This window comes from Peromyscus eremicus, chromosome 1 (genome assembly GCF_949786415.1).
Source record: "Peromyscus eremicus chromosome 1, PerEre_H2_v1, whole genome shotgun sequence".
NCBI lineage: Eukaryota > Metazoa > Chordata > Mammalia > Rodentia > Cricetidae > Peromyscus > Peromyscus eremicus.
Genome location: NC_081416.1, coordinates 59,033,055 through 59,142,854, shown reverse-complemented (window position 1 = coordinate 59,142,854; position 109,800 = coordinate 59,033,055). Strand labels below are relative to the sequence as shown.

Below are 109,800 nucleotides of genomic sequence, written 5' to 3'. Positions count from 1 at the left end.
AGGGCTGTGGCAGTTGTGATGTCTGGCTGTGAAGATGCTATCAGACAGAGGTTATAGGGTAGGGACTCCTGGGTAAGACTCGTAACTAGCTGGCGACCCTGGACAAGTACCTGTGCCTCTTTTTCCCCATGTGCCTACTTGGGGAGGCTTGGAGTAGCACTACATGAGTTGTCAGCTTGAGGCCAGTATTAGCTGTTCTCATAGGTTCCTGTCCACCTATGTAATAGTAATGAGAAGGAATCCAACCAGCCAAGGTCCTAGGAGCCAGACTGCGGCCCTGCATGCCCCTTTAATCCTACCCCTCAGAGTGACTCAGTCCACACTCAGTCCCACACCGTCCCTGTGCTCAGGAAAGTGAATGCTGAGGGCAGCCAGGAGTAATGCAACTGTGGGATTTATATGCTGAACTGAAGACCAATTCTGAAAACTGTTTTCACTAAAGCAATTAAACCCAGGGCTTGGCACATGCTAGGCAAGCACTCAACCATTGAGCTATATTTTTGGGTGGTCTCATTAAATTGCCCAATCTGGCCTTGAACTCATGATCCTCTTGCCATAGCCTCCCAAGTAGCTGGGGATTGTACAGCCTGTACCACCACACCTAATCTCTAACAGCCCTTTGAGTGACTAAAAGGGCCAGTTAATAGGTTCACTTCTGGCTTGGATATCACCTGAAGTCCACCTGACTGCATCTGGAGCTGTCCACACCCTGGCTGTCCCTCTAGGCCTCTTGGGAATTTGGAAGGAAGTTGAGAATGTCACAGTCCTGTCTGTCTACATGCTCCCACCTTAGCGCCCCTTCCCCCCGCCCCCATCATTTAAGTCCTCTGAGAAGCCTTTGCTTACAGCCAGAACTCCTGCCATCACTGTTGTTGCCTGCTTCTTCCACTCAAGTCATTGGATGATGCAGCTCTCTCAACACCTGTCTCCTGCCCCTACCTCCTTAGCCCTAAAAGGGTCAGGGCGTTTGGAGGAAAGGATTTGGGAGCTGATGACGGCTAAGGCCCTACAGTAGCCAGCAGCCAGCAGCATGGCACAACACTGGACCTATGACTATCTCAGGCTGGCTCATGTCCCTATCCAGTGAAGGGGAGCCCACAAGGAAGGCATCCTCAGAGGCAGGTGCCTCTGTCCCACTGATGTGACAGGGATTAGATGTGAAGGTGATGCCAGACTGTAACCATGGCTAGCAGGGTATCATGTAGATACCTAGTGGGCCTGGGTACTCTGGCATCTTCTGATGTGACTGCCTGGCCTGGGATTTCCCAGCAGGAACTTGAAGAACCCCACAAACTCAGCCCCCTGAAGAGCAGCTTTCAGACCCCACAAGATGCACAGCCATTGCTATCTTCATCAGAGTGGCTGTGACTTCCTGCAAGAGATTCAAGATTGAGCCTGTTAATGTTTCCTCATAAGATATGTTGAAGGTCATTAAACCCTCACGTGGGATACCACTTTCCCCTCCCAGCTGTGTGTAATTTTGTTTCAGTGGCACAGCTTGGCAGGTGCTCCTCTACAAAGGGTGGAAGTTAAAGTTGGGGGCAGAACTCCATCGATGTATTGATGGGGAAGCCATGCTGGAGTGAGATAGGGATGGTGGCTGTTTGGGGATTGGCCCTGCTTCTTCAGTTACTCTTGACCCATGCTCCTGTAAGTCCGGTGAATGCACCGGTCCATCAGGCCAGACTGGAATCTCACTCTACTGTCACTGGTGCAACGAACCGTTAGTGGGTAACAAGCTAGGTATGGTGGCTCATGCCCGAAATTCTATAACCCAGGAGGCCAAGGTGAGAGAATCGCCACAAATTCCAGGCAAGCTGAGGCTGCACGGTGAGTCCCAGGCCAGCTTGAGCTACAGGGTGAGAATGTCTTCGAACAAATGAACAAAATTAGGTGACAAATTCCTGTGCCTAAATAGGAAGACTGTTTAGCTCTTGGTGGCCTGGAACTTACAGAAATCTTAAAGGTGTGTGCCACCATGCCTGGTTTTGAGCATATTCTTTATAGTGTTTTCATTTTTAACAGACACGGTGACTTTACAGAGTTAGGGTGGAAAGTGAAGTTTCTATGCATGTTCACTGTATAGTGATTAGATTGACATATATCTGTCACTCCAGCCATTTGTGCTGGCAACACTAACGATCATGTCTACCAGCTGTTTTGAATTTTTTTTTTTTTTTTTTTTTTTTTTTGGTTTTTCGAGACAGGGTTTCTCTGTGTAGCTTTGTGCCTTTCCTGGAACTCACTTGGTAGCCCAGGCTGGCCTCGAACTCACAGAGATCCGCCTGGCTCTGCCTCCCGAGTGCTGGGATTAAAGGCGTGCGCCACCACCGCCCGGCTCTGTTTTGAATATTTTTAACTATGTGTGTGCCTGTGTCCCACCTGTGTGCAGGTGCCCATGGAGGTCAAAGGCACTGGATTCCCTGGAGCTGGAGTTACAGGAGGCTGTGAGCCACCTGAAGTGGATGCTGGGTACTAACCCAGGACCTCTGGAGGGGCAAACTATGCTCTTAACTGCTGAGCCATCTCTCCAGTCCTACTAAGTACTTTGAAATACTGAGTTTCCCCAGCTTCAGTTACACTACTGAACGTTTTTCCACACACTAGCTGGCCCTTTGTATTACTTCCTCTAAGCTCTGCTTGTCAAATAAAACACTAGTTCATGCTTCTGTTTTTCTGGCGAATGGTTGTCGGTCTGCTTCCTGTGGCTGCTGTGAGGAAGTATCACAAGCCAGAAGCTTGCAGGACCAGAAACACATTCTCACAGCTGTGTAGAACCAGGGTTGGGGCAGGGCCTGGTACCACCCCCTCCCGCCCCGGAAGCCTCTACCTCTGTGTTCCTGTGTCCCTTTCTCTGCATGTATGGGTGTCTGTCTCCTCTTCCAGCAATATCAGTTGTATTACCACCCCCGCCTCCGACACTTTCCAAACATTCTATGTTGTATGACCAGAGCATGAGATCAATGCCAGAGGCAGACATTGGCAGCAGGAGTGGTTGGTTCTATGGCATGTCACACAGGCGGGGCTGCCCTATCATTGCTGCCCCTGCAGCTTGGATTTGAAATTATCACTTGGGAATCAGACATGTGGGACCTTCGAAGATTTGCTACTTTCTCCCTTAGCATAGCCCTTGAGAACCAGCTGGCGGCCACATGTCACTAGGCTGTTCCTTGTTCCTTTGTGGGCAGACCACTTCTCAGGACTGTGCCCACTGCTGTAGGAGGGAGAACATGTAAGGCCTAGGCTGCCCTGCTGCCCCACTCTGCCAGCGTGCCCATCTGTGCTGCCTGGAGGGACCCAGTGTTGGTGCCTCCATCCTGCTGTCCAATTCACAATGCATTGCTGGTCCTTTCCTTCTTGGGTTGTACTCTTACACGAGACTCTTGGCTTCCGCCACCGACATTCCATTTGCTTTGCCTCCGATTATAGCTGGGGTGTAGCTCAGTGGTCTTGCCTGTGTGTGACACTTGTAGATGCCAACAGCCCAACTGCTATAGCTCAGCACAGCAGTACTACTGCAGCTGAGATACACAGTGAAGCTCTTCTTCGACGCTGACTGACTTTGTGGTCTCTCCAGCCCTCACCCTCTCTGGGAACTTGTCTTCTCTCTTCATGGTGACAATGGGTAAACTTGGGATGCTTCTAAACAGAGCCCAAGGAGGGACTGTGCTGACCTGTGAGGCACCATCCTAAAAAGCCATCCAGGGCCTTCTCTCTCAGGGCAGCCGCCTGTGGAACCACAGCTTCCAGGTGGGAGATGCAGTAACTCTGAAGCCTCAAGAGAGACCACAGAGATGCAAGGTACCCAAGTGTACACCTCAGATGATCCCATCTGATTATGACTATCTGAGAGACCTTGTATGGCCTCTTGCAGTCTCACACTACTACACTCCACAACACATGCCGATGGTACCCCCGGCTGGTACAGGCGTCTCCAGGACAGTTCTTAACGAAGTCTGTCACAAGGACAAAGGGGCAGCATAGCTGCCACATGGGCTCTGTGGCATCTGGAATCCACACCTGCCCCTGGTGTCTCTGGAGCTGGCCTTTACAGGTGCCAGGCAGGTTCTGGCTGCTGCCCATACCCTTTTTTATCATCAGAGAAGGGCCAGACACATTCAGCATGGGTGCTGATTCTTAGCAGCAGCAGCATGGAGCAACCAGATGGGAGCAGGCGGGAAGGAAACACACTTGAAGGGCCCTGAAGACCCCTTATCTCACAAGCCAGTGGTGCTGATCTGGGCTTGCTGTCCTAACAGTAGTCCCCGGCGGCTTGCCAGCGCCCCACCCCACAGGGCAACTGTCCTGCTGCCACCCTGCCAGTTGCTCTGGGAAACCCGCAGTGTGTGTTCATCGGAGCCTGAGAGCCAACTGAACAGCCTTTGTCTGAGGCTCAGGGGGATCTGTTGGGCTGATTCGGCCCTTTTCCTGCTCCAATACCACCAAATGTGCCAACACAGCAGAGATTAGCCCAGCTCGCCAATGTGAGGGAAATTCCTCGGGCAGCCTGGCTGAAGGGGCTCAATTGACTAGGTGGCCTAAGTTGTAAGCTGCTGACCAGGCACCCATAGGCCAGCTCTCCAAGTGCTGAGAGGGCAGAACAGGCTTCACCATTCAGAAGAATTTATTATCAGTGTCCCAGAGCTGCCACTCTCCTGATTCAGGTGTGAGAACAGCTGTAAACATGACCAGGGCATGGGGCCTGAGTGGGTGTGGCCTCAGTCTATGGTGGCCAGGCTGGTAGGTACAGCCCTCCCAGGCTGCTGTGGCATCACTGGAGGCTGCCGTTCTGCAACATCTGCAGATACTCCTTGTACAGTTTCTCCTGGGCTTCAAAGAGCTTCTTCAGTTTCTTGGCCTGCCCCTTGCTCAGCTCTTTGCCTTCAGTGTCGTGGGTAGGCAGCCCCTGCAAGGACCACACAGATGCCATCAGTCCCTTCTCCTTCAGGCCTCATCCCTGCTGAAAGAAAACTCCTCTCTCCTTGACTTGGCTGTATTTAGACTAAGGGTCAGCATCCACGTTCTTGTTTATCTAGTGTGTTTCTGAGACAGGGGACAAATCTCAAGATCGAGACTGGACAAATCTCAAGATTGAGACTGGCTGTGCAGCGGTGGCACACGCCTTTAATCCCAGCACTCGGGAGGCAGAAACAGACGGATCTGTGAATTAGAGGCCAGCCTGGACTACAGAGTGAGTTCCAGGATAGCAACCAGGGCTACACAGAGAAACCCTGTCTTGAAAAACCAAAAAAAGTCAGGCAGTGGTGGCACACACCTTTAATCCCAGCATTTGGGAGGCAGAGACAGGCGGATCTCTGTGAGTTTGAGGCCAGCCTGGTCTACAGAGCAAGTTCCAGGACAGGCTCCAAAACTACACAGAGAAACTCTGTCTCAAAAAAATCAAAACAAAAACAAAACAAAAAGGAAAGAAAGAAAGAAAGAAAGAAAGAAAGAAAGAAAGAAAGAAAGAAAGAAAAAGAAAAGAAAAAAAGAAAGAAAGAAAGAAAGAAAGAAAGAAAGAAAGAAAGAGAAAGAGAGAAAGAAAGAAAAAGAAAGCTAGGGGTTAGCTTCAAACTTGAGATCCTCCTGCCTCCATTTCCAAAGTGCTGGGATCACAAGTATGTGTCACTACACCTCTGTGTGGCTGTCTGGTCACCACCCTCAGTCCAGTGTGCCCATCGGGCAGTGGGATTCCAGCAGATGAGACTAGAGAAAGTGACAGAAGTCTGGAGCACTCTTAGGAGCAAAGTCCCATTAGGGCCTATAACTTCTCAGCTGAGAGGTGGCCAGGGAGAGTTATATAGTGATGAATCCAAGAGCCTTCAGGGAGACACCTAAGGGACACCAAGACACCTCCAGGGAGGAGGCAGGGTTATAAATTTGCACTCTGGGCAGTTGGGAGGGTCCCCAGAGAACCTGCAGATTTCTTTTCTGTCACCTTAAACTGGACCTGGGACCATATTCCAGTGCCAGGGGCCAGAGCTCACCATATCACTGGCAGAGACAGCCTAGCTCAGCCTTTGCCCTGACAGGAGCAGCATGGTCCCAGCTGCCCCGACAGCCTTCTCCAAACAGGAGACCCACTAGCCAAGGCTGAAAGTCCCAGGACTCCAGCTTGGAGGATGTAGGCTACCAAAGTCTGAAGAGTGAGGGGTTGTCTTACATTTTCATCAAACTTGGAATACTTGTTGGTTTCTGACAGGAACATCTCACTGGGTGGAGTCTTCATCTTGGCCAGTTTTGCTGCCTGGAACACACAATACACACACACAAACACACGTGTCACACAGGCCTGCCACCACCGTGCTGCCCACTCTACCGCCTCCACCACATGGCTTCCAAGCTCTTAAACTCAACATAAGCCCAGCAGAAAGACTGGGAGGGGAGCCACAAGCAGGGAGCAGAAAGACCACCTAAGCATCCAGAGGCCTGAGGGGCTGCAGCAGTCCTCAGATGGCAGGACCGTGGAGCTGCTGGCCTGTGACCCACCTAGGGCAATGCTCCTTTGCTGATGCCAGGACACCATCTGAGGGGTGGAGGCAGAGGCCAGCTCCCCCTGGGAGGCTCCTCAGGGTGCCTGGTCCAAGCCCAAAGAAGGCACAGAGAACTGAGCAGCAGGGGTAAGTGTGATTTTTGCCCAGGAAACCCCACACTCCCAACAAACAAGCGAAATAGTTACTTCTTGTTCCTGTTTTCTCCTGGCCGCCTCCTCTTTCTTCCTCCTCTTCTCTTCTTCAGCCTAGGGAAGCAGCACACACCTGAGACATGTTCTTGAGCCCACCCTGCTGTCCTGCCAGGCCTACCCGTGGTGCTTCTCCCTGACCCTGTGTATCAGCCCTCAGCCACCCAACTATCAACTCTGCCCCTTTCTCAGAGATCCCTGAGAGAGCTGCCCTGAGCCTGCTCTCTAAGCTGGTGCACACCCAACATGGTGCCCGCCTATGACTGGCCCACGGGGCATAATAACCCCAAGGTGCCCACTCACTGCATCCAGAGTTAGGACAGTGAGTCTTTTTTTTTTTTTTTTTTGAAAGTGTCTTGCTGTATAGTTCAGGTTAGTCTGCAACTCATGGTAATCCCCCTGGCTCAGCTCCTGGGTACGGAGGTTATAGATGTGTATCACTACACTTACTATAACAACACATTTCTGTTCTTTCTCCCATTTGACACCCAAGTCCTTACACGCAGGGGCCATCCCCATCACTGAGAGTGGGGACAAGGAGAGGGACACTTGGAGGACAGGCAGACAGAATGAGCATGACACATGACATCACCCAGGACACTTGGCACCAGGTGAGATCCAAGTAGCACACACACACTTCCTAAGTGATGCCCTTTCCTTTAGCTGAGGGATCCCTTTTAACAACAGGTTACTTATTCCATGCAGTACCGTCCTTCCTGTCATGCTGCCACTGAAGGGCAGTAGCCGTGACTCCGCCCTGTTCCATAGCCATGGGCCTCAACAAAGTGACAAAGAACTCCAGCAAGTCGAGGCATAAGTAGCACCTCACCGAACACACCAAGTTCATGCAGGCCATGATTCAGGTGTGTGACTTCATGTCCTGCAGGAGATCAAGGTCTCCAAGACCAAGTGGGCACTCAAGTTCTTTAGGAAGAGGACAGGGGCCTGTAGAGTCAATTCACTTGCTGCTCTTGCAAATGACCAGAGTTTTGTTCCTAGCACCCTTTTTAGGCAGGCCACGACCACCTGTAACTCTAGCTTCATTGGGATCTGACACTTTCTTCTGGCTTCCATGGGCACCCATAAATATGCGGCATACACTCACACAGAGTTGGACATAAAGGGATGGGGATGGAAGATGGCTCAGCAGTGGCAGTGAACAGCACTTGCTGTTCTTCCAGAACACCCAAGTATGTTGTGGTATCGTGTTCCCCAAAATACTGTGCACCCTAATAAACTTATCTGGGGTCAGAGAACAGACAGCCACTAAATACAAAGGCTAGAAAATGGTGGCACTCAAACCTTTAATCCTAGCATTCCAGAGACAGAAATCCCTCTGGATCTCTGTGAGTTCAAGGCCACATTGGAAACAGCCAGGCATGGGGTGACTCATGCCTTTAATCTTAAAAAGCGAGCCTTTAATCCCAGGGAGTGGTGGTAGAAAGCAGAAAGGTTTATAAGGCGTGAGGACCAGAAACTAGAAGCATTTTGGCTGGTTAAGCATTTGCCTGGTTAAGCATTCAGGCTTTTGAGCACCAATTCAGCTGAGACCCATTCTAGATGAGGACTCAGAGGCCTCCAGTCTGAGGAAACAAGACCAGCTGAGGATCCGGCGAGGTGAGATAGCTGTGGCTTGTTCCGTGTCTCTCATCTACCAGCATTCACCCCAATAACTGGCCTCAGGTTTGATTTTATTAATAAGAACTTTTAAGATTCATGCTACACAAGTATGATTCCTAGTACCCATTTCTGGCCTCTACAGGTACCTGTACACCTGTGGCAGACACTCACACATATGCATACACGAATAGAAATAGGTTTTTGTTTTTGAAGGGTTGAGACATAAACCCAGAGAAAGCAGGAGGAGCCAGCAATACTAGCTGCCATAAGAAAAGCTGCACTAAAGGCTGAGCTGCCCTGCCTACCGCCCTGCCCCTATAAATATTCACACCACACTAAAAATAAACAAATGAAAATTAAACAAGCAAACCAAAACCAACAGGCCACTTGAAATGGGAATCTTGGTGCACCCCTGTAAACCTAGCACTTGGGAGGAGAAGGCAGGAGGATCAGGGGTTCAAGGCCAGCCTTGGCTAAATCCTGAGCTTGTGCTACATGAAACCTTGTTTTAACAAAACACAACAGAATAAATGGCTAACTCCATCACTGCCTCCCTTTATATTTTGTTGAGACAGGTCACACTATGTAACCTTGGCTAGCCTGGAATGAACTACGGACTGGTCTCAAATTCACAGAGATATACCTGCCTCTGCCTCTGCATCCAAGTAGTGCTGGCATTAAAGGAATGTACCATCACACACAGCCAAAGGCGCACTTTTCTGAAGTAGTTACTTACCCCGTTAACTTTTCTTCATGATATTTATAAGGATCAGAATGTTTTGTTTGTTTGTTTTGCTTTTTGAAGCAAGGTTTCTCTGTGTAGCCCTGGCTATCCTAGAACTTGTTCTGTAGACCAGGCTGGCCTTAAACTCAAGAGATTTGCTTGCCTCTAATTTCTTAGTGCTGGGATTAAAGGGGTGTGTCACCATGCCCCCAAAGATCAGAATTTTTTTTTTTTTTTTTTTTAAATGCTGAATGTCGTTTATTGAAGGAGGGAGGAGGTCTTAAATACAGGCTTACAGTACAATGGGAGAACTCCGGAGGGCAGAAGTTTGCTGCCAATGTTCTACAATCTTGCATCTAAGCTGTTAATGCCCATTATGCAGGATACACAGACAAGGAGCATTAAGGAGCATTAAGCATTCAGGAGGGTGGAACCCGGCAGGGAATTAGCATAGGGAGGATATCAAGGTCAAGGTCAGCAAGCAAGGCAACAGTTACCCAAAACGGGGGCCAGGGCCCTATAGGTCCCCCTTTTACTAAAAAATGAGCTTCTGACTTAGGTTGTGTGGGACATCAGCAGGTCACCTTACCTGTCATGGAGACGCCTGTCCAGGCCACACAGGCGCTCTGTCTTAGGTTGGTGAGCCCCCCCCCCCAGGCATTACCCGTCTCTGAATACTCACTATCATACAGGCTCAATCATGTGTGAGCTGCAGAGTTAACTGCTGCCAAAGATCTCAAAGTGGCGCTGGGCTTGCAATCTGTGTGTTCGACACAGAAAAGACCAACAGAAGTCCTAACCCATCTATAGCCAGTAGGCTAAAGGCAACTGAGCCATTCCCTTCCTTAACGAGCCTTACTGCAAATTGGAGTCTTTGTAAGATGGTAGAGGATCAGAATTTTAACCAAAGCACAAACATCCATTCTTAAAGCAACATAAAAATCAAACAACGTTACAGTGTTTTCACTTCCAGCAAACTCAAGCTCCATCACTTTGACTTTACTAACCTTTTTCTTCTCTTCCTTCTCTTTCAGTAAGGTGTCTTTGTCTACCAGCTTCACCACTGTTGGCAGTCCTGAAAGCAGATAGTCAGTGAGACACAGGGACTGTGACCTGCCTGCCTGCCAGGCTCAACCTCTGAGCCTGTTAGCCAAGGCCCCAACACCACTCCTGCACGGGGATCTGGGACTCTGCCTTCTGGCTCACACAGGCAAAAATCAATGGCAGGTGAAGAAAACTGGTACAAAGCAAACAAAGCAGGGCCGGGTTGCAGATCAGGGTAGAATGCCTGCCTAGCACTGTTCGTGGCCCAGGGATTCCATACCAGTGTTGCAAAAACACAAAACCACAGTAAAATGGGAAAGCCTTGCCTGTCTGGACTCATCAAATTCAACCCATCGTTTTAGCAGGTGTTGTGGCTCGCACTTGCAATTAATTCCAGCACTTGGGAGACTGAGGCAAGAGGACTGTTACAAAATCAAGCCTAGCCTGAGCTACATAGTAAGATGCTGTCTCAGAAAAACAATATTAAGAACAGTGCACTTTCTGCCATCTTCTTCCTTCTTATCAAGAAAAAAGATCCTTTGGTATGCTGAGCAAACCCTTGGATGGAAAGGAGCTGAGTGCTCAAGTCAGCCACAGCTGTCAGTCACCTTCAGACGAGCACAGGAGGCCTGGACAAGCGCTATGTTTGTCCTGTATGACTCTTTGAATATTAAAAAGGTGGAATTAAAAAAAAAATTTGTGTAGCAAAAGGCTCCACAAAGTCAGAAAGCACACAGTGAGACTGGGGTACATGCAGCTTGTCTCCCTACAAGTGTGAGGTAAGGCTGCAGGTAGGAAACCAGCAATGGCTGCCCAGGTCCCTTGTGGAAATGAACACATCACCATAACGAGCAATGAGCTACTCATCTTGGATGAGATGGGGTGAAGGGTAGGGCACATCTGAGAAGACACCTACTTTGCTTGGGCTTCTTAAACCACACATGAAAGTACCAGTGCCCTTGGGCCCCTAGATTACTGCTGTGCCACCCTGCCTCCCAGCATCCTTCTCACCACCTACCTATACCCAACTACTTGCCCTGTCCATAGGGAGCAGCTCAGGGAATCACCCACCTTCGTGGTCTTCAAACCGCACCCCGAGCTCAGGCAGGATGTCATCCCGGAGGGCATCACTGAGCTGCAGAACCTCAAGGACTGTAGGCAAGAAAGAGCAGCTCCCTTAGACTATAGAGGGCCTAGGCCCCCCAAAACTGTGCTTCCTCCAGTGCTGGCAAGTGGGTACTGGCTGCCAGATTTGGAGAGAAGATAGGAAAACCAGGAGGCTACCCATGCCACCACCACCACGTAAGTCCAGGATAGAGCACAGACCCACAGCCTCCCTCCTGGTGAATCCACAGGGTCCAATGAAGACAAATCAGCTGTTCGAGCACTGCAGCCTAGTGCTGGGAGCCTGTCTTAAAACACTCTGTGGACTGCTCCCAGAGATGCTGAGCAGGGAGTAGTCAGACTGCCTTGAGCCCCGTATGGCCAAACTTTGTCCCACAATGACAAGGCTCCATAACATTCGAAGCCCTGGTCATCACCAGACTGACTCAGCACTGAGGCCATGTCCCCTCATGCATGTCTGCAAGCCAATGCTACATCTATTCAAGGTCTCTGCTCTGAGTCATCCTGATATCCTGAAGGGCTCTTCCTTCCCCCAACACTGCCACCTCAGCAGTTTTGTGCATGTGTCTAAGGGCCAAGCGCTCCTTAGGTTTTTGAGAAGACCCAGCTCCCCACAGCTCTAAATGCCCTTCCAAATCAGAATGTAGTTGGAGTGAAGGGTATTCATGGTTTAGGCTGGGTCTGGAGACTGGGGTGGCCCTCCAATTGCTGCCTGTCTCACGTAGAGATGTTAGTCAAGTCTGATCACCAGGTGCAGATATGGAGGGGACACAGCTAGGGAAAGGGACCCACACACAACCCTAGGGATGACACTGGATCTGGTTCAGCAGGGAGCTTGATGAGCCTGGTCAGACTCAGTCACCACAAGATGTAGCTGCCTCAAGGCTCAGCCAGAACACACAGGAAAGACTGAGAGCCAAAGAGCAGGAGACAGAGAAGCTGAACAGACAAAGCAGGTGAGAATTAATGGATTGTGGATGTGGCCACTGAGGGCATAAACATTCCTAACCCTTGAGTCAGTTTCTCTGCTGGTGCTAGGACTTTCAATGACCAGATGCATTACCTGTGGTGGGTAAAAGGACAGACACTGGAAGGCCAAGCACTCAAGGAAGGGACTGGGCTTTTTTTTAAGGCAAGCACCATGGTTCACAGCAGACACAACACAGATTTCCTATCTGCTCACACTGAGATTCCAATTCCCCTTGCACTTACGAACCAAGAGTCCTAAAGGTCTCTTATCATCCTAGAAAGTCTTCTGGCCACAACAGACCTGCTTTTCCCTAAAGAAAATGCACCCAAGAAGGTCAGGTAAGTCCCTCTATGGCCACAAGCTCACAGCAAGGCAGGGCACGTGAAATAAGACTGCATGGGTCAATCACGCTGTGCGTCCTGTTTACAGGATCTCCTTAAGAGGCAAACTCTGCTTAGAAATGTGAACATCTGCAGTGTGTGGGCTCCCTTCCAAGTTGGCCTTAGCTAGCATCACCACCACCAAAACATGTAAGTAAATAAATAAAAATAAAAAAATGACAGAGAGGCTAGGAAGCAACAGCTCAGTGGATAGAAAGTACTTGCTACACAAACATGGAGACCCATATTCGAATCCCAGCACCCATGGAAAGAGCCAGGCATGATGCTGTGAGCTTACAATCCCAGCACAGGAGAGATGGAAAAAGGTCCCTGGTGCTTGCTGGCCAGTCAGCCAGGCTGAATTAGTAACTCCAGGTCCCAGTGAGAGAATCTGTCTCATAAGGTGGAAGGCTCCTGAGGAACAACCTTAAACTTGACCTCTGGCCTCCATACACACGTGTGGAAAGGCATAAGTGGAAATATGTGGAAAGGCACACACATATCCTTTAAGTGGAAGAGGAGGAGAGAGAGAGGTAGAACTAGAGAGAAAGGTAGAGCTAGAGATCAATCCAGAAAGTAGAAGGTAGGAAACCAGAACCTGTGCTGATGCTCAGGAGCATGGCACAGCCCGGCCCTCACAAAGAAGCTGGCATGTCCGTAGTACTTGCCGTCAGGAACCCAGGCGCCTCACATTCCCACTCCCATGGGCAAGCCTAGAAAAACTGAAATCCATTTCCAGTGAGTGTCTGGTGTGCTGTCCTTAGCAGCAAGCACCATTCACAACTACTATCGAGTAAGAAGCAAAAGGAAAGTGAGATCTGTGGACAGGAGCCAGCCAGCCACTGAGCCTTGACAGAGAACAAAACAAATGCCAGCTGTGGCATGGAGAGACCTCAAAGATGCCATGCTCCATGAAAGGCCAGAATGGGGCAGTCTGCAGCAGCAGCAGCAGCAGCAGCAGCAGCAGCAGCAGCAGCAGCAGCAGCACTGTGTGCCAGTGAGGGGCACACGCTGGAGTGATGGGAGGTGGAGCTGCACAAGAGAGCACTGCACTGAATGCTGGGAGCTGATCTGAAGATGACTTTTGTTACACACCATTCACCTCGATAAATTATATGCTTGCCTGAGCCTAGTCCCTACTGGGAGAAGCCTGGTACTGTCACCTACATGACTCAGAGGACACAGCCCAGGCTGCTGGGGTCCCCAATGCCATGGAGGTTTAGGTTTGGAACTGCCTGCTGAGTCTGGAACCAGGATGGAAGCCTACTAGAAGAGGAGAGGCTCTTCTGAGTTGGAGGCCACCCTTGCCATAGCCAGTAATATTCCTGCTGAGAAGCAAGCCACTTCGTAAATAGTGTGGTGCCTAGTGAGGCAAAGAAATCTTCGTTGGACAAGGTTCCAAGTCAGGGTACCTAATGGGGATACCTGTGCCAGCAGCAGGTGATTCCCCAGAACCACCTGGCACAAATGATGGTGTGGGTCTTGGCACTCTGAGTAATCCTCTGTCTCTCAAATCATACACCTCCTAACTTTGGAGGATGAAAGGATGGGTGTGCATAGGCAGCCTGGCACCACCATACCCCAGGTAGGGCAGAGATAGGACTCTAGCTCTGGCCCCAGCAGGAGCTTTTCCAAGCAACCTGAGACTGCAACAGGACAAGCCATTCTTGGGTCACCAGGAACAGAAAGGAGACCCAATGCAAGCCAAGGGCAAGTGTATGTTAGCTGTGCACAGGGTCCTCTATCCTGCCTCTGTTCAGAACAAGAGCTATGCAGACACCTGGCCCTCAGGACTAAGGAAAGGTTCTCCCCGAGATGTTCTAAGTCAAAGGTAACTCTGACCTAGTACAATGGTCCAGCCTGGCATGGAGGTATACACATACAGAACATGGGTAGCTGTCACAGGGAACCTGGCAGAGGGTGAGCGGCAAGGGTGAGGTACCCAGCATGGGGCCTCACCTTTTTTCTCACGGGCGATCTTCCGCACGCCTTCTCTGAATTCCGACAATACCTGTAGGTAGGGCATGACGGTGGACTCGAGCTGTGGAAAGAATGAGTTTGAATCACGAGAGCCATTGCTGTATTTGTAAATGAATACCTAACAGTTCAGTGGATATGCCATATGTCACATGCTGCTGTATCCCGTGTCCTGAAGCCCACACATCCTTGGCATGCCAGGTGGTATAAGAGTTACATGTGCTGGAGTGGAGCTAGACCCTATCCCCAGCTTTCTTGGACAGCTTAAAGAAGTTAGCCACCATACTGCCAACCTCAGCTCCCAGTACCTAATAAAGGTAATGTGGGACAGGGAGCAAAAAGCACCTTTGGGCTTCTAGCTGGATACGCTCAATAGATACCACTCTGTCCCTTGCTGACACAATGTGTTTTCCTCAGGACAGACACAGTTGTCAGAAACCTGTCCTTACCATCTCCAATGGGCCATTGGGATGCACTGACCATAAGTGGTCACATGTGAGCCTGCTGAGGACTAGTCATCTTATTAACTTAGACGCACACTAATAGCTGTACAAAGGGTCACTACCTACACCGAGGTAAAAGGTAGGTAGGTCACTACCTACACCGAGGATAAAGCCAGGGGACCCAGAGCCACACTGGGCAAGACCTAAATAGGAGTCTGAATCTAGAGCCATCTTACAGCGTTATTTCTTTATCTCCAGGACCAAAAAGGTCTGGGACTTCTGAGAAGGGTCTCAGATTACACAACAGCTCAAGAACCAAGATATGGAAGTGTAGAAACGTTGGCTGGAGGGCGAGAGAGAGCTGAACTCTGAGCTAACCAGGCCTGGCCTTCTACCAGACAGACCGAGGGAAACTGTCTAATTACAGCAGAGGCTCTGGACTTCTGGAGTAGAATTAGACCTTATCTCCAACCCCCTTGACCAGCTTAAATAGCCCAGTCACCGTACTACCAACTTAGTTCCCAGTACCCAAAGAGGCCTCTTGGTAGAGGGCAGGGTCTGTCTCCAACAGTCCTGGAGCTAGTATCCTACTGCCTGGCTTCTACCTGGGCATAAGAGGTTTAGGCCCAGGTCTGCCTCTCTGACTCACACAGCATTTTTAAACTTATCTTCACCATGGGAGCTGTGCAATAGAGGATGCTTGGCCTCACAGGCTTACTACATTCAGTGTTGGCTGCTGTTTCCTATAAGTCAACATCATGGGGCTAATGAGAACATCTGGGGATGCATAATGTGATTTATCTTAAGATGCCTCTTGATGCCTCCCCAAGACCACAGCACTGTTGAAGACTAAAAACTACTTTTAATTTCAAAGGCAGAATGACTTCCACTAGGAGTTATATCTTGTGTTTTGTTTTCAAAGAAAAGAGTGGGGCTGGAAAGATGGCTCAACACTTGGCGGCCTTGCAGAGGATCCGGTTCCTGGCACCTGTATCGGGTAACTCACAATCACCTGTAACTCCAGCTCCAGGGACTCTGATGCCCTCTTCTGAGGGCACCTGTATTCACATGCACATACCACCCCCATACACACAATTAAAAATAAAATGTTAAAAAAGGAAGCTGGCAGCATATTTGTTAAGAGGACAGAGGAGCCTTGTATGAATTTCTAAAAAGCCCCAGCAGTGATTCCTATCTGGCAAAGTCTAGAAGCCACCACATCAACAGCTCACTCAGACTTGGAAAGACCTCTTCCTTCCTTCACGGGAGCAGGGCTCTCGGTTGACAGCCCTGTGTGGGGGAGGGGCCCCTTGGGCTGCCGTCAGTAGGAAGCAGCTCTGGGACAGCTTTGTCTTTCCATCTGTACATTAGCACAGCAGATGCTCCATCTAAATATTGATATACACTGTCTTAATTTCGTAATTAAAGAGCACTCTCTGCACTGGAGGGTGGAGGGGATCATAAATGAGCTGCCCTCACGTTGCAAAGGACCATTACTGACACGTGTGTCCGTCAGCCTACTAGACCTGCAAATGCTGAGCCAGTCGTGGGCACGGGTCTGTTCCAACAGGGGCTTCCTCGCATGCTTAGACTGGATGCTTTATGGGACCACCGCTTTCCATTTTCTGGGCACTGGCTGCAGGAACAGGGGCTTGGGCTATGTGGTGGGCTCTGGACTGATGTGAGAACTGGACCTGGCCTGGCATGGGGTTCTGTCCAGTTCTGAGGGGCAGTGGAATAGTGGGAATTCCCCCAGGATAGCATTGTGGTATGTGATCACATGACCTTTAAGAATGTGCCCAGTGATTATAGCATCCACACTCCATATTCTCAGGTTGAAATACTTGGAGGAAAAACAATCATGTGTGTGTACTGAACATGTATCATCATTCCCCAAACTACACAATGTAACCATATGCACAGCATTTGTAACACAGGATTATAAACAACCTAGAGGTAACTAAAATTTATAAAGGAGGACTGAGGCGACAGCTGTTGGTAAAGTGCTACTGGGCAAGCATGAGGACCTGAGTTCGATCCCAGCACCTACATGAAAAAGCCAGAGTGATGGGACATGCTGATGATCCCAGTGCTGGGGATGCAGACAGGTGAGTCTCAAGTCAATGAGAGACCCTGGTTCAAAAAAAACAAGGCAGGTGGCTTCTGAGGTTGACCTCTGACCTCTACACACACACACACACACACACACACACACACACACACACACACACACAGCACAGGCAGGCATGCATACAGAGGGTGGCAGCAGCTGGCCACCTAGGACCCTTCTTGTGCATTCTACTTACATTCAGGTTGGTTCCAGGCCCACCAACTGGGAAACCAAGGGGGCTCTCCTCCTCTATGGCTCCAAAGATCTGAGGGAAGAAACAGACAGGACTCCACTGTGAGTGGGATGAACCAGATGAACTAGAGGTGAGTTCAAGAACTGTCCTGACATCTCTGGGGACAGGTAGCCAAGTGGGTCCCCATGACTGGCTGGGGAGAAGCAGGAAAGAGCAGCATCAAGCCCTATGACCCTATCCCAAGGTGTCTGCATCCATCCATGGTGCACCCTGGCTCAGAGCTGTTGCTCTGACCCTCTTCCAGCTAAAAGCCACCAGAGGATGACAAGGACAGAAGGGTGAGGTAGGGAAAGTCCCACTGGCCCGGTGCCAGAAATGCTGTGCATAAGATAAGGCCCGAGTCAAGGTCCTGTCACTGGCTTTTGCTTAGCAGGGACCAACAGCTGTGACTACAGATGGCTCTGAGGCTTTAACCACAGTTCAGGGAGGCTCCAGACCAGGATGCTGTCAGGCAGCACGAGGCAGCTTCCAGCATCACTCAGAAGCTAAGTTTCCTGTTGCCGGGCTCACCTTCAGCATGTGGGTGAGGTACATGGCAATGTTCTCCAGCAGCGCCCGATTGGGCCTCCTCCTTTCAGCCTTCCTGGCTGCCATGTAGAGGTTGCACTGACTGACCAAAGCCCGCATCTCTTCCATGACAGTGCGGGTGTCGATGTTATCACACAGGGCTTCGTGAACCGCTGTCTTCTTGTCAGAGAAGCTGAGCAAGGAAGGGAATGGAAGCAACAGTCAGACCTGGTGCTCTACCACAGAAGCTCTCCAGAGTCCAACAATCAGAGCCACTGCCATCAGCAGGTACTGCACTTCTGACATGTGACAGGGCCACGTCATCAGCACAGGACAAGCCATGGTAGAGAGACCCTCAGAAGGCCCAGAACACACACACACACACACACACACACACACACACACACACACACACACACACACCCCACACCTCTCTCTCTCTCTCTCTCTCTCTCTCTGGCCCCAAGGAAAAGGCTCCACCTTACTTCTTATTGAGCTCCACTTCTTCAGCTTCCCACTTCTCAAACTGGCCAGTGATGTCTACAGGGGCTCGAAGGATGTCTTTCACGTTTAAGAAAAACTCCTGAAGTTACGGAAGTCAGGTTAATGGCATTTGGACAACCTTCTACCTATAGAGACTTGACATCCTACTGACGTGATATCACTTGAGGGCAGATCTGTCAGCACAATGCACACAGGTCCAAAAGACACAGAACACTTCTTCCTTGGGACAGAAACGTGACAACTCCCAGGGCAGGAAGCCTGAGTCAGAATGAAATGTCCTACATGTGAACATGGCCTTCACTTTGCAGCTATCAGTTTCAGGAAGTGGCACCAAGTGGCATCACTGTGCCCTGGCTTATATCAGAAGACCCACACCACCTACAATGTCCTCCACCTCCAGCAAGTCCTGGGCACTCACGTTCATGAACTTTTCATACTGAAGTGCAGACTCCATAGTGTTGCTGGAATAGTCCAGGGTGTCTTTCCAAGAGTGCATGAGGAATGCCAGCCGCAGCTGCCGAGCTGGGGAGCAGACACACAGCTACCGTTACTCCTGAACAGCTGCTGGTACCCCTGTCATGGGCTTCTGCAGGAGCTCTGCTTACCTGAGTGCTTCTTTAAGGCGTCTTTAATAGTGATGAAGTTTTTCAGTGACTTGGACATCTTGCAGCCAGCTATTGTCAGGTGGCCCGTGTGCAAAAAGTATCTGACCCAGCAGTCATTTTCAAAGTAGGCCTGAGTACAAAGAGACAGGAGAAAGGCTTGGCCGTTATGGGGAGGCCTCACCTGTCAGGAGGTTCTGGACACTCAATACATGGTGTCTTGCTGTGTGCCCCATGGATGAGGTAGATGCCACCTCTCCTAAGTGGGGCACCTGGGGCTTGAAGGGAACGCCCTGATGCCCTGCCAGCAGGATACAACTGGTTTGAACCTAAGCCTGTCTGTTACTGAAGGTCAAGCTGTTACCACTGGGATTCAGACAAAATGATTAGGATACAACTCTGCCTCAGCTCCCAAGATGGATGCCAAGTTCACCAGAAGGCTCTTCCTTAGGGTGCTGCTGATATCTCTCCAACAGAGCAGGAAGGACATCATGTCCCTTTCTAGCAAGGCAACTGTCTTTACCTACCTCTGACTGCGCCAGCTCATTGTCATGGTGGGGGAAGCGGAGGTCAAACCCTCCGCCATGAATGTCCATCGAGGCTCCCAGGAGTGTGCCTGCCATAGCGGAGCACTCTATGTGCCATCCTGGACGACCCTAGAGAGACACAAAGGGTCCTGCTGACCACTCCAAACCTTCCCAGGCCTTTATTACTCAAGGAAACGACCTTTAAGCCTCTGAACCTCACTGCAATGGCCTCAAATCTTCACAAGACAGACTAAAGGAAAACCTGTTTATACAGTTCAAAGTCAGTCTCTGTGGCTGCGGCTTAGCTAAAGCCTGGGAATTATTTCTAATCCCCAAGCACTCAAGTGGCAAATAGCCACACACACAAGATTTGCCACAAGGCTGTCACATAGTCATCTAGACCTCCAGTGCCACCAACTTCAACTTACACGCACAGACACCCAGAGCAGAAGCCTGAGGCAGCCAATTGGCTTGCACCCACTAAGAGATCAGGACACGGGCCTGAGAAGAGAAGCTGCTACCTTCAAGGCCCAGCACCCGTGGGCCTACAGCTCTTCACTGCTCCAGAACCAGGTCTGGTCCCAGTAGCACGCTCCATCCTTTCCCAGCATCCACCCCACCACCAGAGGACTAAGGGAGCTATGTTAGCAGCCTGTGACACTACTCTTCTCACTGTCCCTGCTCCCAACAGTGCCTCACTCACCTTTCCCCAGGGGCAAGGCCAGGATGGCTCTCCTGGCTTGGAGGCCTTCCACAGGGCGAAGTCATTGGGAGAGTGTTTTTCACTGAGGCGGTCAGTGGAGATGCTCAAGTCACCTGTGAATGTGAATGGTTAAGAGAAGAGGGCAGGGTCATTTACAGATGCCTACAGGAGTGTCAGCACCTTACCTAAAGGCCACTCTGTGTGTCTATGGCCAACCTTTCTCTTAACCAGTTAACTTGCGACAGACATGGGTACCAATTGCTGCCTATCAGCTCTTAAGTCTGATTCTGAGCTGGGGTCTCAGCCACTGTTGCAGTTCTAGAGACACATCTGCCTCTTCAGCTCTGAACTCCAAGTCTGTAGGAGAGGTCATTGCACTCTGGGCTGAAGCTAAATGGTGTGTGGCTCACTTGGGCACCAAGGGTCAGCAGCACACATAGCTGCCAGTGTGCTGGTTTCCAGAAGTGTAAAGGTGTGGCTGAGCTGCACCACTTTGTGGAAGCTGAGATCAGTGGTACACTCCCTCTTGGATTCACAAAGTACCAGGTGAAATGACTGAGGTGTAGCCTCAATCATGAGAGCAGGGTGCCTGCTGGGTGCATTTCCTGCCAGATCCTCTGAGACCCCATGGGGTGGTGGAGGGAACCACTGGCTAGAGGCACTTGAATAGCAGCACACAAGTATAAGGTGGCTGGAGACCCAAGAGAACGGCACTGTCACCAAGTACATGAAGGACCTGCAGATAGAACTGCTGTGGAGATGGGGACTTGGTCCCCAACACTGAAGATCAAGCCTATGTCAGGTGACTGGATAGAGTGAAAGCCTTCCTTCCACCTCAGGTTTAGGCCCTGGACTGCAAGGGTCTATATGATCCTTGCTATTCTAGGCTAACTTGGGATCTAAATGCAGCTCCATCTTTCAGGAACTGAGTGTCCAGGCTTGATGTTCCCGAGCTGTGGTGGAGGGAGGCACTGCTAGGGCATCCTGAAACACCAGCTCCAGATGTGGGACATGTACTGAATGCAGAATGCTTGAGCAGGACTCCTGGCATCACGCCAGGCCCAGAGACAACCACTATTACTTTCTGGTGTGCTCATCTGCAGAATGAAAATAATCTTTTCAAGAGAGTTGCAGATAACGAGGCACCCAGGACAGACCTCAGCCTGGCTCTAGCTCCTTCCTGCTGTTCCTCTGCCAGCAAGAAGCATCCAGAACCACAGCTCTCGAGGCTCCACATCATGCTCTTTCAGCTAGTCTCTTTCACATAATCTAGCTGGCAGCCAGGTTTTCCATGTTATTTAAATGTGTCTGCAGAGCCAGAGTCTAGCTTACAAAGTCATTCACTAACTGGGCTTTACCTTTCCTCCATTCACTGCTCTTCCCTGCTGTCTGACTGCCCAGCTCATTTCCTTTCTCTCTGCTTATTCACAGCCATGTGTGCTTAGTGGTCAGCATTACACCTGCCTCCCGTGCCTCTATGGCTCCTTTCCTCTGAGGGACTCAGGAGTAGAAACCTCAGGTAGCTTGCCAGTCTCCCACCCCTGTAGTGTGGAGGCCCGCACACCTGCACCTTGGTTGGACAATAAGAGGATTGTTTGGTACTCCTCTCAGACTTCCTTCTGCACCTGGCCTGTGGTCTGGGGGCTGGAGAGATAGCTCAGTGGTTATGAGCACTGGCTGCTCTTTGAGAGGACCTGGGTTCAGTTCCCAGTACCCACACGATAACTCAAAACCTTTCTGTAATTCCAATTTCAGGGGGTCTGACACTCCTACTTTCTAACCTTCTTGGGCACCAGACACACATGCAAGCAAACACCATACACATTCAAAACAAAATTTAAACAGGGGCCGGGCGGTGGTGGCGCACGCCTTTAATCCCAGCACTTGGGAGGCAGAGCCAGGCGGATCTCTGTGAGTTCGAGGCCAGCCTGGTCTCCAAAGCGAGTTCCAGGAAAGGCGCAAAGCTACACAGAGAAACCCTGTCTCGAAAAACCAAAAAAAAAAAAAAAAAAAAAAAATTTAAACAGGGAAAGATGCTATGATTCCTTCAACCATGTCCGTTAGCATATTCGAAACTTTTGCTCCGCTGTTAACTGATGCCTCCCAACCTCTCTGTTTCTGCAAAGTATGCAAGGCTGGCTCTCGGCATGGGTCAGTGCACGGCCCTGGAGCCCTCTCAGCTTTACCACTGTGAGTCACCTCACAGTCAGGTGTACCGAACACTACACCTATCCACCCCTGGGCCCAGGATCAATGCTAAATGGCTTAGCTTCTCTCTTGCCGAGGTTTCTGTGTTTTCTGTTGAGCTTCTCAATTCTGATATTTCTTTAGAATAGGGCCCCACAGCTGCTATTTCTATACCTACATTTTTATGGCTGGTTCAACCTCTAGAAACAAGGGGGCAGTGGGAGATATATCTGGCACGAAAGTTACTCCTCATCTTAAACCCAACCTTGGGTTTTGTGAAACTATCCTTAGCTTCACTGTGGGTAAAGACTTCTGAAAAGTGTTTTCATGCAGTTCTGCCTGATCCAGGAAGACACTGACACCTGTGTTTAAATACTTGGAACAAGACCGCCAAACACACATCACTGCACACACATCTAAGCCACACACTGTCACAGTAGGGCAGGCTCTGAGGCCTCCATGTCAGGTGCCCCATCAGAACAGCTTAGGACCAGGCCCAGGGCCTCTGTGCCAAGTGCCTGTCACAGCAGCTGAAAGCCCAGGGCCTCTGTGTCAGGACAGTGCAGTGCTAACCTCTCTGTTTCTTAAGCGATGCTGTCTTGAGCAGAAAAGTCCTGGGACTCCTTTAGGGGAAGCAGCCTGCTCTTCATGTGCCTGTGGAGTGTACATAGGCACCCACCATGACCAAGAAGTAGAGACCTGGTGCAGCCGTGAGTGAGGAAGAGCAGCTTAGCTTTGCTTCCACACCGCACGTGCTTTGTGAGCTCTTACCTTCCCCTTCCTGAAGAGCTTTCTGGTCCCCAACAGCCTCAGGCACCAGCTTCCCATAGGAGTGCTTCTCACTAGCAGCAAACTTGGCTGTGTCGAAGTAGACGGACCCATTTGAAGCATAGCTGGAAACAAGAGGAAAGGGGTCTCAGACACACCACAGCACTGGGGACAAAGCAAGAAGGGCCAAGGCCAAGGCCACCAAGCCTCTGCTTTCTGCAGCTGGCCAGAAGCCCTAGTTTCATGGGCTGAGAAGGAGAAACAGGGATGCCTCCTGAGGCAGAGGGTGGCTGGCCTCAGTGTCAGGTAGGGTGTCCCTCACAGACCCTCTGCTTGGTGTACTGTAGCCATTTGATTACATCCCCACTCGATGGCACAACCCCATGACACACCTTCTCCTCTCTCTGTCTGCATTCTACTTTGTGATCCTGTCACGGCTCTCCATGTGACTCTAACATATTCTAGCACAGAGGAGTGTCCTCTCTGACCCAGGCTTGCCACTTGGCTGGACCAGTGTCTCCTGCTGCCCTGCAGCCATTGGTCACGTGGGGTGAGGTAGCACTGTCACTTCGGAGGTAGCTCTGTAACAGCAGGCACTGTGAACAGTCCTCTCTTCTCTAGCCTGTGCTGCCAACAAGTAGAGAAGTGACCTGAGGCCAGGTCCGGGAATGCAGTCAGCCGGTGCCTAGGGCTGCCTGCAGCACCAGGGTCCCATCTGGAACTCCCTTTGAGGAACCTCTGGAAAGGCTAATGTTAGTGATATGGGAAAGCTTCCAGCTGTCAGACATGCTAGAGCAGCAACCCTGAGCTTGGAAGTGTCTACACTAAAAGCACAGCCAGGCAACAGGACACACACTCATAAAGTGTCTAAATGGTACTGATGTTTCTAGGGGCCCTGCAGGATCCAAGCTTACGATTATGCCATTCTGGCCCCAAAGACCTATGGTCATCACTGTCAAGCTTCCAAGCACATATGAGGCCAGGTATTCCTGATTAACGGGGAGGACACTGGGCCACTCCGAAGGATTCTCATTGTTCAGACAGCATGATGTTCCACACCCTGGCTGGTTTAGCGGGAAAACAGACAGGGTAGACAGAAAGCCCTGGTCCTTTCCTGCCTGGGGCCTGTAGGGGGAGGAGCCTTAGGACACCTGAGCATGGGCCTTTGGGCAGTCATGAGGACTATGACAGTGCTTTGAGAGAATGGCTGTTAGGACCTAGCTTGTGGCCAGTTCTGCCTCTCCAGCTTGCTTCCTGACTCAATTTTCCCAGTTTCAATGCTTGTGACAATGGCATGGACTATGTATGTCGTGAACCAGGCAAGGGCTTCATCCTTAAAGCAATCCAAGTTCTTGCTGCAGAGCTGGAGTGAAGTGCAGAGTTAGGTCAGGTTCAGGGCTGAGCAGTGAGGTGTGGCCTCCACACCTAGACTCTCTCTTCCCATGGAGCTGTGTGGCCTGGCAGGGGAGGGGAGGTTTCTCATGCTCACCCATAACCATTGTCCACAATCTTTTGGACGAAGTTCACAATTTCTGGTACATACTCGCTGACCCGGGTCAGGACATCAGGAGGGAGAACCTGTGGGAACAGAGTCTCAGCGCTTTCTCCCGACCAGTCTGAAAGCCTCAGCCTCCACGGAGTACACTCCCTGGAAAGTGCATGACTGTCAGAACCGACAGCACAGACGTGTCATCCCTGCTACTTGGGGGACCAGGGCAGGAGAATCACAAGTTCAAGGCCCACATGGAAAGCTCATCGAAACCCTGTTTCAAAATAAAAGGTAAGGGCTGGAAAAATGTTTCAGCAGGAAAATAGACATATGGCAGACAGAAAGATCTGGTCTTCCCTGTCTGGGGCCTGCAGGGGAGGAGCCTTAAAACAGCTGAGCATGGGTGTCTGGGCAGCCATGAGGACTGTGACACAAACCTCTCCTGCCTTCTGGGAGGCCTACCCAGTTGATCCTATTTGTTTGCTTATCTTATTATTATTATTTTTTTTTTTTGAGACAGGGTCTTTCACAGAGATCTACCTGCCTCTGCCTTCCAAGTGCTGGGATTGAAGGCGGTTTATTTTTAATTTTATTTATTCTTTTAGTTTCTTGGTTTTGAGACAGAGTTTCTCTGTGTAGCTTTGGAGCCTATCCTGGACCTCACTCTGTAGCTCAGGCTGGCCTAGAAATCACAGAGACCCATCTGCCTCTGCCTCCCAAGTGATGGGATTAAAGGTGTATGCTACCACTGCCTGGCAGGCTGTTTATTTTTGAGGCAGGATCACACAACACAGTTCAGACTGGCCATGAACTTGAGATCCTCCTGCCTCCTGAGTGCTGGGAACACAGGACTGTGTTACCACAGCTGGCTTCCACTCCAGGTTTCTGACATCTTTTCTAGGTAGTCCTAAGCACCAGGCATGGGAATACACATGAAAACACTAAAACAAGGAGAGGAAGTATCTCCTCACCCCTCATTCAAGTTCAATTTACTGATCTTGCAAAATGAAGACACTGTGGATCACAGGCTTTGTGGCTTTACCAAAATCAGAACATGGAAAGCAGAGCTTGGCCTAAGAAAGCAAGGATGAGGCAATCCAAGACACTCACATTCAGGGCTTCCATGTCTTTGTGGAACTCTTCCTCCCAGAACTTGGGCAGTTTGGAAAAAATAGAATTGTCAGTCACCTCGCTGCCACCTGTGGAGTCCAGCCAGTCAGAGAGCAAGTCCTTTGCTTCCTCCAGCAATACCTAAGAGAAAGGATAGCCACACATAGGCTAGGTTTCATGCAAGCACACACAGATGGTAGGAACCGCTCAGTGCCCTGAGGTCAAAGCCAGCCTTGCAGAGCAGGATCCATGAGCTGCCATCTCCCACTGTTGGTGTGAAACATGTTCCAACTGTACTCATGTGGGGTGAGGAAGGGACTGTCCTCGCCCTTCTAGGATGAATGTCTTGAGCACGTTACCTTCAGCAGTGTCGGGCTGGGAGGCCACTGGAGTCTGCACTCTATCACAGGAGCACAAGGCAAAGAGCAAAGGGAAGATGGACAAAGTGCAGATGACCTGACAGCAAGGGCACCAGGGAGGACAGAGGGCTCGGGACACTGGCAGGAAAGGATGCAGGGGGCCACACAGGCTGCCACTGCTGTCAGCATTCCTGGAAGTAGCAAGGTGGATCTCTTCAGGGTGCTCACTCTTCCCCACGTGAAGGGGCAAAAGCAAGCTGGCTGCAGTGGCTTGTGCCTTTACTTTAAGCACTAGGGAGGCTGAGGCAGGAGAACTGCTATGAATTTCAGGCCAGCCTACAAGATCCTGCCTCATAAACAAACAAACAAAAAAATGAGGAAGCCAGGTGTGGTAGCATGCATTTAATCCTAGTACTTGGGAGGCAGAGGCAGGAGGATCTCTGTCAGGTGGAGGCCAGCCTGGTCTACAGAGTGAGTTTTAGGATAGCCAGGACTATAGAGAGAACCTATCTCAAAAAAACAACACAGAAAGGAAGGGGGAAGGGAGGGAGGGAAGGAGGGAGGGAGGGAGGGAGGGAAGAAGGGAGAGAGAGAGGGAAGAAGGGAGGGAAGGAGGGAGGGAGGGAGGGAGGGAGGGAAGGAGAGAGGAAGGAGAGTTTCCAGGTAAGTAGTGAGTGTCTACAAGTGTTACATCTAGAAAAATATAGCCTTCAGATGACAAACAACAGCAAGCTACAGGAAAATATGGAAACAGTCCAGGCAGGTGTGACCACAGAAACAAGTGAAACTTGGAGATGAAGTCTACTAACCACTGAACATTCCAGAGGACAGGACAAGGGGATGGAGACAAGTGGTGAGTGGGACCTGATGTTGCAGAATATTTGTTTACACCGTCAAGATGTGTCTTTACCAAGATGCCTTATGATTGGTTTAATAAAGAGCTGAATGGCCAATAGCTAGGCAGTAAGAAGTTAGGCGGGACTTCCGGGGAAAGAGAGAGAGAAGACTCTGAGAAGAGAGGCAGAGACACCAGCGAGACAGTGAAGAAGTCAGACCCATGGTACAGAGGAGAGGTAATCAAGCCACATAGCAGAAGGTACATTAATAAAAACAAGTTAATTTAAGTTGTAAGAGCTAGTTGCGGGGCTGGAGAGATGGCTCAGAGGTTCAGAGCACTGGCTGCTCTTCCATAAGTCCTGAGTTCAATTCCCAGGAACCACATGGTGGCTCACAACCATCTGTAATGAAATCTGGTACCCTCTTCTGGCCTGTAAGCACACATTCAGAACACTGTATACATAATAAATAAATAAATCTAAAAAAATAAAAAATTCACTTTAAGCCGGGCGGTGGTGACACATGCCTTTAATCCCAACACTCGGGAGGCAGAGGCAGGTGGATCTCTGTGAGTTCAAGGCCAGTCTGGGCTACACAGTGAGTTCCAGGACAGGTGCAAAAACTACACAGAGAAACCCTGTCTCGAAAAACAAAAACAAGCAAACAAACAAAAAAAGAGCTAGTTGGGGAAAAACCTAAGCTAAGGCCAAGCTTCCATAGTTAATAATAAGTCTCCATGTCATTATTTCTGAGCTGCTGACCCAAAAGAAAGTTCAACTGCAACTAGAAGTCACCTAAAATTGGCTGAGACCAGAAGGGCGGGACAGAGCTGGGCCTCTGCCAGGAATCCCGAGGGAGGAAAGGAAGCAGCAGGAGTCCAGGGAAACACCGAAAGGACTTCTCAGAACTCAGGTGACAGCTTGCAGGCTGGCACTGCATGCATACCTGGGCATCATATGAGACAGCAGAAAGCCACCAGAGTGTCTTTAGAAGGAGCTAGACCGAAGACACAGGAAAATAATTTATAGGACAGCGTCCTGTCCTCAGTTCCTGCTGACATTGGGAGCTGGCAGCCAGTAGGGCAGTCCTAGGGCTCAGAGAAAAGTGTACCCAAGAGCACCTCCTGTAAACTCTCTGAGACCACACCGAAATGGACACTATTCTAAGCAGTCAAACAGAGAAGACTCAGAGGCTAGCCACACTCCATCTTGTCCAGGGGAAAGCTGGCTCCATGGGTGGCCCATCCCCAGGAAAGTGGGTGCCATCAAAAGCTCATCCATTCAAAGATCACGGCACCAAAGCCAGTACGTGGCCTGAAGCCTACACTGACAAGTTCTTGGGAGCTCTGGAAAGGCAGGCCACTGAGCCCAGCCCAGCACCCACCAGCAGGGGCTCTAGGGGACACCAGAAATCTGCACTTTTAAAAAAAAGGTTTATGTTTATTCACGTGTATGCACCTGCCATGTGAGTATAGGTATAAATGGGGGCCAGAAGCGGGCATCAGATGCCCTGGAGCTGAGTTAAAGTCGTTGTGAGTCACCATGTGGTGCTGGGAACCAAGCTTACTCTGTTTTTTTTGTTTTGTTTTGTTTTGAGACAGTAGCTTTGGAGCCTGTCTTGGAACTCGCTCTGTAGACCAGGCTGGCCTTAAACTCACAGAAATCCGCCTGCCTCTGCCTCCCAAGTGCTGGGATAAAAGGTGGTGGTGCATGCCTTTAACTCTAAATTTACTCTTAACCACTAAGCCATTTCTCCAGCCCAGAAACCTACATTTAACAGCTACAGGTGACAGGACCAGTGGATGTTCAGGAACTCATGAAAGTGAATCTGACTTCAGTGACAAGAGACTGAGGTGCAAGAGTGCAGATGGCTGAGACACATAACAGAAGCTTGAAAAACAAAGAGACCACAGTGTGTGGCTGGGAGCTGGGAGGGAGCATTGTGTTTTGACCTGTACTACTTGGAAGCCCACAGCACAGCAACCACATAAGAGGCCAAAAGAAACCAAGACACTGGGCCTCACACTGTAATTCCAGCACTTGGGAGACTAAGGAATGAGAACAGAGGTTAGCCTGGGCTACACTGATTTTTAAGGTAGACTGGCTGAGATCACGCCACAGACAGAAAGCAGGACGTTAGATTTCAACAGCTGCTGCGCGCTGCAGGAATATATCATAAGAACTGAGCTGGTTATGGCAAAGTCACTACCTGAAGGGATCAAGGAATTCCTTCAGAGGAAGCCAAATCCCAAGAAGCTTTTGGTGTTACTTGGCTTGTTATATATATATCAGTTGTCTTCTGTTATGAAAATCATGTGTGCCTTCATAGTTTTCCCAATTGACTTTTCCCTAAGAAGGGCTAACAGTGTGGACTGATCACTCTCTGGATATACACATTCCAGGTATTTGGAGAACAGCCTCAGGAAAGGCTTCCTCTGGAATCAGATATCTCCCTTAGCCACTTCAAGGACTAACAGTAATAACAGTCCACAAGCTAGTCTCCTGATTTAAGGTAAATTCCACAAGGAGACACCACCTAGGTCAGGTGGACGTTAATAGCTTTACACAATTTAGCTCGGACCCTCCTTTCTTACGGTCTTATTAACTTCATAGACCTTTAACTCCTTATCTAACCACTTCTAGGAATATTTAGATAACTTTCTGTGCTGACAGCTCTGCTCAGCCAGAACCCCAGTTTAAGCCTCCCTGTAATTATCGTCATTGGCAGCATCCGGCCAGGTCCATCCCCAGATGGAGGAAAGTACCTTATCAGAGATACCTCTGTACCCTCTAAGAACAGACTTAAGCATCCAGACTACCCATTTGAGAAGGCCTGGCGGATGTGCCAATTAAGCTTAACTTCCTCCTATCTCAAATCTTACCTCTAGTTCCAGATCTCCCTTTAACTATCACCAGAGGCATTTAGCAGTACACAAGTTGCCTAGCAACCGAGCACATCTTCCCCCACCCTGCAGAAAAAAAATGGCAGACAGCTTGGACAGATGGGAGCCAAAGGAAAAAAGAAGACAGTTTTATTTTCTCCCATTGACCTAGCAACTTATAGATTTTTAACATTTTCTACCAATCACGTTTAAGATTACAGTTGAGCACACAAGATCCCTCTTCTTAGATATTACCCGAATTTAGCCTTTAGTTAATTCATTAGTCACTTCCCTTTTGGACTGCAAATGATAATTAACAATTACTGCCCCTCTGTGTGATTCTTATCACCCCTCCATTGACACTGGAAACCTGGTGGTCACTGCCTGAGGAAAATTCTTACCTGCCTTTATGACTCAGTAGAATTTAAGCCTGGTGACCTTGCTCAAACAAGGGGATTGCTATTGCTTGGGTTTATAACTGGACTCCTGAGAGACTTGGGGAGACCGGAGAGATGGAGAACAGAGAGGGACAAGGAGGATTTTGTCCAGAGAGAATGGGGGGTGGTGGTGGTGAGGATGTAAGCCTAAGTTAGATCTATGGATAAAGTTATTATTGAGGTCTGAGATATATAAGCTTTAGGAATGGACTTATATGCCTTAATACAAGAGTCTGCAGACCTCCCCAGAAGGTACACTGGGGCTAAATATAGGTTGTAGCTCCTCTGCTGTACAAGGTATTAATGTCGCCCCAGGGGTGTGCGATTCTGACTTTTCTGGAGAGATTAAGATCAACAACCCCCTACAAAAACAGTTCAGATTCATGCAGGGCAGTGCCTAAGGAAGCTGCTGGTGTGGATTCTAGTGATACGGCCTTCTGGGTTCAGGAAATTAAATATTCCAAACCACCTAAACACTTAAAAGAGAGGAAAAAAAAAATAACTGACTTGCTAGACATAAGCACGGACATTTCTTACATTTCAGGAAAAGATTGGCCAAGTACTTAAGACGACTATTACTCCTTTGTCTCTTATAGGCCTAGGTCAACCTAGTATTATTGCTAACAGCTCAAAAATATTAAGATGGTCAAATAGATAAAATTATGGCATATTCTGCCCATATGTCATCCTCCATACCTAACACACTATGGAGAAGAGACATGCTGTAACTAATGGATGTACCATTAATCTCTGCTGTGGACTAATATCATTTCAAATGCTACAGATGGGTTTTAAACTTAAAAGAACTTGGATAAACAAACCCAAGGCATAACTGAGCCCATTATTACAGAAATCATAAATGAAAGACATGGCCTAAGGCATCAAAATTCATCCTAGGGGCCACTGTCCACTGTTGACCCCATTACTTGTAAATCTGATGCTCCTATCTGGGTTAAGCAATGACCTTTAAATGCAGAGAGAACTGTAATTGCAACTTGTCTGGTGGAGGAAAAACTTAAATATTGGGCATACAAAGCCCCCCACCAGCCCTTAAATCACCCCAATATTTTCTACTTAGAAAAATCAGGCTTATAGACTGTTACAAGACCTTAAGAAATTAAATAAAATTTATTAAAACCAAGGGGGAATCTCACAGCCTGGCTTGCCATCTCCCACGGCCATCCCCAGAAATCAAACAATCACCATTGATGTACAAGATTGCTTCGTTACCATACCACCTCACCCTAAAGATGGCCAGCATTTCACTTTTAACTTGCCTACTCACCCTGCCATGATGGAGGCCAAAGATGACATACAGAGCAGGAAATGCGAGTTCTGTTTATCCAGGACTCATTTATTGAGCAGAGTTCCTCTTTTTTTTTTTTTTTTTTTTTTGTTTTTTGAGACAGGATTTCTCTGTGTAGCTTTGTGCCTTTCCTGGAACTCACTCTGTAGTCCAGGCTGGCCTCGAACTCACAAAGATCTGCCTGGCTCTGCCTCCCAAGTGCTGGGATTAAAGGCATGCACCACCACCGCCCGGCCAAGTTCCTCATTTTATATATACAGATTAACTATCAGAACTGTCAATTATAGCTTCCTCATAGTCCCCCAACCTAATAATATATATGTATATACATATATCTTATAATACATTTATTGCACAGATATTATATTTATATCAAACTATGACACTTATGAGTCTATAGATTGGCAGATAGCTCTACAGGATATACTGGCACCTTTTCTTATGTCTGTCCAACAATTACAAATTTTCTCCCTATGGAAGCTCACCACGAGGCTTACATCCTTATGATTTATGGTTATGAAATAAGAGATAATACACCACTTATTTCACTGCTTTTCAATTTAGGGAATACCTAGAGCTCATATATAGACAACGGCCTTACATATACTTCAAGAGCTCTTAAGAATTGGTGCTTAATTTTTCATATCTCCCACTACAGGCATTCCTTATTACCCCCAGGCCAAGCCACAAAGTTATACCTAAGCCTCTATGATCGTCTCACTGGTATTTGAAAAGGTCCTGATGTTTTCATAATGTCAGGAAGAGGATATGCTTACTTGTCTTCACAGGACATTGATCTGCCTTTATGAATCCTGGACTGCCTGGTCACACCAAATGGCTAGACCGCTACAGGACAAAGGCTTGCTCCTAGCTGACAGTCTGATTACAGGCTGTTATTTACCTCTAGATTCTTAAATACTGAGCTTTGAATATGAATAAATTGATACAATTCCAGATCCTTTTGCTGAACTGTTCATCAATGATATAAAACTTACAGAAATATGATTAGAAGTAATAATTCTGTTCTAAATGTATTTTATTAATTTTTGTCAAAAGACAAATGAGATTTGAGATAGATATAAATGATACATTTCAGATTTCATTCTCTGGCTATCCTGATTTTTTTTTTTTTTTTTTTTTTTTTGGTTTTTTGAGACAGGGTTTCTCTGTGTAGCTTTGCGCTTTTCCTGGAACTCACTTGGTAGCCCAGGCTGGCCTCGAACTCAGAGATCCGCCTGGCTCTGCCTCCCGAGTGCTGGGATTAAAGGCGTCCGCCACCACCGCCCGGCTGTTGTTGTTTTTTTTGGTTTTGTTTTTTGTTTTTTTGTTTTTTTGTTTTTCAAGACAGGGTTTCTCTGTGTAGCTTTGCACCTTTCCTGGATCTCGCTCTGTAGACCAGGCTGGCCTCGAACTCACAAAGATCCGCCTGGCGGGCTGGAGAGATGGCTCAGAGGTTAAGAGTACCGACTGCTCTTCAAGAGGTCCTGAGTTCAATTCCCAGCAACCACATGGTGGCTCACAACCATCTGTAATGAGATCTGATGCCCTCTTCTGTGTACATAATAAATAAATAAATCTTAAAAAAAAAAAAAAAAAAGATCCGCCTGGCTCTGCCTCCCGAGTGCTGGGATTAAAGGCATGCGCCACCTGATGTTTTGTTGGGACTCCAAGGATTCATAATTTTGCTCTGACAAAATTTACCACTGTTATACTGCTAACATGTCTAAGATTTTGTCTATTAAGAAGGTTCTTATAAGCTCTAGGAGATCAGAATTTGCCAATGCTCACAAGCCAAGAAGGACTGGGAGGAATGCAACTTAACTACAGTTTTTATCTCCCACTTACAAAATTTCTTTTTCTTCTCTGGGGCTGGGAGGAGCTTTCCCTCTCCCTGGCCTTGTATCCCCTTCTCTCATGTGCTAACCACACATTGAATATTCCATAGGTACACCTAAGAGAAAAGGTTTCCTCTTTAAAACTCCTCGGCTGCATGTTCTACCATGAATACATATATTTATTTCCAGCAGAAATTCTTTTTTTTTTTCCTTTGGTTTTTCGAGACAGGGTTTCTCTGTGTAGCTTTGCGCCTTTCCTGGATCTCGATCTGTAGACCAGGCTGACCTCGAACTCACAGAGATCCGCTTGGCTCTGCGTCCCGAGTGCTGGGATTAAAGGCGTGCGCCACCACCGCCCGGCTCCAGCAGAAATTCTAATCATTTAAAGAGTTACAGATTTTCGGGCTGGAGAGATGGCTCAGAGGTTAAGAGCACTGGCTGCTCTTGACTGCTCTTCCAGAGGTCCTGAGTTCAAATCCCAGCACCCACATGGTGGCTCACAACCATCTGTAATGAGATCTGGTGCCCTCATCTGGCCTGCAGGGATACATGCATACAGAACACTGTATATGTAATAAATAAATCTTAAAAAAAAAAAAAAAAAAAAGTTACAGATTTTCATCCTCTGGACCACGGACATGCTGTCTAGCTGCTGTGTGCTGACAGATGTGCTGTCCGGCTGAACCCTGCATCACCCCCTCCAGCCCATGAGACAGAAAACTCTGCTATACTGCGTGTCTCACAGAGCCTGAAACAGCCTGCGCTTCCTGGGTTTCCACTGCATTCCGGGCCTCAAGACTCTCACAGCTTCACCCCCTATCAGCAGGAAATAACCATGAGAGACTAGGTAAGCTTCAGCTGCAGCCTTGGTCCCACAGGTGCTCAGACTAACTCAGGTAACTCTTTAACTATGCCTCCTTAAAATACAGGTTAACCAAATTTATACCACTAACCAAAGATTAATAGATAGTTAATGTTCCAAACTAACCATTTCTTTTTGACAAGTCACAATCATAGTATTCAGACACTTTTGACCATATTATGCTATACTAGCTCGTATACTAGCTATACTCTGCTCCCTTACAAGGACAGAGATGTTCTAACTATATACAACTATACCTAAGAGATGGTTAAACTAATTCTCAGCCTGACATCTATATAAACTATTGATTATAAGTATATATAGTACTGATACAATATTGATTAAATATCAATATTAATCATTACTTATCATTTTCAAGTCATCTCCAAATTTAAGTTTTATCAATGTTAATCATTACTTAACATTTTCAAGTCATCTTCAAATTTAAGTTTATCTACATATTCACTGCCCTAGAGAGAATTAAACATTCTCCTTTTTTTACTAAACGAAAAAACGGGAACTGCTGTGGGACACAGAAATATATCATAAGAACTGAGCTGGTTATGGCAAAGTCACTACCTGAAGGGATCAAGGAATTCTTTCAAAGGAAGCCAAATTCCAAGAAGCTTTCGGTGTTACTTGGCTTGTTATATATATATCAGTTGTCTTCTGTTATGAAAATCATGTGTGCCTTCATAGTTTCCCCAATTGATTTTTCCCTAAGAAGGGCTAACAGTGTGGACTGATCACTCTCTGGATATACACATTCCAGGTATTTGGAGAACAGCCTCAGGAAAGGCTTCCTCTGGAATCAGATATTTCCCTTAGCCACTTTCAATGACTAACAGTAATAACAGTCCACAAGCTAGTTTCCTGATTTAAGGTAAATTCCACAAGGAGACACCACCTAGGTCAGGTGGACGTTAATAGCTTTACACAATTTAGCTCGGACCCTCCTTTCTTACGGTCTTATTAACTTCATAGACCTTTAACTCCTTATCTAACCACTTCTAGGAATATTTAGATAACCTTCCATGCTGACAGCTATGCTCAGCCAGAACCCCAGTTCAAGCCTCCCTGTAATTATCATCATTGGCAGCATCTGGCCAGGTCCATCCCCAGATGGAGGAAAGTACCTTATCAGAGATACCTCTGTACCCTCTAAGAACAGACTTAAGCATCCAGACTACCCATTTGAGAAGGCCTGGCGGATGTGCCAATTAAGCTTAACTTCCTCCTATCTCAAATCTTACCTCTAGTTCCAGATCTCCCTTTAACTATCACCAGAGGCATTTAGCAGTACACAAGTTGCCTAGCAACCGAGCACATCTTCCCCCACCCTGCAGAAAAAAAATGGCAGACAGCTTGGACAGATGGGAGCCAAAGGAAAAAAGAAGACAGTTTTATTTTCTCCCATTGACCTAGCAACTTACAGATTTTTAACATTTTCTACCAATCACGTTTAAGATTACAGTTGAGCACACAAGATCCCTCTTCTTAGATATTACCCGAATTTAGCCTTTAGTTAATTCATTAGTCACTTCCCTTTTGGACTGCAAATGATAATTAACAACTACTGCCCCTCTGTGTGATTCTTATCACCCCTCCATTGACACTGGAAACCTGGTGGTCGTCACTGCCTGAGGAAAATTCCTTACCTGCCTTTATGACTCAGTAGAATTTAAGCCTGGTGACCTTGCTCAAACAAGGGGATTGCTATTGCTTGGGTTTTTATAACTGGACCTCCTGAGAGACTTGGGGAGGACCGGGAGAGATGGAGAACAGAGAGGGACAAGGAGGATTTTTGTCCAGAGAGAATGGGGGGGGGGGGGTGAGATGGAAGATGAGGAAGAGGTCAGATGGGGAAAGTACTAGCTGGGTAAGAACGAGATTGATAAGGACCTAGATGAGGCAGAATTAAGACGAGAGAATTAAGATAGAACTTAGAGGGAGCAGTAGACGAATATAGAGAGAAATCAGGCAAGAAAGGAGCTAAAGGAGAATAGAAGCTTGTAGAGAGAGAACTGACACAGAATAATAAAGTGTATGGACTAAGAGTTTTCGTGTACATAAGATTCATTTCTTTTTATCAAAGATTAATTATCAGCTGGTTGTAGATTCTTCCCAGACCCTGGGGAGGGGACTATCGAGGGGCTGGACTCCCATAGTCCCTCGATAAAACAGCTGTCCCAGAAAACAGGTCACTAAGTGAGGGGACAGAGGTAGGCTCAGGAATTTGGCCTGCCTGGGAAAAATGGCACGAAGCTGAGAGAAAGCAGAGACAGGATTTTCAAGTCCATGCTGGCCATCCAGCAAAGAGGCCAGTGGGGCCTGGTTTATTTCTAGGGACTATAAGTCGCCTTCCACATGACAGGAGACAAAAATACCTCATAGCAAAAAAACTTGAAACCCACAATCAGATGGCCTCAAAATGTATAAACATGGAAGTGATAAAGAAGACTGGATTTTAGCTCTAACTCCAGCAGTGAGGACCTGCAGGAAGTATGAAGTGTTGCGCCCCCCACCCAGCAGGTATGAGACAGAAAACAAAAGCACAGGCTCTTCTTAGCTCCAGACTCTGGTGTCCAGAGGGAATGTGAGGTCGTGACAGCAGCCAGGAGAGCAGGGCTCAGCAGAGAGGATACAGAGTTGGACAGGCCATGGAGCCAGCAATGTGACAGATAATTAAAGAGGCTGGTGGGCCTCACCAGGGAACAACTCCCAGAGGACCAGTCATCATGCTTTACCTCTAGGAACCCCACCAGGTTTCTCACGTTTGATACTGAGAAAAATGGGCTTGTGTTTGCCTGTGGTTACAATGGAAGGTTTTTTGAAGCAGAAAAGAAAAGCCTGCTTGCCTGCCTGCCTGCCTGCCCTGGGCTTCATGTCGTCCCCCAGAAGCCAGGCTGCAGACATAGCCAGTGCTGACACTGTGAGAAGCGGGGCTAACAGGTGTTTAGGTCACCTGCCTTTGGTAAACAAATTAATGTGCACTGTGTAAGGGTCAGAAGTGGTCTTCCCCACACACACCCTCTCTTTCCATTCTGCCCCTGAGAGTGGATGATGGAGGATACCTTGGTCCTGAACTTCCCAGGCTCAGGAATTATAAGGAATAGATTTCTGTACTTTATAGCTTACCAAGACTCAAGTGTTCTGGGATAGCCACACACAGTGACCTGTGACACTGACTTCAGGAGAGCTATTTAACCAATGAGGAACCTGCCAGAGCTTCATCAGAGCAGAGAATAGACCTGGAAGAAGGAAATCTGGCCAGCTCCGATCAGTTTGTTCCAGATAAGCAGAGAAACTAACTAAAGACTACTGGTAAGGGTCACAGTGCAGGCAGAGATGTCATTATGTATAAAGAAGAGGCCCCAGGGTTGCCTCTCAGCACTAACAGACTATGAAGAACAGGAGTTTGAGGCCAGCCTGGTCTACAGAGTGAGTTCCAGGACATCCCGGGCTACACAGGGAAACCCTGTCTCAAAAAACAAAACAACAAAAAAGCCAAGAGCCACAAAATGAACAGCATCCTCCACCCCCACCTCCCACCCCAGACCCAAAGCATCAGGGCCAACTAAGGACTCCTGAAACTGAGCCGTTAGCACTTTTCTCCTTATAGGTCGGTTCCCTCAGGAATTTGTCACAGTAACACAAAACTGACACATAAAACCACCAACCTTATTTTAAAAAAGAAGAAAGAAAACCCACTCAGCATGAGTTGGTGAGATGGTTCAGCAGATAAGGACACTTGCTACCAAGGTTGATGCCCTGAGTTCAGTCACTGGGACCCACGTGGTGGAAGGAGAGAATCAACTCCTGCAAGTTGTCCTCTGACTTCCTTGTTCATACAGTGGGATGTGCACCCACCCTGACAAATAAATAAAAACATAATTGAAAAAAATCACTCAACAAATTGGTATAGTAGTGTGGTGGTTAGAAGGAGGATGTCCCGCATAGACACAGGTATTTGAAAACTTGGTCCCTGATGGTGGTGCCATTTGGGGAGGTGGAAGTTCATCAGTGGGGATGGGCTTTAGGAGTTTATAGAATCACTCCACTTCCAGTTTGCTCTCTCAGCTTCCTGCTCTGGCTCCCTGTTGCCATGCCTCCCCCATCATTATGGACTTTCCTTCTGGAAACATAAGCCATCACTCTGCACCACACCCCCAAACTCCTTCCTTAAGTTGCTTTTGTTCATGGTGGTTTATCACAGGAACTGAAACGTAACTGCTACAAGTGGCAATGGACAACTGGAGATCCACATTTTTCTTTTAATGTGCATTGGTGTTTTGCCTGCATGTATGTATGTTAAGGGCGATGGATGCCCTGGAACAGGAGATACAGACAGTTGTGAGCTGCCATATGGGTGTGGGTAATCGAACCTGGAAGAGCATCCAGTGCTCCTAACCACTGAGTCATTGTCCAGCCCTAAGAGATCAACATTTTAAAAAATGTTCTTTAAAGTAGCTCCATGGGCTGGAGAGATGGCTCAGAGGTTAAGAGCACTGACTGCCCTTCCAGAGGTCCTGAGTTCAATTCCCAGCAACCACATGGTGGCTCACAACCATCTGTAATGAGATCTGGTGCCCTCTTCTGGCCTGAAGTCATACATTCTGTATACATAATAAACAAACAAACAAACAAATAAATAAATAAATAGAAAGAAAGAAAGAAGCTCCAAAACAGTCATGAAAAGGTGCTTGGTAACACATTCCATCAATGAACTCAAATTAAAGCACAGCAGAGCCAGGTGGATCTCTGTGAGTTCTAGGCCAGCTTACTTTACATAGTGAGTTCTAGGACAGCCAGGGCTAAAGAAAGGTCTTGTCTCAAAATAAAATAAAACACAGCACAGGGGCTGGAGAGCACTTGCTGCTGAGCCATGATGACCTAAATTTGAATCTCAGCACCCATAACGGGTAGCTCTCAATTGCCTGTCACCGCAGATCCAGGGATTGGACTCCCTCTTCCGACTGCTGCACAAACATGCACACATACCAAAAAGTAAGTAAGTAAACCCAACCCAATTCCCATAAGCCCCACACCTACGATGGTGGCAGAGTCTTCTGGACTCTGCTGATGACACCGCAGTGGGGACTCTCTCAAGGCCAGTGGAGCTCAGAATGGTGCCAACACTTTAGAAGACAGTGGGAAGCTTCGAAAGAAATAAGCATTCGTTTGCCGAATGATCTGGCAAGCACATTCACTGTTATTTATCCAAAAGAACTGAAAACTTAGGTCCACACAAAGCCCACACACAGCTGTCTATAGCAGCTTTATTCCTAACTGCCAGACCTGGAAGCAAGACACCACTCAGATAAATGAATGGGCGCACCTAGACAATAGGATATGGAATATTAGTCAGTGCTAAAAAGACATGAGCTATGAGGCCATGAACAACTTAGAACACAGATTTCTAAGAGAAGCAGCGGTACTGTGAAATAATTACACAACACTCGTCTCTAGTTTCTTACACAAAGCCTCTAACTAGTTTGGAATTTCCTGGGTGAAGGAGCACCTTTTGTGCCATTGAGGGCACAGCCTTGAAGTGGGGTCTGCTTGTCAAGAGAGTTCCAGCCGCCAAGGTTTCAAAAGGAGAGGAGGATGGAAGGCTGAGCTGATTATCAGTGGCTTTCGACAGACTAATCAATCATACCTGCATCATGAAGGCCCACAAGAAACCAAAGAAAGTGGGTTGTGGTGGTCACATGTGTAATTCCAACACTTAGGAAGCTGAGGCAGGAGGATAATCAGTTTGGAGCTAGACTGGACTTTGAAAAGACCCTATGTCAATAAACAAAAACAAAAAAACAAACAAAACAACAACAAGAAAAACCCCACAAAAAAGCCAAAGAACACGGTTGGGAAGTTCTGGGTAGCTGAAGCTGGGCGTGCAGGAGTGGTGACCTGGCTGGGCCTCAGCCTCTGCATGCTTTACTAATAAGTCAGTGAATGCATCTCAGTTGTTTCCCTGAGTTCGGTGACTGGTCCTGGCAAACTGACTGAAGCTGAGGAGGACTATGGGGACCCTGGAGTCACAGCTGACTAGTCACAAGGTAGGTGACAGCTTATTACTCGGGGTTGGCAGGTGAAGTTGTGAGGCCTTCACCTCCCAGGCTCGGAGGCCATCTTCACTGAGTGTCAGAACTGAATGAACTGCAGGGTGTCTGACAGATGTCTCTGGAGGACTGGTGGTGGCATGTATGGAGGTGAGGAGGGGGAATCTCTCACATTTTGGTGTGAAGCCAGTCTGGAAAGGCACATTCCGTGCAACTGCAACCCAGTCACTCCTGGGGAAGGCTCGTCTATGGAGACACATGAAGTTCAGCAGCGACCAGGAGCTCAGGGGAGAGAGGAGCAGGTGGAGCGCCCACAGCCTTAGCTCTGTGGTGGATCCAAGTCCTTACCCATGGGTCCAAACCCACAGGACACACAGCACATGTGGTCACCTGTGTAATCCCAACGTTAGGAAGCTGACTGTAAAGCCAAATAACCACTTATCAAAGCAGGCTGCCAGATGGTAACAAAGGCATGACTCTGGTGGGGTGCTGCTCATGGGAGCAGCTGTGCAGGGAGCAGGAACTACATGATACCTCTCATTTTTTATGTGACTCAGAGCCTAGCCTAAAAATACCTTTTTGTTTGTTGATTTGTTTGAGACAAAGTCTCACTTCATAGACCAGGCTGGCCTAGAACTCTCAGAGCTCCATCTGCTGGGTCTAAAGGCATGGTAAAAATAAGATCTTTAAGAAGCAAACAGCCAGGCCTGGTAGCACAGACACAGTAAGACCCTGTCTCCAAAAAACAAACAAACAAAAAACAAAACAACAAAAAACCCACTTAAAACAGAAAATGAGCTCCACCTATTAAGGAGTAAGACAAAACAGAGCAGAGAATGAAGGCTGGGATGGAGAGATGGCTTGCTCTTCCAGAGGACCCAGGTTCAGTTCCCAGCACTCCAGGGCTCACAACAACTCCATTTCCAGGAGATCCAATACCCTCTTCGGACTTTCATAGACTCCTGTATACATGTAGTGCTTATAAACTCACCCAGGCACACATACACATAAACTTACAAAATTTTTTACAAAAACAATAAAATTTAAAAAAAAAATCTTAAAAAAAAAAAAAAAAAAAAGAAAGGAAAGAGGCAATAAAGAATGGGCAAGGATTGGTGCTGCAGACAGAGCCAGAGGATCAACAGACCTAGAGGCTGGTCTGGAATGTTCCACATGCCACAGGATACCACCAACATTTGCTTCCTCTCAGACTGGCAGTAGGTGCTCCTGCTGGGCTGGACAGTACAACTGACAGAGTCTACATAGGAGACATGCAGAAAGTCCTGATGCCATAGTCCCTGGGAAAGAGGGCATCCCCTGCCTAGGGGAAGGCAGAATCCTCACTTAACCACTCATAAAGTAATGTGCACGACTTCCAGGGGAACTCTAAAACTTTACACCTTTGAAAGAAAACACAGAGGCGGGGGTGGGGTGGGGGGTGGGGAGTGTGGGTAGATGGCAGCGGCAGCACACGCCTTTAATCTCAGCACTCAGGAGGCAGAGGTAGACAGATCTCTGTGAGTTCGAGAGGCCAACCTGGGCTACAGAGTGAGTTCCAGGAAAGGCACCAAAACTACACAGAGAAACTCTGTCTCAAAAAACAACAACAACAACAAAAAAAAAAAAAAGAAAGAAAAGAAAAGAAAGAAAGAAAGAAAGAAAGAAAGAAAGAAAGAAAGAAAGAAAGAAAGAAAGAAAACACAGGAGAATGGTGGGGCAGATTTCTTGAGACAAAATAATGTTCATTCCCTAAAAAGGAAAGGGCTGCGTATAGTGGAGCAGGCTTGCAATCCAAGCACTCGGAAAATGAGGCATGGAGCTGAATTCCAGGCCACAAAGAGTTCTAGGCTAGCTTGAGATACATAGTGAGACCCAAGACTCAAACAACAGGGATAAATCTGGATGAAAACTAAGGCTCTCTGCTCACTGAAAAGCAGTGGCAGGAAGGCTGTTAGACAGGCATGCTAGCAATGGAGTTAAGTGAAAAGCTTCGGTGGGCAGATATGGTAGGATGCTTACAAACCATTCAGAAAAAAGCCAACAACCCCAGAAGGGGCAGGACAGGGGTCCAAATCACCACACACAAGAAAGCAGCAAAACTGTCTCAGGAGACTTTGGGAGAGGTACCCAAGTCATAGGTGTTACCTCCAAACACTCACTTGACTGATACAAAGGAAAGAAGGGGAGACCAGTGAGCCAGGTGAAGGTGCACGTGCTGGGTGTGGCCATTGGTGAACTCACAAGCATCTATGTGAGAAGGAACAAGGCTGCCACCTTGAGGACGGCCAGGTTCCCTCTGCTGAGCAGCTGGTGCCTGGCCCTGCTGCAGCAGCCCCCATGGGCTCTGCTCTAACACTGGAGACCGCGGGGATGGAGCCCTCGCTTTGTTTCCTGGAGTCTAAGCTGTTGACTGTGCTGATGTAGAAACCACAGCCCTGACAGCTGAGGCTCCTGTGGGCTTCCCTGGGAGATGCGGTTCCTACAGGGCTGATCTTTCCAGGGCAGCACGTGCTGTGTCCTGGGTGTAGGTCGATTCAGAGCTGTGTATGAAATCTTGTGTATGGAATCTTGCAGCATCTGCCTATTCTCAGCATGATGGTGTTTCACCTGTGTCGCTGTGACCAATCTCAGAAACAATACAACTCCACACAAGCCCCCTGGATCCTTCAGAGAACCTGGGAATGTAGGTCAGTGTTGGGGACTCCCAAAAGTCCTCCAAATATATGGTCTAATACTCAGCAATTCTATATGCTAGAATATGTCCTAAAGAAACTCTGAGGAACTTGCAGAGGCAACACACCACATACAGTTTACACAAGGATACACAACAGCACTGGCAGCTGGGAAATGCAATCATAGGCCACAAGAGGGACTGCCTCCCACACACTGGGATGGCTGTTATCAAAGGCGTAGGGCACCAAGCACTGGTGAGAATGCACAAATGTGCTGTGTAAACAGAAAGGCATTCCTGAGGATGCTGAACAGAGAATCCAAGTAGGATCGTGCAATTCCACTCTGGCACATGCGAAAAACTTTTAAAGGCAGGTAGGGTCTGAAACAAACACGTGCACACTATGTTTCAGCAATACACCAGCAAACAGTACAACAACACAGGAGTGGACAGCCAGTGTCCATGGCACAATGGAAGGCCATTTCCCTTAAATGGATAGAAATGCTGGCCTACCCTGCAACATGGATGAACCTGGAAGGCACCATGCTGAGAGAAGCCAGTCACAAGAATTAGGACTCCTTGCTCAAGGTCCCTAAACAGTCAGACAAAGAAGGCAGGATGCTGGGGCTAGGAAAAGGCCTGGGCAACCAGAGCTTTATAGGTAGCTTCCATTTGAGAATGTGGCAAGCTCTAGTGGTGGATGGTGGGTACAGCAGCACACAAGTGTGGCTGCTCCGGCTGGAGAGGTGGCTCAGAGGTTAAGAGCACGGGCTGTTCTTCCAGAGATCTGGTGCCCTCTTCTGGCGGACAGGGGTACATACAGATAGAACAACACTGTATACATAATAAATTAAAAAAAAAAAAGTGTGGCTGCTCCTAGTACTGAGATATGTGTGCTTACAGGGCTAAGATGAAAGCTTTTTTGTTTTGTTTGTTTGTTTTCTGAGACAGGGTTTCTCTGTGTAACAGCTCTGGCTGTCCTGGAACTCACTTTGTAGACCAGATTAGCCTCAAACCCACAGAGATCCACCTGCCTCTTCCTCCTGAGTGCTGGGATTAAAGGCATGGGCCACCACCACACGGCTAAGACGGCAGTGTTTATGTTACATATATCATCAGGACTTTTCAAGCACACACACAGTCTCCATGTATAGCACAGGCTGACCTGGAACTGGCTACAATCCTCCTCCCTCAGTCTCCTGAGTGCTGGAATGTGTGACATTTTTTAAGATGGGTACTGGTAGAAGAACTGGGGAAAGACTTTAGTGGGACTATTGGTCACCAGACTGCAGGCTTCAAAAGCATGAGAGAGAAACTTGCCCCAGAGGAATGGCAATAACATGTGGGCCCATCTCAAAAACACAACCTGAGGGAAAGCACATGGCCCTCATGGTTATCAACATGGACTCCTCATAAACATCAGAATCTGTCATGCAGGAACACAGAAGAGAGAAATCCTAACAGAAAAAGTGAGCAAAAGGTAGAACGGTCAGCTCAGGTGGGGCCCCGAGTGGGACACAAGCCTGTAACACAGAAGCCAGGTCTCTCCTGAGCACGCACACCTTTGTGCTGCCTGATGACCTGCAGCCATGTTCCTCCTGTCTGGTTACAGAGTGGCCAGCAGGGGGTGCTAGCACAAAGGGGAAGGGCCGTCTGTGTTCGGAGAGCTACTATGGTAGGACAGAGGGCAGGATGCCTTCACTTTTGTCTCAAGGAGGCTTTTTCAGGAGTGGGAGAGTTGGCAACTACGGCAGCCCCGGCTCCACTGCCAACTACAAGTTGCTGCTCACTTCTCCTTCAATTGCCGGCTCTGCTTTCTGCTACCAAGAAATGTGGGGGAAGATCCAGTGGATAATTGTGGAGTGGGAAAACAGATGGCTGTTTCACAAGTGGAAGGAGGGAGCACGGGGAAAGAGAGTTGCAATATGGGCTCACAGGGAAGCCAAAGCCAAGTTCAATTCCCGTGGTGCTGAGCCCCATGCCTGGGGAATGGGGCCCCAGAGGCTGGGGCTCCCAGGTAGGACGGGACACTAGCTGAGCCCTAAGAACGGAGCCGCGGGTCTGGGTCGCATTGACTCTGAATGTGGATCAATCTTGTGCAGAGTATGACATTTTATACAAATGGTTGTTCAGGACCCAGGAGAGCTCACCTGCACGTGGCTTTCTACTTCCTCTTCAGAGGGGCTGGAGTGCACAGCCTGCTCCAGTGGTTCTGTGGCAAGCTTCACAGAGCTCTGGATCCGCTCTAGCATCTGCCTCTTGTCGGGGTCTGTTGTCTCACTTAACTTCACTGAAAATGGCTACAACCATAAGAACACACCAAATATGTCAGGCACAGTGCAGAACCCCACTTCCTAAAGCTGACTCAATGCATCAGAGCACTGTGTGCCCTGGTGTCCAGACTTTTAAGTCCCAACCCAGGCAAATCTGCTGCCTTTCTTCATGTGTGTCTAGATAGGATGCTTAACTTTACTGAGCAAGTTGCCCCCCCCCATACAAAATGGGTATAACAAAATGTACATCTAGCAAGCCCCAATAGCTGGCGGCCACCTCTATGTCAAGGGTGCCCCTGCTCCCCCAGCTCCCAGCCCTGTCAGCCCAAAGACAGCTATGCTCTAACTCCAGGCCTAATTTCTTCTCAGGGACAATGCCATGAGCATCCCAGCAGCTGTTATTATAGTTGCTAAGGATGGACTATGACAGGAAGCAGAATGATCCATTCTCACCATATATGATGGTTTAAAGGAGAAATGGTTCCCACAGGTTCTGGGAGTTGAACACTCGGTCCGAACGCAGTGGTGCTGTTTAGGGAGGTTTAGGAGGTGCAGCCTTGCAGGAGAAAGGACGTCACTGGGGCAGGCTCGGAGAGCTTAAAACCACGCCTTTCTACTTGCAGTTTGCTTCCTCTGCTTTGTGCTTCTGTTTGAGTACGGGAACTCTCAGCTTCCTGCTCCTGTTAACATGCCTGCTAACTGCTGTCATGCCTCCCTGTCATGATGGGCTCATCATTCTGGAACCATAAGCCAAAATCAACTTCTATTAAGTTGCCTCCGTCATGGTGTTTTACCTCAGCAATAGGAAAATAACTAAGACACTGTAATATAAGAATCTATGCATTAAAAGGAGGCTCATTCAGAGTAAAGGTGTGAAACTGAGAGAACATACTTCCTCAGTGGAGGTTACAGCACTGTGAATGTGACAAGGACTTAGAGATCATGTGTCTGCATTGTGGTCAGAAGTGGGCATCAGATTGCTTATGACCCCAGCACTGAGGACCAGACAGCAGTTCAGTCCAGACCAAAAGGGATGGAGATAGATCAGATACTTCCCCTAAGTGACAGGAGGGCCACCTACTCCACATCATATGCTGCAGAACTCTGCCCTGGTGACTGTCTCATGAGCCTGGCAGGGGTGACAACCTGCTGTAGCTTTGGTACCCCAATGCAGCAGGTTTGAGTATTGCCTTGGAAATGACTGCCAGGTTAAACCCCATCCTAGACAAGGGCCTACACAGGGCCTAAGAGGCACAAGGAGGAGGCAGGATGGTGTTGAGGGCCTACCTTCAGGGCAGCATGGACATCCTTCAGGAGCTGAGCAGCTGGGGGTTTCTTTTCCCGATACTGTTCAAACAGGTAGTTCTGCCGTGCCCGCCTGATGATCTGCCAAGGTGGGAGACTGATAACAATCAGAGTCCACTCCCTCCCATGTGTAGAACACTGCTCACACTGCAACTCTGAGCGAGGGCGAAGGGGAATGGGGGCAGCCACAGGTCCTAAACAGTGTGGCACTGTGGGACACTATTACCACCCTCCACCTGTACCTGCAAAGTGTGGCTGAGGTCTGTCAATTTCTGGGTGTCTAAGGACAGGTCACTGAGGCCCCTACTTCCTCAGCTAGTGAGATACAGAGTGGGCCTGTTCCATAAAGAACCAGGAATTATGGACACTTAGCCAATGATACGAATGTGTAGATATCTAGCAGTATCTACATGCCTATGCAAATGACCCTATATCTACATAAACTGTGTTATCAGTTCACAGCAGGGACTCAGTGTTTATTAGGTCAGACCTGAGCCAGCCTGTCCTTCAGTCCACCTGTCCATCCATGTAGCCCAAGCAGTCCTGTGCAACTCCCTAAGCAGTCCAGACTGGCCTCAAACTCATAATCTGCCTCCTAAGCAATGTTCCGCAGCTGTATTTTCTTATCTGAAAGTCCTGCTTCCTCTCATGTCAGCTATTCAGATCTGACTGTGTTACCTTAGGAACTCCCTTTACCTTATCATCAATGTCCGTGATGTTCATGCAATAAAAGACATCATACTGGAAGTAATCCCTCAGCACCCTCCTCAGGATGTCAAAAGAGATGTAGGACCTAAAACAGTGGAAAGCACAGTTGCCCAGTTGGCACACACTGTCCATGATCTGGACATTCCAAGAAGAGCATGCACAGGCTGAGCACCCTAAAACCAGAAACATCCCCAAATCCCAAGTTTTCTGAGCACTCACATGATGCCACAAATAGAAACTTCCACTCCACTCTATGAAATAATGTTTCATGAACAAAACTGTTAAGAATTAAAATTACCTTTAGGCTATGTATCTAAGATATACATGAAATAAATAAATGCTGTGTTGCAGTGTGGGTTCCATCCCCAAGACCCCTTGTTCCTATGCAAATAGTCCAGAATCTGAAAACCTTGCAGCCCTCAGCACTTCTGGACCAGGTACCTGGGCTAAGGCAACTCAGCTTGTTGGGGCAGGATCCATGGCCTTTACCCCATCAGCCATCACCTGTGAAAAGTCACACCCATGAACGTGTGTGTCTGTGTGTGGCAGGGAAGGGTTACAACCCATTACAGTCTGCATGTCATGGACATATCACATGTCCACTCTGGTAGGGCAGTGTCTGGGTGGATTCCAGGATGGCAACCATAGGCTCTGTGCACATCCCCCTTCCTGCGGTCTTTAATCCTCCAGCAGTGTAGATCCCAGGCACCAGACCTACCTGGCATGTCCCATATGAGATGCATCATAGACAGTCGGCCCACAGCAGTACCACGTCACCTTCTTCCCATCTTGAGGTATAAATACATCCTTGTTAAAAAACAAGGAATGCCATCACCAGAAACTCAAGCAACTCCTCGGCACAGCAAAAGAAGCCACAAACAGCACACTAACTGATTACCTAGGGCCATTTATCTGTGGGCCAGGCTCTACTTTGAATTCACTACCCGCCTACCTCCACCGAAACGAACTTAGATGATAGGCCTGAGCCACAACCAGCAAGACCTTCCTGTCTCCTGTTTCACTGATAAAGTCATGGCACAGTAGGTAAGCTGTGTAGTGGGAGCCTGGCAAGGGCATCCTCACCCCCTCCTCCCTGGGGCCTTTCTCCTCAGAGTGGGTAAGGGAACAAGGTTGCTGTTGTGAAAATGCTTGCTTAACACAAGTTGCAGCTAACAAGTTCCACCCTGAATCCTACCTGCTCCAGACAACTGATGCTGTCTTGTCCAGATAAAGAGCACAAGGCCCTCAGCAGCTAGCCAACACTCTCAGACTTCTCTGGAGGCGTCATCATCAGTGAGTTACATAAGGAGATGGGACCTGTCCCAGACTTATCTCCTGCTTGCTAAGCATGTGTACTCACCAAAAACCCAGCCAGAGGGCTGGAGAAATATGAGTGCATACTTCTTTAAAGGACCCGAATTCAGTTCCTAGCACCCACACTGGGGGACTCACAACCATCTGTAATTGTATCTCCAAGGGATCTGAATCCTCTGACCTTTGTGGGCACTGTATTCATATGCACACACATACCCCCCCATACACATATACATATAATTAAAAATAAAACATTAAAACAACAACCCAGCCCACAACTGGAGAGCTTTCTGGAGCCTGTGTCACCATGGCCATGAGCTAAAGCAGAGCAAATCATGGTAAGCCTATCAGGTCAAGAGCCTGTGCTGGCATCCTGGCACATGCTGGGCTCCAAGCTCCAATACCACCTGGCAGGTTTGCCACTTTGCCTAATCTGCTTGGCTCGGGACAATCTAGACAGCCATGAGTCCTCCTGAAAGCTGCCAGCACTTGGCTTGGCTGTGATGATGACCTTGAACACTCACGCCTGGCCAGCAGGTAGGCTTTCCCAAAGATTGTGTACAAAGTATTTGTGCCCTACTTTCAGAGCACAGCTCTGTCTGGGTTCCAAAGGCCATAGCACAGGAGTAAGAGAAGGACCCTGAATCAAGAGGAGGAAACATGGAGCCATGTGGTTAACAGGCTATGATTTGCTCTGCAAGGGCACAGGGTATCTCATCCTTCTTACCTTGTTCCGGGTGAGGCTATTGTACAAGCGGAGCTTGCAGGGCTCAGTCCCTGCTGGAGGGGTCCACTGAGGCTGCACTCGCCGGCCTTTACCTGGAGGCAGAAGAGCAGACAGGTCACACAGGAGGTCACCACTAGCTCTCAACACCTGGGTTCCACGGTGGAACTGTGATTCTGACACAGGGTCTCACTTTGTAGCCCAGGCCTTCCTGAAACTTTCCTTGTGGTTCAGGCTGGCCTTAAATTCAGGATCCTTTGGCCTCAGCCTCCCTAGTCTGTAATTTTCAGTTCACGTTCTGCATAGTGCTGCATCCCAACAAATAAGGTGTGGTTGCTGCCAGCTCTCAGGATCCTTTGCCTGTGCAACATAAGAGTCTGGACAATTGTGACACACAGGCCACTTCCTAGTCACCAGGTGCAGCAAAGGTCAAGGTGAGACAGGCCTCTAACCCCTCCTTATCTGGGTTCTTGGCCTCAGTTCTGGCTTGGCCCCACAGCCAGACTGACTCTAACCTCTGGATACAAGCCTGCTGCACCTCCATCCCCACCCAGGCTGGTCCACATGGCCTTGACAGGCTCCCCAGCCCAGCCCCTTTCTCTCAGGCAGTGCCCGTTCTGGACACTACATGGCACAGTCCCTTGGCATGTGTCTGAGGCCTGTAGGTCCTTCCCCAAAGACAGACCTGCTTCTAGCCCTGAGAAAGGCTGTCCCTAATCTGCATGCCTGGGAACTTGAAGACGTCACAAGGGTGACGCTTCAAGTCTCACAATCTTAGTCCAGTATGGCTGACTGAAGCCACCGGAAGCCTGCTCCTGTGCTCTGTGGGGGCATACCTGCCTTCCTCCTTAGCCCTCCAAAGAGCCTAACACACCTTTGTAAGGTGCCCAGTCCATCAGCCCCCCTCACCTCTGCTGAGCAGGTGGAAGGTCTTGAGCTGACCTGGTCCCAGTCTTCCCTCACATGGATACTTCTCTTGCCTCCAGCCACCTCTAACTTCTATGAGCAATTGCCTACAGGTAACACCACATCTGAGCCTGTCAATCTGTTGAGTCCACTTCGAGAGTCACAGAGAAATTTGTTCAGGGCACAGGCCATTTCCAGGCTCCAATCCTTGCCCAGATCACACTAGACAGAATAAAAGGCATTGGTAACTAACAGGCTAAAGATAAAGGGGAGGACTTCCCACTGTATCGGGGCCTATGAGGGAGGCGACAGCGGTTAGCTGCAAGCAGGAACTCCTTCCTCCAGGTGAGTTCGGGATCCAGTCACAGGTGGCCACAGACTAGGGTGGAGGAAAACCCCAAACCGTTCATCAGACACCAAATTTAACCTCAGCCCACAGTGACATCCTTATGGGAAAGTCTCACTCTGTGATGTGATGAAGGATTTGGTGTCACTGTCCTTGCTTGTAAAACCTAGAGGTGACACCAAAAATGGAGGTCCTGATGCATTCTCACAGGAAAAACATTGCCAAGGGCTACTTCGCTGAGGGCTGAAGGTGAGTCCCTGTAAAATTTGGGCTACATTCAGCGGTCAGCTCTCACTCCACACATACACACGGAAACAGTTCCACTCCAGGCCAGGCACCATGGTGGCATGTTCATCATGTTGAAAGTGTCACTGACCCAATAGGCAGCTCTGCAGTACCGACAGCTACACTGTGAAAATGGGATGCAAGAGGCTGGAGGTCCAAAGACGGAAAAGCTGCTGGGAAGCAACAGACTGCCTCAGAAGAGTGAGGTAATGCAGGCAGCTTGAGCCCCAGCTGTGGCCATCTGCCTAGGAGGGAGCACTCAGAGCCTGAACCTTCCTACTTTGCCTTGGCTTCCAGCAGACCCTTTCCTCAGTGACAGTATGTCTGCTTCCTCCAGAAGAGCTGGGAGAATTAAGGGGCCAAATGGGCTGAGCCCCAGTTCCAGGTGAGAGCTCCCAAGCAAGCTCAAAGCCCTGGGATGGAATGGATCTCTAAGGTGAATCATAGAGGGTGACAAGGTGACAAGATGGGAGAAAGGAGGCAGGGGGGCTGGTGGGAAGAGGGCTGGCTCCTCTGGAAGGGGACCATGAAGGCTAAGAACATATGAATTTTCCATGTCTGACAGGGTCCTTTGTGGCTAAGGCCTCGGGCTTGAGAAGGGGAGGCTGGTGAAGGCAAGATATGGCTGTTTAATGTATAGAGCAGCAAGCAGAAGGAATGGTGGGCTGTCCTGGGGAGCAGCACTTGAAGTGGGGAGGTGTTCTCACTTGGAGACCATACTTTAGAGACATCAGGACAGGGAGAACTCCAGTCCTCACAGCCACATGGAGGCAGACAGAGCTACTCTTAATCCAGAAGCATGCTGTGGACACCAGACTCTGGAGCCTAGGCCTGCCAAAAGCCAGGTAGCCCAGCTCCACCCTGCTTTCCCCTCCAGCCAAGCTTCTGAACATTTTGCTTAAGGGACATTTGACCTAACATGTTCTTCACAGGCTTGCAAGGTCCTGATGGCCTCATAGGCAGCTGTGGTACCGGAGGAAGCAGGATAATCCTGTTAGTGCTGTCCTTGGTCTATCCTCCATACAAAAGCATCCCTCAGAGAAGCCTCAGGGGATAGTGGCGGACTGTAGTGGGAGACCCTCTCTTCATGGTCACGAGGCCCCTGAGAAGTAATGCTCTGCTGTGTCCACTGGCACGGACAGTGGTGGGCCTGTTCAGTTCTTCCTAGGACCATAAAGGAAGCGTAGATGGGTGGCTGCTGAAGCCAGGACCAGGTCCCTGATCTCATTCCTACCGCCACAACTTGGAGTTGGGGCATAGTGTTCAGACAATCTGACTCCTTGAGCTTTTTGGAGAAGACAAAAAATGCTACATATGACACCTGGGACACAGTGCCGCACACAAGGACAGCAGATGTCCAGGGAAGACCACTTATGCTGCCACATCCCCCACCTAGGCTGGAGTACGGTGTTTACTTAGGATAATCCAGAAAAATCAAGACCCTAGCAGACCCTTCCACATGTTCCACGTTCCCCACCCCAAGTCTCCAAAGCCTCAAGGAGACCATAGCAGGGACTACTGTAAGTTAGCACTCAGCCCTCTCCACCTAAAGGAGAAGGGTATCAGAGCCATGAGAAACTGGAGGGAGCACCCACAGAAGGGAACATTTCCATATGATCAGATCAAGGTGAGAAACCACTTGGGTCCCAAACTAGAGCCTCCCCAATAGTGTCTCCCTCTCCTAACAACTGTGCCCAGCAGCACCCACAGGCACGGCTGACTTCATTTTAAACCACAGACAGGAGACCTATGTCTGGTTTTTGAAAGGTTCAACGTCAATGAATACAGCGCTAATATTCAGTGACATTGCACCTGAAGAGAAACAAATGTAACCTATGGGACTAAAGACAAGAACTAAGAGCCACTATGAGCAAAACATTAACTGAACCCCCAGACAGGCCCGCAGCAGCATGCAGTGTGGCCCCAAAGTGGTCCCTGACCACGGTGGCTCTGAGCTCTGCCATTTTGGGTACATAACTTCACTCTACCAGACCCTGCAAGCATGGCTTCTGCCCCATGGGAACACTTGACTGAAATATGGAGGTGAGTCTCCAGTAGGATATCCACTGTCCTGTAGCACCTTATGCCCTTGACCTTGGAGCAGAGGTTCACTGCTGTTACTCACTTGTTTGGAGCCTGCAGGGCTCGCCTCTGCCTTGGGGGCCACCCAGGAGCGCTTCTATGTGTCTGAACCACCGAACCACATGGAAGAACCTTGAGTCATCGGGAGGGGCTGAGAGCTGCCTGAACACGTCCACATCTGCCTGGGACAGGGAGTACCCCTGGACATAGCTACGCGTGCTGAGGTGTTGGTCCAGGGCCTGCACCCTGGCTGCCTCGTCACTAATGCTCAGAATGGACCTGTAGTCGGCAGCTGCAAAGACAGAGGGCATAGGACATCAGGCCAGATGGCAGGCAATACATGACATCAGACAGGCAGGAAAGCAGGCGGAAGGGCACATGATGTCAGGCAAGTGGGTAGGAGAGATGCAACATCAGGCAGGCAGGTAGAGAGCATGGGACAGAAAAAGGAAGAGGTCACAGAATGCCAGGCATGCGCACAGAAAGCTGCCCAGGAACAAGAGCCAGAGAGTTGTGTGTGTCAAAGGCCTTTCCTGAACGTCAGATATCCACAAGAGGAAGGACCACAGGGTGGGCACGCAGAGCAGTGGCTGGCAGGAGGAGGAAGGCAAGGTGACAGGGGAACAGGTCAGATTCCCTCCTGGAACTTACGGAAAGGTTTCACATGTATATTGCAGTGGTCTACAGTGTCCGTGAGTACTCTAAACGCCAGGGATGGTGCACTTTAAAATGGCTAACTTTGGGTCGGACATGGTGGTGTACACCTTTAATCCCAGCAGAGGCAGAGGCAGAGGCAGAGGCAGACGGATCTCTGGCAGATGTAGTTCAGTGGCAGAGCACTCACTTAGCGAGTACAAGGCTCTTGATTTGATGCCCAGCACCGCAAAATAAACAAATTCATTAACGAAATGGCTACTTTTATGCTATGCAGAGAGAGGATAGCAGCTGCACAGCCCTCAGCACGTCATCAGCATGCATAAGCCTACAGATAATGGAACAAACATGGCTCCCAGAAGCAAGATACCACGTCCCCAGGTTGTCCAAGCCTACTCAGGGTGCTCAGGGCTGCCAGAAGGAACTGCTCTGAGGCCACTTGACCCCTTCACTGGGGCTCCTGCTGCAAATGGTCCAACAGTCATGACTCCCACCCCCCACAACCCTGAGGGAGTGCAGGACTCCAGGGTAAGGGTCTGCATGGGCTACCAGGGGGACAGAAATCTAAACTCTTATCAGGGCTGGACATTTACATCATACCCAGGCTATTATGTCAACTTGGTGTAAGCTAGTCATTTGGGAAAAGGGAACCTCAGTTGGGAACCTTCCACCACCAGACCTGCCTATGAACAAGCTTGTGGTACATTCTCTGATTTAGTGGTTGAGAGCCAGTCCGTCGTGGTGGTGCCACCCCTGGGCAGGTGGCCCTGGGGTGTATAAGAAAGCAAGCTGAGCAGTCAGCAGGTGAGAGACCTGCTTGCAGGCTGCACCACCACTACAACCACCCACTGAATTCTGTTCCCCCAAGGCCCACTCTGCCGCCTAACCCCACCCTTAATACAAAGAGGGAGCTTAGTCCTACCTCAACTTAATATGCCATGCTTTGTTGACACCCATAGGAGGCCTGCCTCATTCAGAACAGAAACAGAAGAGTGGATGGGGGGGGGGGGATGGAGGGGACGGGAGGAGAGGAGGGAGGGGAAACTGCAGTCAAGATGTAAAATAAATGAAAAAATTTTAATAAAAAGAAAGAAAGAAAGCTGAGCAAGCCAGAAAGCAGTACCCCTCCATGGCCTCTGCATCAGCAACTGCCTCCCGGTTTCTACCGTGTTTTGAGTTCCTGCCCTGACTTCCCTCAGCAATACAGAGCTGTAAGCTGAAATAAACCCTTTCTTGCCCTAAGTGGCTTTGGTCAGGGTATTTCATCAGAACAATAGGAACCCTAAGACATACTGCAAGCCCTGCATCTTTTTCCACCTGAGCCACTAACCCTCCTGTTCCCTTTAAACAGCAAATATCCTCTGCTAGATAGGACCGGAACGGTGCTCCCAGGTCCTGCCCCTGTGGTGGCAGTCAGTGGGGAAGACATTTCACCATTTTACCAGATGTCTGGCTGTATGCATCTCTGAATGGAGAGCTTAGGACCAGGCACTGCCCCCAGGCCCTGCCTCCCTACGCTGGGGCAGAGCAAATAGGTAGCACCAGACGGAACCTGGCCCCAGCACACGAACAAGCAGCATCCAAGTCTGACTGTCCCATGGATTTCATTTGCTGAGGGAACTAAAGGAAAGGCCTAGGCTCATCCCTCACAGACACCTTCCTACTCTGACACATGGCTCAGGTGGGCAAGGACATGCTGGTGACCTCTGACTCTGCCAAACCCCAGAAAGCTCCCCAAGCCACTACTGCCAGGAGTGACAACTCATGGACCATCCTACACCTCTCTGGGCCTGCGCCTCTCTCCTCTAACCCATCCCTCCCCTCCTACACCTGGCACACCCTGACTAGTCCAGACCAAGCCCACCACTCCTGCACCAGACAACAGAGTGTAAGCAGGGAGATGTGTTTCTTCCCAATGATTGGAGCTTCATGGGGCAGAGAGGTCCGGAGAATGAAACACGAAGCTACAGCAGCGTGGCCATGCCAGGCCCAGGATAGAAGCCTCCTCCAACTCTCAAAGTGGACACTGCTAGACACAGGCTCTCCGGACATTCCTGACAGAGACCTGATGAGCACTGACGGGTCCCCATCTGCCTTGCTTCCTCTCAAACGCACAGAGCCACCTTTCCAGGGGACTCAAAATTAGCCAAGGCTCTATGCGGCCACAGGAGCCCAAAGTTTCACCGTCCCCTTCAGACCAGTCCAAACCATGTCCCTTTCCAGAGCATCCCACACACCAGCACCTGGACCCAGATCCCTCACCACAGTTTCCTGTACAGCAGTGTGGGCCCAGCTTCCCTCTTACCTGCAGATCTAACAAACCAGGCCTGCAGTCCAGCAGGGCCTTCCCTGCTGAGAAGGGGAGAGTCTATCTTTGTTTCCCACAAATCTTGCCTTACCAGGATCACAGGCCAGGCCTCATGCTGGCCCAGGAATGGCACCTGAGGCTCTTTTGAGAGGTATATGCACCTCCAGGCATGGCCAAGCCCCTCCCTTCCTTCACCACTTTGGTGCCCGCTGCCAGGGCACTCACCCTTTCTCCCTGTGCACCGCCCCTCCCCCATTGCCTGCTGCTCTCCAGCTGCTTTGCTCACCATGGTACCTCAGCATCCAGAACTCAGTCTGGATGGTTTCAGCCATTTGGCAAAGCTGTGAGGGCAGGACTGGCAGGGAGCTGGCACTTTACCTATAGCTTTGGGATCACTGTGCCTTTCTCAGGAAGGACCCCAACACAGAGCCAGCATTGGCTGGAGACTACTACCCAAAGACACAGGGATCCAAGAACAAGAAAGGCACTTTTCACTCAGACCTGCCAACTGCCAAGTAATGCCAAGCAACAGACAGACCCTGTCCCTGCAAAGCTGTCAGGGAGAGCTGGGGACTCCCAAGGGCCAGTTCTTCCAGCTCATGCCCAGTTTCAGTTTCCCTCCCTTCTTCAAGCATGTAGCTCTCAGGACCCAGCTGCGGTCTTTGAAAAACAGCGCCTTGTTCCAGGCCCTCAGCCACAGGTGAAGGAGCTAGATGTGTGCCTACTGCTCCCGTCACTGCCTCCATGCCACTTGGGTGACATTAACAGGACATCTCTTCCCAGATGAAGAGGCTCCACAGGGAGGAAGGCGGCCCCTGCCTAACAGTCCCTGAGCACCACTGAGCCATGCCCAGGGATACCCCCAAACGTTCACGCCCCCCTTGTGTGCATCACTTCTGTTTTCTACTCTAGGCCCCCACCAAGTCCCCTGCTGAGTAAAGCCCCCACACTGCCCTGACCACTGCAATGCTTTAGAGTGTCAGGAAATAGCACAGGGAAGGAACAGGCTGCAGGACGCTCTGGGAGATGGGCCTAGCCTGCAGGCTGAGCACCTGCCCTCTTCAGGCTGAACCACTTAACACCACCCACCTTGTAAAGCCTTAGTGCGCCAAGTGCAATTACACTTACAGAATGCTTTACAAACCTCTGGCAAAAAGCCAGCTCCCCTTGCTTGCTGTCATTACTGTAATTGCTCCTGCATTATGATGATGACTGTAATCACTGAAGAACTCCAGAGGCTCCCTGGAGGAATGTGCCAGACCACAGGATCCCAAAGGCTCTGTGTAGAGCAGCCCGGACCACTGTGAGGGAACAACGCCTAGCCAGGTGAGCAAGGTAACTGAGAATGTGTGAGGTGGTCCTTCTGGTAATGGTGGCTGTGCAGACACTCCTGGAGGAAATGTCTAGAACAGGTCAGCTTTCTCAGGGGAGCTGGTGGAGCCATCTCCAGCTGTTCATTGCCTGGCAACAGAATTCCTCCCAGGTCCACTCTGCAAACTTGGCCTCACCAGGAGCCTTCACACACCATGCCCAAACTACTCTGCCTCTACAGGACAGGTCACTGCCAGGCAGATCTGCAGCTCATCCCCTGAACACACAAAGAGCAGAGCCCTATGACGGCAGGACTGTCCCAAAGGCAGATAATAACTGACACAGCGTATGGAGTCTTTGCCAGTCACAGAGTAGTGCTAGTACTCAGCACAGTGCAGAAGCCACCTCACTTCAAATGACCCACAGTCCTAACATGTGGAAGGGCAGCCGGGCAGCATCCAGCCTGGCTCCTCCCACCAGCATTCACACCTGTCTCTGTCCCCTTTCCCGAGTTCTCCCAGGTATACTGGAAGGAAGCACTCCTGGAGCAGCTCCCTAAGCTCACAGCGGGTAAGCCTCCACTTGACGTTACACCCACCGTCACTTGCTCCTGACCCTCTCTGCCTGTTACCGCCACTATTGCTGAGGGCCCCTCAAAGCCCTCACCTTGCAGCTGTCCTAACAACAGCCATACCTGCAGATTGCTCCCTCCCAGCAAAAGCACCCCTCAGCCTTCTCTGGCTGCTCTTGCTTCTCCTATCCCAATGCTCCCTATGGGGTTCCCACCCACTACTGCCGCCAGGAGCTGCTGCTCAAGACACCAGAAAACGCTCACTATTCACCAGAGGCTAATAACGACACCCTGCCATAAACAACACCCTGGGAAGATGAGGACACAGATGAGCAAGTATCTGTAGTCTTCAAATGGGTCCATTTTGCTCTGCTCTTCTACTTTACCATACCTGGCAACTGGAGCCAACCTGACCTCTCTAAGAGAATCTGCAAGAGTCACTTCAATGGGAACGGAAGTCCCTGCACCGAGGGATACCTGGCCCTGTCTCTGGTTGTGGTAACAGAGACTCAACCACTTCACCTTGATGGTCGTCGGGGTGCTCATCTGCACAGGAAGGATCACAAAGAACACAGGCACTGTTACAGCTGTGCTGGGACTTTTCTGAGACAGGCTCCGTATCATGGCATGATCATGAAGACTGTATGGTCAAAGTATGGGAAAAATCAGGTGTCTGAGATGAGCTCCCTGCCCATTCTGCCCCGTGGTACTACCAAGAGCTCGGGCCATTCTCTGAGGAAACACGAAGGAAAAAGCAGTTGCTCAAATGCTCCCAAGCCACAACTAAAGCCCGTCTCTGTATTGTGTGTTTCCAGTTCCTTAGTGGTATTATGTTGTTTGGAGACAGGATCTCATGTAGTCAAACCTGATCTCAAACTGGTGATCCTCCTGCCTCATCTCCTAGAGTGTAAGAATTACTGGTATGCACCTACACACAGTTTTGTTGGATTTGTTGCAAGTGGCAAACCCCCCCCCCCCCAGTTTCTTTTGTATTTCTTTTTTGTTTGTTGGACACAAGGTTTCACTATGTATCCCTGACTGGCCTACAACTTGCTATGCAGGCCAGGCTGGTCTTGAATTCCCAGAGATCCTCTTACTTCGGCCTCTAGAGCACTAGAATTATGAATGACAGGCGCATGCCACCACACCCACTACCGCTATTCCTTGACCTTCAAGGAGGCTCTGCCTCTTGGATCATCTTCCCTAAGGACTTGTGCATCTCCCTTACGATCTCTGTGGAGATCTCTAATCTCTAATCTCTTGTTTCTAATTTGGGGCTCATGGTTCCAGAGGACTAGATTCCATGACCAACGTGGCGGGGAGCATGGCAGCAGGCAGGCAGGCATGGCACTGGAGCAGTAGCTGAGAGCTCACATCTTGAGACACAAGCAAGAGGCAGTGATGCCTAACAGGGGATGGATGGCAGAAGCTTTTTGAAACTTCAAAACCCACCCCCAGTGACACACTTCTTCCAACAAGACTACCTCTTAATTCTTCCCCAGCATTCAAATATATGAGCCTATAGGAGCCGTTCTCATTCAAACCACACCATACATATTTTTATGTAAAAGCCAACGAGGAAGCTGGATGTGGTATCACAATACCTGTCATCCCTGCACAAGAAATGAAGGTAGGAGGATCATTTATCGAGATCAAGGCCAGCCTGGGCTATATAAAACCCAGTCTTAAACAAACAAAAACAAACAAACAAATATATGCCGAAGAGTCTCATTTTTGACAGACCTGGTTCTTACACACCAGGCACTGTTCCAAGTCCTTCCTACGAACTCATTCAATGCCTACCTACATTACCCTCTGAGGCAGGAACCACTTCCCTGTTGTTGTGAGTATGCGCACAGCTGTGATCCCAGACCTGTTGAGCAGCTCAGGGTGGAGCTGTTGGCCATGCTGCTGTGTTACAGGAGTCTAGGTGGACTTCTAAGATCTGCTCTGAGTGGTGGAAACAGCTGGAATCTAGGCATGCCAGTGGAGTGGAATGCTGGAATATGAAGGTAGGTAGCACCGTCACTAGGCATAGGCTGAGTAGCCATGTCATCTGGGTGCCCAACATCACTGGGTATTCAGGTGGTCAGAACCACCTGCCTAGAATCCAGCAAGGCCATAGGAACAACAGAGACTAAAATCTACACCAAGTATTCTGCCTTTGAAGTCTTGCTTCTGACCTTTCAGGATCTGGGCCACAGCCTGTTCTTTCTAGAACCCACTTGCTGAAAACACAATGAGAAAAGACACTACTCTTCAGAGATTTGCCAAGGCCCAGGTCCTTGGGCCACCCCTTGGGTGACATAAGTGACTGCCTCTTGAAGGAGCCTCCCAGTTGGCAATAAAGTAGACAGTGATGCTCTGACTGGACAGGTCCCTGTGGTGACTGCTGGCCACACTGGCGATTAAAGCCTTCATAAAGCCCCAAACTCTTTCATGTATGTGTACACGGAGCCCTTGCTTCCTCTGCCCTACTTCCCTAAGTACCAACCCCAGGTGCCCTTCCGCCCACCTGCTTGGGCAGAAGACCAAAACAATCTTTGTGCCTCTGCCTCATCCCCAAAGTCCAACTAGGACAGGAGGGTAGGGGGGTGATATCTCATCCAGGCACCAGCTGGAGACAGGCTATTTGATACAGGATCATCTCCGAGTGTCCAAGGACACCTTGGCCTTAACCCATCAAGAAATTGAGGCTGAGGAAGGGATGGACTTATAGAACAGGAGTCAGGTCCCCATCAAACAGGTACTCTAGCTTCAGGGAGTCATGGCAGCCACTCCCCAGGTCCTGTGGCTTGCCACTGTCCACTGAGACCCTGGCTATCCTCAGAGCTTTGGTCTGGTACTGCCCACTTGGGTCATGGCTGCTTCCACAGTCTTACCCAAGGACCTGTCACCCCAGAGCCCTGGGCTGGCCACTACTCACTTGAGTCCCAGTCAACCCCAGATCCCTGGTTCACCACTACCCACTCCAGCCCATGCCAAATCCAGGTCCCTAGCCTGCCACCGCTCACTTGGGCCACCACTGTTCCCAGAGCCCTGCCCTGCCACTGCCCATTTGAGCCATGGCTATCCTCAGATCCCTAGTCTGGGCACTGCTTCCTTGGGCCATTGCTGTCCCCATAGCCCCAGCATGGCGCTGCCTACTCGGGTCATGCTAGCCCCACAATCATCCCGTACAACTCACCCTGCTCCGCGGAGGAACCTGCCATCTCTGGGAATCCCGACCGGCGGCTGCCGCCACAAACTATTTCCAGAATCTGATGCAACAGAGGCGCCGGAAGTCCCGCCCCACCAGTCATCTTCCGGGCACGTCCCGTAGCTAGGCAACCGCGGCTCTGACGCCGGCGTGAGGCATGATGGGAGAATACTCCGCAGCTGCTGTGATTTCTGGCTCAGGGACACTGAATAGGTTAAGAGAGTGAGAAAGCGCTGGCCCGGGCTGCTGCAGGAAGAGGGTTGAGAGTGGCGGGACGAGGGACTGGGAGGAGCGAGGAGCTAGGAAGAGGGCGGGGTGAAGTGAGTGCAAGGAAAGGGGCGGGGCAAGGAACCTAGAGAGTGGAAGGGAGGGGAGAGGACGACGTCATTCTCTCAGACTGAGACGCTTTAAAAGACCACAAGCGTGGAAACAGGCCCCTCCCTGTTACACACTCTCCCAAATCCATTTCCTTCCTCTGTATATAATGTCGCCTCCCAAGACTCCCCAACAGAGGGAGGGAGGTTGTAAGAAGAAATGAGAAGTACTATTTTAAAAATACAGCCAGCAAAAAAAAACCCCAAAAAACAAAAAAACATTGCTAGGCATCGGACCTGGAGAGATGGCTCAGAAGAGCACTTCCAGAGGACCTGGATTCAATTCCCAGCACCCACATGGCAGCTCACATCTGTCTGTAAACTCTCGTTCCAGGAGATCCAACACCTTCACATAGACATATATGCAGGCGAACACCAATGCACAAAAAATAAAAACAAACAAGCCCGAAAAACAGCTAACTACATAGTGAGACCCTATCTCAAAATTAAAAAAAAAAAAAATTCTGTTTTTGTTTTTGTTTTTTGCTTCGAGACACGATTTCTCCGTGTAACCCTGGCTGTCCCGGATTTCTAGCATTCACATGACTGCTCACAATCGGTTGTGACTCCAGATCCAGGCCATCTTACACCCTCTTCTGTCCTTCGTGGGTGGCTTTGCATGCATGCAGTACAAAAAACATACGTGCAGGCAAAACAAAACAAAAATATACAAATAAAATAAAAATAAATAAATCTAAAAAACACCTATATGTATCTGGCAACCGTGCCCTTAATCCTAGCAACTCAGGAGGGAGAAACAGGTGGTTCTCAGTGAATTCCAGGCCAGCCATGGCTACAAAATGTGACCCTGTCTCAATATAAATGAATGAATGAATGAATGAATGAATGAATAAATAAATAAACTTATATTTTATATAATATATATATTAAATTGACCAGAACATATATTGCTAAATTTTACAACTTTCTCAGAAAATGTCATGTCTTTAGTACCAGTACTTTATTTTCAGTTTATTTTTTTTGAGATTTTGTTTATTTTTATTTTATGCATATAGATGTTTTGCTGGCATGTATTTCTGTGCAGTGCCCCAAGGAGGCCAGAAGAGGGCGACAGACCCTCATTAACTGGAACTGGAGGTAGGTACCAGAGGTTGTGAACTGCCATGTCGGGGCTGGGAACCAAACCCAGGTTGACTGGAAGAACAGCCAGGCTCTTAACTGCTGAGCTATTTTTCCGGCCCGGTAGTGCCAGAACATTCAAAAGTAAAGCCCAGAGCAGGATGGTGGCATATGCTTGAAATCCTAGCACTTGGGAAACTGAGAAAGGAGGATTGGCACAAATTTGAGGACAGCCTGGGCTACATAGTTCCTGGCTAGCATAGGCTAAGAATGGGATTCTGTATTAAGAATTAAAAAAGGGGAAGTGTCTGGAGAGATGATTCAGCAGTTAAGAACATTGGCTGCTCTTCCAGAAGTCCTGGGTTCAATTCCCAGCACCCACATGGCAATTCACAAAACAAAACAAAAACAAAAAATCAAAAAAAAAAAAAAAAAAACCTCCTCCAGTTCCAGGGGAATTTGACATCTTCATACAGATGTACATTCAGGCAAAACACCAATCAATGCTCATAAAATAAAAGTAAATTATTAAAAAAAGAATTAAAAAAAACCTACCCCACCAAAAATAACTCAACTTTTGCCAGGGAAAATGGTGGTGAACACCTGTAATCCCAGAGATAGAAGCAGAAGGCCTAGGAATTTCTCAGTTTTAAGTGAATTCTATGCCAGATGGGACTACATGAAACGCTGTCTAAAAAAAAAATTACTAAAATTATCAAGGCATATGTTATTAAGTTATACAACTTTGGGTGGAAGGATATCATGTGTATAATACTGCAAGAAACATTAAATATTATTCTTTTCTGTCAAACAGTGTAAAACTAAAACTTTTATTTAGGACAAGGAATTCTAATCTTTTTATCTCCCTACCTTGTTACAAACCTTTATGCAAACGTTTTAAGCCCCTCCACACACTCACACACCTAGTCCCAGTTGCATTCTTGGGATGTAAGTGAATTAAGTAGCTGATTCCTGACCAATTTCCTTAGCACCTTTAAAAAAAATTGTTTTAGATGTATTTTGTGTATATGAGTGTTTTGCCTGAATGTGTGAATGTGTACCATACGTATGTCTGGTACTGCAGAGGTCAGAAGAGGGTATCAGATCCCTTGGATGGGATGTTTATGAACCACCATGTGGGTGCTGGGAATTGAATTGAGGTCCTCTGCAAGAACAACAAGCGCTCTTAACCTCTCAACCACTGAGCCCCTATAGCCCCAACTTTACACCTTAAAAAAACCCAGACCATGGAAAAAAGACACAGTCACCACCTGTGTTAGGATAAAAACCAAGTGAACAGCCTGTCCCCATGTGCCTGCTGTTCTGCCTTTGTGTGCCATCATGAACAGTAGTAAAATTTTGTCCTGTCAAGACACTTTCAATGGAGTGGTGGTCTCTTTCTTTTCAACCCTGAACTTATTTCTATCAATACCAATAATTTTAAAAGTTTAAGGCATGAAGCTGCAGGTGGAGTCCCACACTTGTAATCCCAGCACTTTAAAGGTTGAGGCTGGAGGATGACACATACAATCTGTAAAGCTTTCATCAAGGGCAAACCTAAATCCAAGGGCAATTTGTGATTCAGTTAATTCTGTTAAAAATCACCAAGGGAAGACTTGGTGTTCACAAGTCTTGGCAGCAGGGCAATCTGATATGAGAAAGGAAATGCCTTTAGCTGTACCTTTTGGGGAAGGTACGCTGTTATGATTTATTATGCCGGGGGCCCCCAAGGGTATCCCACGAGTGCAGGGAAACATGCTGGCATGCTGGGCAGATGCATTGGTGGGCTGGCTGGGCGACCCACTCCATGCAGGCACGGCGGCCGAGGTGGCTGGTAATAAACAACCCAGACACTGCATCCATGTGGAAAGTTTATTATAATAAAGAGATAAAGAGGCAGAGAGACAGAAAGAGGGAGACAGAGAGAGAGAGAGAAGAGAGAGAGAGAGAGAGAGAGAGAGAGAGAGAGAGAGAGAGAGAGAGGAGAGAGAGGGAGAGAAGTGGGTGTGTACACCTTATGGGAGGAAACGTGGAAGGAGAGAGAAAGGGACGGAGTTTTTCCTTAAGAACAGGCTTCTATGTCAGGATGCAGGGTGGACCAGTCCATGAGACGGAACTCCCCTGCAGCTAGGAAAGGCTAGAATCATCCGTAAGGTGCCTCTGTGTCTTGATTCCATGGACCCTCGTGAACATGAACCCATAACCGATAGACAGCATATTGACATGCCAACGTCTGGCTTAAAGCAGGACAGGGGATCACATGGAACTCGAAGGACAGAGGATCCGGACATCTTAAGGACAGGAGGAAGTCACTCTCAGGGTAAGAGAACTCCAGGATTGGCAGGGTCGTGGGAAACTTCCCATCTCAGGAGCAACGGTACGTGCAGTTATTAAAATGCCTGTTAAGCTGAGCAGTGGTGGCGCATGCCTTTAATCCCAGAACTCAGGAGGCAGAGCCAGGCGGATCTCTGTGAGTTCAAGGCCAGCCTGGTCTACAGAGTGAGATCCAGGACAGGTACCAAAACTACACAGAGAAACTCTGTCTCGGGGAAAAAATGCCTGTTAAAAGGACGTGGAGTGAAAGTGAAGGAAAAACAGCTTCCAGAGCTTCTGGTATTAACTAGACGGCATTGCCATGGGTTTCAGGCAATTTCTCATGTCCAGTTGAAACTGACGGTATGGAAGCAAGTGTTGAGAGCTTTGAGAGCTAGTCAGAAAGGAAGAGCCCATACAGTTAAAAATTCGGTCTTTATGTAATTTAACTTCAAATGCTCTGGAGCCGCTACAGAGTGAGGAGCCACTTAAAACTCGATCTGAGGTAGAACAGGGAAGTAAAAAGGAGCACGCTTTGGCTAGAAATTGTCAGTCAGCAGAGGAGAACGTTCCTTCACAGGAAGATAAGAGTGCTGTTTCGGAGGAAAATGGAAGTGAGGAGAACCAAGACCCTGGAGATGACTCTCCTCATTCTTTAGATGAAACAGATTTAGAAATAAGACTGAAAGGTTAACTGCACGTTTAAAAATACAAGAGCTCCAGAGACAACGAATAAAAAGGAAAAAGGAAACCACTAGAGAAAAGGGAAAGAAGGGAAATAAAAAAGGCAATCTTCCCAATAGAGAAGAAGGAAGGAAAGGAAATACATTTCCTGATAGAAAAGAGAGAAATGCTTAATCAAGATAAAAGGATTTTCCCAGTAAAAAGTGGGTAATATTGAATCAAGGCCTAAAAATTAAAAGGCCCCATAAATAAAAATATAAGGAACAAAACGAAAAATAAAGGAAAGAAAAAAGCCTCTTCCCAGTGAAAACAGAAGAAGAAAAAACGACTCTTTCTGATATAAGGAACTGAGGATAGCTGAAACTCAGAGCTCTTTCGGAGAGCAGTCTGCCAGCACAGAGCTGCAGCTTCTGAGTTACACAGAATGATAGCAGACAGCCTCACTGCTGCGGCCTGAGCCAGCACAGCTGGCCAAGAGCTTAGAATTTTGTTTTTTTGTTTTCTTAAATTTTATATTTCCCTCAGAGTGGGAATAACTCAATATTAAAGATCTCTTTGTGGGAGATGTTTTTTGATTTTTCCCTAATAGTGGGGATAACTCATTATTAATGGTCCCTTCATGGGAGAAAGAAAAAATTTTAAACAAACCCAACTTCTATTAAAAAAACAATTTCGGTCAGGTCAGAAGGTAATAAGTCAATGCTGTTTGAATTTTCAGAGATATTAGTCATTCATTGTTTAAAGGATGTTGTCTTCTCTTGGCTGTCTAATGTTTAAATGAATGTTTAATTTTCACAGTAAATGAACTAAAAACAAAATTCATGATTTTAAACTATATAATTGGGTATGCTTGTGTTTGTTTATTCTGGCTGAAAATTTGGCTCAGCTCATTAAGTTCCCTTCTAGAAATTCTTGGTTAAATTCTGTAAAACTGTAACACCTAAAACAGATTGGATTGTTAGCTTATTAGATAGTGTGGTTACTAAGGTTAAAGCTCATAAAAAATGATCTCCTACTGATAAAGAGCTTACAAAAGTAATTTTTCCACTAAATAAATTACAGGTAAATTGTTGTTCCACACTATTAATAATTGGCAAGTTGCATTAACATGTTACTTGGGATCTATAAAAAAAGGATCCTTCATTTAAAATTTTATGAAGATACTCCTTATTATTGCCTAAAGTTACCTCTTATAATCCTATAGAGATTGTTTATTCTTAATGCTTCTGTAGGTGACTTATGGGATACATTCACCCTATATAAGAGAGGATTTAAGTCATTGGGCTACTCAGAATAGAGTTATTCCACTGTATTGGAAGAACCTCATGGCAGCTATACTAGAAGCTAGCTCTCAGTTACAATGGCACACTTGGTGAAGAGAGGAAGCAGCAGCCATGGAACAGTGTAATTAGACTAGAGGAGTAAATATAACAAAGGACCAATTGTTAGGAGACGGTCAATATGCTGATTTACAAAGACAAGTACAGTTTGATGATGCTACTGTAGTGCAGTGTCTTGTAGTGGCTTTAAGGGCCTGGGATAAGATTGAGGAGCCAGAGAAAAGATCTGCCTACTCCACAAAAATCACACAAAGTGCAGAAGACGTCTATACTGATTTTTTTTTTCAAAGAATAACTTCAGCAGTGCATAGAGTAGTAGCTGATCCTGGTGTTAGAAAGGTTTTAATTGAGTCTTTGGCTTTTGAGAATGCTAATACTGAATGTCAAAAGGCCATAAGATCCTTAAAAGCTCAGGGAGCTCCTTTAAAGGAATGGATTAAAGCTACTGCTGATATTAGATGCACAGACTATAATGCTAATATAATTGGCCAAGCTTTAGCTTATGGTCTTGATCTCAGAATACAAGATGCTTTAACTGTGGAAAATTGAGACACTTAAGAAAAGATTGTTATTGTTCTGTTACTAAAAATGATACCTTAATCGCTATTGAGCCAAGCGGTGGTGGTGCACGCCTTTAATCCCAGCACTCGGGAGGCAGAAGCAGGCGGATCTCTGTGAGTTTGAGGCTAGCCTGGTCTACAAAGTGAGTTCCAGGACAGGCGCAAAAAACTACACAGAGAAACTCTGTCTCGAAAAACCAAAACAAACAAACAAAATATACCTCTTTGGGGGATAATCATAATAGGAAGCCTGTAGGAGATGTGGGAAAGTTAAACATTAGACTAACATCCGAAAATTTGACAAAGGGCTTAGCTCAGGGACTCAGGGACAAACAACACGAGTTATCAATTTCTTGTCAACAATGGAATGGCTCATCAACAAAGCTATCAGGGGAACATAGGCTCAGCATTGGAGATTTAATGCATGCTACTTCAGGGAGCACTGCTTTAGAATTGGCAATGGGCAAACATCTTACGTTATCTCCACAAATTCCTTGTTATAAGATACCCACTGGGGTGTATGGTCCCCTTCCCCAAGGAACAGTAAGAATAATATTGGGAAGGAGTAGTTTAACATTCCAAGAATTTATTGTACAGCCAGGAATTATAGATGAAGATTACCAAGGAGAAATTAAAATTATGGCATATGTAAAAAGGACTATGTAAATAGAAGCTGATGATAGAATTGCTCAATTGTTATTACTCCCATATTTTAAAGGCAAAGCAGCTCCCATATGTAGAACAGGAGATTTTGGAAGTACAGGGGTGGGGGAAGGCCTAAATTAAAAGTAAAACTAAATGGGATTGAGATTGAAGGATTATTGGATTCTGGTGCTGATACATCCACAATTTCATAAGAATCCTGGGATCCCAACTGGCCTTTACAAGAAGTCTCCACTCAATTTGTAGGCATTGGAACCTTATCTCAAATAAAACAAAGTGTCAAGTGGATTAAATACATAGGGCCTGAAGGACAAATAGGGATGTTAAAGCCTTAAGTATGTAGCTGATGTAACCATGAATTTATGGGGGAGAGATTTGTTACAACAATGGGGAGTTCAAATTAATATTCCTGAAATTTCAGAAACAGCTCATAAAATGATGTTTAAAATGGGATATATTCCTAGAAAGAGCATTAGGAAGAATTATAAGGGAAAGCCACAGACTATGCAGGTTGTACAAAGGCAAGATAGGACAGGAATTGGCTATTCAAATTTGGAGTAGGGGTCACTGCCAGTAACCCAACTGCCTTTTAAATGCCTAACTAAGAAGCCTGTATGGTTGGAGCAGTGTCCCTTAACTAAAGAAAAATTACAGGTGCTTGAACAACTAGTAAAAGAATAGTTAGACGCTAAGCACATAGAGGAAACTATTAGTCCTTGGAATTCTCCTGTGTTTGTAATAAAAAAGAAATCTGGAAAATGGAAAATGTTAACTGACTAGAGAATGATAAATAAGATAATTCAACCTGTAAGATCTTTACAGCCTGGAATTCCTTTACCTTATTACCTAAAGATTGGCCTATTATAGTTATTGATTTACAAGATTGCTTCTTTACTATTCCTTTACAAGAACAGGATCGAGAAAAATTTGCTTTTACAGTTCCTACTTAAAATAATGCTCAGGAATAAGGCAATATAATTGGAATGTCTTTCCCCAGGGAATATTAAATAGCCCAATTTTATGTCAATAATTTGTACATCAATTCTCCCTTAAGTAAACAGAGAATTCAGCTGCAAAAGATACAGATTAGGAGAGATCAAGTGCACACTCTTAATGATTTTCAAAAATTATAGTGTGATATTAATTTGTTGTGTCCTACCATTGGGTTGTCTACTCAAGAATTAAGTAATTTGTTTCAATTTTGCAAGGTGACTCAGATTTAAACTGTCCAAGACAATTAACAGCTGAGGCTGAAAGGAAATTAGCTCAAGTAGAACAAAACCTACAAAATGCCTATGTAGATCGATTAGATCTCAAAATTAGATGGATTTTAGTAACTGTACCTTCCAATCATTCCCCACTACACTCATTATGCAGAGGGAAGATAACATTTTGGAATGATTTTCCTAGCTTATAAACAGAGTAAAAAATGAAAGACCTATATAGAATAAGTTTCTGAATTAGTCATACAGGGAAGAATTGTCAATTGTCAGGAATGGTCCCAGCTGAAATTGTAGTACCCTATACTAGTGCTGAAATTGTGCAGTTGTGGATGATTAATGATAACTGACAAAAAGCTTGTAGTAATTTCTTATGAGAAATTAACAACAAATATTCAAAAAGTAAGTGGCTACAATTTATAAAAAGAACTGAATGGATTCTTCCCTGTATAGTGAAAAGAGCACCTATTCCTGGGGCTCTACATTTTATACTGATGCAAATAAATTAGGAATGGCTGGTTATAAAGCAGGAAATATCAGTAAAGTTATTCAAAGTCCATATGACTCTGTTCAAAAATCAGAGATGTATGTCATTCTGATTGCTTTATTAGACTTCAGTGAATCTCTTAATATAATTACTGATTCTCAATATACAGAAAGTGTTATATTGTATATAGAAACTGCTGAATTTATTCCTGATAATCCAGAATTAACTTTATAATTTGTACAACTACAACAGGCAATCTGAGAAAGGAATTGCCCACATCCAATCTCATTCTGGGTTGCCTGGACCATTAGCAAAAGGAAATGAAAAGATTGATCAATTACTGATAGGAAATGTGTTGGAAGCATCAGAATTTCATTAAAAAAATATCATGTTGGGCTGGAGAGATGGCTTAGTGGTTAAGAGCACTGACTATTCTTCCAGAGGTCCTGAGTTCAATTCCCAGCAACCACATGGTGGCTCACAACCACCCATAATGAAATCTGGTGCCGTCTTCTGGCCTGCAAGGACACATGTAGGCAGAACACTGTACACATAATAAATAAATCTTAAAAAAAAAAGAATTAAATGTTTAAAAAAAACCATCATGTTAATAGTAGGGGCTTAAAGAAAAAAATTTCCACTACTTGGCAATAAGCTAAGGAAATTATAAAAAAACTGTCCTGCTTGTTCTTTGTATAATCAAGTTCCTTTACCTGCAGAAACTAATCCTAAAGGTACAGAAAGGAATGAAATTTGGCAAATGGATGTATTTCATTTAGCAGAATTTGGAAAATTAAAATATATCCATCATACCATTGATACATACTCTAAGTTTCAATGGGCATCTGCTTTAAGTTCTGAAAAGGCAGAGTCTATAATTATACACTTATTAGAAATAATGGATGTAATGGGCATACCAATACAAATTAAAACTGAGAATGCCCCAGCTTATGTTTCCAGTAAAATGAAACAAATTTTTGCATGTCACAACATGAAACACATTACAGGAATATCATACAATCCTACAGGACATTCAATTGTTGAAAGATCTAATCATACTCTAAAGGAGATACTTGCTAAATAGAAGGGGAATATGAGGACCCCCAGAGATAGACTGCACAATGCCTTATTAACCTTAAATTTTTTAAACGTTAATGAAACAGGGACAACAGTTGCTGCAAGGCATTGGACCATAGGGGGAAAAAACTGCTGAATTAAACCAGCCTGTGTACTATAAGGGTGCTTTGACATTAGTATGGAAAATGAGGGAGGTGTTACCATGGGGTTGAGGTTATGTTTATGTTTCCACAGAAGATAAAAGACTGTGGATCTCATCAAAGTTGATAAAAATCTGGCATGAACAAGAAGAGTCTCTTGGATGCTTCTGAGATGCCTCTATAAGGAAAAAACAAACAAACAAACACAGAAGGCCTTTGTAGCAGACAGCTAATCCTCCCACTCCCACCTGGGGACATCTTAAGAATTTGTGTGAGAAAAAAAAAGAAATTGTGTGAGAAAGGGAAGACAATAATCTGTATAACTCAGAAACTTCTGAATGCTACAGATTTATTCCTTGCTATGCTATTGGTGGTAACTGTGCAAGTAAAAGGGTCTGGTCATAATTTTTGGGCTTTTATCCCTAATACTCCAATTAACTTAGCAGTAAATTGGGAAGATTAAATATTTTTGTAGTGGTTAATGAATCTTCTTGGCTACCTGGTCCTTTTGACAACAGGACCTGCTCAGCTAATGGAGGAGGGTAAAGAGATTAAAAATTATACTACAAGAGTATAAGGAATTCCTGTTTGTATGGAAAATGGAATTCATTGTCTAAATATAACCTTTCAAGTATGGCTATCCATAGTCAATACTACCCAAGATTATCACAATAAGTTTTATATGCTTCATGCATCTAGTTTTTTTTTGTTTTTTTTTTTTTGTTTTTGTTTTTGTTTTTGTTTTTCGAGACAGGGTTTCTCTGTGTAGCTTTGTGCCTCTCCTGGAACTCACTTGGTAGTCCAGGCTGGCCTCGAACTCACAGAGATCCGCCTGGCTCTGCCTCTTGAGTGCTGGGATTAAAGGCGTGCACCACCACCGCCCGGCTCATGCATCTAGTTTTAAAGGACAGGAGAATAATGAGAACAATAAAAGGGCCCTTTGTTAAGCGACAGTAGACCAGCCCATAGAGACGGATCCTCCTGCAGCTGGGAGAGGCTGGAATCATCCTTGAGATGCCTCTGTGTCTTGATTACATGGACCATATGAACCTGAACCTACACCCAATAGACAACACCCACCAGCAGTAGAGGAGTGTTTCCCTTACTCCACATCCTCTCCAACATAAGCTGTCATCAGTTTTGTTTTGTTTTGTTTTGTTTTGTTTTGTTGATCTTAGCCATTCTGACAGGTGTAAGATGGTATTTCAGAGTCATCTTGATTTGTATTTCCCTGATGACTAAGGATGTTGAGGAATTCCTTAAATGTCTTTTGGCCACTTGAAATTTTTTTTTTGAGAATTCTATGTTTAGATCTGTACCCCATTTTTAAATTGGATTATTTGGTATTTTGATGTCTAGCTTCTTGAGTTCTTTATATATTTTGGAGATCATCCCTCTGTCAGATGTGGGGTTGGTGAAGATCTTTTCCCATTCTGTGGGATGCTGTTTGCCTTATGGACAGTGTCCTTTGCCTTACAGAAGCTTTTCAATTTCAGGAGGTCCCATTTATTAATTGTCAATCTCAGTGTCTGTGCTACTGGTGTTATATTCTGGAAGTGGTCTCCTGTGCTAATGCATTCTAGACTACTTCCCACTTTCCCTTCTATCAGGTTCAGTGTAACTGGATTTATGTTGAGGTCTTTGATTCACTTGTACTTGAGTTTTGTGCAGAGTGATAGATATGGATCTACTACATGTTGACATCCAGTTATGTCAGCACCATGGGTTGAAGATGCTCTCTTTTTTTTCCCATTGTACAATTTTGGCTTCTTTGTCAAAAAAAAAAAAACAAAACAGGTATTCATAGGTGTGTGGATTTACATCAGGTTCTTCAGTTTGATTCCATTGATCCATGTGTCTGTTTTTATGCCAATACCAAGCTGGTTTTATTATTATAGCTCTGTAGTAGAGCTTGATATCAGGGATGGTGATACCTTCAGAAATTCCTTTATTGTACAAGATTGTTTTAGGTATCCTGTTTTTTTTTCCATATGAAGTTGGGTATGGTTCTTTCAAGGTTTGTGAAGAACTGTGTAGAGATTTTTATAGGGATTGCATTGAATCTGTAGATTGTTTTTGGTAAGATTGCCATTTTTATTATGTTAATCCTACTGATCCATGAACATGGAAGATCTCTCCATCTTCTGATACTGTCTCCAATTTCTTCCTTCAAAGACTTAAAGTTCTTGTCATACAGGTCTTTTATCTGTTTGGCTAGAGTTACCCTAAGACATTCTATATTATTTGTGGCTATTATAAAGGGTGTTGTTTCTCTGATTTTTTTCTCAGTTCATTTTTCATATATAGTATATAATATATATCATATATTGTATATAGGAGAGCTACTGTTTTTTTTTTTCAGTTAATCTTGTATCCAGCCAGATCACTGAAGGTGATTATCAGCTATAGAAGCTCCCTGGTAGAATTTCTGGGGTCACTTATGTATACTATCATATTATCTGCAAATAGCCTAAGTTTGACTTCTTCCTTTCCAATTTGTATCCCCTTGATCACCTTTTGTTGTCTTATTGCTCTAGCTAGAACTTCAAGTACTATATTGAATAAATGTGGAGAGAGGGCACAGCCTTGTCTTGTTCCTGATTTTAGTCAAATCGCTTTGGGTTTCTATTCATTTAATTTGATTTTGGTTGTCAGCTTGCTGTATATTGCTTTTATTATTTTTAGGTATGTTTCTTGTATCCCTGATCTCTCTAAGACCTTTATCATAAAGGGGCGTTGGACTTTGCCAAAGGCTTTTTCAGCATCTAATGAGATGATCATGTGTTTTTTTTTCTTTCAGTTTGTTTATATGGTGGATTACATTGACAGATTTTCATGTGTTAAACCATCCCTGCATCTCTGCGGTGAAGCCTACTTGGTCATGCTGGATGATTTTTTTTTTTAACGTGTCCTTGGATTTGGTTTGCCATTATTGAGTATTTTTGCATCAATGTTCAATGAGGGAAATGGGTCTGTAATTCTCTTTCTTTGTTGCATCTTTGTGTGGTTTGGATATCAGGGTAACTGTAGCCTCATAAAAAAGAGTTTGGCAATGTTCCTTCTGTTTCTATTGTGTGGAACAATTTGAGGAGTATTGGTATTATCTCCTCTTTAAAATTCTGGTAGAATTCTGTGTTAAAACCATCTGGCCCTGGACTTTTTGTGGTTGGGAGACTTTTAATGGCTGTTTCTATTTCCTTAGGGGTTATAGGTCTATTTAAATTGTTTATCTGGGCTTGAATTAACTTTGATATGTTGTATCTATCCAGAAAGTTGTCCATTTCTTTTAAATTTTCCAATTTTGTGGAGTATAGGTTTTTGAAGTATGAGCTAATGATTCTAGGATTTCCTTAGTGTCTGTTGTTATGTCCCCTTTCTTGTTTCTGATTTTGTTAATTTGGGTATTCTCTCTCTCCCTTTTGGTTAGTTTGAATAAGGGTTTGTCTATCTTGTTGATTTTCTCAAAGAACCAACTCTTTGCTTCATTGGTTCTTTGTATTGTTTTTTTTTTTCTAATTTATTGATTTCAGCCCTCAGTTTATTTCCTGCAATCTACTCCTCCCAGGTGTGTTTGCTTCTTTTTGTTCTAGAGCTTTCAGATGTGCTGTTAAGTCGCTAGTGAGAGATTTCTCCAAATTCTTTATGTAGGTACTTGTGCTATGAAGTTTCTTCTTAACATTGCTTTCATAGTGAATATGAACATATTCATAAGTTTGAATATGTTGTGCATTCATTTTCATTCAATTCTAGGAAGTGTTTGGTTTGTTTATTTCTTCCTTGACCCATTGGTAATTCAGTTGAGAGTTGTTTAAGTTTCCATGGGTTTGTAGGCTTTCTGTAATTTGTGTTGTTGTTGAATTCTAACTTTATCCAATGGTAATCCAATAAGATACATGGGGTTATTCCAGTTTCTTTGTATCTGTTGAGATTTGCTTTGTGACTGAATATGTGGTCAATTTTAGAGAAGATTCCATGAGGTGCTGAGAAGGTATATTCTTTTGTGTTTGAGCAAAATGTTCTATAGATATCTGTTAAGTCCATTTGAGTCATAATATCTGTTATTTCCATTATTTCTCTGACATGCAGTCATGCAGATGGCAACACTCAGGCAGAGGGACACTTATCTTACAATCTATGACAGGAAATGGCCTTTGCATGGGCCAACCCTCACCTAATTATGTTGACTTCTGCAATAAAACTCAGAATCTGCCAGGAACAGGATATTTCATTCCTCCGGATGATGTTTGGTGGGCCTGTGCTACTGGTTTAACCCCCTGCATGCATGCCCAAGTTTTAAATGGCACTTGAAGTTTTTGTGTCTTGGTACAGCTGGTCTCTAGGATAGCCTATTTCCCCAAGGGAGAGATTCTCCATCAGCTAGAACAACTGGGACGGGACAAATGGGAGGTTTTCCCAGCTGTCCTAATATCCTCATAGGCTTGGGCATAACCAGAGCCATAGGCACTGGAACGTTAGCCTTCATCCTCCAAGACCAGCATTATAGGATTCTGAGCATGACCATAGATGAAGACATAGCCACCCTAGAGAAATCCATCACCCATCTAGAGGAATCTCCTCTCTAGCTGAGATGGTCCTCCAGAACAGAAAGGGTCTAGACTTATTGTCCCTTCAACAAGGTTTATGTCTGGCTCTGGAAGAACATGCTGTTTTTATGCTAACTATTCAGGAGTTATAAAAGACTCCATGAACCTTATCAAAAAAAAAGGTTACATGATAGAAAACAAGAAAAACAACAAAAAGAAGGATGGTATGAATCTCTATTCAACTAGTCACCCTGGTTAAGTAGTCTCTTGTCAGCCTTAGCTGGACCCTTAATCATCTTATAGTTGGCTCTGATCTGTGGACCATGTATAATTATTGCCTTAGTTAGATTTATCAAAGAATGTATCTCCACAGTCCAACTGACGGTTTTAAAGCCGCAATACAAATCTGTAAACCTAGAAGAAACATCTCCAGATTTGAAATGATGCATTACTCAAGGGGAGGAATGAGAGGACCAAGCAGATGCTATAACAGGCCGCTCAGTCTTCTGTCAGAGATCCGGCCTCAATTTCAGTTTCCTGAGACTGAGCAAGCAGTTTCTGAGGAAGAGCCACAAACAAAGGACAATCAATCTCCAACACCCCCAACAGCAAGGACGAGGAGGCCTGCCTAATAAGTACAGTACCAGGCCCAAACCACAGTCAGCAGCTCAAGGTGATAACCAAATAGGGACAAAGCCTGGGACTTGTCCAGACTTGCTCCAAAAATGGAAAAGCTGTAGCCTTAACCAGCCTCTGACTAGCCCTAGCCAATTAGAATATACTAATATGATTGCCACTTGCTTAAGCCAATCATATCTGAAATGACCTAACTGTCCTAGGAACTCCCCTTAGCTGTGCTTAAGAGAAGCCTGCGAGCTTCTGTGGTGATATTATGCTCTAACAAATAAAGCTTGCCTGAAAATCAGAAGGAGGAGCTAGCCACTAGTTAACCATAGAGGTCTGGAGGTCTGTACAGACAGACAGGAAGTGATAGAGCTGGATGGAGAGAGGAAGTAATAAGGTGGGGTAGAGAGAGGAGCTCACAGTCTTTCAGCAGAGGATTTCATAGGGGTAAGAACTAGTGACTTGCTGCTCTGCCTCTCTGATCTTTCAGCTTTACTCCAATATCTGGCTCTGGATTTTTTATTAATAAGACCATTTAGGAATTCATTATACATCTGGTGACCCAATGTTTGTGGCACGAATTCACTAAAAAGCCTCTCATCTGTGGCCTTGCAGGCCTCCAGCTCAGACCTGAGCTGCATGCAGCTGGGGTCTCTTTGGCTTCTTCTCGCCTGGTGGTTTGTGGGCTCTCTCTGGATCCCCATCTCAGACTGCTACCACACTAGGTAGCTACCTTGAAACTCACGCAGGCTTCTACTGCTCTGTGCAGAAGCGGCGAGCCTCACGTCTGAATGTCATTGCCGGCAAATTTGGTGAGTCAATTAAGACGGTGGATTACCGGGTATAAGATGAAATAAACTCTTTCTTCCTCAAGCTCCTTTTGGTCTTGGTGTCTGTCACAGCAATAGAAACTTAACTAAACATATCCATATATATATCAAGAAAAATAATTTCTAATTTAAGGAATTAACTATCACATTATATAAAGAGAAATGAAATGATCAAAGCACATGCTGCCACATTGTACAACTTTGGGCAGAAGTACCATGTTGTTAACATTAATATTTCAAAAAGCACGTAAGGAGGTCTTGGTGACTGTCACCATCCCTAGTCCTTGGGTAGATGCAAAAACAGCTCTCAAAGGGAATGAGAAATAGCTTATTCTGGAGCCAAATTTGAATGTCTGTGGCCCCAGAAACATAGATTTAAGTACCCCAATTCCATGGCTTCGTGGAGTTTTGTAGAACAGAACACAAAGTTATAAATCAAGGCACTCTTCAGACCTATTAGTGGAAATGTGAAGTGTCTGTTACAGCCCAGCAGGTGTATGACAGCATTCACAGACTTTGGGTTGGTGGAGAAGAGAGCTCCATCAGGTGGATAGTTCCAAAGGCTTTTATCTGTTGTCAGGGTGTTGTGGGCATTTCTGCAAACACCAGGGCTGGCAGAGTAACAATCTGCATGAGGCAAGGAGGAAATCTAGTTCAACAGGACTTAGTAGCCTTGTGGAGTCCAAGGCTCCAAATCAACCAAAGCACACACAAGACTCCACACAGAGCAAGATCTTTATTGAATTAGGCAGCAAAAACTGACTTGCCGGGAGTAACAGACTCAGGAGATGACTGTGCCCCGCAATGTTCATTTCAGCAAGTATTTAAACACAAAACCCACAAACATCTGTGCCAAGTTAGTTACATTTTTCTACCAATCAGAAGTCAGGGATTAGGGCCTTTCCTAGAAACATTGTTCTGTGGTATGTAGTTGGTTGTTTTTGTTCTTTTAGGGGGCCTGCCACCCAGCTCCCAAATAAATCACACACGGAGGTTTATCTTTAATTATAAATGCTAGACCTTAGCTTGGCTTGTTTCTCGCCAACTTTTCTTAAATTGTTGTCTATCTTTGGCCTCAGCTTTTATCTTTCTCTATTCCTGTGTACCTTTTCTTTCCTTCTTACTCCATGTCTGGCTGGGTGGCTGGCCCCTGAAGTCCTCCTCCTTCCTCTCTTGTTCCTTGATCTTTCTTCTTCTCCTCCCAGATTTCCCATATATATTCTCTCTGCCTGCCAGCCACACCTATCCTTTCTCCTGCCTTGCTATTGGCCATTCAGCTCTTATTTGACCAACAAGTGTTTTAGACAGGCACAGTAACACAGCTTCACAGAGTTAAACAAATGCAACATAAAGGAATGCAATACTTCTTTGCATCATTAAACAAATGTTCCACAGCATAAACAAATGTAACACATCTTAAAATAATATTCCATAACATTTCCCCCTTTTATCTAAATAAAATGAAAGGTTTTTTTTTTTTTTTGGTTGTTTTCGAGACAGGGTTTCTCCGTGTAGCTTTGTACCTTTCCTGGAACTCGCTTTGTAGACCAGGCTGGCCTCAAACTCACAGAGATCTGCTGGCCTCTGCCTCCCAAGTGCTGGGATTAAAGGCATACGCCACCACTGCCCAGCGAAAGGTTTTAACTTTTTTTTTTAATAGGGTGTCTATATGAGTATGAGAGAGAAGTTACTTTTTTTTTTAAGATTTTATTTATTTATCATGTATACAGTGAGTGTTCAGCCTGCAGGCCAGAAGAGGGCACCAGATCTCATTACAGATGGTTGTAAGCCACCATGTGGTTGCTGGGAATTGAACTCAGGACCTCTGGAAGAACAGCCAGTGCTCTTAACCTCTGAGCCATCTCTCCAGCCCCGAAAGGTTTTAACTTTAACGTAATGAGACTATATACAACAAAAAACCGTTATCAGGTAAGAATTAGATTTACAATATTCAGTCCATTTGTGTTTAGCAAATTCAGAGAAAACACTCCACCATCCATACCATCTTCGTGACTCCAAAGTTTTATACCTAATTTACTTTCTATCATAACTAAGGAAAAGTGCAACTATAACTATCTAGTCTTTGGTTTTTCAAGACAGGATTTCTCTGTGTCGCCCTGGCTTTCCTGGAACTCACTTTGTAGACCAGGCTGCCGAACTTAAAGTGATCCGCCTGCCTCTGCCTCCTGAGTGCTGGGATTAAAGTTTTGTGACACCACCACCTGGCTAAAATTTTAATCAGTTAATCAACCTACATAGATACAGCTTCTTCTGAGGAATTCTCATTCATACATGCTCACTGTAGTTTGAGAGGAATCAAGTCTAAGGCTAGTTCTTAGGCAGATGCCTTGGGGTTGGATTGCCTAAAAGCACAGACTCTGTTCCCAGTGCCCAGTGTGGCAGAGTCCATAGTTGCTCAGGCAGGCCTGCCAGGAGTCTTTGTTGTGAGCTTATCTGTATAACAAAGCATCTTACCTGGGTCACACCCTGCTATAGACTGCAGGGGCATGGTGGCTCAAAGGACATTTGGGTCCTCCTAATCTTGGCTCCTAGGAAGACATTCCAAGCACCATGATCCCAAACTGGCTCTAACTGACAAATTCAGAGTACAAAGCCTCATATCTCTAAGGCCACAGTGGGCGTCAAGGAGGGAAGCCCTCTAGCCGCACACAGGACTGATGTGCTTTACACAAGAAAAGGGCAAATCACATATCTGGAGTTCATGAGGCATGCAGTGGGATAGATGCCAGCTTCAAATTCAGCTGGGCTATTTGGAATGTCTCAATCCTGTATCAAAAGACACTTGACTAACTTGAGGACCTCACACACACATGTGTTTTAGCAGCTAAATTGTCACAACTTGCAAACACATATAAATCATTAGTTTCTGGGAGGCCAGTCCCAAGTTTAGAAACAGTACCTGTAGGCAGAAGTTTCTGTCCTGCCAGTCGCTCCCAAGTAACCACACAGAAACTTATTATTAGTTATAAATGTTTAGTCAATAGCTCAGGCTTGTTACTAGCTAACTCTTTCATTATAAATTAACCCGTATTTCTTATCTATACTTTGTCACATGGCTTGGTGCCTTTTCTCAGCACAGCATGCTCATCTTGCTTTTCTTTGCTTCTGCTCATAACTCCCAGACTCTGCCCTTCTTCCCAGCATCCTCTTCATTTGGCCCTCCCACCTAAACTCTACTTGTCCACCTATTGGCCACTCAGCTTCTTTATTAAACCAATGACATACATTCACGTAGTGTAAAGGGATATTCCACAAGTACTACCAAGCTTCTACTTCCATGCTCAGGAATATCAATGTCCTTAAGTCCAGTGAGCTTCAGGAATGCCATCTGTTTACTCATTAGAATTTGGAGCATATTGGAGGCTGGAAAAAAAACCAGAAAGCAACCAAGAGTCTACTTATATTTCTGGGATATTCTGGAGGAAAGCTGCAGCATTTCTGTGATTCTGTGTCTCAATATATGAGAGGCTCTTTGTGTCCCCAAGTAATCCCCAGTGGTCAGAAGACCCAGGTTGGGACAACTTACTATTCATCAATTACTCAAGATGGAGAGCAGCCAAGCCCAACATGGCTTTAGTCTTCCTTCTAGAAGGAACTTCTGGTCTCTTCTCGGGGGGCCAGAGGCCCAGGCCAAACAGTTTGTGGATTGGCCCTTCCTTCCTTACCCTACCGAGGCCTCCAGCATTTAGGGCAGTGTCTGGCAAGCTCCCAAGGCATGTTGAGAAGAAGGGATGCCATGTATCTGGGAAGCTAGCCAGGGAGATCTATACCATGTGAAGTCAGGGCCTGACCAGATCCTAGGACAAGCCTGCTGTGAGGTGTCCTGTGGCTTCAAAAAGACAAGCCCATGTCCTGACCTGCTGCCTGCAACTATGATCTTAGTTGGATAAGTTTTTATAGGTGAGGACACACTCCAAGGACTGGTCAGGCAGGGAGGGGGCCATCTGAAGATGGTGGCAGGCTAACTTAAGCAGCCTCAAGCCAAGGACTGGCAGTTCCTAGAAGCTGGAAAGGAAGGAGAGACCCTCTGAGCCACTGAGAGACCTAGCTTTAGTCACACTTAGGCTTAGACTTCTAACCACTAGAAGGGCAAGACAGTAGATTCCTGATGGGTTGAGCCCCACTTTGTAGTCATCTGTTACAACAGTTCAGACACTCTTTTTTACAAAGAGAAAACACCTCCCTTTGATTTTCTGTGCCTCAGTTTCTACCCAGTGTCAAAACCACTAGAACTTCAGTCTCTTCCCAGCACAGACTTTGGCTCTCATAAAGAGGACATGGCACCATCTAAACCCCAAGATGCAGGATGCCCACACCTCCCCGGCTTTCTGGGACTGCATTGCCACTCTAATGAGAGCTAAGCACTCAGCAACTGGAGGGTCAGGAGATACCGGCATGAATTTCTAGGAGGGGACTGCAGGCATAGCACCCACAGAGCCTGGGAAATTGGTGTGGTGGTGTTCAAGGTGGAGGAAAGAGAATCAGGAGCTCTTGGTCAGGCTCAGTTTTAAGAGAACTCACTGGCTGCTCATCTAGGGAGCCTAGGTTAAGTTCCCAGCATCTGCAGGATGGATCAGTAACTCCAGTTCCAAGGGATCCAGCATCCTCTTCTGGCCTCCACAGGCACTGTATATTCCTAGTGTACAAACATAAGTGCAGGGAGAAAAACCCATGCACATACTTTTAAAAAAACATTTTTTAAAAAAAATTTCAAGATCATCCTCAGCTACATAACAAGTCTGAAGCTAGCCTGGGCTATAAGAGATTCTGACAAAGAATTCCCAGCATGCTACTTACAGAGCTGAATCTCCTCTCCTGAAACACGCGGTGAATTTAGACTCCCTGGTGCAGTGGACGAAGAAAGAACTGGAAGAAGAAATGTCTTCAGTCCATAGCAAACTCACACTTGTGTTTCCAGAACCTGACAACATAGAGCTGAACCTCTGTCTGCGGAGGGGGTTTCAGGAGCCTCCTTAACCCATCCCTCTGTCCCCTGCTCCAGGCTGGGGCGCCCTGGAAGGTGCTCAGTGCCACCTTGACCCCCTTAACCTGAGATACTGCTGGCACTATTCAGGGCTGTTCTATCTGCAATGATAAAGCCAGAGCCTTGTCAAACACACTGCCTCTCCTGAGACCGAGGAGGCGGCTCAGAGTGAATATCGCTCTTGCAGAAGACCTTGGTTCCCAACACCCATGTCAGGCAGCTCACAACCACCTGTAATTCCAGCTCCAGGGCATCTGATGCTTTGGTTTCTGGGCACCTACACATATGTGGCGTGCGCACGCACACACGCGCACACACACATACACTTCTCATGGATACACAGACTGCTCTAGGTTGTTTGTTTTGTTTTGTTTTGTTTTCCAAGACAGGGTTTCTCTGTATAACAGCCCTGGCTGTCCTAGAACTCACTCTGTAAACAAGGCTAACCTCAAACTCAGAGATCCTCATGCCCCTGCCTCCTGAGTGCTGGGATTGAAGGCATGCACTGCCACTTCCCAGCATTCACTCACCTCTTTTTAAAACACACCAAATGACGGCGATGATAGCAGCAATGATGATGATGACAGCAGCTATGACAACTATAACAGTCAGAGGGCCAGACAGGCAGAGACGGTGATAACCTGACGTCCCTGGAAGGAGACGGACAGGAGATTGCTGAGGCAGAGTTGAGCACAGCTGACAGCTGTCTTTTTTTTTTTTTTTTTTGAGACAGGGTTTCTCTGTGTAACAGTCTTGGCCGTTCTGGAACTCTCTTTGTAGACCAGGCTGGCCTCGAACTCACAGAGATTCACCTGCCTCTGCCTCCCAAGTGCTGGGATTAAAGGCATACACCACCACTGCCTGGCGGCTGTCTTTATTAGAGTGACAAACCACAGAAGTTCCTGCTTCCTGTCCAGGCTCAGAGGCCATGGGGTCCTGTTAAGGTCCTTGGAAGGAGCAAAAGATGTGCCTCACCAGAACAGCAGCAGGGGGCTCTGCTCCCCACAGACTGCTCAGATCATTCAGGAGTCTTGGCCTCACTCTTTGTGAAATCACAGCCCAGAGAGAGCCCAGGATGCAGATATCGGGGGATGGAACAGGCTAGAGGAAACTGTGGACCCCAGGCTCTGTCAGCAGCTGCATGAATGGCTGAGGGTCAGTGAAGCTACATATCACTCAACCTAAAGGCTTTCTTAGTCTTAGATAAGGTCTTTCTATTTATTATGTATTTATTTATTGGTTTTAGTATTAAGCATCCTTCTAAAGTTGTTGCTCATTTGTTTACTTTATTTTTAATGTTTAATTTTTTTTTACTTTTTTAAAAAATTTTTATTTTGCAATACAATTCAGTTCTACATATCAGCCACAGATTCCCTTGTTCTCCCCCCTCCCGCCCCCCTCACCTTCCCCCCAGCCCGCCCCCCATTCCAATCTCCTCCAGGGCAAAGCCTTCCCCACAGACTGAGATCAACCTGGTGGACTCAGTCCAGGTAGGTCCAGTCCCCTCCTCCCAGGCCGAGCCAAGGGACCCTGCATAGGCCCCAGGTTTCAAACAGCCGACTCATGTTTAATTATTTTTATGTGTTTAGGTATTTGTCTACATGCATGTCTGTGTATTGTGTGCTCGCAGTGCCTATGGAGGTCAGAAGAGGGCGCCATATCCATTAGAACAGGAGTTACAGATGGTTGTGAGCTCCCATGTGGGGGGGCTGGAAATTGAACCTGGGTCCTCTGCAACAGCAACAAGCACTCTTAACCAATGAGCCATCTCTCCAGCTCCTACTTATTTATTTTTTGATATAGAATCTTGACATGTAGCCCTGACTGGTCTAGTACTAGGTAAATAGCCCAGATTGGCCTTCAATTCATAGCAATCCTCCTGCCTCAATAGCATATGTGATGGAGTTACAGACCTGTGCTGTCACACTTGGATGTTTTACTTTATTATTTATTAAATTTCATTTCATTATTATTTATATTTACATGCTCATGTGTGTGTCTCTGTATGTATGTGCATGTGCGTGCTCGTGCATGCGTGAACACACACACACACACACACACACACACACACCACACACACACACGCAGAGGTCAGAGGAGGACATTGTGTGTCCTGCGCTATCACTCTCTGCCTTACTCACTCCCTTGAGACAGGGTTTCTCTCCCTGAACCTGCAGCTAGGCTGACAGCCAGTGAGCCCCAGAGATGAAAGCACAGTCACACCCATGGGTTCTGGGATTTGACTTAAGACCTGCATGTGTGTGCAGCCAACACTTTTACCCACTGAGCTCCCTAGCCCCATTTTTAAAACAAACACTTATGTTTAAAACAAACACTTACTGTTATGTGTGTGGAGGTCAGAGGACAATTTTGTTTGGTTTGTTCTCTCCATTCACCTTTACATGGGTTTCAGGTTCTGGGGATTGAACTCTGGTTGCCAGGCCCAAATGGCAAGTGCTTTTATCTTCTGAGATTTCTAATGCCAGCCCCTGCCTATAGGATCTTTTTTTATGTGTATGGGTGTTTTGCCTATATGTGTACCATGTGTGTGCCTAGTGCACAAAGAGGTCAGAAGAGGGTGTCGAAAGCTTTGAACCTGGAATAACAGTTGTAAGCCACCATATAGGTGCTGGGATTGAACCCAGGGCCCCTGCAAGAGCAAGTGCTCTAAATCCCGAAGCCATCTCTCCAGCACCCTCCTGCTTGTAGTATTTAATGAAAACTTTCTTTAGGAGTTGGGGAGATGGCTTGGTTGGGTCGTGAGCCTAGCCTGTATCTGTTGGAGCCTAGCCTGTAACTGCTGAGACATCTCTCCAACCCAAAGACAAGATTCTTGACCTGCAGCCCCCCAAGCAAAATCCAGCCAAACACAGTCATTTGTTCATAATCTCTGGTTATTTTTCCTACTGTGGCAGAGTTTAATAGTGACTATAAATGTCAATGTTATCTTCTCAACTGGTTTAGTTTGGGTTTCTATTGATTTCAATTTGCAGTTTGAGACCATCATCCCAGGAAGTCAGGTCAGGAACTCAAGGCAGGAACCACTACAGAATGAGGCTTCTTCCTTATGGCTTGCTATGCCTGCTTCCTTATAAACTCCAGGACTACCTACCCCGGAGTAGCATCATCCACAATGGGTTGAGCCTTCCCACATCAATCACTAATTAAGAAAATGCCCTATAGGAGTGCCTACAGGCCAATCTGTCAGGGGTCATTTTCTCAATTGAGATTCTCTTTTCCTAAATGACTCCAGCCTGTGTCAAGTTGACATAAAAACTAGCCAGTACACCAGTGAACATTTTTTGGAGAGGGGTAATTTCGAGACAGGGTTTCTCTGTGTAGCCTTGGCTATCCTGGAACTCACTCTGTAGACCAGGCTAGCCTCGAACTCAGAGATCTGCCTGCCTCTGCCTCCCGAGTGCTGGGATTAAAGGCCTGTGCCACCACCACCGCCCAGCCAGCGAACATTTTTAATGTGACTTTAGGAGACAGATCCTTACCTGAGTCTGACTCAAATGTGTCACACAGTGTGTCCATGGTGGCGTTGCATTGCCCGATGACTTTGTCCTTAGGACAGCTGGGAGGAAAGCAGAGTGTGTTACTTCCTCCCACCCAGGCAGCCCAGAACACACTCTACACTGCCCACAGGGTTAGGGAGGACCAGCCCCAGCCCAGCATGGCCCTGGTACACCTTGCCATTCTGGCCAAAAGCACTCTGAAGAAATTAGAGTTTGGGGGTGTCTGTTATATTTAGGGAAGGCCCCTCTCTGTTTCCCCTCCTGGATAGAATGTCTGGCTCTGAAGACCTGACCTGCTGTCCCACCACATAGAGGGAAGTCTGCCTAGAGACAAAGACAGTGTGAGTAAGGAAGAGGCAAAAGATGTACAGACAATCAAGAGCCTCCATCAAACTGGAGTTGAACAGTCTTTCCTCACGCAGTTCAGTGTTTTCTGAGTCATGTTTATGGGTGTAGAACCTGCCTCACAGATGCAAGCTATTGCCTGGTGTGGTGGTGAACTCCTTTAACCCCAGCCCTTGGGAAGCAGATGCAGGCAGATTCTTGTGAGTTCACACCAGTCTGGTCTACATAGTGAGTCCCAGGCCAGCCAGTGAAACCCTGTTTCAGAGAGTGTTTGTGTGGAGAGATGGCTCAGTGGTTAAGAGCATTTGCTGCTCTTCTAGAGAAAGTAGGTTCTAGTCTCAGTGTCCACACAGTGGCTCACAACCAGCTATAACTATAGTTCCAGGGCATTCAATACCCTCTTTGGGACTCTATGAGCATCAGATATGCAGGCAAACACTATGTACATAATCAACAAACAAACAAACAAATAAATAAACACAGATTCAAGCTACTATACAAGAGGCTTTATTACTATAGATACCTCTCAAAAATGTCCTCCCAAACTCATGTGCCTTGGAACTTCACCTTGTTTGGAAACAGGGTCTTTACAAATGACGCTAAGTGAAGTTGGGGGTCACACTGGGTTAGAATGAGTTTTTTTTTTTCTTTTTTGGTTTTTCAAGACAAGGTTTCTCTGTGTAGCCTTTGGAGCCTGTCCCGGAACTCACTTTGTAGACCAGGCAGACCTCGAACTCACAGAGATTCACCTTTGTCTGCCTCCCGAGTGCTGGGATTAAAGGTGTGCGCCACCACTGCCCAGCTAGGATGAGTCTTAACCAAGTGATTAGGGTCCTTACAAGAGAGAGTTGTAGTCAGATGCACAGGAGCCAAGTCTGTGTGGAGAGAGAGGTGGCAAAGAGTGATGTGTCTACACACGAAGGAATGTCAGGAATCGCTGCCACCACCAGAAACTAGAAGAGGCCAGGGAGGAGGCAGAGAAGTGGTTCTCAACCTGTGGGTCACAACCCCTTTCACATGGGTCACATAGCAGATATCCTGCATGTCAGATATTTACATTCTGATTCATGGCAGTAGCAAAGTTAACGGTTACGAAGTAGGAACAAAAATAATTGTATGGTTGGTGGTCACCACAGCAGGAGAACTGTACTAAAGGGTCACAGAATTAGGAAGGTTGAGGACTACTGACCTAGAGCCTGCAGAGGGAGTGAAGACCTGTGAATGCCTTTGATGTTGGACTTCTTGGCTCCAGAACCATACAAGAATAACTTTCTGTTTTCACTCCTTGTTTATGGTCATTGTTAAGTGGCCACCAGATTTTTTTACTTTTTTTTTTTGGGGGGGGGGGCAGAATCTCACATAGCCCAGGCTGGCCTCAAACTCACTATGTAACCAAAGATGACCTTGAACTTCTGGTCATCTGGCCTCCAGAGTACTGGGATTATAGGCATACCACCATACCTGGCATATGTGGTTCTAGAGATTGAGTCCAAGGCTTTGTGTATGCTACAAAAGCACTCTATCAACGGAGCTACATTCCTGGTCCCACAGAATTCCTTTTATAAAGTTTCATTTTGTGTTTAGACAAGTACATGTGTTTGTGTTTGTGTGCATGTGTACATGAGTGCAGGTACCCACAGAGGCCAGAAGAGGGCACCAGATTCCCTAGAGCTGGAGTTATAGACAGTTATGAGCCCCCTGATGTGGGTGCAGTGAACTGAACTCAGTTCCTTAGAAAAGTGGATGACATCTTAGCCCTGAGCCATCTCTCTAGCTCTTCTTACCCATTCTTAATTAACAGTAAGTCACTTTTGCCATCCTCTCTGCCTAGAGTTTTTTCCCCTTGAACTTTCTGTGGTTCCATCTCTCCCTGATTCACTGAGCCTCTACCCATAAATAACCTTGTGATTCCTCCAACTGAGTGTGCAGTGGCCCCCACGATCATGAACTTACTCATCACCAATAGTGTTTGTTTTTTTCAGACATTATCTATATCCCAAGCTGACCTCAAACTTGCTATGTAGTTAACCTTGCACTCCTGATCCTCCTGCCTCTGCTTCCCCAGTGCCAGGACCACAGGCTGCACCACCACACCTGATTTGTGCAGTTCTGGGGGTGGAACCAGGGCCTTGTACATGCTAGGCAAACACTCTGTCAACTTAGCTTCATCTCCAGTCCATCGTTAATGGTCTTATGTTATGTATGCATCTCCGTTGTGTGTCTCTCACTGTTGGGGTTCAAAGGATGTTTGTTGAGTGAGTTAATGAATTAGTGAATGAATAAGCACTGGCTCCAGACAGCTTCTGGGAGGAAGGATCCTTTGTTTGATTTCACCTGGGTGGCAGGTGCTGCCCTCACAAGCCCCTCTACAGACAGGGACTCAGAGGCTAGGGGACTAGAGGGCAGGAGTGGGGATCTACACTTATTGTGTTCCCCTCCCCCCCAGCTGGTACCTGCTGCATGGAAGGCACTTCTCCACACAGTTTTCAGAGTTACAGTAGGTGCCCTGCTTGCACTGGCACTTACGATTAGCCGTCTGGGAGCATTCTGACACCTCCTCTTGGTCTGTGGAAGCAGGAAGGCTGCAGGTCAGTCATCAGGGTGGGAGTCTGTCCCAGTGTACAACACTCCATGACACAGTAGTCATCTTCACAAGCTTTTCACTCTAGGCACGTAATCTGCCTTCACCCTGTCCTCTAACACAGGGACCATGCCAACACAACAACCAGCCTCCCTTTTCTTCCACAGAGCCCTTCGATCTGGGCTGGAGAGGAACAGGGAAGGGGTGTACCTCAGGAGTATCCAACCCCCAAGCTTCCTTTCAAGCAAAGGCTCTACCGTGGAGCAGCACTCCCAGCCCTTATTGGGGTTGGCAGGGAGGAGAAGAGAGAGAGAAAAAAGCCGATTAGGCCTTTGTGCCAGGTAGAGTGTGAAGAAGGCAGCATTTGCCATCTTCATTATCATTCTGTGGCCCCTCCCCCTGCCAGTCCGCCTGCTTTAACTATCAGTGGAGAGGCTGCCCCCATGGACGGACGGATGGACGGACGAGGCTGCCCACTTACCATCCCGGCACTGAGAGCAGCGAAAGCAGGAAGACTCCCTGTTGTGGTGGTTCATGAAGTTTTCAAGCTCACATGGGACACACTCACTCTTACTGTGGTTCCTCTGGCATGATTTAACGAGGTGGGTACCTATGTGAGAGGAGAAAGAGGTGTTCGGGGGCCTAGCGAAGCCCTATTCCCTGAAGCCCTTGGGGGGCTAGACCCCTTCACTACCCACTCGTAGGCCCCCAGCCTCCTTGCCACAGTCTTCATACTAAACTTAACGTGTGGAGGCCCTGCATCACCCCTTGGCTGAGACTGATGTCCTGCAGGGTATAGGAGCAAGTGAGTTCTTCCTCTTCACTCCAGAGTCCTAGAGAGCTGGTTTACAAGAGGCCTATATGTCCATCTCCCCGCCTCATGCCAGGTTGCTGCCTACCCATGATGGTTTCCACAGAACGCCAAAGTCTAAATAAAGATGAGATCCTTAGCCAAGGTCCCTACCACCTTCTCAGCCTATGGCAGAAGCGTAGGGAGACAGCTGCCCACCTCACAATGTGAACTCTGCACATGTGCTGACTCCCACAGTGTTCTGTGAGGTCAGTCCCACCTCATTATTTGTGCGATGTGCTTGTAGGGATGTGCCCACACATGGCTATGGACCCACAAGTGTGTACAGGCGTGCGTACAGACCCAAATGGGTGTCCACAGACTCGTGTGCATATAAGTGCATGAGTAGGTGTGTTTGCAGGTAGGTTTGCATACAGATGTGTGTTGGCAGTTGTGTAGGATGGGGGCTGGGTCCAGGTGCAGACACTCATACACTTTTTCTCAGGCATCTCCTTGCTGCTTCTGTAGAACACACCAACGCCCATCTCTGGACAGGCACACACATGTCTCTATTTTTTGTCCTCCAAAGCCAGGGACAGTGTTTGGGTGGGGGAGGGCAAGTAGCAGCTGGTTGCTAAGATGACACCCACTTCCCTTTTTCTGTCTGATTACACCTCTCTCAATGCAGTCTCCAGTTCAGCCCTAGCTAAAGGCCTGTAGCATCTTTTCCCATCAGAAGGCCACGCTTGTGGAATGCTCTGGAAAGCATCCTGGAACTCACCAGCAGGACAAAGTTGGCAGCAGAAGGTCTCAGATTGGAACTCATCTGTCCCACACGGGCTTGGACTACTCTCATTGCAAACTGTCGCCTAGAATCAGAAGGGGAAATACAAAAAACCCATCCATTGGTGACTCTCAGCACAGAAGAGGTAGATGGCTCCCCACCTGACCTCAGCTTTCATATGGACCCTTTCTGCAGAGCATACACTACAATTTTGCTCATATCTCCCCAAGAGTGACTGGTAGTAGTCAGGGGGCAGGTGCCACTCTGCAGATATATTCCTCAGTTTCCAAATGTGGGTGGCTTTGTATCTTTGCCATTGGTGTATGACCTGTAGGGCTGTCAGTGAACTGTTTGTGTTCTAGTATATGTTGTTTTCAGTGGCCACAACTATACTTTAAAGTTTCTTTCTATTCATTTATGCGTATGAGTATGTTGCCTGTGTGTATATATGAACATCATGTGCTTGCCTGGTGTCCTTGGAGAAAAGAGTGTGGATCCCTTGGGACTGGAGTTCCAGATGATTGTGATCCACTATGTGGGAGCTGGGAACCCAATCCGGGGCCTCTGTAAGAGCAGCTGGTGCTCCTACCCAGAGTCATCTCTCCAGCCCTGCATCTATACTTTAAGAAAGTATGTTTGTGAAGTTGTGTGTATCTGTGCACACATATTGTAAATGTATGTGCCTGCGTATACTTACAAAGTGTGCTCATTATGTGATCTCAATTTTTTATAACCTTACTGATTTTTGCTTTTTTTTTTTTTTTTTTTTTTAAGATATAGCCCTAGCTGGACTGAAACTCAATATGTAGTTAAAACTGGTCTCAAACTCAGATCTGCCTGCTTCTGTCTCCTGAGTGTTGAGATTAAAGGTGTGCACCGCCAAGGTCTGGCCTCCTTTTATTTATTATGGTATGTGCATATGAGTGAGAGAAAGGAGGTACCATGGCATGCGTGTGCCATGGTGTGCATTTGGAAATGAGAGAACAGTGTTGTGGAGTCCATTCTCTCCTCACACCTTTACGTGGGCTCTGAGGATTGAACTAAAGCTGGCAGGCTTGCGTGACTTGTACCTTTATCCACGGAGCCACCTCTCTGGCCCCACAGTTTTTCTGAGACAGGGACTATCACTAAACTCAGAGTTCAGTTTGGGCTAGAATGGCTACCAATGAGCTCCCAGAATCCACCTGCCTCCTTCCCACTTTCACTGGAGTTATAGACACATGTTGCCATACCTGGCTTTTACAGGGTGCTGAGGATCCAAACTCAGTCTGCTTTTTGTGTGTTGGACACAGTTTCATGTTGGTTTATTTCATTAGTATATTTGATCCTCACTACTCACAAATTACATATTTGTGAATCCACCTACTTCCTAACATTTCTTTTCATACCAAAATCAGTGGTACTTTTCAGCTATTCACTAATACACACAGAGTGTCAAAAAATTTGAGCCCCCTGAGGCTGAGGAAATGGCTCCGCAGTAAAGAGCACTTGCTGTTCTCCCAGAGGACCCAGGTGTGATTCCCAGCACCCACATTAGGTGGCTCACAAGCAAGGGCCTGAAACTCCAGTTCTAGTGTATATGATGTCCTCTTCTGGACTCTTCACAATGTGTATGTATATACTCACACAATACATAAATAAAAAATAACTCAGTTATGTGGTGATATATTGTGAACCCTAATAAAACTTGCATGAGGATCAGAGGACAGAGCCAACCACTAGATTAGACATAGAGGCCAGACAGTGGTGGCACATACCTTTAATCCTGTCACTCAGGAGGCAGAGATCCATCTGGATCTCTGTAAGCTCAAGGCCACGCTGGAAACAGAGCCAGGCAGTGGTGGCACACACCTTTAATCCCAGTACTGGGAAGCACACATGCCTTTAATCCCAGGAGGTGATGGCAGGGTAGAGAAAGGTATATAAGGCATGAGGAAATAGAAAATGAGACAGTTCAGCTGAGACCCTTTCCAGTGAGGACTCAAGCTTTCAGTCTGAGGGACTCATGGGAACAGGATTGGCTGAGGAGTTGGTGGGGTGAGGTTGGCTGTGGCTTGCTCTGCTTCTCTGATCTTTCAGCTTTCAGCCCAGTATCTGGCTCTGGATTTTTTACTAAAATACCTTCTAAGATTTGAACAACACAGTTAAATATTTGTATATATATTATATATGTGTATGTGTATATGTGTGCACACACACATATACACACACACTGAGACAGGTTCTTGCTGTGTACACACACACACACACACACACACACACACACACACACACACAGACAGACAAGGTCTTGCTATATACCTGGATGGCCTGGAACTTGCTGTGTGTTCAGCCTGGCCTCCAACTCACAGAGATCCACCTACTTCTGTCTGTTGAGTGCTGAGATTAAAAATGTTTGTCACTCCTAGCATTCAGGAGGGAGAGGCAGGCAGACCTCTGTGAGCACAAGGGCAACCTGGTCTATAAAGCAAGTTCCAGGACAACTAGGGCTGTCAAAAAAAAAAAAAAAAAAAAAAAAAAAACAAAGAAAAAAAAGTGTGCGTGTCACCACCCTGGGCTAAAATTAACCCTGGGTTAAAAATTTTGAGTCACTTGAACACGTACTGCCCGTTGAGGGCAAGTGAGGAAATACTTTCTGTTCCTGCTTCATCTTCCACTGCATGCGTGAGTCTCTCTTACAGGATACCCATTACCTTTGTTTCTGTATCTTTTGTGGTGTTTTGCATTGCTTATCTTGCTGTTTAAAATGGCTCCAAACACAGCAGTGAGAAACTGTTTCCTCTCCACAGTACTAGGAGGTCACAAATAACCTTACAGATAACACATGTGTTTTGGAGAAACTGCTGCAGGTGTGAATTACAGGCTGAGGAACATGGGTTCTATATGAATCAACACAGATGGCATAAGATGCCTTTAAACAAACATAAAGTAATCTACTGACCAGTTTATAAAAGTGTAGGCAGAAGCTTACAAGAACAAGCCTCTGGGCTAGGAGTTGGCTCAGTCAGTACCTGCATCAAAGCATGAGGACTTGAGTTCGGAACCCACACATTCACCTGGGCATGTAGAGCATCTCTAACTCCAGTGCTGAAGATGGAGACAGGCAGATCCCTGAAGCTCATTGGAAACGAAGCATAACTTAGCTCTAGGTTCACTGAAAGATCCTGTCTCCCTGGATGTAATGATGGCTCTGCAGTTAAGAGCACTGGCTACTCTTCCAGAGGACCTGGGTTTCATTCCCAGAAGCCACATGGTGGCTCACAACCATCCACACTCGAGTTCCAGGAGATCCAACACCCTCCCTCTTTTGACCTCTTTGGGCACCAAGAACGTATACAGTACACCTAAACTCACTCAGACACACATAAAAAAATATTTTTTAAATCTTAAAGTTTACTTATTTTTATGTATATAAGTATTTTGACTGAATGTGTGTGCCACACCTCTGTCTGGTGCCTGTGGAGGTCTCTAGACCTTTAAAAAAAATTGGAGGGGTTTCCAGACAGGGTTTCTCTGTGTAACAGCCCTGGCTGTCCTGGAACTTGCTCTGTTGACCAGGCTGGTCTCAAACTCTCAGAGATCCGCCTGTCTCTGCCTCCTAGTACTGGGAATTAAAAGTGTGCTCTGACATACCCATCTTAATTAAAAAAGAAAGAAAGAAAGAAGATCCCGCCTTGAGAAATAAGGTGGAGAAAGATCCAGAAAGACACCAGATGGCTGCCTCTAGTTTCCTAGTGCACATATCTACATTTGGGGAAGGGAGGAGGGGAGAAGAGGAGGAGGGGAGGAGGAGAGGAGGAAGGGAGGGGAGGAGGGGAGGGGAGGAGGGGAGGAGGGGAGGAGGGGGAGGGAGAGGGGAGGAGGGGGAGGGGGAGGGGAGGAGGGGAGGAGGGGAGGAAGATAGCATCTAACCCTGCTTTCTTCCTGACAGCGGTGGCTCAATACCTTAGGCAGTTGGGGTGACTTTCAGCACATGCACCTCTACTGTGAGAACTGCCTTGGGGTGTGGCTCAGGGGCACAGCACTTGCTTGCTCAAGGCCCTGGGTTCTATGCCCAGCACCACAAAAAACAAATAAATGAATGTATCTTAAAAGATAAGAAATGAGCAGGAGAAATGGATCAGTGGTTAAGAGCACATATTGCCCTTGCAGAGGACCCGAGTTCAATTACCAGCATCCAAGTCAGGGGACTTACAACCGCCTGTACCTCCAGCTCCAAGGGGATGCAACACCTCTGGCCTCTGTGGGCATCTACACTCACACACACAGTTACAAATAATAAAAATAAACATTTTTTTTTTTTTTAAAATGAAACAATGTCACCCCTCTGTGGCTTTCCCCCTTAGCCATTATGAAGGAGACCCTGTTCTTCACCAATGTGGTCCAGGCTGGATTTCTCCCATTGGATTATTATACACCATCTCTGCTGCCTTCAGCTGGAATTTGATCCAACTCTGTCTTTCTGCCATTCATTTCCTATTCTGTATCTGTTCTATTTTGTTCATTTGTTTTCGAGATAGGGTGTTTCTCTGTGTAGCCCTGGCTGTCCCGGAACTCTCTCTGTAGACCAGGCTGGCTTCATATTCAGAGATCTGCCTGCCTCTGCCTCTCAAGTGCTGGGATTAAAGGCATGAGCTACCACACCTGGTTTGTTCTTTCTTTCTATAAATGGTCAAGGCTTGGTGGTGCGTGCCTTTAATCTCAGTACTCAGAAAGTGAGAAGACTTTTGGGAGTTCGGGGATATCCAGAGCTATACAATAACGTGGGGGCTCACAGAGGCTCCAAAGTAAAGCTTTACTCAAGGTCAGAAAGTCTGAGCTTGCTTTACCCAGCAGGGCTGCATAATAGAATGTTTTGGCCAAAGGCGTAGTTACCAGGTGTCTTGAAGGGTCTATACTTGTTGGTACTTTATACCTCGACCTTGGGAGGGGGAGGTCTTTTGCTCCTCCCCTTACTGATGTATAAAAAGCTCATAATAATTAAAGTTGAGAGGACTGAGTATTGACCTAGGGCCCTCCTGAAGCTATCCTGTGTCCCTGTCTTTCTCATCATCTCCATCTATATTTCTAATACCACCTCATTTCTCACTCCTCTCCACAAGAATCCTTCAATAGGTCAGAGCTGGCCTCCTACACAATAAGACTCTGTCTCCAAAACAACATTTAATTTTTTTTTTACCTTATGTATGAGCACCTGCCTACATATATGTATGTGCACTGTGTGTGTGCAGTGCCTGCAGAAGCCAGAAGATCCTTTGGAACTGGAGTTAAGGAAGGTTGTGAGCTTCCATGTGGGTGCTGAGAACTGAACCTGGGTATTTCGCAGGAACAGTTAGTGCAGATGTGTTGAATTACTACTTTGCTGTATATATCATTAATAAACTTTAGAAAGAAAAAAAAAGGCTGAGTGGTGGTGGCACATGCCTTTAGTCTCTAGCACTCGGGAGGCAGAGCCAGGCAGATCTCTGTGAGTTCGAGGCCAGCCTGGTCTACAAAGCGAGATCCAGTACAGGCACCAAAACTATGCAGAGAAACCCTGTCTTGAAAAAACAAACAAACACAAACAACAAAAAAACCCAAAGCCCACCACCACTGATACACTTCCTCCAACAAGGCCACACCTCCTAATCTCTCTCAAGTAGTGCCACATCCTAATGACTAAGCATTCAAATATATGACCCTATGGGGGCCATTCTTATTCAAACCACCACATCAGGCTAGTCTCAAACTCCTGGACCAAGTCATCTTTTTGCCTTGGCCTCCTAAATAGCCAGGTATGTGCCTCCACTCCAGACATTTTTAGTTTTGCTTTTCAAAGGGCAAATTCGAAAGGGCCTTGATGCCTTTTGAAATTGAAATGGGAGAGGGTCATGTAGCTGAGTGTAAGACTGCCTGCCTACCATGGGCAAGGCCTTGGATATGGTTCCTAACACCGCCAAATTTTTCAAAATAAAATAAGATTGAGGGGCTGAAGACGTAGTTGAGTTGGTAGAATACTTGCCTAGCACGCATGAGGCCCTGGTTTCCATCCTCAGCCCTGTATAGCATTGATGTAGTGGCACATACCTGTGTTCCCAGCTCCTGGTGGGTAGAGGCAGGAGGCTCCTTAGTTCAAAGTCTACTAAATGAGGCTACATCCTCAGCCCTTATGTCCGTGAGATCCCAAAGAAACTCAGGACCGGTAGCTATCTGTGGTGCCTATTTAACACACCAAAGTGCACCTCTGACTGCTGGCTGCCAGGCCCTTCCAGCATCACAGGTACCTGTTACAGAGTCCTGGCTCCTCTCAGCATTTCTCACCCTGCCCACCCCGCCCACCTCACCCTCTACCCTAAACCTCTCCAGTGCCGGAGCGTCCCTTCTCTTCCCTTTCCCCAGCTTCTCTTTTCTATAAAAACCGGCCATTTTGGCAATGAGCTCTCTTGGCCTCCTGGCCCTTGGCTCCCCTCTTGGTCCTCTTACCTTCTCTCCTCTTCTCTCTCTCTTCTCTTCCTTTCTCACTCTCCCTCCCTTTCTCTCCTTTCATGGCCTGGTTCAGTCTACTGGCCATGTCCCACCTACTACTTTCTCTCCCCGCCTCTGGTGGCTCTCTCCCTCAAGTCTACAATAAAAACCTTCTCCTCAACTATACCTAGGGATGATCATGTCTTCATTTTTATTCAGTGCTCTCCTTTATTTATTTTGTGCATGTATGTGTATGGCACACGTGCAGGTGTGGGCACATGTGTGGGTCCCTTGCCTTGGTATGCATGTGTACGTGGAGGCCAGGGTGTGGTGTTGAGTGTCTTCATTGACCTCTGTCCATTCTGTTTACTGTGGTGAGGTCTCTCACTGAACCCAGAGCTTGCCCTAGGGAAGCCCTGCCTCTCTCAGCTTCCTGAGGGGTGGGGCTAGAGATGGGCTTCCATAACCAACTGCTTTTACTTTGGTCTTAGAGAGCAGAACTTCAGTCCTCAAGAGATTTATGGCTCTCCTCTTTTTATTTGCTGCTGCTGTTGTTGTTAGACATGGTCTCATGTAGCCCAGGCTGGGCTCTCACTATATGGCTGAGGATGACCTTGAAATAGTGACCCTCTTGCTTCTACTTCCCCAAATGCTGATACAGGCTGTGTCATCACATTCAGTTTAAAGCACCAAATAAATAAACGGGGAGATGGCTCAGTTGGTAAAACACTGTCTCACAAGCATATGGACCTGAGTTCGGATCCTCAGAACCCAGGTAAAAAACTGAACATGCTGGCACTTTCTTGTAAACCCAACAGTGGTGGCCCACTGGGCAGCCTGACAAGGGAAAATCAAAACTTGAAAAAGAACAGCACCTTCTCTCAGCTGGGTTCATTAAACAATAATCCAGGCTGCTTTCACCACAGTGACTCACCGCAGCCGGGGTTCTGAATGCAAAGAAAACAGCAAAGGAAGCCACCAGGGGAGGAAGTGACAGTGTGTCTTTCACTTTCCAGTGCGAGGAAGGAAAAAACCACTCCAAACCACTCCGTTTTATACTCCACCCATTTGATACCTACCAGTCATTTGTCTAACTCCAGTTTCTGGAACCCTGTGCTCTAGCAGCTGTGGGACCTGGGAGAATGGAGCAATAGCCAATTTCATTGAGAGCATCAGATACTTTATGCTCTGATGGTTAAGAAGAGTCACCTGAGTAAAGTGTATAATCACAAGGACAAGATGCATGTGGCAAAAACATGTTTTGCCATGGAGGGATATAAACAAATAGCAACAGCCAGTTGTAATGGGTAATCTGAAGTAAACTCACTCCTAACTGCTAACCTGAAAGGTCAAAAAACACATTCTGAAAAGAAACTGAGGTCACAAGACTCTTGTCTCTCTCTCTCTCTCTCTCTCTCTCTCTCTCTCTCTCTCTCTCTCTCTCTCTCTTGGTGTTTTCTCACAATCACTCAGAATTGTCCTCACACGACTCCATTCTTGAACTGTGTTCTGACAAACCTGACTCAGTGATTCCCCCACCTAGAAGTGTACAGGGACCATCTACTAACTATGTTATGACTGACTCTTCTCTGGCTTCTGTAACCTGCTTATGCCAACATTCAGGTTGCCTTGACCACCTAATCTTGGCAGATCAAAACAGTTCTTGGCTTGTTTCTGCAGATGCTCAAGGTCTTCCTATGGTTTTTGCCTTTAAAAAACAAAACAAAACACCCCTTCACCCCCACTTTGCACAGCAATCTCAAATTTGGCTCAGAGATTGTTGTCATGTTAGCAGTAATCAATAAATCTTTTCATTATAGTTGAATTGGGTCTATGGTCTTTTTCCAGGGGACAAGAACTTCATCACACTGAGAAAGTGTCCAGAATAGCACACCTATCCATGCAAGTCCCCAGGGAACTTAACCTGAGGACACTTGACGCTCTGGGGAGAGGTTACTGAGGTCCACTGACTGAAGGCCAGCAATACTATCTAGGAAAATCTTGGCAGACCGTGGGAAGGAAAGTGTCATTTCTCAGGGTGACTACTTTCACTCTTGTTTGGTGTGAGATTAACCCAGAACCAGCCTGTTTCTGCCCGCTTCTCACACAAACCAGCTACTGTAGCAACGCAAAATAATACTTTTTTTTTTGAGACAGGATGTCCTACAGCTTAGGGTGGCTTCCAACTCCCTATGTAGCTGAGGGTGACTTTGAACTCCTAATCCTCCTATGTCCTGAGGTTACAGGCCTATGCACCCCATACCAGGCTGAGAGCATAATCTGGGGGAATAATTCACTTTGAAAATGCCAAGGGGTAGTCAGGCTTGGTGGCTCAGGCCCAGGATTCCAGCAGTCAGAAGCTGAGGCAGGAGAAACAGGAGGTAGAGGTAAGGCTGGGCTACATAATGTCTGTCTCAAAAGAGGGAGGAGGAAGGGACAAGTGAGATGGCTTAGTGGGAAAGGTGCTTGCCAGCAAGCCTGACAGCCTAAGTTTGATTCCTGGGACCAACAAGGTTGAAGGAGAGAACCAACTCCTGACAGCTGTCCACTGACCACCACAAGTAAGTATAATAAAACATTACAAATAAAAACTGAGGGGCTGGAGCGAAGGCTTCACAGTTAAGAGCACTTGTTGAGAGGACAGCACTCGCAGTGTGACTCACAATAGTCAGTAACTCTGGCTCTAGGGGATCCGATGCCCACTAGCCTGCACCGGCACCCTACACATGTATATAGACACACAACGTACACATAGCTAAAATAAAAATAAACCTTTATAAGGTGAGAAGGGACAAAGGAGTCTCAGAAAATGGTGAAACCATTTTTGTAGAAAAGTTAGTCAAGTATGTTGGCTCATGCTTTTAATCTCAGCACTCAGGAGGCAGAGGTGAATTTGAGGCCACACTGGTCTACATAGTGAGTTCCAGGATAGCCGAAGATATATAGTGAGACTCTGTCTCAAAAAACACCAAAGAAGAAGAAAAAGGAGAGGTAGATAGCAGAAAAAAAAAACCCACTGTTTGTAGCAAGAAAAGGTAAGGATCTAAACTAACTCTGTCTCATTAGGTGTCCTGATCCTCTCCTCTCATCCTCTACCTCCACCATGCAGGCCAAGAGCTGCAAAGGAGACCCATTACTACCTCTGGGTCCAAGCATGCATACTGCTCTGGGCTTGACAGCCTGCCAGAACCCAGCTGGGGTTCCCACCCACCTGCTTGCCTCTACTCACCCTCAGAAGCAGCCATAGCAGCAGCAGATGTACCAGCATGGCCATCAGAGACAGAGGTAGGACAAGGCAGGGTTGGGATGCTGAGTGTGAGGACTAGCCAGTTGCAGCCCAGATGCAGCCCTAGCCAGCTAGGAGGCATTTAAAACCACCCCCTGTCTGAGTTCTTCCGGTAAGGTCCGCGCCCAGGCTCCTCGACTTCCTTGCTCCCCTGAACCGTCGTTGTTTTTGAAACTTACATTAAAGTTCCCCAGAACCTCCACTCACCACTCCACAGTACCAATGGCCAGCAAAAGGCACTTCAGAGCCAAGAAGTTTGAAAGCAGAGCCAGCCTAAGAGATGCCTGCATTGACTGACAGTAAGTCTACCCAGGCACTGGACTGTGGGTCAGCCTTAAAGAGGAAGCCTTAAAGAGGAAGCCTCCCACATGTTGGATGCCCCTCCCGAGCCCTGGGCTGCAAGGAGTTGGCTGGTCTCAAAAGGACAAACACTGTGTAAGTCTGCTGCTGAGGACCCAGTAGTCTCAGGTCTACGGAGGCAAAAAGCAGGATGGAGTGCCAAGACTGGGAAGGAAAGCTGAGAGTAAGTGAGTGGCTAATGGGATAGAATTTCATTTTAGGAAGATGGAAAGTTCTGAAGGTGGATGGTGCAGGGGTTGGCTTGATGATACAACGGTGCTATGTATGTGATTTGTGCTTTGGAGCTGGGCATTCAGACATGGCCAGAGTGGTTTAAAAAATGAAGAAATTGGAGCCAAGCAGTGGTGCCTCATGCTTTTAATCCCAGCACTTGGAAAGCAGAGGCAGGTGGATCTCTGAAAATTCAAGGCCAACCTAGTCTAGAGAGCAAGTTCAAGGACAGCCAGAGCTACATAGAGAAACCCTGTCTTGAAAACAAAATAAAACAAAACAACAACAACAAAAAGGAAGCTTCTTTATGAAGTAGATTGTACTGGCTGCTTTTGTGTGTTAACTTGACACAAGCTAGTCATCAGAGGAAGAAGCCTCAGTTGAGGAAATGCCTCTGTGAGGTCCAGGTGTAAGGCAGTTTCTCAATTAGTGATTAATGCAGGAGGGCCCAGCTATCCCTGGGCTGTTGGTCCTGGGTTCTGAGCAAGCCAGGGGAAGCAAGCCAGTAAGCAGCTCTCCTCGATGGCTTCTGCATCAGCTCCTGTCTCCAGGATCCTGTCCCATTTAAGTTCCTTCCTGACTTCCTTCAGTGATGAACAGCAATGCTGAAGTGTAAGCCTAATAAACCCTTTCCTCCCCAACTTGCTTTCTGGTCATGGTGTTTTGTCGCAGCACTAGAAACCCTGACTGAGACATAGATGGTGATTAATACAGAGACCTGCAGCTGATAAAAGGCTTCAGAATATTCAGTCTTAAATAAGGTGTCTATACCATACCCCCACCTCCCAGGGCTGAGGGATCATTGTGGAAGAGAGGGTGGAGAGAGTGTAAGTGTAAGGATTTGGTCCTTATTTACGTCCTTAATTACGTCATCAGCCTTCCCCGGCTTCCCAGCCTAAAAAAGCGGTTGGGCCCTCTGTGGGCTCTCTCTGTCCCCTCTCCTTTCTGCTCTTTCCTCCCGTCGGTCCCCTTCTCTCCCTTTCTCTCCCTCTCCCCCCCATGTCTCTCTCTCTCTCTCTCTCTCTCTCTCTCTCTCTCTCTCTCTCTCTCTCTCTCTCTTTCTCTGTCTCCCCCCCCCCCCCCAATAAAGCTCTAAAAAGGTAACCATGGCTATGATTCTTTTAATCAACATGCTCCTCCGCCGGCATGGCCACCACAGGCGGTGACCAGCCACGAGGGGCAGCGCCGCGGCATAACCAACAGTAAGTATGTAAGATCCAGCCGGGCAATGGTGGCGTGCACACCTTTAATCCCAGCACCCAGGAGGATCTCTGTGAGTTCAAGGCTAGCCTGGTCTACAGAGCAAGATCCAGAACAGGAACCAAAAACTACACAGAGAAACCCTGTCTCGAAAAAACCAATTTAAAAAAAAAAAAAAAAAAAAGAATGTAAGATCCATTGTGTGTGTGTGTGTGTGTGTCTAGAAAGAGAGAGAGAATAGAAAAGGAGCTGAGTGTGGTGGTGCACATGTTTAATCCCAGCACTCAGAGGCAGGATAATATCCACGAATTCAAGGCCAGTGAAAGGGAAAAATCAGTAGCCATCTTGAGAGACACTTCCCCCTCTCCTCCTCCAAAGATATTTGCTGACCAGCAGTTTTAGAATTGACCAGAAGTTGAACTTATAAGGCTGGGAGAATAAATTTATGTATCCTGGACTTGGCAAAACAAGATATGGGGAGTAATGGGCTCAACTGACCAGAAATTGAACTTATAGGAGAGCAGGACTGCAACAATAAATCTGAATGTGTATATCCTGGGTTCAACAAAAGCAGGACATAGGGAGTAAAAGTTTATGTCTCTATAGATACCCTGAATCCTGTTAGCCATCAGTAACCTCATGCTTACAGTTCAGCCAGTAACTTCAAAGAACTACCTCACCCGTAGCCCCCTCGTCCAATCCCAAGCTGCATGTAAACCTTTCCTATATAAACCCCTTCAAGTGAGTGGTCGGGGCGTTCTCCTCCACCCACTGTGTCAGATGTTGGATGCGGACCAAGCTTGCTTGTTTTGTTATTAAAAACCTCCGTGTGCTTGCATCGGATAATGGCTCTGTGGTGGTCTTGCTTGGGGGTTTTGCGACCTGGGCACAACAGCCAGCATGGTCTACAAAGTCTCAAAAAAATAAAAAAAGGAGAGAAGAAATCGGTTTATCAGAAACTCAGTAGAATGATCAGGCTATCCTCATGAGACTACAATCACAGGTGCTAGGTGGAGAGGCTGCCAGGAAGTCATGTGGTCCACAGTCACAAGAAGTTACCAGAACTGAACTTGGCCAGTGTTATAAGCAACTTCCAGAAAGCTTCACAGGAGCATCCCATGTCTGGAGACAATGGCTAGTTGTCAACTGTCCCAGATAAATTGCTTTTCAACCAGGTGATTGGCCAAAGAGCTAGAGACAGAGAGAGCTCAAGGGACCATTTCTCCAGCTCCAGCAAATCTGTCTTGATAAACCCCAAACGTAGATGGTTTTGATCAATTTGCAATCCCATCGGGGGTTCAGATATGAGGGCTAAAGTTACGTTTTAATTTTCAATTACTGTGCTTAAGAGAGCTGTAAAACAAAAATGCCTCTAACCTGTAAGCCCCACTTGCCCAAGTACAGATAATGAGGAACCTGCCTACTCCGTTTTGAAGACATGACTCATTATACTGTATTGCTAAAAATAAGTTTCGCCGGGCGGTGGTGGTGGTGGTGGTGGTGGTGGTGGTGGTGGTGGTGGTGGCGCACGCCTTTAATCCCAGCAGAGCCAGGCGGATCTCTGTGAGTTCGAGGCCAGCCTGGGCTACCAAGTGAGTTCCAGGAAAGGCGCAAAGTTACAAAGAGAAACCCTGTCTCGAAAAACCAAAAAAAAAAAAAAAAAAAAAAAAAAAAAGTTTCCATTTACTGTAAGAACTGAGTTGCTGTTTTTAAGTCTGTTTCCTGGAGATTAACATGCTCCAACCCATGACCTTGACTTGTTTTTGAGAATACCCTTACCTTCCCTGATCCTCTGTAATCACCCTCCCTAGTCACATGGTGACCACATGATGTTTTTCAAGATTTTTCTGCATTTCCTTATTGCCCCCACTGTCTTTCCTCTGTAAACCCGCTTTGCAACTACTTGTGATTTTAGTCCTTAAAAGGGACCCAGTAAATGAATTCAGGGCTGTTCTCTTTAACTCAACTTAGGAGGCAGTCACTGGCCAACTCTTGGGTGCTGTTAGTATTCTGAACTGCCCCTTGGGGACCCACCCAGCATTCTGACATCACCTTATGTAAAGTCTCCTTTAAGAAAAAACTCCTCGAGACTCCGCCAACTCCGATTGGACCAAGAGGTGAGTCTTTGTTCTCCTAGCCCATCACCCCAGCCTCTAGGCTTTAGGCCCAGGGGCACACCTCAATGCTGCCCCCATACCCACACCCATTGCAGCCCCAGTTCCAGGCCAGCAGGCAGGACTCCTGCAGGTAGGCCTGACTACCACCATTCCCCCACTGGACCCTGTAACCTAGAAGCCCCACTCTACCACCCCAAACCCACTCATCCTCCAAGACAGCAGCTCCAATTGGACTGAGAGCCTTCATCCGGTATCTGATGGAAGCAGATGCAGAGATTCACAACCAAGCACCAGGCCAAGCTCCAGAAGTCCAGTCAAAGGGAGAGAAGAGGGATTATATGAACAATAGGGATCAAGATCATCTTGATGGGGAAATCTACAGAGACAACTGAACCAAGCTCATAGGAACTCACAAACATTAGACAGACAGCTGTGGAACCTGCATGGGACTGGACTAGACCCTCTGCATATGGGAGACAGTTGTGTAGCTGGGTCTGTTTGAGGGGCCCCTGGCAGTGTGATCAGGATCTATCCCAGGTGCATGAGCTGGCTTTCTGGATCCCATTACCTATGGTCAGACACTTTGCTCGCCCTTGATGCAGTGAGGAGGGGTTTGGTCCTGCCTCTACTGAATGTACCAGGCTTAGCTGTCCCCCTATGGGAGAACGGGATGCTAAGATGAAGCCACACACACACACATAGCCAAGAAGAATGGACAGCTGAATTCAAAAAACAAAAACAAAAACAAAAATCTGCAGGGAACCATGACCACACATAACAGCAACTTTGAAATTTTCAAGAGGAAGATGGGACTCCACAAAGATGATTCCACATGGACTATGGTAAAGCCATTAAGCTGATTAACACCACGGAAAGATCAACTTTGGACTACAAACTGCTCAGGACAATGTCAAGATGGCTAGCTGAGATGATCCAGCCTGACAGACTACTTGAACAAGGACTTGAAACAAGCCCTGCACTTTTCCATTATGCGGAGACTGGACAAATGATACAGGACTTGACAATTAACCCAAAATTTTCTTTTCAGAATCCCCTAAAGATGCCTTCATCCTAGAAAGAGGAATTAAACGACACCCACATTCCCAAGAGGTGGGATGGGAGGTTTTTGGTTGTTTAATGAGTTTTGGATATTTTATTGTTTATGACAGTTGGTTACAAGTTGTTAATTGTTAATGGTCAAGAAAAAAGCTGAACAAGGAGATTAGATTCAGAATTTACTGATGATCTTCCAAAGGCACCAACAGCTCTACCTTTAAAATGGTTAACAGACAAGCCTGTATGGGTTCAGCAATGGCCTTTAACAACAGAGAAACTCCAGGCTTTAGAAGAGCTGGTAGAAGAACAGTTAAATGCTCAGCATATTGAAGAATCAACCAGCCCTTGGAATTCTCCTGTATTTGTTATTAAAAAGAAATCTGGTAAATGGAGAATGGTAACAGACCTTAGAGGAATTAACAAAGTAATTCAGCCAATGGGCTCTCTACTTGTTTGAAAAAAAAAAAAGAAAGAAAAAGAAAAAAGAGAATATAGATTTGAGGTAGATAATTGAATCTACTCTGAGAAAAAAGATAAAAAATAATAGGATAAATGGGTAGATCACTGAATCTACACTGAAAAGAAAAAGGGGAAGATATAAAAATGACAAAAGGTAGACTACTGAATCTATTATGAAAAGAAAAAAGAGAATATGGATACGATAAGATAAAAAGGGAGATTATGGAATCTACTTTTAAAAAGGAACTACTTGTTTTAAATAGGATAAGTAATGAAAAATTTTTTGTCTGAGTTTATCAAATGTTACTGGACTGGACATTGTTTATATATATATGTGTATATATATATATATATATATATATATATATATATATATATATATAAAAATGGAGTTTTTCATCTGAATCTGTTAAATGTTAATGGACTAGACATTGCTAATATAATCTTGACTGTGTATATTATATTTACTTATTGGATATAATTTTTCTTGTATTAGTTATAATCTTTTTTTAATTTTAGACAAAAAAGGGGAAATGTGGTGGTATTGTGTTCCCCAAAATATTGTGCACCCTAATATACTTATCTGGGGTCAGAGACAGAACAGCCACAATATTAAACATAGAGGATAGGCAGTGGTAGCACACGCCTTTAATCCTAGCATTCCAGAGGCAGAAATCCATGTGTTCAAGGATACAGACAGGCATGGTGACTCACACCTTTAATCCCAGGGAATGAGGCAGAAAGCAGAAAGATATATAAGGTGTGAGGATCAGGAACAAGAAGCATTTGGCCTGGTTAAGCATTCAGGCTTTTGAGCAGCAATTCAGCTGAGACCCCTTCTGGATGAGGACTCAGAGGCCTCCAGTCTGAGGAAACAAGACCAGCTGAGGATCCAGCGAGGTGAGGTAGCTGTTTCTCTGATCTTCCAGTTCACCCCAATACCTGGCTCAGGTTTGATTTTATTAATGAGAACTTTTAAGATTCCTGCTACACTTACCCTTTTGGAGGAGGGAATGAGAGGTGAGTGTGTGTGTGGGGGGGAGTTGGAGGAGGGATGAAAAAATAAAGAATTGATTTTAAAAAATTTTAAATTAAAAAAAAAGGAAAACTCCTCCCCCTTCAGTCTCTCTCTTCCCCCTCTCGCCAGAGGTAGTACATACCTCCCTCCCTCCCCCCCTCTAATAATGAACTTTCCATACAGACATGTGTCTGCATGTTGTGAATAACTTTACACCGTTTCACACCACAGCCTGCCACCGAGTTTGCATGGCGTGTCTCCCTCACCCACTGGGGCACCTTGGCCCAACCTGCCAAGGCCTCCCATGGGCCGTTTCATAACAGGTGCACCCCAATAAAATCATGCTTACTCCAAATTTGGTTCGAATTGTGGTGGTGATCTTATTCTTGCCCAGTAGGATTAACATTTTCTGGAGGCCCCCAGGGAGATTCACCACCCACCCGAATTCTAAACCCAGACCTTTGCTCTGGAACTCTGAGGCTGAGGGGCCGCCTCAGAAGGCGTGTGCCTCAAGGCTCTGAGGCTGCCTTCGGGTTTCAGACTATCAGAGTGAACCTTAGTGCTGAAATAAGCAGAAGGCATCTATGGAGCCCTTCCGAAGAGTGGTAGTCTGGTTTGGTTTTGTGGGATCCCTTTCGAGTCCATGGAGGGGGTTTGGCAGGACCCCAGTATTCTCCTATCCAGGGCATATAGCAAAACATCGCACGACCCACCTGAGGTTCCTGGTCTGGTTTTATGTCCCATTTGTCTTGTCTTTGTACGTCTTGTCTTGGTTTTGGTTTCATTTTCACTGTCCTCTTTCTGTCTTTTGTACTTTCTGTGTTCATTGGTTTATCTTGGACTTGGGGCTACTGAACTATTGGACAGTATAGATAATAAGACTAGCAAGCCTAACAGCCCTCTAACCTGTGTCCTAAAGAATTTGGACAAACATTACCCCTCTATAGTCAAGAAGGATTGTGATCAACTTATCACCAAGGATTGCCTCCAAACATTCTGTGAAACTGAATGGCCCACATTCTGGGTTGACTGGCCCTCCCAGGGTACTTTTGATTCTCTGATAGCCTGGGCAGTGATGAATGTCACTATTAGGAAGTCTGGTTACCCAGACCAGATTGGATACATCTTGCCTTAGGCTGAAGCCACTTCCAACCTGCCTCCCTGATGAAGGTCTATGTGGTCTGCAGCAGGCAAGGTGGCCAAGCCCTGGCTGTCAGCAGGCAGACCCATAAAGGACCTGTAACAGAGACCCAGGGGCCTTCTCTGAAAACTGTTCTGTAGGACTCACAAGAGGAAGAACCCCTCCTCTCTCCATATAACTGTCTTCACCCCCTGCTCCGATCCTCACCTCAACCTCCACCTTTGCCACCCCAGTCCCCGCCACTGGAGCCTCACTTTGCTCCCCTGTCCACACCTACCCCTCCCCCATCATCTAATTCTTCCCTGCCTCTGCCTGTCTTCTCCCCGAGAGCTCATCCCTACCTCCTCATGTCTTTTCCTCTCCCCACACACACCAGGGGGCCCCATATGGCCCTCCTGACTCCTCCTCTGATTCTGGTTCTAGGGTGGCACCTGCTTCAGTCCTGACTATAGATACCTGTATGTCCCTTTCTCCAGCACAGATCTCTACAACTGGAAGAACCAGAACCTTTCTTTCAGCGCTAACCCTGATTCCTTAATTTCTCCAATTGATTCTATCTTTTTCAATCATCTCCCCACTGGGATGACTGTCAGTAGATTCTCCGTACCCTCTTCACTACTGAAGAAAGGGAATGGGATTCTGGATGCTCACGAAAGCAACTGAAGCACTCCCTGGAATAGCTTCAATGGCTGGTGACCAGAGGGCAGAGGCAATTGACCATGCTCTGCCAAGAAGTAGACCCCAATGGGACTAAAACACAGAGAGAGGTAGGAGGTCACTCAGTGAGTACAAACAGGTTCTGTTAGAAGGGATGGAACAGGCAACCCGAAAGCCCACTCTAAGGTAGCAGATATAAAACAGGGCCAAGATGAATCACCTTCAGCTTTCCTGGAGCACCTCCTGGATGCCTATTGTTAAACACCCTTTTGTTAGGGTGCTGGAGAAGTCCCATAAAAGACTACCACCCACATATGCAATCAGAAAGAGCGTTTATTATCTTGGGAAAGTTTCCAGTGTATGGGGGCCAACCATTCTACACAAAGACAAAATGGCAATGACCCAAAGAGAAATGTGTGGGCTCCTTTTAAGCATAGCTAAGGGGAGGTCCTAGAGCAGTTAGGTCATTTTATCTACAATTGGCTTTAATCAAGTGGTAATCATATTAGTACATTTTACTTGGCCAGGGCTAGTTAGGGGCTGGTCAGGGCAACAACTTTCATTTTGGAGCAGGCCTGGACAAGTCCCAGGCTTTGTCCTTGAGTTACTGTGGAGGCTGGCTGGCCTAGTACATACTGACTGTGGGGACAGGCTCAGTGGCCCAGGCTTGGTGCATCCTATCTCCCTTGCCTCTGTGGTCAGGGGCACCAGTGATTAATTGCCCTTTGTTTGTAGGTCTTTCAGAAACTACTTGTTCAGTCTCAGGAAACTGAAATTGAGGTCTGATCTCTGAGAGAAGACTGAGCAGCCTGTTATGGCATATGCTTGGTCCTCTCACTTTTATCTTAGGATTTCTATTGCTGTGAGGAGACACCATGATCATGGCAACTCTTATAAAGAAAACATTTATTTAATTGGGGTGGCTCACTTACAGTTCAGAGGTTTAGTCCATTATCATCATGGCAGGACATGGTGACATGCAGACAAACATGGTGCTAGAGAAGGAGCTGAGAGTTCTACATTTTGATCTGTAGGCAACAGGAAGTGAACTGTCTCCCATACTGAGTGTAGCTGAAGCAAAGGAGAACTCAAAGCCCACCCCCACAAGTGATACACTTTCTCCAACAAAGCCATGCCTACTCCAACAAAGCCACACCTCCTAATAGTGCCACTCCCTTTGGGGTCATTTTCTTTCAAACCACCACACCCCTATAGACCCAGAGGACCTGGCAAATCTCAAGGTGATTAACCTGGCCTTTGTTACTCAGTTGGCCCCTGACATATGTAGAAAGATACAAAAGATGGATGGGTTTGCAAGAACAGGTCAGAGCTGTTAGAGATAGCCCAAAAGGTGTTTGACAACAGAGACCGCAAGGAAGATCTTCTGATAAAGAAGTTGGGGTGTATCACACTGGCTGTACTATAAATCCCAGCTACTCTCAACTATGCCCATGCACCCCATGATCAAAAGAGGAGACCTCTACAAAAGGATCAATGCACCTACCACAAAGAAATGGGTCATTGGAAAAATGGATGTCCATGACAGAAACAGGTAGTCCCACTTCCCAAGCCCAAGCCAATTCTAGCTGTGGAGTGCTGGGAGCCATAGGATTATGCAGTAGGGATTCAGCCATCATTGATAAAGGTCAACCTGTCAGAACCAAGGGTCCTGGTAGAGGATTAAGGCATCATGCAAGGCATGTTGGAGTTATTGCCTTGTGAATGGATTGAGTATTTTTTGCTGCAGACTTCTTGCTGCAGAAGCCATAGCTTATTCCCATCTGTTACAATTTGGGATTCATTTCCCACAGTTTAAAAGTGTTTGGTCATCTATTGGGTACAATTTCCCCTGTGTTTGGGGTATATTGATAACATCCCCTAGCTACGTGTGAAAACAATCACACAGTGAAAAACCTGCTTCCCACAACCAGG

At 46.9% G+C, this 109,800-nt stretch overlaps 2 protein-coding genes across 3 annotated transcripts; both read right to left on the bottom strand.

Annotated features, from left to right (window-relative positions):
• Positions 1–4,606: 4,606 nt before the first annotated feature.
• Positions 4,607–61,054, bottom strand: Cars1 (cysteinyl-tRNA synthetase 1). Of its 2 annotated transcripts, XM_059264116.1 has the most exons (23): positions 60,950–61,050; positions 52,962–53,210; positions 49,303–49,394; positions 47,980–48,068; positions 47,250–47,346; positions 46,536–46,634; positions 45,126–45,275; positions 25,726–25,866; positions 24,616–24,704; positions 23,130–23,251; positions 20,172–20,284; positions 19,469–19,597; positions 18,945–19,074; positions 18,758–18,861; positions 18,321–18,418; positions 17,839–18,028; positions 17,272–17,340; positions 14,505–14,586; positions 11,142–11,222; positions 10,034–10,101; positions 6,680–6,739; positions 6,164–6,247; positions 4,607–4,906 (listed from the first exon to the last, which is right to left on the bottom strand). In XM_059264116.1, exons 1-23 carry the CDS (start codon positions 60,972–60,974, stop codon positions 4,772–4,774), a joined length of 2,496 nt encoding a protein of 831 aa, XP_059120099.1. In that variant the 5' UTR covers positions 60,975–61,050; the 3' UTR covers positions 4,607–4,771. The 2 variants fall into 2 exon arrangements, with proteins under 2 accessions (XP_059120099.1, XP_059120108.1); XM_059264125.1 differs by lacking the exon at positions 52,962–53,210 and having other exon boundaries at positions 60,950–61,054.
• A 20,653-nt stretch (positions 61,055–81,707) lies between these two features.
• Positions 81,708–99,632, bottom strand: LOC131903549 (tumor necrosis factor receptor superfamily member 26-like). Its single transcript, XM_059254219.1, has 7 exons — positions 99,594–99,632; positions 89,918–90,005; positions 88,828–88,956; positions 88,219–88,330; positions 85,403–85,479; positions 82,433–82,552; positions 81,708–81,784 (listed from the first exon to the last, which is right to left on the bottom strand). Exons 1-7 carry the CDS (start codon positions 99,630–99,632, stop codon positions 81,708–81,710), a joined length of 642 nt encoding a protein of 213 aa, XP_059110202.1.
• Between the last annotated feature and the right edge of the window lie 10,168 nt (positions 99,633–109,800).

What these genes read in the sequence shown, in the direction of transcription:
- LOC131903549 (XM_059254219.1), bottom strand. Translation starts at nt 99,632, where the DNA reads ATGCTGGTACATCTGCTGCTGCTATGGCTGCTTCTGAGG. An exon ending in AAGTGCCTTCCATGCAGCAG is followed by an intron (nt 85,480 to 88,218) that starts GTACCAGCTGGG and finishes CTTTCCTCCCAG; the next exon opens with CTGTCCTAAGGACAAAGTCA. An exon ending in CACATTTGAGTCAGACTCAG is followed by an intron (nt 82,553 to 85,402) that starts GTAAGGATCTGT and finishes GTCTCCTTCCAG; the next exon opens with GGACGTCAGGTTATCACCGT.
- Cars1 (XM_059264116.1), bottom strand. Translation starts at nt 60,974, where the DNA reads ATGGCAGGTTCCTCCGCGGAGCAGG. An exon ending in AAGTAGAAAGCCACGTGCAG is followed by an intron (nt 25,867 to 45,125) that starts GTGAGCTCTCCT and finishes CCTTTCTCTTAG; the next exon opens with GTATTGCTGGAGGAAGCAAA. An exon ending in ATTCCAAGTTTGATGAAAAT is followed by an intron (nt 4,907 to 6,163) that starts GTAAGACAACCC and finishes TGGTCCTTGCAG; the next exon opens with GGGCTGCCTACCCACGACAC.